The 144,179-nt window shown below is 39.9% G+C and overlaps 1 protein-coding gene and 1 long non-coding RNA gene across 8 annotated transcripts; both read left to right on the top strand.

Annotated features, from left to right (window-relative positions):
- Nucleotides 1-63,453: 63,453 nt before the first annotated feature.
- LOC105030763 lies at nt 63,454-68,179 on the top strand. 6 transcript variants are annotated; one of them, XR_002196516.2, is made up of 5 exons: nt 63,454-64,336; nt 64,411-64,566; nt 65,033-65,192; nt 66,381-67,116; nt 67,937-68,179. It is a non-coding gene; the product is annotated as an uncharacterized LOC105030763 (long non-coding RNA). The 6 variants fall into 6 exon arrangements; XR_002196518.2 differs by having other exon boundaries at nt 63,467-63,798; nt 63,914-64,336; nt 66,381-68,179; XR_829628.3 differs by having other exon boundaries at nt 63,486-63,985; nt 64,165-64,336; nt 66,381-68,179.
- An 894-nt stretch (nt 68,180-69,073) lies between these two features.
- si:ch73-173h19.3 (calcium-binding EGF-like domain-containing protein) lies at nt 69,074-142,101 on the top strand. 2 transcript variants are annotated; one of them, XM_010904836.3, is made up of 10 exons: nt 69,074-69,300; nt 70,454-70,492; nt 77,989-78,079; nt 87,407-87,452; nt 89,928-90,203; nt 125,875-125,994; nt 126,661-126,780; nt 127,132-127,255; nt 127,563-127,755; nt 140,115-142,101. In XM_010904836.3, exons 3-10 carry the CDS (start codon nt 77,999-78,001, stop codon nt 140,274-140,276), a joined length of 1,122 nt encoding a protein of 373 aa, XP_010903138.2. In that variant the 5' UTR covers nt 69,074-69,300; nt 70,454-70,492; nt 77,989-77,998; the 3' UTR covers nt 140,277-142,101. The 2 variants fall into 2 exon arrangements, with proteins under 2 accessions (XP_010903138.2, XP_010903137.2); XM_010904835.3 differs by lacking the exon at nt 70,454-70,492.
- Nucleotides 142,102-144,179: the final 2,078 nt, after the last annotated feature.

Raw genomic sequence — 144,179 nt, 5'->3', positions numbered from 1 at the left:
AGGAGAAATCAATTGCGCAATAAACGGTTTTAATGAAACTTGCAAGGAGAAAGTATACAGGTTACAAAGTAACGGTGGATAGTTTCTAAATAAAAACATCATTTCGACAGTATTTATTACATAGGAATAATATTTCATGTCAATCAAACACCTTTCCCTTTGTTCTATCACACACGTCAAATGCTATCTTCCCCAACCTTATCCTTCCTGCCATGTTTACTGTAGTGTTTACCCAAAGGGGCAAACTGGCCTTACTCCCCCTGTTGTATATCTTCTCCTAATCTAACCCATTGATCTGCATCTGGACAGACAATAGATGCCCCCTATGCAAATACCAGGTCCCACACATTCCTGTACCTATCTTAACAGTGGGACTCACTCCTTTATACAATCAGAATACATTGTATAAGAAATTTCCACAACAATCCATCCTCTTGATACCATGTCAAACCTTGGTATCAAACCTTAAACAGTTCACTCATTAGGATGTAGACTGCAACAAAACAGTACTCTTTAACAACATGACCCAGTCAATATTATTATCCTTAATGATTAGAGAACTGAACAAATCTGAAATGTCTGGATCCTCCTTTGCATTCTTCTAGATCATTACCTTTCGTATAAATTCCAAGATCACACATTGTCATCATACAGAATCATAACATAGTACAGCAAAACTTTTATGTTAAAATCATCATAAACACCTATCACTGAATGCATCCTTCAATTTATCACTGTTACAAAGTTCTCTCATGCCAATTGCTCAATTCGCTGAAAAGTCCTCTCCATGGTTCCATTTGGATGTTCTTCCAAAGTCATCACAACTGTTCTGCTCCTTCAAACGTCAGACAGTCAGTTATGAACCATTTCTTTGACAGGCCGATGTAACAGAACGACAAAGTCAGATGTATATTCCAAGGTGTTGTCCTTCACAGCTCAAATGCAGACACAGCTCTTGTTGTCTCCATTCTAGCTGCTTTATCAGCCAGGCCAGGAGAATCTGTGTGTTCTCCTTTGTGAACTCCAAGATGACCAGTTTTAGCTAAAGGTTCTAGAGCTAAAGGCCATGTAGAAAGTGACTGGTTACTAGCACCAGAAAATTCACTTTCCCTCAGTGACTTCAATTCACTGTGTCTAACCTTCAAACACTGCAATCCTCGTGTAGCGTGTCGTCAACCCCAGGTTCCTCTCTCAGCTACCTGCACGTCAAATGCTATCTTCCCCAACCTTATCCTTCCTGCCATGTTTACTGTAGTGTTTACCCAAAGGGGCAAACTGGCCTTACTCCCCCTGTTGTATATCTTCTCCTAATCTAACCCATTGATCTGCATCTGGACAGACAATAGATGCCCCCTATGCAAATACCAGGTCCCACACATTCCTGTACCTATCTTAACAGTGGGACTCACTCCTTTATACAATCAGAATACATTGTATAAGAAATTTCCACAACAATGGACATATGATACGGTAATTGACCTGACTCCTGGTGTTTTATTCTCCTTTCCAACAAACCAACTCGGGGAAGTGTTAGACTTCAACAATGGTCTTGGTTATTAAAAGGTCTACAAACATCAATACTGCCCTTAATTCGCCTTATTCACCTATGGCACTTCATTTAAACCAAAACGAGGCTGTGGGGTACGGAAGTAACGTTGGCCCGCCCATCTGTAGACTTCTGTCATAACGTTACCTACAATGTCGCCGCATTGTTGTGTTCCCAAATGTACGTCTTCAAAGAGAAATAAATCCTATACAGGTCAAACCTTCCATCATTTCTCCAAAGATCCTGTACTTTGCCGTGAATGGATTAATAAAATAAGAAGAGATCCCCGTCGCCATTTCAAGGTAAGATATTAACATTAGTTTACGATACTAACGTTAGCCATATTTACATTAACTGTCATGGAGATAGCTAGCTAAACCTTCCGGCTAAATAGACATGACTTGATTAGCCACGCACCGGTCCTTTTTAAGTTATAACATGCGAAGGGCTGATTGGGGGGTAACATTAAGCATGTTGTTGCTCTTTTAACTAGCCTGGTCAGCTAACATCCTGCCGTGGGTAGCCGTGTCTTACAGCAATATATAAACAAGACCTGATCTGTGCCTGTTTATGATAATAACCATTGCTAATCTAGACCATGTTAAGCACACAACTATGTATAAACAGTAACATCCATTTTACTGGGTTCGTGCATCCCAGTAGACGATACTGATTCGTTTTTAGCATCTGTGTTACCTGTGAGACCTGAATAGTACCTTCCCCAACCCTACGTAACATCGCTATGTGAACTGAGCAACCCATGCCTGTAAACAAATTAACTTATACTTAATATTTAATCATTTTAATAACCAACAGTAGCACCCTGCCTTGGTTTGTAGTGATACATTGGAAACAAGCTATTTTGACTGATGGTTCCAATACACTTTTAGCTAAAGATCACATCAACTGCACATAACATGTTATTTTTAGTCTAGCAGGGAAAGATGAACTGTTGATATGAACGATCAAGATGAACATTTGAACGTTTAGCAAGCGTATTTGTTCTAGCAGTGGCACCACTCCTCAAACTGAGCAGTTTATCCACAGTCATGACACCTGAATGTTGTAAGGTGCCTCGTTTTTTCGCATTGAGCGAAAAGACTTAGCTCTCACACTGACTGTCTCGCTCCTCTTGACTGTGGGTAAAATAATTTATTGTTAACACTCAAAATAACAGTCAGTCTGGTGTGGTTAATATATCTTAACAATGCTTAGCATCAGCTTGGAATGTTGTCACGTCCTGTTGTTTTATCTAGCTATCAAGCTAACTTTAAAAGTAACTTTAACGTTAACTAATGTTGATATGTCGTGCACATATCCCTCAATCCAGTTGCTGTATCCTTTCATAAAAACAGCCCGGGGAATCATGCAGTCCTTATTGGCCCATTTTTTCGACATAGTCCATTGTTATTTCGGGAAGACATGAAAGATTTGATGTCCACACAGATATCGCCATGATGAAAGACGCCCGCTGCTGCGCTCTGTCATTGAACTTCCGGTTTAGAGTGTACCCCCTAGCCTCGTTTTGGATTTCAAGATGGAGGCGCAGTGAATAAGGCCAATAGATTTGTGCATCAACTGTTTAATTGCTAAAGCCACATAGGATTTGTTTATATACATGTAAACACAACAATTGGAGTTACCCATCCTTTCTAGCTTTCGTCCCACCAAGATGGTACGGCAGCACATACAGCTTCCTCATTAAATGTATCCATGTATTCATCCCTGTTCTCACTCAGCCTCTGTGTGATGTTCGGCTCCAACTTCAGCTCATGCAGAAAGTTCTCAGCGGCCACTTGAACATCGGTCAGAGGTGCATGAAACCCTGATGCATTCGAAGCCTTGACCAAGACATGTTTCAGTTGTGGTGTTAAAACTGTCTCCGCGATGTCATCATAATGGGTCTAAAAATCAGGCGGATCGAGACAAGAATGTTGTCTCTGGCTCTGGTGGTCCACTTCACATCCGATGCATGCTTTGTGGTGAATAGCTGCAACAACGTTTTCCAGAATCATACCTAATGATGCTTTGATGATCTTTAAAACTTGTGGTGCAAGACAGTTGTCCATTTAGTGATAACTCTTGTCAGCATTTGAAAGGCATGACAGATTAAGAGGTCCTAGCTGATCACCAAACCGGTCAAGCCAATTGTAGTTTCTTGTTGTGTATGCCTGTGGAATCGAGCTGTCAGGGTCCGGGGTACCGTAGAAGTCTACAGCGTTGTCAGCCATGGCATCACACAGCCAGGCCTCAACCTTGTGGAGTTCAAGCTTCGGTTGGTTGTATTCTTGAGACATGTTTTGTACATTCTTCCGACTACTTGATAGTCACAGGCGGTCTGTCTGTTTTTATGCTGTGTTGAGGACTGTGTTAGCTTAAGGCGGGACTTCAGGGTCTTACATCAGTCGAACAGTCCGCAGTCACAGTCACACTCTAACCTGCTGACATTTTCCGGAAATAGTTTCAATCTAACAGAGTCGTACTGCTTCATTCCCTCAACAACTTTAAAAAGTACATCTACCGTATTATGTGTGCCCTGTTTTGGCCCCAAATAAATCACTTTTCGAAAGGTGTTCCATAAACCGGCAATAAAAAACACTTGATCAGTCACACCGGCCTTAAACTCTTGGCCTTCGGGTAATTCATAAAATGCAACTTCCGGTATCTTTGGGTTGAAAATGTATCCACCGGTCTGACCGTCATCCAACTTCCATATCACGGTGTAGATGATGGATCCGGGATAAACTCTGCATCGGTTTCTTCGGTGCTGCCAGGTTGATTGCATCTCTTGCTGTCCATTTGTAATCTCTTGCTTGAGAGCTGTTAGCTTTCAATGGTGTTTCACCCAAAATGCTGATCGCTGCACAATCCGCTATGGTTTGTAATGTGTAGGTACGTTTTCTCAGGCAATACTGAATGACCATCACTGGGGTCTGCGTGGTTTAAATAACACACACCACGGCCATCATCTCATAAAACATGAAAGGTTAACACCCCACCGGTTGTAGGACATCTGTTGTAACACTTATCATAAAATGCTGGGGGGTTATAACATAGCTGAACCCCTGGCAACTCATTTGTTAAACACCAAACCACTTATATAACACGTATTTATTGCCTGGGAATTTAACATTCCGGAACCCTAAGACCCCCATTGTTAAGCATCAAACATAACCCACCTGTTATAACACTCCTCCGGGGTGTTCATCAGTCGTTGTAAAACCTCAAACATGGACACATCAATGCAATCATACATTTTAACCTGTGGTGTCCCACAAGGGTCGGTGCTAAGAGCACAGATCTTCATACATCACAGTGTTCAATTCCACTGCTACACAGATGACAAGCAGTTGTAGATTAAAACTTAACCTGACACAACATCTGCCATGTCAACCCTATCTAACTGACTAGATTAAGTAAAACGTTGGATGCAGAACAACTTCCTCCAACTCATTTGCAGCAAGACATAAGCAATGCTTATAGGCACCCTACAGCAAATCACCAACTCTTACAGCATCTGCCCTGCCATTGACAACCACATCATTCCCCTCTGCTCAGTCATCACCAATCTGGATGTAGAATATGACCCTACCCAGATTAGATGTTGGGTAATCATAATTTTTCCTCATTCTCACCTACTCTGGGATGCCTCACTGGTATATCAATTTACTGAAACCCTGTCCATATTTAATTTAAAATAGGACATAGTTCAAAGACAACTTATCTGATGTTGAAATTGAGAAATGTTATTGTTTTTGGTCAATTACAAGCCCATTTTGAATTTGTTACCAGCAACGTGTTTCAAAAAACTTGGGACAGGGGCATGTTTACCAATGTGTTGCATGAGCTCTTCTTTTACAACAATCAGTAAGTATTTGAGAACTGAGGATATCAATTGCTGTATTTTGAATGTGAAATGTTTTCAAAAAAATGTATATTTCGTGGTGATAAATTTTTTAAAGAAAATACACTGGATACATTCTGTAACATTATAAGAAAAAACGTAGACATTATGATTATTTTTACATTGTAATGCATTTTTACGCACTACATTATTTCTGGAAGTCTGCTGTCTATTCCATTGTGGTGAGAACATTTCAGTAAGCATCTCCATCTTTTCCACTCCATGGTATCGGCTCAACTCTACACGCCTCGCCTCAATTCTACTCACTTTGGGAGCTTTTCCACCACTATTTACCAGCTCGACTCGGCTCTACTCACCCCGCCTTTTCTGCTTTTTCCATTGAGCAGAAGTTAAGATAGTACTGGTAAACTCGACTTTTTTAGTACCTGCTCAGTTGAGGCTCAAAGCAAGCTGAGGCGATACCAAAAGGTGACGTGAAAACACGGAAGACTTCTGATTGGACAAGAGTGACTCGTCACTCACTGCATCACATTGTGCTACACGGGACATCCTGCATAAACGAGCGTAAACCCAGCGTGCAGCAAAACAAAACAAGCCGATTTATTGCAGCCACAATTCAGTAGCGTCATGCTGGCAACATTAGAGATTCCGTAGCAACAATTAGACTTCCGGTTTTCGGATTTTGCCTTCAAAATAGCAGTCTGCGGTAAAACGCGATTTTAATAATATTAAATGTATCGATTTTGACACTTTGCTTAGTGTATATTGTAAAAATGTATTGTAGGAAATGTTCAGTAGAGTGGATAGAATAATTACAATCAAGGGGCACTGTGTATTTGCAATTGTTGCTGCCATTTTACTCCACCCCTCCTAGATCTTGTTGGCCACAATGTAACTCAAAGGATGAAATATATATTGCTCTGTATAGAAAAAACTACATTATAAGCCGCAGTGAATGTATTGTAGGAAAAGTTCAGGAGACTCTATAGAGTAAATATGTGCAAAGAAATCAAGGGGCCCTGTGTATTTGCAATTGTTGCTGGTATTTTACACCGCCCATCCCATTGGCCACAATGTAACTCAATGGATATTAAATATATACCTATTGTTTAAGTTAAAGTTTTTAGAATTGTTGCTGCTGTATTGTGTTGCAGTAGGACGTGTAATTATTTGTATAATCTCTCTGTTCAACATTCCTTCAGGGAGGTAACGATGACTCCCTGTTGGTACCAGCAGCAGCATCGACGCCAGAACCAGCACCGGTGGCAGCACCAACCGTCAACCTCCAGTGCACCACAGAGTAAATATTACAAAAATAATCTGTTTTAAGAACCTTTGGTAAGCATTGTATTGTCTCAAGCTCCAAACGTATCTATTTACCAAATAAGAATTAATAAAGGTGGGCTGGTTAACCAAGATGTTTTTTTCTTCTTTATTGCCCAGTCAGGAAGAAACAGCATCAGGAGAAGGAGCATCTGACTGCCCTAAGGGAGATGCAGGAGGCAGATGTGGAGCAGCAGGAGCTGAATATATAGTTTGCTGTATTGCACTGATTTGTTTTCTTCTGAACATTTATATTTATGTATATAGTTCGGTATTTTATTGGCACATTTGTTAGTTAAATAAACAGTTTTCTACCATGTTACAAATGTATTTGACCATGGTTTCCAATTTCAAGGGATTTAGCATTTAATTAAACAAAGAGTTAATCCAAAACCTTATAAAAAACAAAAACAGTTTGTCAACAATGTGGAAAGGTGGTACAAAATATTTATGTCAATACATTTCACAATGTGTTTAATTCTCGTAACTGGACATAAACAATTACTATTTAGCTATTCGAGTAGCGCACCAGCCCCTCTCGTACACACCTGCCTTCCTCTACACCGTGTCAGTGCCACCATATGCTCTGCTGCTGCAGCTGCATCCCACTCATTGTCATAGGCTTCTCCATGACTCTTGCACAGGTTATGCAGAGCAAAGCAAGTCAGCACCATAGATGTGACCAGTTCAACAGCACAGTAATTTCTCTTCATGAGGCAATGCCACCTTCCCTTCAGACTATCAAAGCATTTTCAACCACTGCCTGTGCTCTGGAGATTTTCCTGTTGTAGATCTGCTGTTCTGCTGTTAGCCATCCAGTGTCAAAGAATGATTTCATGAACCAGTTCTGTAAGGTAAAGGCAGAGTCTTCTAGGATGTAGTAGCCAAAATCCACCCCACCAATATCGTGGTGTATGCTGGAAAATGGTTACCACGGCTGGCCAACTCCCACAATGTGGACAGTCTTAAACCCTGAGCGTCATGCAAGCTCCCAGGCAGTCCAGCAAACATGTTCCAGAAAAGTCCCTTTCCATCTACAACATCTTGAAGGATGATGGAGTTCCAGCCTTTACGGTTAAAGTAGTCACAGTGGCACTCCTGTGGTACCACTGTTCTCAGTGTAGGCGGACATTTCTTTGAACTTCTCTGGGACTGGGAAACAAATTTGTTCTTGTACCAACAATGTCTCAGCAGCAGATTTTATTTACATTTGTGAAATATGTTTACATATTTACTGATTATGGTTTTATTTTAAAAAAATGTTTCACATTTACAAATCTGTTTTTTGAGTTGTGATTAATATATTTTCTATAGATATTTATGAATATTGAGATATCTAACTCAGTTACAAAAATGTTAATGTCAGTTTTTTAATTTACATTAGACATAAAAAAGGTTTTCTTGTTTAATGACTTGCTTTCCAGCAGAGTGCAGTGCTGTGCTGCTTTCCTAGTTCACTGTATTTCAAACAAAATCCTGGGTTTACAGTCTACAGTAGTAGGCACATTTAGATGCAAGTTATTATATATGGATTTGTTTTATTCAAATCCCCTTAATTGTTAAATAAATGTGTTTTCCCCATTGCCTATTCAATGCTGAAATGACATTGAGGTCAGTAAGAAAGAAACGTAATCTATTTTACTATATTTAAACGTCATTGTGGTTGTTTTATTTCCAACCTAAACTTTTAGAACGTAACCAAATAAGATGCGTTACAACAATTGCCACAACTGTTTGGCATAAAGACAATAATGATGAGGTGGTAGTTTGGACCATCCAATAATTACTTTTTTTCCTCTTTCTCCAATTTGTTTGTTTTTTATGGCCCTGTCTTATTTCAACAACTCCCAAGTAGAGTTGAAGATAGCGTCAAGCCCTCCTGCTTGGTATCTTCACCAAATCATTAGGCTTATATATGTACTGCTTTTGCAACCAAGCAGGAAGTCATGTGGATCAGTGCAGGTGTGTTTTAGGCAATGCACAATCAGATATATTTGCTAAGGAGAGGAGATAAGAGATAAGGAGGAAATGAAATAGAGGAACCTATAATACTCTGTTCTGGCTCCGCCCAACAGGCTCACTTCCTATCGTTGTGTTCACGCAATTGCAATGTATGGGTTTTCCAGAATCCTTACAACTTCATGGTTCAATCTAATGAGGTAAATATTGGAAATGGCACAAATAAAAACGCAAATAAAAAAATCAGATTGTAAGTAACATGCTAATCCAATATGCCAATTGTCAGAGCAAAGTTTTTTAAATAATGTTACTTAGCTAAACACAACAACTAGATGGCTGGCAAAAATATATCGACAAAATACACACACAAGTAATTTTTGAAAACACATTTCAATGCTTAATCTGAAAATTATGAAGACACTGTGGGAAAACAATGAGATTCTCCCATAAAAAGGACATTGCATCTTTTCCGATCGCTACAATCTTTTTCTGCAGCAAGATCAAACTCCTAGCCAAAGCAATGGTATGTGCTTAGATAACTCACATTATCTCCAGAACTACTTTGTGTCATAATGTCAAATGTATATGATATTAAAGACCAAGTTTATTACCAACATGTATAGGTAGTGATTTGTAAAATGGAACTTTTTTTAACTTTATTCACTCTTTGAAGGAATGCACTCCTCCTGAAAATTTACTCAGAGAGCACCGTACTTAACATGGAGGCCACATAACCAGTACGATTCCAATTATGTTTAGAATATTTGTAAATTGTATCTGGATCAATAACCTGACAACAAATAAATATAGAGTCAAAAAATATTTTGCTCAAAATCTGTATCACGATTATGTGCACCCCAAATGTATGTCAGATCCTGGCTGGGGTGCCTCTAGGCATCTCTGCATGCCTGGAGGTCACAGTCAGGGCCTGACTGCAGAGGTGCCTCTTGGCATCTCTGCTTTTATGTTTAATTATCCACAATCAGAGGCAGCTGCTCCTTATTGCCTCTGGTTGGGGATCCTATTTATGTTGAGTTAGATTGGGTTTTGTTTGTTGGTCATTGTTTGTGGTTGATACGTCAGTTCAAGGTTGTGTTCTGCTTTGTTATTTTGTCCTTAAAGAAGAGTGAATTTTATTAAAGTAATGGCTACCTCATCCCGCTCTGCGCTTCATGTGCTTTACCTCGGCCGTGACAGAATGAACGACCGCAACAAGACGGAGCAGAGAGAGATGTTGGAAAAGATCCTGTGGGGACTGTCAACTCGGCGGGGAACGATGGTGTCACTGCTTTGGGGACGGAGCATCCACCTGTCCAAGCGTCGCGTCCTGCTCCGGGGGTGGAGCCACTACCAGTCCCGGCGTTCTTTCCTGCCTTGAGGACAGAGCCTCCACCAGTCCCGGCATCTCTTCCTGGTCCAGAGGCGGAGTCTCTAACTGCTGTTCCAGCACCACGTCTTGCTCCGGGAGCAGAGCCTCCTCCTGTTACACATTTTGAGGTTACAAAGAGTGGCCAGTTTGTAAGGAACACCTATTCACGTTGAGTGTCATGGCCAGGGCTCATAGTAATTCAGTTACATCCATGTATTCAGTTACTGTTTAATTGAATGCAAAATTGGGTAAGATAAATGTGTAATAAAAGGCTGCCCAACCATCTTCCTTGAGGTCTACCATTGTGTAAGTTTTCAGCTCAACCCCAATTTAACACGTCTCATTCTATAAATAGCAGCTCATCAAGCCCTTAACTATTAATCAGGTATGTTATGTTAGGTTTGGAGTGAATACCTACAGGTTGGTATAGATACCCAGGAAAAAGGTTTGTCATCTCTGGGTTAACATGACAATGTGTGCATAGTGGTATCTCAGGACACAACTCTTTAGTCTTTGTCACGGATGGGCAATTGGAGCAGAGTCCTATTAGCTTCAAATAAGAAGAACCAGCACCAGTGGGAGTGTATTTACTAGTACTGGACAGCTGAAGATAAACATGGCCTTAACCGACAAATCCCCGTTCAGTTTACTAGAGTGGCCTGCACAGTCCCCAGATCTCAACCCAATAGAACATATTTTAGATGACATGAAAAGAGCTATTCACAGGTTTAATCTCCAGCAACTGCAAAATTGCATTGCTTTAGGATGGACGTCAACATTCCTGTGGAATATTTCCACCACACATAGAGTCCATGTCTGCAAGAATTCAAGCTGTTCTTGAGACAACGGCATCCGACCTGTACTCAATGGTCGCAACTAATAAACTGGCCACTGAGTGTATATCCCTATTTTGTACAGCAGTACAGCTCCAGAAAAACCACTGCACCTTTTTCTTTCCTTTCGAAAAAAGTTGAAAAGGAATGTTTTGAGTGAGGAACAGATGGGTTAAAATTAAGAGACAAATTGAACGCTTCTGTTCCTCACTCAAAACATTCCTTTTCAACTTTTTTTGAAAGGAAAGAAGGCGCAGTGGTGTCTTCATTTTTTCCAGAGCTGTATATTCTACTCTTAACTTCATTTCAGTTATATAAACTGATAATTTGATGAGATAATGTAGTTAGTTATAGTGGTTATGAACATAATTTTAAAGAAAGTTAACAGTTGAATGGAAAACATTTATTTAATCATTTATTATGTGTAACAGTATTGGCAAAGACAGCATACTTTTTATTGTCTGAACAATAATGGTGACTAAATGCAATGTTCTCATGGTAGTCAGTGAATAACTTCCATCACATATGAACAATGTGCCAAAGAACTAAGAAGTGCAGAACACCATCCTTGCGTGACAGAGCCTCTGGGGGCTGAAAACCATAGACTCCCAGGAGACTGGGGACTTCCCCATGGCAGAAGTATCATGCTGTGACTCTCAGAGCCCCTGACCCTAAGCTCATTGTGTGAGTGTGTGTTTGTGCGTGTGTGTCTATTTGAGCGTACAGTAAGGGGTAGGTCACCACTGCGGTGCAGGGACTCTGTTGCTTCACATTCAATTACCCACCACTGCTTGTCTTTAGAAACTTAACACAGTGGCAAAATATTTTCTCTTTCAATAAATCTTGATAGTGTTGTGCAATGCCACAAGCTAACTTGTTAGGTTTGATATCAGCTTGAAACAAGCACATTGATAATTTAACCAATAATTTGCCCTTTCAAAGGGGAATCTGCTATTCAGGTGATGCCCCTAACTAAACAATTTCATTATTGAATTGATGAAGTTACCTTGACAAAGTTGATAAAAACCCTTGACATGCCTCAGGGAAACAACAGAGAACCATAAAGTAAATCCAAAATGTCCTCCTATTGCCTACAGTTGTGCTCAAAAGTTTGCAAACCCTTGGAGAATTGATAATATATGTACCATTTGTAAAGAATACATGAGTGAGCAGGCAAAACACGTCTTTTATTTCTTGTGAGATTCACATTCAACTGTAGGTCATAACAGACTGGCACAATCATAAAACAAAACATGGCAACAAAGAAAAACATGAACTGACCCCGGTTCTAAAGTCTGCATACCTTTAATACTGTGTATTTCCCCCTTTAGCTTCAATGACAGCATGCAGTCTTTTGTAATAGTTGTCTATGAGGCCCCAAGTTCATGCAGGTAGTATAGCTGCCCATTCGTCTTGGCAAAATGCATCCAGGTCATGCAAATTCTTTGGTTGTCTTGCATGAACCGCACGTTTGAGATCTCCCCAGAGTGGCTCAATGATATTAAGGTCAGGAGACTTCGATGGCCACTCCAGAACCTTCACCTTTTTCTGCTGTAACCACTGAGGGGTCAACTTGGCCTTGTGCTTACGGTCATTGTTGTGCTAGAAAGTCCAAGAGCGTACCATGCGTAGCTTTCGTACAGAAGATTGCAAATTGTCAGCCAGTATTTTCTGATAACATGCTCCATTCATCTTGCCATCAATTTTCACAAGATTCTCCGTGCCTTTAGAGCTCCCCAAAACATCAGTGAGACACCACCATGCTTCACAGTGGGGATGGTATTCTGTTCACTATGGGTCTTGTTGACACCTTTCCAAACATAGCACTTATGGTGGAGACCATAAAGCTTTATTTTGGTCTCATCACTCCAAATTACAGTGTGCCAGAAGCTGTGAGACATGTCAAGATTTTGTCGGGCTTAATGTAACCGTGCATTTTTATGGCATTGGCGCAGTAAAGGCTTCTTTCTGGCAACTTGACCATGCAGCTCATTTTGTTCAAGTATCGTCATAATGTGCTCCTTGAAACAACCACACCATCTTTTTCAAGAGCAGCCTGTATTTCTCCTGAGGTTTCCTGTGGGTTTTTCTTTATATCCTGAACAATTCTTCTGGCAGTTTTGGCTGAAATCTTTCCTGGTCTACCTGACCTTGGCTTGGTATCAAGAGATCCCTGAATTTTTCACTCCATAATAAGTGATTAAACAATACTGACTGGCATTTGCAAGGCTTTGGATATCTTTTTATATCCTTTTCCATCTTTATAAAGTTCCATTACCTTGTTACGCAGGTCTTTTGACTGTTCTTTTCTGTTCCACATGGCTAGGTATCTATCCTTCTCAGTACATCCACATGAGAGACAATAAACTCATTGACTATTTATACACAGACACCAATTGCCATTTAAAAAGCCACAGGTGTGGGAAATTCCCCTTTAAATGTCATTTTCACCTGTGTGTGTCACCTGTGTTTGTCTGTAACAAGGCCAAAAATTCAAGGGTATGTAAACTTTTGATCAGGGCCATTTGGATGATTTCTGTTATCATTATGATTAAAAAAGAAGCCAAACAACTTTGATAATAAATGTCTTCATATGATCACTATCCTTAAATAAAAGACATTTTTATTTATGTGTGATCAGTCATATTTTCTAAATCAGTACCAAAATGTCACAATTTCTGCCAGGGTATGCAAACCTATGAGCACAACTGTATGTAGTGTACTACGTTTAACCAGAGCCCCATGAACACTGCATGGTCAAAAGGACTAAGGACTAAGAAGCGTGCTACATATGCCACCTAATCTGGCTCCGACAAAGTAATTTCACTAATTACCAAGAGGGCACTAAGCAAACAGAAGGAAATAGGAACGAATTGGCTGTCTCCCGCAGATTACCCTACAGGGGGTCCTGTCTAATTTGCAGGGGACTAGGATCTGTCGCTTGCCTGGGCTAGCACGTACAGGGTGTGGTCACCCTGATAAACACACAGAGACACACGCAAATCACCCGCCCTCCCTGCAAACCCCAACCAGCTTTGCAGCAGATGGTGGGGTCCGTGCAGCATGTAACCCCCCGCCTCCCTCTTTCGTCCCCTGCTCCTCTCTTTTGTGCTCCTCAGCCGTACCCCGCTCAGGGGTCCACTGAAAACAGCCAACACCCCTTTTCTCCCTTACCTCGATCTCGGAAGCCATTGTTGCAAGAGTTACTAAAGGGTGCCATCAGGTGTCCCAATATGCCTGTCAATGAGGGAACTGAGAAAGCCTTTTAAAAACATTTAGGAAAACTGTGATTTGGTTCGTCTGACAGCAGTCTGTTTCTCAAACTCCTTGGTACTGTTTCACTTTGTTAAAGTTGGTTGAATTCTGCAAAAACGAATGAATTCTCTCCATGAAAGCAATCCATAAACATGAACAAATTGCTAGAGCCTTGAGTTGGTTTACCAAAAACCTTCACCAACAATTGCTAACTTCAGCAGATTTGTCATTAAAAAAACAACTGTGTGTCAATGTAACTGATATTAGCATGTGTTCAGCCAAGATCATTGCAAAATCTCTGAACAGAATTATGTAGTAGCTGATGCATGTCAGCATCTCTGGTGGTACAGAAGGTATTGTTGTTGAGAGGCTATGGGTTTGTAAGCAAATATCGACATATCACCTCTGCATTATAGGAACCATAATATCGCCATGCTCACGTTATAAGAGCATGGCGCTTACAACGCCAGAGTTGTGGGTTTAATTTAAAGGTCTAGAATGAAATTATAAATTATAATGTGTGTCAAAATATGACACACATTGTAGCCCGAAACACAAAATGGCAGAAGGCAGTTTGTTTTGCACTGTCATGGCTGTTATGTAACAGCCAGGGGACATAGAGGTCCCTGCATTGATTTATATATGACCTAGGGTGATGTCCCTGGGGACTCACGGCACACGTGCCCTCTTGGAGGATGACCCCTGGGTCCTGGGGGCAGGGAAAAGAGCGCTGAAGGGTCACTGGACAACAGGGACCCTCAGATGGGGGAGGGAGACTTGGGATACGAGGGCCAAAATGTGTAGGGGTCAGTTCTGAAAGTGGATTACATTTACATCACATTACCAGGGAAGGGGACCGGTCATTTAATGCTATCAGAAAAATGGTCAGTGTAGTGACCATTTTGTAGTGGTGAAACAATTTGGATGAACTATGATCATCATTCAAGGTGAATAATAAACATTTTCTGCAATACATTTGGTGGGTAGAAATGATCAAGCAAAATAAAAAAGGTACATAAACAGCAGTTACCCTCCAGGACCTCACAGGTAATGGTGCCAGATTTGCCAGCCTGGCTACATCTGATAGAAAATGCATTCTGAAATGTATTTCACAAGTTTGAATGCTTACAATGGGGGCTGAACTTCACATTATTTTCGCATTATTTTTCACTTTGACAATCAGTGACAAAACTTCTAATTAAATAAATTTGAATTTCATAATCCAGGGGGTAGCTTTCATAATGAAACCACAAGAGTTTAGTGACATTAACCAGTGTTTCTATAAAATAACAGACTTATGGATGCAAAGACTGACCATCCATGATTTAAAACGTATAATTTGAACCAGGTTTTAAGGCTGTAGAGAGTTTGCATACATTTACTTTGTTTACAAATGTTGGAGTAAATAATTCTGCTATTTTGGGTTCTGCTTGGGTACAACAAAGCTCTTCAGACATTGTTATATTCTTCAAGAATCAATGGATAAATATCATGAATTTGTAGGTCTAAAAATGAATGGAGCAACAGAATTCCCTTTTAACGTCCAACACCCTGCCCACTTATATTATACATGAAAATGTTACATTTTCTTCTGCGTCTCAGTGTATGTTTCACCAAACAGACTCTTCTGAGAGCAGAGGGGAGATGGGAAGGGAAAAAAATCAATACTCTTCCTCCAGCATGTATCCAATAAAGGAGAGGAAAGATTAATGTAGGGATAGCTCAGTTGGACCCGGGTGCAGGGATGGATAGAAAGAAAAGGAGACAGACACACACCGAAATTAATCCATTCATACAATCTGGAGCAAATGGTTTCCCTACCCTCTCCTCATGTTTTTGTCTTTACCTGGAACTGACACATCTGATACAGCTTGTTAAAGCACTGACTAATTTAATCAGATTTTCCAGTTTACAGACAGCAAAATGTGAAAAGTCTTTGGATGCTAATGGCGATGAGAAAACTACATGAGTTGAATGCACATTTATAGAGGGTGAACAAGAAACAGATGTAGGGAAGGAAGAGTGACAAAAATGTAGTTCTATGGGATGGCCAAAAAGCTAAAAAAATTGTGGATATTTGCAGTCTTACTGACAAGACACTGGTCACTAGTCATTGGTCATTACCAACCATTCCTACTGCAATTTTACCCTCTCAAGACTTAGAGGGAGATGAGAGGGAGGAGAAGGCTGCTATCAACTGCTGCTGTTCTACAACACAGACTGCAAGAGGGACTCAGCAATTGGAGGAGACAGGAAGTGGGAGGGGATAGCTGGTCCGCCCAATGCTCTCTCTAAGAGATGATGCCAGAGAAGAAGCATCAACAGGACTGGGACTGGAAGTCTTTTTATTTTCTCCTTCATTTGATCTTCTTCTGTCTGTTTCTCTTACATTCCTCTCTCTCCCTAGAGACCTCACTCTCTCTGTCTCTCTCCCCCATGTTGCCATGGAGTACTGAAGCGATGCACCTGTCCGGGACTGTTGTCACACCGCCCTTCTGTGTTGCATGTAGAAGGTAACCCCTTTTTTATCTTTATCTCATTCTCCTTCCTCCATCTCTCCCTCTTCCTATTATTCCCTCTTTTTTTCATCTCATAAATGTTTGCTCATTAATAGGAAACTTTTATTGATATATGATACCAGTCATGAATGGTTTCACGGTCGTAACACATAGAAGTGTATTGCCCACTGCATGCCGAAACATTAAGGATTGTAGTTTAGGGCTCAAGTGGTTTTGTTTTTGATTGTCTTTGGAATAATTCCCCAACAATATTTCACCACTGTGTTCATTTGGCTTGTGTATTTACAAAATATTTTTGGTGGGTTATTTAGCAAATTAATATGAATATTTGCAGCTAGGTATAAATGTAAGATGATGCATACATTTAAATCTTCATGCAATATTCCGTTTTTTTATGTATTTGACCGTTAATGATCATTCCAGTTTTCTATGGTTATTTGTTGTTACTCTGGATAGATATATATAAAATGCATCCAAATTAGTTATTTGATGCTGTTTAAATATCGGACAAAATACAAGCTACTGTAGGTTGTTTTGACTAATCCAGTTTTGCTGCTAAAATAAGCAAATATGCTGGGATTACCCACATATGACCATCAGTTGAGTCTTATTTACTTTCATGCTGTGATGATCCACCTGCTTTTGTAATGTAAGGTTATTTTTAGGAGGTGTGGCCAAATGAGTGTGTGGCTTTCATAGCTGTGTTGGCCAAGACTCCAAACATATATCTTTCTTCATTTGTTTCTACACTACTCAGTTTCTACACTGCAAATATAATTGTTTATTGAATATTTCTATTATTATGTTATACCTTTTGTGCCAATGGTAACCATCCCAACATTGGGATATGCATTGCGGATACTCATTAGAGCTTTAAAATGTCACTGTTTAAACTTTACATTTGATAAAAATAATGATGTCACAATGGCTAAAAAGCAGGGAAAACACTGTAAGCCTGGCCCACACTAAAACCACACCTCTACTTTTCTGATTTGACCCATTGGGCAACAACCTAGCATCAATAAACAATCATCAACAACCCAAATTTGCTCTAATTAATAAACAACCCAAGTGATACAAAGCCTGCAACACGTTTAAGAGAACCAAAACAAAACAGTAAGTCCAATGAAAATTTATTAAATCTTACAAAAAGTAATTCTAGTAGGAAACAAAACTAAGCTTACAAATATCAGTCTCAAAATGCTTCATTGTAAAATGTTAAGATGAAAAAAAAGTATTACTAATAAATGACTCTTGGTACTTTCAATAAAATATCTGCATAGGCGTACAGAGGGCCCATTATCAGCTACCATCCGTCCTCCATTCCAATGGCATGTTGTGTTTGTTAATTCAAGTTTATCATTTTAAAAGGATAATTGATCATTAGAAAAACCCTTTTGCGTTTATGTTAGCACTGCTGAAAACTGTTGTCCTTCGTTAGAGTAGTTCAGTATCTCAGCATCAGCATTTGGTGGGTTTGATTACAGGCTCAAATAGCCAGAAACAAATAACTTTCTTCTGAAAGGCATCTGTCAAATTTCTTTCTGAGAAATGAAGGCGATTTCATGTGAGAAATTGTCAATTAACTGAGATCTCATACAACAGTGTGTAGTACTCCCTTCAGAGAACAGAGCAAACTGGCTCTAACCAGAATAGAAAAAGGAGTGGGAGGCATTGGTGCACAACTGAGCAAGAGGAAATATACAGTATATCTAATTTGAGAAACAGATGCCACATATGTCCTCAACATGCAGCTTCATTAAATTGTACCTGCAAAAACTCCAGTCTGATTGTCAACAGTGAACAGGCAACTCTGGGATGCTGGCGTTAGATAAATTGTCTAAACATAATTTGTGTGTTTGGCCACACCTTGTTTTGGCCAGGTTGGCCTAGGATGGTGGTAGCGCAGTTTTTATGACCCTTTCTCAACATACTAGTGGTTATGTGTTTCATCAAACACTTAACTGAGCAGTGGAAGTTATTTTTGTTTAGTATGTTTTAATTATGGTCATTATTTATTTTCTAATAAATCATCCATTTTACTTTCTATCAGACTTGTTTGGAGTATTATTGGAAAAGGAAGAGCATCAATCCAAGCTAGGCATTAGACTCCGAAGCCAGAGGTAAAAGGAACAAATGAACCTGACAAGTATATTCCTGTATTTTAGGTGGTACTGTAGCCACTATAGCATAAAAATAACCTAGTCAGGAGGTTCTACCTATGCCTTAAATTTGCTACAGTAGTTTTTGTAATATAATTTAATAGTTACAGAATAAAAAAGCGTTGTCATATACCGTAGTCCTATAACAATATAAAGAAAATAATAATACATGTAAAACCAGCATATAATGAAGACATTTGTTTTGTGGAGAAACACAACTTTTAATTGGGGCCAGTGGCATAATTTTGTTTAAAGCTGGCACAAAAGCCAGATGTGCCACCCCTATTTTAAAGCAACAGTGTTCTATTTCAGTGAACCACAATTTGCACCACACAACAATTCAGACCTGAACTAAATCTAATTTAACAAGGACAAATACAAATACCACTGCTGTGGTCATCACTATCCTCTTGCAATAGGACCAGCTGGATGGCAAAAACAGTGCAAGTAGTACCTCAAAGGTAATTTAAATAAAACAATTACTATTCAGCATTGCAAAAGAGTTGAAAGGAAAAGCTTTGAGTGAGGAAAAGAAGGGTTCAATTATAACTTTACTGGCAGAGCGTTACAGTGAGGGTCAGGTTGCGTCCATCCTGAAAATTTCAAAGACGGCGGTTCATAAGAACAAGGTCAAGCAACAGACATTGGGGACAACAAAGCTACAGACTAGCAGAGGGCAAAAACGACTGTCCATTGACCGAGATGACTGTCAACTAATTCGAATGTCACTCAACAACCGTAGGATGACATCAAGTGACCTACAAAATGAATGGCAAACAGAAGCTGGGGTAAATGTATGGCGAGGACGGTGCAAAACAGGCTCCTAGGGGCAGGGCTGAAGTCGTGAAAAGCTAGAAAAAAGCCCTTCTTCAATGAGAAGTAAGGAGCCAGGCTGAAGTTTGCAAAAGACCATAAGGATTGGACCGTAGAGGAATGGAGTAAGGTCATCTTCTCTGACGAGCCAATTTTCAGCTTTGCCCAACACCTGGTCGTCTAATGGTTAGACGGAGACCTGGAAAGGCCTACAAGCCCCAGTGTCTTGCACCCACTGTGAAATTTGGTGGAGGATTGGTGATGATCTGGGGATGCTTCAGCAATGCTGGAATCAGGCAGATTTGTCTTTGTGAAGGTTATCCTGGAACACCTGCTTCTTTCTGCTCTGACAGTGTTCCCCAGCTCTGAGAATTGGTTTTTCTAGCAGGGCAATGCTCCATGCCACACAGCCAGGTTGGAGGACCACCAGATCCAGACCCAGGACCAGCCAAATCTCCAGAGTTGAACCCCATTGAAAACCTGGAATTTGATCAAGAGGACGATGGATGGTCACAAGCCATCAAACAAAGCCAAGCTACTTGACTTTTTGTCCCAGGAGTGGCATAAAGTCACCCAAAAGCAATGTGACAGACTGGTGGATGCCATGCCAAGACACCTGAAAGCTGTGATTAACAATCAGGGTTATTCCACCAAATATTGATTTCCTAAGTTAAATCATTAGTATTTTGTTGTTGAAAAATGAATATGAATTTGTTTTCTTATTATTAGAGGTCTGAAAACAATGCATATTTTTTTGTTATTTTGACCAGTTGTTATTTTCTACGAATGAATACTCTAAATGACCATATTTTTATTTGGAATTTGGGTGTAATGTTGTCAGCAGTTTATAGAATAAAACAAAACAGTTCATTTTACTCAAATATACCTATGAATAGTAAAACCAGAAAAAAACTGATAATTTTGCAGTGTTCTCTTTATTTTTTCCACAGCTGTTTATATTATATACAGCTCTATATTGAATATATATATGTATAGCTCTTATTTCACCACATTCACGTTTACAGCAACAACCTGGGAGCAGTTATGGTTGCCTAAATGCCTTGCTCAGCCATTGAATGCCAGATTTTTCAATTTGTGGTAAAGGATTCATCTAACTACCTTTTATCTACCGGTCAGAATTGAAAACACTGTGAAGCATAGAGAAGCACAAACATGTGGGTGAGATATTGGAGTTAAACACTTGGCATTCAATAGTTTACTTTATGTGCAAGATGGTTAAAATCTTGTATGCTAATTTGCAGCCAGCTGTTGTATATGAGACCATTGACAATGCATATTACATTACATTACTTCTTCCTGTTTAAATTGTGTTGGTTAGCGGTTTATAATAGCAATAAGGCATCTTGGGTGTTCGTGGTTTATTACCAATATACCACGGTTAGGTACTGTTTCCACACATTTACAACGCATCATGCTTATGAACAGCTCTTAGCCATATAATACACATTCTCCTTCCTTAATGCATAATTTCCCTTAGGGGAATTTGATGATTTGTGCAGTTTGAGGTTTTGTTTTTGGGAAGAGACCATGCTCGCAACAGGCATTTTTACTCAAGGGGATTGTAGAGGTCCTTGGTAATGAAAAAAGGTGTAATGAAAAGGGTGCAAGTACTCCATTTAATTTCTTATTTCAGAGCATTATTATATGATGTGCAGGTGAATGTGTCTAGTCTGGTCCCCATACCAACATGGCTACCTTATCCGCCCTAGCTTTCAATTGGTTAATTTATCCCCTCTTTTCCTTCTGCAACTATTCCCCAATGTGTTCTCAGTCTGGTAAAATACAGGTGAATAAATGAACAAGCAGAATTTTTTTTTTGCAGTTGTCCAATTATTAGTAGAGTTGAACTGTGATTTGAATATATACCTGTGTGACTTCAGCATAACGGATGTGTGTTCCTTTTTATACCAATTTTTCAGTGTTTTCTATGCATTTTTGCAAAAAAGAAAAATGTGCGCAGAAAGATTCAAAACCTTGCGGTGGCAGAAAATGTGCACCAAAGACAGCTGCTTTCTGAACCACCCTAGAACACAGATCTTGTTATGAATTTGAACTAAGAAGTTAGAGTCCCTCCAAACTGAATGACCGGGCGAGGAGGAGACTGATCAGAGCTGCAACCACTGGTCCAATGTGTTCATGTCAGCACAATATCACAAGTGCTCCACAAATCTGGCCTCGATGGGAGGGTGGCAAGAAAAAAGTTGTGGGGCTGTGTCTCTTCAGCAGGGACAGGGGTCAGGAAGGAAGGGAAAATGGACAATGCAAAATACAATTGGAATCCAATTGTGGGTTATTGTGGGTAAATAAAGCTGTTTTATGTGTTTTTATTTCAGACTATAAGGCAACAAAAGGTGAACATTTTGTAAGTGGTGGGGACTTTTTATACCCACTGTAGCTTTGTGGCATAATGGAGCTTGCGGATATATTTAGGGCAAACAAAATGTATTAATGGTCTTTATTTGGCATACTTCGTAAACCAATTTAAGGGAGTGCAAACAGCATAAAATACCTACCATAAAACCTGGGTGTCTTCCATTTATTTTTTGTTCCTTGTATTGACGGGTTAATAGCATTATTTGTGTAGAGTGTTTGCGCATGCGGTCACGCCTGTGTTTGTTTGGTCAACAGAAGGCCCCTGATACCAGGCCTGTAGTCATCTTTCAATTCTCCCTTTCATTCCAAAGGTCACCAGGGGTGACAGAGAAGCAGAGGCTAATAAGGTTAACCCTGGAAGAGGGCAAGGTCACCCAAAATACGATTGGAGAGTGGGTCCTTTATCAATCACTCTATCCATCGCTCCTCATCACACAATCTGCATGTGCTGCTCCCCCTGATTTCAAACTGGTGTCAAGATTGCACGCTAGTGACTTAGGATGGTTCGATGGTCTAAGCTGATGGCTCCTGTGCACATGTACAACTGCTGCAAGGGATTGAATCTGTCCCTCTGGTCTTTCAAGCAGAAAGTATTATCTTTTCGGTGCCTCTATCAATACAGAAGAAACAATTTCCCAAAATATAAAGAGGTTTTAAAAGATTGGGTACTAAATTATAATTTTACATTGAGCTTTTCATTAAATGTTTTTTTTATTCTAATTTCTTTGACAGTAATATAACTGATACCTTCAAATGAGGTATATTTTGGGTGGTACCAAGAATGAATTGGAAGCCTAAGTAATATAATAATACAAATATATATACTGAACATGTTGTTTACCTCATAACCATGTAACAGTTGGTTTTCTTTGTTCTGAACACCACTAATAGGCCTGGTGATCATGGAATGTATGCTACTTTAAACATTATCTTAAATGGAAGCTTGATCTCCTTACATGGTTTATTTTCATACTCAAATATTAAGACAGATGATCCACCTTAAACTCCAATTGTGTGTTTTTCTATTATGTCTGATACCTTGATGTAATGGTTTAGTACTAACAGTTATTTTAGTGTTCAACCATATAAATCAGGACATGTGATATCCAAGTTGTAAACTTTCGATGGAAGATTTTGAAGCAACTAGCAATTGTATCATAATTTGTCAGTATTGCCCTAAACAATTGTTAATACACCATAGACTTTTTTACTTCAGTCCATTTTAACATCGATAGCCAGTGTTAACTGCCATTTTATTTGCCAGTATTCATTATTCTAAACAATGAATGGAAAGTTGTCTGTCAGCAGAGTTGTGAAATGTATGTGTGCCCAGGGAATAATGTCAGGTGTTTGAAGAGCGGGCAGAACTCAGCGACATTACTCAGACATTTTGGATACAGATGGGATAACATTTTGAGTTGAAAGGCAGAGATGTGGGAAGGCCACCAGCTGCACGACCATCACTGATAAGGGTTTGAACTTGCAAGACATTCTGCCCTTCTTTAACCAAACAAATGTTAATCATTGAATAAGGATATATAGGGATGTTGACAAAAATCATATTATATTTTAATTATTTAGCTACTGCTTATACTACTGCTACTGCTTAACCAACAGAACTGGCATTACAAACAAACATGCTCTACTACCTGAAATACAAAGGGGCTTTTCTTGTCCAATCTAGTCATTAATCTGGCTATGTACTCTTATAATCTACACTTGCTACAGCCAGAAAAAGACTCACCACCCCTCAGAGCATGGCTCTTCTTCAGATTTCTTCACCTTCTACAGTGAATTTTGCCTGTAGCCACTTTTCATCAGTGTATGTTTTGATTGCTATTCCGTGTTTTAGATGGTGTTATATAAAAACAGCTTTCTAAAATGAATGCGATTGGTTGATGGATGTTGTAGGCCTACATTAAGAAATGCCTTTGCATTTCTTGAATCAGTGGTATGGATGCTGCTTTCTGAGAATGGTTTGTTACAATTCACTCTTGTTTGCTAGCAGCATGGAAAATCATGGAATTTTAATACATATATACATGTTGCATCTGAGTATAAATTAGTATAAATCTATTCTCTCTAAACACAAAATGCATGTTATCAGTAGCCAGGATAATCCAACCATCACATTTCAGTTTTCTTTAGTTTTTTATTCCATTAAAATCTCAAACCTAATTGGAACACAAACATAATGATTTAATATGGCTTTGGACCAGCTGCCAGAACAGCTTCGATGAGCTTTGTTGTGGTACCTAAAAGTATTTCAAATTTACTTTGAGGGATGCAAAAAAAAACAAAAATCTAACACTCATTTTCAGATGTTATCCCAAAAACGTGTCATCCTTGATAAAATCCTGGAGGCGTTGGTAAATAAAGAGTTGCGTTCCTTTTTTGTACTATTTCAACAACTACACTGTTTGTAAATAATATTGTCAAAACCTTAGATGGGAAATTAACCTGCATTACTTTTTTGTCGTCTGTCAAAGGCATTCAATATAGTAGATAATTGATTCTTATTGAAAAAGCTGTGTTCATTCGACCTGGCCAAGGACACTTCCCTCTGATTTCAAAATTACCTTACTGACAGAACACAGGCTACTGTAGCAGATGGAATTAAATTTACATTTCTTGTAGTCCACAAATTAGTCCCACAGGGTTCAGTTTTTGGCCATATATTGTTCACTCCATATATCAATTAAATCTTTTGTAACTCTTTAAGAAGTTCAGCATTTCATTTTTGTTCTGACAAGAAAGTACTATTTGCTAGGGCTCTGAGCCTGGGAAACAGACTGTTACACACCTGCATTGTGAATTCCAACTGTAGCACAAAGTCACATATGGACCAGAATGTTGATACTAAAGGTAAATGAAAAAAAAGAAATGCTATTTTGTAGGTCACCAAACCTAACTTTGAATGACCCTAAAATTACTACCCTCAATGGGTCTTTTATAGATGTTTTATAGTGTTGCTTCTTACAAATTACATGGGGGGGGGGGGGGGGATCCATCTTTTAAAACACGTTATACAGTTAGTGAAAAAGCGTGAGATTAAAATGTGTTTCTTTTATAGGAATATGGTATATCATGTCTGTCACGTCAGCATAGAGAATATACAGTGGGACAAAAAAGTATTTAGTCAGCCACCAATTGTGCAAGTTCTCCCACTTAAAAAGATGAGACAGACAGGTAATTTTCATCATAGGTACACTTCAACTATGAGAGACAAAATGAGAAAAATAGATCCAGAAAATCTAATTGTAGGATTTCTAATGAATTTATTGGTAAATTATGGTGAAAAGTATTTGGTCAATAACAAAAGTTCATCTCAATACTTTGTTATATACCCTTTGTTGGTCTTCACAAGGTTTTCACACACTGTTGCTGGTATTTTGGCCCTTTCCTCCATGCGGATCTCCTCTAGAGCAGTGATGTTTTGGGGCTATTGTTGGGAAACACAGACTTTCAACTCCCTCCAAAGATTTTCTATGGGGTTGAGAACTGGTGACTGGCTAGGCCACTCAAGGACCTTGAAATGCTTCTTACGAAGCCACTCCTTCGTTGCCCGGGCAGTGTGTTTGTGATCATTGTCATGCTGAAAGACCCAGCTATGTTTAATCTTCAATGCCCTTGCTGATGGAAGGAGGTTTTCACTCAAAATCTCACGATACATGGCCCCATTCATTCTTTCCTTCACACGGATCAGTTGTCCAGGTCCCTTTGCAGAAAAACAGCCCCAAAGCATGATGTTTCCACCTCCATACTTCACAGTAGGTATGGTGTTCTTTGGATGCAACTCAGCATTCTTTCTCTTCCAAACACGACAAGTTGAGTTTTTACCAAAAAGCTCTATTTTGGTTTCATCTGACCATATGACATTCTCCCAGTCCTCTTCTGGACCATCCAAATGCTCTCTAGCAAACCTCAGATGGGCCTGCTTAAGCAGGGGGACACGTCTGGCACTGCAGGATTTGAGTCCCTGGCGGCGTAGTGCGTTACTGATGGTAGCCTTTGTTACTTTGGTCCCAGCTCTCTGCAGGTCATTCACTAGGCCCCCCCGAGTGGTTCTGGGATTTTTGCTCACCGTTCTTGTGATCATTTTGACCCCACAGGGTGAGATCTTGCGTGGAGCCCCGGATCGAGGGAGATTATCAGTGGTCTTGTATGTCTTCCATTTTCTTATAATTTCTCCCATAGTTGATTTCTTCACACCAAGCTGCTTACCAATTGCAGATTCAGTCTTCCCAGCCTGGTGCAGGTCTACAATTTTGTTTCTGGTGTCCATTGACAGACTATGGTCTTGGCCATAGTGGAGTTTGGAGTGTGACTGTTTGAGGTTGTGGACAGGTGTCTTTGGTCTTGGCCGTAGTGGAGTTTGGAGTGTGACTGTTTGAGGTTGTGGACAGGTGTCTTTTATACTGATAACAACTTCAAATAGGTGCCATTAATACAGGTAACGAGTGGAGGACAGAAGAGCCTCTTAAAGAAGAAGTTACAGGTCTGTGAGAGCCAGAAATCTTGCTTGTTTGTAGGTTACCAAATACTTATTTTACCGAGGAATTTACCAATAAATTCATAAAAAATCCTATAATGTGATTTTCTGGATTTCTTTTCCTCATTTTGTCTCCCATAGTTGAAGTGTACCTATGATAAAAATTACAGGCCTCTCTCATCTTTTTAAGTGGGAGAACTTGCACAATTGGTGGCTGACTAAATACTTTTTTGCCCCACTGTAATGTGCAAGCAACTTTTATGTTGCCACTAGATTGTGGTGATGCATTATATACCCATGCCTCAGCTTCTGCTTTTGAATATTTTGCCCCACACTCATGGAATGCCATTCAGAGTGATAATTAGTTAAATATTTTAGTGCCTTTAAGACATTTTACATTTCTTCTAAATTATATTTCATTGTCAATTGCAATTGTTTTACTTTACATTTATTTTCACATTTTATATGTGTTTTAATTGATGTAATACAGGGCTCATCTGTAAAAGATAACTAATTTCTCTGCATAAAGTTATTCAAATAAATGTTTCTGTGAGAAATTCCCTCCAGCACTTTGTATCCATCCCTCATAAAGTTTACCTTTATTTTGGCAACTGTATATGGCATAATTTAGATTAGTGGTTAAAACATCTGTCCAGTAACCGAAAGGTTGCAAGATTGAACTGAAAAAATCTGTTGATCTGTCCCTGAGCAAGATAGTTAACTATAATTGCACCCAGTTCATTGCAGAAAATGAAAATGTGTTCTCTGTCAACTGATAAATAAGGGTAGAAAAAAGACTCCCTCAGGTAAGTAGTGAACTGTAGCTGTTGTCTAAGTGAGATGTTCTGACTGGAGATCTGTAAACTATTGAGCAAGTATTTCATTGACATCAATGAATGATTTTTGACAACGCTGGAATTGTGAGCTCATCTCTGTGGGTCCAAAGCATTGTACTGGAGACCACAGGTATCACACATGGGCCTTGCCCAATGTTACATGACTGTTTGATCTTAGCTGTGCACCTGAACTGAGCTTAGGCGCTACAGACTTAACGCCCCTTAACACAAAAGACGCTAAATTACTCCATAACCACTCACAGTGCAAAAATAGATTTTTTTCCCCGATCTTTCTCTGCAGTTTTTTTTGTTCTTCATTCCTTTATCTGTAGTCTTTAATTTTGTGTCTTTAATCCGTAGTCTTTTAATCAGATTGGTTGCAGAGTGTGTATGTGTGGTGAATCAATACATGATGGTCATTTAGAAGAGGAATGCTTGACTGGAGGATTTAGTCGTGGATTGGATGGAATGGAGAGGGATCTTGGAGGCACATGCTCTAGTGAGAGGAACATAGGGTAGACAGTACATAGTATGTGTGTCAGAGAGGGGGCTAGACCAAGCCTGCTTCTGTGATGGCATCATAGGGTTGTGTTTCATAGCAAGGGGTAAGGTAAGACAAATCAATATTTTCTAGCACAGAATATATTGTATTCTTATTTGAGGGCTGGTCTTTAGATTTGGTATGAATGATGACCAATTTGATATTCATAGTGATTATGTGAAATTAAGTGCATATGCAGAACAGTTTCTACGATGTTAGAATGATTTGATTGTCGTACACACTTGCTCTCTTTCTACAGTGTTAGAAAGAGAGCCATATGATGTTTGTTCTTGTGATCAGTATTGATATAATAATGTATTTGGATATCAAGCTGGTTTAGCCCTTTCTCATTTCTCTTAAGAGCAAATCGACAAATTAAGGCTTCACATGAATAGATTACTTCAAATATTTATGCATAATATAGATTTAAATCCTTTATCATTTTAAAGTCTTGAGGAAATTGTGATAGAAAGTGGTAGAAAGTTGTATGACGGTAATGTAGGTGCCATTGACAAATATAATAGAGATATAACCCAAATATTAAGGAAACTTTCAATATATATCCTGGTTTTCCTTCAAATCCTGATAGAGATTGGAATAATCAGGAAATACAGAATCAGTCCAGAATATTGAAAACCAGATATTGTATTTGTAATATTTGACTTTGAACTTTAGGCCAATTCTTTACACTTTTGACTTATTCTGTTGTTAAGAGGCAAACCAAGCAAAATCTAGCACAATATTATTATTTCTTACATGTATTTATTTATTCATTACATGCATGTATTTGAGCTGTTCACAGAAAGCCCTTTGGATATTATAGTCTGTGAGGACATACATTTATCTTTAAGGCAAATCGAAGACAGAGGTTATCTTTCAGAGGCAAATATTAGTCAAGTTGTTTGTAAAACCAAACATCAACCTATATAAATACTTTCTCAAATTCACTGGACAGACCATGTGTTCATCATGAATAAGACAGTTTAAGATGTGTGAGTCATGAGAAGTAATAGGAAGACAAAAAGGGCACACTGTTGAACACAATGGCAAAAAAGAAAAAAGCACCGCCTTACTCTTGGGAGTCGTCACTGTCACGTCTCAGGCCCTTAGAGTGCACAGTACCAGAATCAAATCACATTGTCTTTATTTTCAGTTCTTCCACAAGACAATGCAGAACAATAGGGGTCCCAAGTTTGGTATCCATTGCCAATCCAACCGCTCCAATTTTGCTTTGTCTTCCCACCGTCTTTCCTCGTTACAGGCAAAAAATTACTTTGAACCTTGGGCCTGGAACAAATCACGAATGTCATCTCCGCTCATGTAGATTGCAATTGTTTATGGGCAAGCAGCAGCCCTGAGGTCTCAGGATTTGTCCCTAAGGAGTGTAAGGAGGGCATGGGGTTTGTTTCCAGGGGTTTGTATCTGTCCCCCTCCCACACCTCTCCAGTCTAGTTCAATTCTTTACTCCGTCGACAACTCCAAACTAACAATACAATAGGCACTCCGGGAGGCACGTCCATCGCCGAATCGTCTCATAATTCGCATAGAAGGGGCCATTGTACAGTTGCCTCTCTGGGAATGGCCACCAACTGACAGAACTCATCGTACTCTTATGGGAAAAAGTGGATGTGGTCGAGAAAAAAAATTAAGGGAAAAATAATGATGCTCAAAACAGTATGTGACTACAGTTCCTGTTTTTGTCATGACAAGCGTACTATCCTGATGAATTTTTGAATGTGCTAGTAAGGTTGGCCTTTAAAGCCCACTTAATACAATTGAAATGGATGACTTGAAGTGTTTATCGATGCCGGTCAAATGTGCCCATGTTTTTTTTCTGTGTTAGAAAAATACTTAACATACACCATGAAAGAGTTTAAAGTCATTTATTATTGTTTTTCTCACTACATGTTTTGGTTTGAATTTGGCTGTATGTTTCACATCATAAAATGTCTGACAGTCCATTGGCAAACCACTTATACTTCAAGACCAAACACAAAATGTTTTGTATAGATTATGATAAAGGGCATTGTTTGTAGTAAATGGTAATGGTAACATTGCCACTATTTTAAGCTGTATAATACGATGAACTACAATATATAACAATTCTGAGGCATTTTGCAAAACAGTATACATATTTTTAACTTTTTCATGTTATAAGATTTTAATTATCAATAAGAATTTGTCTTATCTGGCAAAATAAATTATAAATATAATGTTACACCTGTTATATATGCAGTGAGGGAAGAAATTATTTGATCCCCTGCTGTACGTTTTTGCCCACTGACAAAGAAATGATCTGTCTATATTTTTAATAGTAGGTTTATTTGAACAGTGAGAGACAGAATAACAACAACAAAAATCCATAAAAACACATGTCAAAAATGTTATAAATGTTAATGAGTGAAATAAGTATTCGATTCCTCTGCAAAACATGACTTAGATATTTTTGTAATTGGCCACCAGGTTTGCACACAGCTCAGGAGGGATTTTGTCCCACTCCACTTTTCAGATCCTCTCCAAGTCATCAAGGTTTCGAGGCTGACGTTTGGCAACTCAAATCTTCAGCTCCATCCACAGATTTTCTATGGGATTAAGGTCTAGAGACTTGCTGGGCCACTCCAGTACCTTAATGTGCTTCTTCTTGAGCCACTCCTTTGTAGCCTTGGCCATGTGTTTTGGGTCATTGACATGCTGGAATACGCAACCACGACCCATTGTCAATGCCCTGGCTGAGGGAAGGAGGTTCTCACCCAAGATTTGACGGTACATGGCCCCGTCCATTGTCCCTTTGATGCAGTGAAGTTGTCCTGTCCCCTTAGCAGAAAAACACCCCCAAAGCATAATATTGACAGTGGGGATGGTGTTCTTTGGATCATAGGCAGCATTCCTCCTCTTCCAAACACGGCGAGTTGAGTTGATGCCAAAGAGCTAAATTTTAGTCTCATCTGACCACAACACTTTCACCCAGTTCTCCTCTGAATCATTCAGATGTTCATTGGCCAACTTCAGACGAACTTATACGTGTGCTTTCTTAAGCAGGGGGACCTTGCGGGTGCTGCAGGATTTCACGGCATAATGTGTTGTTTTCTTGGTGACTATGGTCTCAGGTGCTTTGAGATCATTGACAAGATCCTCTCGTGTAGTTCTGGGCTGATACTGAGGTGAGATCTTGCATGGAGCCCCAGATTGAGGGAGATTGACAGTTCTTTTGTGTTTCTTCCATTTGCGAATAATCGCACCAACTGTTGTCACCTTCTCACCAAGCTGCTTGGCGATGGTCTTGTAGCCCATTCCAGCCTTGTGTAGGTCGACAATCTTGTCCCTGACATCCTTGGACAGCTCTTTGGTCTTGTCCATGGTGGAGAGTTTGGAATCTGATTGATTGATTGCTTCTGTGGGCAGGTGTCTTTTATACAGGTAACAAACTGAGATTAGGATCACTCACTTTAAGAGTGTGCTCCTAATCTCAGCTCATTACCTGTATAAAAGCCACCTGGCAGCCAGAAATCTTTCTGATTGAGAGGGGATTAAATACTCATTATATAATGCAAATCAATTTATAACGTTTTTGACATGCGTGTTTCTGGAAATGTTGTTATTCTGTTTCTCACTGTTCAAATAAACCTACCATTAAAATTATAACTGAGCATTTCTTTGTAATTGGGCAAATGTACAAAATCAGCAGGGGATCAAATACTTTCTTCCCTCATTGTATGTAAAATGTATACACAAAATGTATACACAAATCAAATATAATTCCTGATTGAAAGTATACATTTTCTGTCCTTGAGCAACATTTTGGTTGGAGTGATAATCCAATGAATTCAAAAGAATAAGTGACCAGGGTTTATTCAATTGAGAAAGTTAACCAATTTCCAATCATAATTCAAAATGATCCTTGTTAAAAGCTGTGAAAATTGCAATGTATATATGAAGAAGTACACACACCAAAATACATGAAAGTATGTTTAAAGCGGTAGTTTACCAAATTGACCCACAGTATTAACCAGTCTACGGACAAGGAATGACAGCAATCCATACTTTGTTTAGTTTTTCTGATCTATCCCTATGAAGGGAATTAGCTTGGAAGCAAATTTTACCTCTTGGATTTAATTTTTGACAAACGTAGTTATGTATGCACATCCTATTAGTATGTTTACAGCTATGCTCTTCAGTGACCAACAATTACTGGAATTTGCCATTCTAAAACGTTTCAGTGTTAATGTTTTAAAAAGTAAAATCTGCTCAAGGGAGACAATTGGACAAAGCATATGCTTTTGGTTTTAATGTTTGCTGTTACTGAGCTGAAGTGAGAACTGTTGGGGCAAACTCTTCTGGTCTGACAGATGGTGGTAAGCTTGTGAGTCCTGCTGTGCTCTGCGGGGAATGTAGCTTAGGAGGTTAGGACTGTCAGAAAGACTCAGTTGATTGAGTGGATAACAATGCACTTATTAACCGAAAAGATCCAGTTCTTTGTCATCAGTAAAATTACAATTAATAGCCTTGTGTTGGTGTGCATGTTATATTTTAAAGAATAGCATATGTGTCGTTTTCTAGATCAAAATATTAAGATAGTATTTTGTAATTCAACAAAAGTTTTACATAATTTCACATAAAACAAAATCATCTGTCTAAATATAATGAAACATAACATACTTCTATTTGTATTTGTAAGTTAATACAATTATCCCTCCCCATTTATCATTCCTAATTTTTGTGTAGCTTTTTGTTGCATCTGAAGGGCACAATATTAATTGACAAATGTTTAAATTAACAATAAACCAGATAAAAAAGGTTAGTGCTTTTAAAAATGTGATGTTTTAGCTTTACATTCTGTTATAAATCACCAAACATCGTCTCGAGAACAAAATATTCTGATCTTGTTTATGAATGCTGCCATGTATTTTGTTGTATCAATTCTCTAAATGTGTGCCCCTGTTCCTCCCTCTATTTCCTCATCCCTTCTATCCCCCTAATGCCTTCACCTCATTCCTGTCAATTTGTTGCAGTGGTTTGGATGTGTCAAAAGCCAGGGACCATGACTTCTAAGATGACGTGGCCCAGAGCTCACTGACAATAGGGGACCCTTGTTCACCATGGTAATGAGTGGTGGTGGTGGATGGACCTTCTGGATGGATTGGAGTGAGGTAGTTGTTGAGGGTGGGGTTGGAGGGTGGGGGAGGGGTGTGAGTGGTCTCATGGAGGGAGTCTTTATAAGGACAAGGGGGCACGCGCCAGCTGCCACCAGAGAGGAGACGCCTTTTTGCATACCAGCTGGAAGTGGGACTTAACCCCCCTCCCGTTATGGGTTGAGGGGTGAACGGATTAAGTTCACTGCTGTTTGTTTACGGCACACTTCCATTGTTATGGTTGTTAACATATGTACAAGTTACAAGCCCTCCTGAGGGTCAGAGCACTGCCTTAGTTGTGCTTCTATTCAGCTGCCAGCGCTTCCAGCACTGCCATTCGCTTTTGAAGGGAGACAAATTATGTATAGGTATATAGTATAGTCACAATAACTAACAGTGTTGTATTTCACAAGGTCACCTCTCTGTTTTGGTCCTATGGATATGACCCTCTACAGCAGGTGTGTCAAAACGGTTGCACGGAGGGCCGAGTGTGTCCAGGTTTTAGTTTTTCCTATAAATTGGTTCCCAGTTCAGACCTAAATAACCAGATGAGGGTGGAAACTAACCAATTAGTGACCTAATTAATCAATCAAGTACAAGGTGAGAACAAAAACCCGCAATCAGCCCTCCATGGAACCGCTTTGACACCTCTGCTCTACAGTGTTCGTACACATTTTGCCATATGTAATTCCATGACTTTTCCATGATCTTTGACCAAATTTCCATGATAAATAATTTGTGGCATTTACATACACATTAAAGGAATTAACAAAAAACATGATATTTTAAGTAAAACTTTTGCAAAACTAATTAATAACTGAGGAATTACACAAATAGGTTGATTCAAAAATATTTATGAATAGATTTCAGATAGAAAAATAGTACAATATCAGTATCAATATGTAAAATTATAAATATGTATACGGTACCTTCACAGATTTAACAGTAAGACATTGAGGGGCGGTCCCAGACAGGGATAAAGCCTAGTTCTAGAGTCAAAACAACTTTAATTTATTAATGCTCAGTCTTACTGCTTTTATGCTCAGTCCACTGTTCTTATTTCTTTTCCATTTATTTTGTATAAATTGTTGCACTAACAGGCCAGAACAAATTCCTTGTTTGTAGCAAAAATTACTTGGCAATAAAACTCTTTCTGATTCAGATTTTAGGCTAGCACTCGGCTTAATCCCTGTTTGGGAAACCGCCCCAAACTGTACATAACAGGTATTACTATGCATGTGATGAGGGTTTTTCCCTCTCATATGGCTTGATGACGCAGCCTCACCCATATTTGAAACACCCAACTCTTTAAAACATAACTTCCATTTTGCACACCCTGGGTTTTGACCTTTGCCTATCTACAATGAATTTTGTGGCATTGTTGAAAGAGCATTTTCACTACATTGCATCTTAGAGAGTAGTAGCTAGCGCGCTGGCTACGTTCTGTTAGCTGGCTACTATCGGAGTGCAGTACAGTGTAAGTGTGAGGTAAAAGATATGACAAGCTCAAGTGGTGAAAGGTGGCAAGCAGTTGATATGAAAAGCTTGAGAGTTGATCATTTGAGACAAACTGTCGTTCAGCAAGAACACAAACGTGAAGTATTCAGCCCAGGAAATTAACTTCAGCAGTTGTCAGAGGCAAGGTGCACAAAGGATTCAGCTTCAGTATAACATAACAAGCTTGAGCACAAGCAGTGAGACATGTTCAGGTCCTGACAGATAGGTTAATAATTTTTATTAGAATATTCACATTAAAGATACAAAATAAAAGATTGAATTAATGAACTACATGAAAATAACTACTTCCATGGCTTATTTTTGTTTTTTAAATTTCAAAAAACTTTCTAGGCCGGGAAAACGCACATTTCAAATTCCATGACTTTTCCAGGATTTCCCTGACCGTACGAACCATGTCTCTAACAGTGTAAAGTGAACCAGTGCAAATACCCAGATACGGTGTGACTCTATGGGAGCGATGTGTTGCATCTCCCTAATCTTACTATATATGGTGCTGATCTGTATTCTTTGAAGTCTACCTATAAGTCCAGTTTTTCTTCTAATTAGAGAGAGTTCACCACTGTGAATAGGATCTGATCAGTGATGTAGAACTGTTATTTAAGCGACCCATTAATACAATAGTTTCTTATTGGACAAGTAAATATAATACCTCCGTCAAAAAAGTCAAAATACCATGATTACAAAATGTAGTAAACCAAAGATTTGATCTATTTTTAGAGGGTGTTCAAATGTTAAACCCATTTAAGTGTTTTGATATACAGAAAGTGTTTATTTTAAAACGAAATATCTATATGAAACACCCAAAGTTATTATACAATCTGAATAAATGTTATTAGGAGTTGTAAATGCAACACTGAAAAGGGTAAGGCATATTTAGACATACTAGAAAAAGCAAATTATTCAAAAAGTTACAGGTGTATGCAAGATGGCAAATTATTTTGGAATTACACACTTAACCACCCGATATTTTACCAGAAATACCATTTCATGGAACAAATATACTATTTATGGAGGACAACCAAAGATAAACAACATTTTGTGATTCAACTAATTGGAAATCAGGTTCACACTTCCTACAAGCTTTGGGGGGATTTACAAAATGTTGCAATGTATGCTGCCAAACTAATACTACACCAAAAGAAAATGTTTCTATTTCTGAAATAAACAGAGATTGAAACAAAATTGTGATTTAACCTTTTCCGGTAGTGCCCTCAGTCCCTAGCGTGGTGTTGCATAAGACTTGATTAACTAATGTTACAACCCACAATGTTTAGTGTCAAAATTTCAGGAGCATGTGGTTCGATACTCTAACAAAGTTGTTTTGTCTCCTTTACGTTGGTTACACATAAGTTACTCCTAGTTTGATTGTATGTACTTTGAACCAGTGTCAATCTGGTAGGGACCTCACCAAAATATCTTTCCTGTGAACATGTTTCAAACCTTTTCAAAAATAAATATTTTGTGTGCTTTAATGAACATTACCCAGGTGCCAATGCTTTTGGATGAGGATTGGGATTGATTAGATTTGAGAAAGACAAGAGCAGCTCTGTGTGCATTTGTGTGTGGGTCTGTGCATTCTTTGCCTTTGTGTGTGTGTGTCAAGACATGCGTGTGCATACACTGCTGTTTTAAAGTTTGGTGTCACTTAAAGCTTTTCTTGTTTTCAAAATAAAAGCAAATTGTTCATTATGATAACAAAATAAATCAGAAATACAGTGTAGACATTGTTAATGTTGTAAGTGACAACTGTAGCTGGAAATGGCAGATTTTTTATGGAATATCTAAATAGACATGTAGATATTACATACAGAGGCCCATTATTAGCAACCATCAGTCCTGTGTTCCAATGGCATATTGTGTTTGTTATAATTTTAAAAGGCTAATTGATCGTTAGAAAACACTTTTGCAATTATGTTAGCATAGCTGAAACCTGTTGTGCTGATCAAAGAAGCAATAAAACTGGCCTTCTTTAGACTAGTGGAGTATCTGGAGCATCAGCAATTGTGAGTTCGATTACAAGCTCAAAATAAAAAGAAACAAATAACTTTCTTCTGAAAATCGAGGCTATTCCATGTGAGAAATTGCCAAGAAACTATGATCTCATAAAAAAGCTGTGTGCTACTCCGTTCACAAGACAAGGACAAAACTGTCTCCAACAAGAATAGAAAGCATAGTGGGAGGCCCTGGAGAACAACTGAGCAAGAAGAAAAATACATAAGAGTGTCTAGTTTAAGAAACAGATGCCTCCCCAAATGGTAGTTTCATTAAATAGTACATGAAAACACCAGTCTCAGTGTTGACATTTCAGAAGCGACTCCGGGATGCTGGCCTTGTAGGCAGAGTTGCAAAGAAAAAGAAACATCTCAGACTGGCCAAATCAAAAGAAAAGATAAGACGTGCAAAAGAACACAGACACTGGACAGAGAATGACTGAAAAAAAGTGTTATGGACAGACAAAATATTGTGGAGTTCGGATCACAAAGAGGAACATTCGTGAGACACGGATCAAATGAAAAAATGCTGGAGAAGTGCTTGACACCATCTGTCAAGCATGGTAGAGACAATGTGATGGTCTGATAAAAGTGGGAGATTTGTACATTTTACAGCGCCATGTCATACCCTGTCTCGCATGATTGGAGCCAATTTCCTCCTAGAAAAGGACAATGACCCGAAGCACATCTCCAAAATATTGCAAGAAATATTTAGGGAAGAAGCAGCTAGAATTCTGTCTATAATGGAGTGGCCAGCACAGTCACCGTATCTCAACCTTATTGTGTGCTTGTGGGAGAACTTGACCGTATGGTATGTAAGAAGTGCCCATCAAGCCAATCCAAGCATGGGGTGACATCTCTTCAGATTACCTCTACAAACTGACAACTAGAATGCCGAAGGTCTGCAAGGCTGTAATTGCTGCAAATGGAGGATTTTTTATGAAAGCAAAGTTTGAAAGACAATTATTATTTAAATTAAAAAATAATAATTTCTAACCTTGTCTATGATTATATTTCCTATTCAAACTCATTTCATGTATGTTTTCATGGAAAATTGTGACGGTCCCAGCTGAACAGGACCAGTTGCAGTTCTGTTTGTGGTTTTGTCTTGTCCTGTCATGCCCTCTCCTGGTCTTTAGTTGCTTCACATGTCCTTATTTAGTATTTTCTTCCTGTCGTCCCTCAGTTAATCAGTGTTATCATACACACCTGTATTTTCAGTCACCTGTGTTTTGTTTCCTGATTTGCGTATTTAGTTCAGTCTTTTCCTCCAAGTCCTGGTTTGGTCCTGTTGTGTGTATGCTGTGCACATACCTGTGAATTAAATGCACTTGTTTATTTGAACTCCTGCCTGCCTGAGCCTACTTTCTATACACCCCACAGAAGTCATGACACAAACAAGGCAATTTATAAGTGACCCCGAACTTTTGAACGGTATTATATGTGGGTGATCCGTATGTTTGTGAGTATATACGGGGCTCCATGGAAGGACTGGGTAATCTCTGCAGGCAATTGTGATGTCCTATTGTTTCTCACATTGACCTGAAGAGGTTCTGCAGTCTGACTTCTCATACTCCATCTTGTTCGGATTGAAAAAGAAAATCGGGTATGGATCTGATTTACATCACTTACATACAGTTTATAATGCCTCACATATCAGGGAAAAATGGCTGGTAAGTGCAATGGCAACTTTTGATTTATTTCTCTCTGTTGATAAAACATTGTTTGTCCTGGACTAGGCTTAATTTACTTCTGAAACCAGTCCTATAAGGTTTTAACACCAAGCTTTTTAACAAGAGGGTGGCCAGTATGAGATAATGTATGTATAGTATATTACCCCCAACACCATAAATTTCACTTGGTCAGATGTCCATCAAATGAGTTGCTGTGATTTGGCGTAATCTCAGCTGGCAACTGTGAGCAGTTCAGTGTTTCCTCTCACAGTAGCTACTGGGGTTCTGCTAAACACAGTTGTTCTATCCCACACCAAAGTACAGTCCAGGCTGGAACCGGCATTTGGAGAGAAGTCCAGTCTCCTGCTGGTGGGTGTCCTGTCATGTCACTGATGTTTTGGTGGCACTTTACATGGATAATCTGTTTACCTACCAATCTACAAGCTATAGTCGTATACCTAAGTTAAACCTTTACCTTAACAATGTCATAAACAATATTAGAGGAGCAGAGTTGTCTTGTGGTTAAAGCATCTGACCAGATCAGAAAAATTCTGTGTGCTGACAAGGTTAAAATCTGTTATTGTGTCCCTGGGGAAGGAACTTAAACTCACTTATTCACAGGTTGTTGCTAAAAAGGAGAATGTTTTCTCATGTTTAAAATAAGGTTAAAAATATCCCAAAATCAACCTAATACATGCCAATCAACAGAGCTACAGGTAATTGTTTGTTGATAGCATTCACAGGAGCCACTAAAGGAGCTATCCAGTAAAGTATGTTGTCTATTTTGTTCCTCTATAATCCATGTCTTAATTTTGTTTTGTCTTGTATTAAATACCTTATTTGCCCAGTTGCAGTTACTTCTTTCTGAACCAGAATGGATCTTCGGTTTCCATGACTGAATGCAGAGCTTTCTGATGTTGATGATACTGCATCAGGAACTGATTGGATGATGTTGAGGGGGCCATCAGTTCTTGATGCATTGCCTTCAGCATTGAAAGAAACAACACACAAGGTGTACAGCGCTGCTTTATGATACAATGTTCTAGTGGTTTCCATGTATGTTGTGCGTGTAGTACTATTTTTGAAGTGAAGAAATGCGATCAGTCAGTTAACATACTGTTACTAAACCTCTGTACATTAGATTTTTTGCAAACTGTCTTGAAAATGCCTCTATAAAGTTCATTTATAAATTAATTTATAAATACTACATTGATGGTTATTTGTAATTTATTGTCCCTGTCAATAAAAATAAGTGGAAGACTATTGATCAGGGTGTCCTATTATTCCTTAGCCATGAAGTCAGATTTCGTAACCAGTCAAAATTGCAAACACATCATAATTACATGTACTGTAAATTCTCTGGAATTACATTTTATCATGGCCATTCAGAAGCGCACATTGAGAGCAACATGTATTCAAACATGACTAATAACTTAGTTATGATTTGAAATACCATAACCAACAATAAGAATGCCACCTACTGGTCACAATGTAACTCTGTCTATACTTTCATATTGAGTTCTCACAACAAAGACAGGCATGGATACATCCAATTAATACCTTCCTCTTTGGTTAATAAAATGTTATGGGCAAATTCTGTCTGATTTATATTCTGGATTAGGAATATATTGTAAATCCTGCATTCCCTGTCACAAACTAGTTTATCCAACAGTCTTGTGTGGCTCAGTTGGAAAACCATAGCATATGCAATACCAGAGTTGCAGGATTGATCATCAATGGGGAACCAATATATATATATATATATATATATTTACGGTAGTATGTGTGTAATATTAGGGTTTGGTTAGGGTTAAGCTTAGGACATAAAACAAAACAGTTTGTGGTTATATTACAAACATTTCTGGTGGATATTCAAAGTACGCATCCATACATTGCTTTTTGGGTTTGGATAGACAAATACTTTGCTGTCTACAACCTTCAGTAATGACATTATAGTAAGCCTAAAACAAAACTATTTCTGGGGGATTTTCGAATTATGCATCCGTGCATGATTTTTGTAGTAATATAGGCTAGATCAATTGTTGGTGTTTCCACAATTCTCTCACTTGACAATTTTTTCACTTGACAAAAAAGTCAGTCATCGTCCCCTATATTGATAGTTATTGTATCAATATCATTCATGAATGAAAGAAAAACTAAACCTATTACTGGCTAATTAGTTGTTAAAATGGCCTGTGACAATAACCATACATTACATACAGTGGATATAAAAAGTCTACACTCTTAAAATGCCAAATTCTTGTGAGGTAAAAGAATGAGACAAAGATAAATCATGTCAGAACTTTTTTTTTTTAACCCTAACCCTAACCCTAAATCAGAAAAATGAAAAATAAAAACCTTACAATAAACGGGTTGCTTAAGTGTGCACACCCTCTTATAACTGGGGGTGTGGCTGTGTTCAGAATTAACCAATCACATTCAAACTCATGTTAAATAGAAGTCATTACACACCTGCCATCATTTAAAGTGACTCTGATTACTCACAAATAAAGTTCAGCCGTTCTAGTAGGATTTTACTGACATTGTCTTAGTTGCGTCTCAGAGCAAAAGCCATGGTCCGCAGAGAGCTTCCAAAGCATCAGAGGGATCTCATTGTTGAAAGATATCAGTCAGGATAAGGGTACAAAAGAATTTCCAAAACATTAGATATACTATGGAACAAAGTAATCATCAAGTGGAGGAAATATGGCACAACAGAGACATTACCAAGAACTTGACGTCCCTCCGAAATTTATGAAAAGACTAGAAGAAAACTGGTCAGGGAGGCTTCCAAGAGGCCTACAGCAACATTAAAGGAACTGCAGGAATTTACTGGTTGTGTGCTACATGTGACAACAATCTCCCGTATTCTTCATATGAATGGGCAATGGGATAGGGTGGCAAGACGGAGGCCTTTTCTAACAAAGAAAAACATCCAAGCCTGGCTGAAGTTTGCAAAAACAAACACCAAGTCTCCCAAAAGCATGTGTGAAAATGTTATGGTTTGATGAAACCAAGGTTGAACTTTTTGGCCATAATTCCAAAAGGTATTTTGGTGCAAAAACAACACTGCACATCACCTTCAGCTGGAACTGGGGCCTTAGTCAGGGTGGAGGGAATTATGAACAGTTCCAAATAACAGGCAATTTCGGCACAAAACCTTCAGGCGTCCATTAGAAAGCTGAAAATGAATAGAAAGTTCTAGCTTTCAGCATGACAACGACCCAAGGCACACTTCCAAATCCACAAAAGCATGGCTTCACCAGAAGAAGATTAACATTTTGGAATGGCCCAACCAGGGCCCAGACCTGAATCCAATTGAACATCTGTGGGGTGATCTGAAAAGGGCTGTGCAATCTGACAGATTAGGAGCACTTATGCAAAGAAGAGTGGGCAAATATTGCCATGTCAAGATGTGCCAAGCTAATAGACTCCTACCAAAAAAAACTGCTTCAAAAGGTCCTTCAACAAAGTATTAGTTTAAGGGTGTGCACACTTATACAACCAGGTTATTGTGAGTTTTTTATTTATCCCCCTCAAAGATTTCAGTTTGTTTTTCAATTGAATTGTTCACGTTATAGGTCACATTAAAAGTGGAAAACGTTCTGACATAATTTATCTTCGTCTCCTCTTTTACATCACAAGAACCTGGCATTTTAACAGGGGTGTGTAGACTTTTTATATCCACTGTAGATGTTATTTTTGGTGGAGGTAAACTTAATTAGAAACAAAATATTCAAACTTATTGTGATGTTAACGCTTGACAAAATGATCAAATGTTGAGTTGCTACTCTGACACTGTACAACCATTTGGCACCATGGAACTGTATCGAATCATGGTGTAGTGGTTAAAGACCCAGCTGCTCATGTGGGAGACCTGGGTTCAAATCCAGTGAAGGTGGTAACCACGGTTGAACTAGGCTTGCCCAGCCCACATGATGTCATAGAACCTAGTAGTCTTGCTTAAGGCCAGACACCACAGTAAAAATTTAGATTTTGCATCTGTACATTTTCTGATTTTGGGATATTTTGCATAAAACCATAAAATTTACAAGTAACTAAAATAATGAATATACATATTTTATTTTATCCCAACATTGTGTTAGAAATCGGCGGTTTTGTATAGTGGTCAAATAATGTAGAACCTGTATCAAATCGAGGGAGAAGTTCGCTCACGTTTATTGGAAAATTGCAGCACAGATGTCATACGGTGAATGTTCCATTATCTTCTCACTGTCTAGGCACATTCACTTCCAAGGAAATGTACATTCATATTGTAATTGTTAATGCTCAGATTCCACAAATGTCAACTACACCTATCAAAATTGTGTTCACTGCGCCAAACACCCTGATTCCTAGTCCTAGTTATCTTTACACTAGTCAACTACAGTCTTTAATTACTTAACACTCCAAAGCCTGTTATACTACTAGCGCCAACCGCCAATCCGACCTATAGGCCTACATTTATTGGATAAATGAATACCATGGCTGAATGAAAGAGTAGCATGGTGCGAAATAAAGACTATATTCAGACATTCAAGTAGTATATTCAGCCCCTTGAAATGAAGAAGCTCTCCCCTACATGAAAGTACATAAGCCACTTTTAATAATAAAAAGTATCGGTATTGGTATTTCTGGCCCTGTATTACTTGGTATTGGATTGAAACCAACTATTGTGGTATCGCATACCCCTAGTACCAGCACAATGTGCTACTGCTGAGGGCTGGGGGCAGTGGATCAAACCATTGGGGTCGCAATCTTTTGAAACTTAAAAACACGCTATTAAGTGTCTATAATTAGCATAATTGCTTTCACTTGAAATGACATAGTTATGTTTACAGTGATATATTGGGGGGGGACAAATCATAGTTTTCCCCAGGATAGGGGGGGGGGTTGTTGTCCCCCCGGTATTTCCGCCTATGGGTGAGGTCCTGGATAATGGGCCCATTTCAATCATTGCTTTGGGTAAATACCCTAGAGTTAGTCAATCCAAACCTTAAGACACTGAAAGCAAGTCTCAAAGTAGGGGATTGTCTAAAAATCTTACACAATGCTCTCTTTGACTCTTAAAGTCTAAAATTAAATCAGATGTTCACTGTAGGGCTGTGGTGGCGGTGGTGGACTAGTGGAAGGTTTTTTGTTCTGGTGACGCCTCTTCTCTCATTAAGAGTATTTGGCTATTCGCTGGTCTGCTAATTTGATCAGGTATTCTCAGGAGAGCATCAGCTTGGAGAGGTAAATAAAAATCCACTGTCGTCATTGGGGTCTGTCTCGACGTCAGACATCATGTCCTCAGCTGCCCCGATAAACTTCAGCTGAAAGTTATTTTATCTATATAACCGCACAAACATAAAAGCTAAACTTACAGATTGCACAGCTGCTATGGTTGTTGTTGTAGTTGTATCATCACCTGTGCTAAATTTTCGTTTACAGTTTTTCTCGATTGCTTATTTCCATCAAACACTACAACTTGTGGTCAAATTTATATACTCTTTCAATCAATCGTTACACAATGGACAACAAAATACAACTATCTGTCACGTCCTGGCACGGCAAGCTTGCTGTGCCAGTTAATCCAATGCCCTCACTTCATCATGGATACCTGTTTTTGTTGATTATTGCCTGCACCTGCACACTTTTTTGAGACGCCCTGTTAAAATACTATAAAAAAGACACAGTTGCTAAGAAAGGTTTTCATTCATTTTATTCTTGTGTGCAGGTCTTTCCGTGCCCATGAACTGTAGTTGACATGTAACGTTCTACAGTAAACACCTAGACAAATTTGGACATTCATTATGGTACAGCTTTACAGTAATACTGCATTCTTTCTTTACCAAAGAACCAATAACGAATGTAACCCAAAATCAGAAATACTCAGAAACAAAAACTCTTTATTGTACTGCATCAGATTTGTCCATGTCTCTCTTTTTTTCCCAAACTTTTCAAACTCAGAAATGTTGAATACTGTAAAAAAGCCACCAAAGGAAACTTATGAAAGGAAATAGCCAAATAAAAACATAAAGTGTTGAAATACTCAGAACTTTTAGTCAATTCGTTCCTGACAATTATGCCACAGGTTCTCATTAACATCGCATTGGATGTCTTCCCTTGCAATGTACAGAAGGAAAAACCTCTTTGCATGGCATTTCCATCACTGGCAGTACTCTGCATCTACAGCCAGGCAACCAGCATTCATTGCTTCCAGGAGATGTTCATCTGCTCATATGGCTGGTGATCATACACCTTCCACCTCAAAGCTGAGAAGAACTCCTCAGTCGGGTTCAGAAAAGGGGAGTACACAGGGAGGAATTGTACCATCATACAGGGCTGTGCTGCAAACCATTCATTCACAAAGCCAGAGAGGTGGAAAGCAACACTGTCCCAAATGATGACATACAGAGTCATGCCTGGCCTTAACAGCCCTCTCTCTTCGGGTGGAACCAGTCTTTCATTCAGTGCATCAAGAAATGTGATGAGGCATTCTGTATAGTATGGGCTGATAGTTAATATGTGGCAAAGGACATCATCATTGGAGATGGCAGCACACATGGTGATACTGACGCCCCTCTGACCTGGCATTATAACAGTGGCCCTCTGCCCAATGATATTCCTCCCGTGTCTCATCAATTTACAGAGGTTGAAGCCGGCTTCATCCACATAAATGAATTTGTGATTTGCCCCTTCAGCTTCAATCTATATTATTCTCTAAGAAAAAAAGCTGATTCATGAAGCAAATTATTCCTGTTGCATGTAACTGTATGGTATGACAAGGCATTAAAATAAATTCTTGCCTGATGTCAGAGTATCTTTGGAATGGAACTCTGTACAGCTGCTTCATTCTGACATGGTTTCGTTTAAGGACTCGATCAATAGTGGCCAAACTCACACTGTTGATGTTTCTAAATGCTCCCTGATCTGCAATTACTGCTGCCTGGATTTCACACAGTCTGATCTCATTGTTTGCCATGAACATATCTACAATGGCAGCCTCCTGTTCAACACTAAATATCTTTCCTCTGCCACCAGTGTGTGGTAGCCTGTGGATTCTATAAAGAAAATGCAAAAAGCATGCAAAAAAGGTTTCCACATTGTGGAATCATAGTAAGGACATCAAAACTATGAAATAACACATAAAATCATGCAGTAACCAAAATAGTGTTTAACAAATTATATTTTTCCTCAAAGTCGTCATCCTTTGCCTTGATGATAGCCTGACATACTCTTTGTATTCTCTCAACCAACTCCATGGAGTAGTCACCTGAATTGCATTTCAATCAACAGGTGTGCCAGTTTCTTTCCTTCTTAATGTGTTCGAGCCAATCATTTGTGTATGAAAAGGTGAGGTTGGTTTACGGAAAACCATCATTAGGTCTGAGCTGTTGCACAGCTCAAATAAGCAAAGAGACATGTCAGTCAATTACAAGTTTCTTCAAGTGCAGTCATAAAAAACAACAAGCCTAATGATGAAACTGTCTTTCATGTGCAATGATGATGAAACTGGCTTTGATGTGCATTCTCATCTATTGCAGATAATTACTATCTGATATCTGTGATCATCTTGTTCAAAAGTTCAAAAGGTTTATTTGTCATTTGCAGTAACAAGTTACAGCAATGAAATGCTTGGTTTTCCTACTCCTTACAGTTTAGTTAAAAGTTAAAAAGTAACAGTAATTAAAATTAAAAAAATAAAAGATAACACAATCAATCAGTAATAACAGTATACAAAAACACACATCAATAATCCTAACTATACAACTATACAACCATAGTCCAATATAAAAGTGACAGGTGTGTATGATATAAGTGACTGGTGTGCATGATATAAAGTGACAGGTGTGCATGATATAAGTGACTGGTGTGCATGATATAAAGTGACAGGTGTGCATGGGCTATGGATGTAAGGGAAGAAGGGTTCCCGAGTTGAGCAGCCTTACAGCCTGTGGAAAGAAGCTGTCCCATAGCCTGTTTGTTTTGGACTGAATACTCCTGTACCTTCAGCCTGACGGCAGCTTGGTAAACAGTCCATGGCATGGGTGGCTGGGATCGGTAATGATCCGTTTGCTCCTCCTCCTACACCTCTCTGTGTAGAGATCCTGCAGGGATGCCAGGTCAGACCTTGTGATGCGCTCTGCTGTTTTAATCACCCTCTGTGAATAAATTGCACCCTGAAGTGATTTGCGGTTGAGGGCGGTGCAGCTGCCATACCAGGTGGTGACACAGCTGGTCAGGATACTCTCGATAGTGCATCTGTAGGAGTTGGTGAGTATCCTGGAATCCATGCCAAATCTCCTTAATCAGTGTAGGAAGAAGACCTGTTTCCTGGCCTCCTTCACCAAGATGTTAGAGTGATGAGACCAGGTCAAGTCATAACTAATGTTGACCCAGAGGAACCTGATGTTGTGAACTCTCTCTAATGCAGACCCATTGATGTGGTCTCCCTGCCACTGCTTCCTGTGATCAACAATAATAATTTTGCTGACATTGAGCTAGAGGTTGTTATTCTGACACCACAAAGTCAGTGACCTTTCTTCATCTCTACAGGCTGACTTGTCGTTGTCAGAAATCAGGCCTATGATGGTGGTGTTGTCAGCAAACTTAAAGATGGTGTTGGAGACGTGAGTTGCCAGGCAGTCATGGGTGAAGAGAGAGTAAAGGAGCGGATTCAACACTGGGGGGAACCAGTTCTGAGAGTCAGTGAAGAGGTGGTGGAGGTTTTGTCTGTGAGTGAGTGACTACCCGTTGTTAAATAGCGTAGTGGTTAGAGATGTAGACTGCGATGTGGGCGACCACTGTTTGATCCTCGCCTCGGAGAGAACAAAGTACGCGTTAGGATTTTTGGGATGCTCTGGATCGGCGTATATGACAGCGTGTTCCAGGTCCTACCAATATCCAGCAACATCACACAGCCATTGAAGAGGAGTGGACCAACATTCCACAGCCCACAATCACCAACCTGATCAACTCTATGCGAAGGAGATTTGTTGAACTGAATGAGGCAAATGGTGGTCACACCAGATACTGACTGGTTTTCAGACCCTCCTGGACCCCTCTGGACCCCCCCAATACAGTGAAACCGCACATTTTAGAGTGGCCTTCTATTGTGGCACACCTGTGCAATAATCATGCTGTCTAATCAGCATCTTGATATGCCACACCTGTGAGGTGGATGGATTATCTCGGCAAAGGAGAAGTGCTCACTAACACAGATTTAGACAGATTTGTGAACAATATTTGAGAGAAATAGGCCTTTTGTGTACATAGAGAGAGTCTTTGATCTTTGAGTTCAGCTCATAAAAAATGGGGGCAAAAACAAAAGTGTTATGTTTATAATTTTGTTCAGTGTAGTAAGCCTAAAACTGTTTACAGTTATATTATGACTATTTCTGGTGGATTTTCGAAGAAGCCTACGCATTCATGCATGCTTTTTGGGGTGATATAGATCACATTTAGTGTATCAACTCTATTATACCTGTGGTTGGTTTGGATGTTCGCTAATGTAGAAAACTAGTTTGAGAACTGTGTGGTTTCGACTAATTTGATTAACAATGTAGAACACAAAGCATACATATAGCTTAGTGGTGTAGTGGTTAAACACACAGCCTGTCATGTAGGAAACCCTGGTTCGAATTCAGTGAGGGTAACAACATTCATTCCTTATAATCACTGGCCTGCCAAACTACGCTTACCTTGTTTCTGTTTGTTTTTAATCATTGTACCTAAACTGTATGCGTAAACATGTATAGGCAGGGCCCAGCTGTAAAGGAGACCTTGGTCTCAGTCTGTGTTCTTTGTTGAAATAAATATAACATAAATAATAATTACAGGTACCAGTCTCAGAAATCAGCAATTTACTGCACCTCAGATTGCAGGCCTAGAAAATGCTTCACAGACTTCAAAGACATAACAGACAAATCTCATCATCAACTGTTCAATTAATGCAAAGAACTACTGAAGGACAACAATAATAAGGAGTGGCTTAAGTCAAGAAACGTGTACATTAGATCGGTATAAATACAGTATCTCACAAAAGTGAGTACACCCCTAACATCTTTGTAAATATTTTATTATATATTTTCATGGGACAATGGGAAATGACACTTCACTACAATGTAAAGCAGTGAGTGTACAGCTTGTATAACAGTGTACATTTGCTGTCCTCTCAAAATAACACAACACACAGCCATTAATGTCTAAACTGCTGGCAACAAAAGTGAGTACACCCCTAAGCGAAAATATCCAAATTGGGCCCAATTAGCCTTTGATACAGTATGTGTTTATTAGAGACCAAGCAGACCAGCTTAGTACAAGGCCAGAGTGTTCCCATTTGAAAACTAAAATTGTTAGGCGGGGTTGAGGCCTACCCAGATAGCGCACATATGTCTTGCCGGTGTCGGCCTCAGATCGCATAAGATGGAAAGTGGTTTAGAGCGTTGAGTGGAGGTCGGCTGTAAGTGTGAACGATCAAAACAAATGTGTTGCCAGGAAATTGGCCTGCGATGGGCGGTTCTATGCTTTTACTCTGCACAATCCTGCACAGTCTTTTCCATGGTCATTTATATTCTGACCAGATCCGTTAGCGACAAGATATCTTTGTTGCACTTTTTTTTTCATAGATCATATGAGTACACAAGGTGAGTACACAAACTCTATCTCGAAATCTAGTTAGCTAGCTTCATTTGATACGTAGCTAAGCAAATTGTGTTTCTATCTTATAATGTGAACCACAGTGTGTGCAGTGTTGCTACAGTGGGGAGAACAAGTATTTGATACACTGCCGATTTTGCAGGTTTTCCCACTTACAAAGCATGTAGAAGTCTGTAATTTTTATCATAGGTACTCTTCAACTGTGAGTGACGGAATCTAAAACAAAAATCAAGAAAATCACATTGTATTGCAGAACTTAATATTTGGTACAAAAACCTTTGTTTGCAATTACAGAGATCATACGTTTCCTGTAGTTCTTGATCAGGTTTGCACACACTGCAGCAGGGATTTTGGCCCACTCCTCCATACAGACCTTCTCCAGATCCTTCAGGTTCCGGGGCTGTCGCTGGGCAATACAGACTTTCAGCTCCCTCCAAAGATTTTCTATTGGGTTCAGGTCTGGAGACTGGCTAGGCCACTCCAGGACCTTGAGATGCTTCTTACGGAGCCACTCCTTATTTGCCCTGGCTGTGAATTTTGGGTCGTTGTCATGCTGGAAGACCCAGCCACGACCCATCTTCAATGCACTTACTGAGGGAAGGAGGTTGTTGGCCAAGATCTCGCCATACATGGCCCCATCCATCCTCCCCTCAATACGGTGCAGTCGTCCTGTCCCCTTTGCAGAAAAGCATCCCCAAAGAATGAGGTTTCCACCTCCATGCTTCACGGTTGGGATGATGTTCTTGTGGATGTACTCATCTTTCTTCTTCCTCCAAACACGGCGAGTGGAGTTTAGACCACATTACCTTCTCCCATTCCTCCTCTGGATCATCCAGATGGTCATTGGCAAACTTCAGACGGGCCTGGACATGAGGTGGCATGAGCAGAGGGACCTTGGGTGCGCTGCAGGATTTTAATCCATGACGGCAAAGTGTGTTACTAATGGTTTTCTTTGAGACTGTGGTCCCAGCTCTCTTCAGGTCATTGACCAGGTCCTGCCATGTAGTTCTGGGCTGATCCCTCACCTTCCTCATGATCATTGATGCCCCACGAGGTGAGATCTTGGATGGAGCTCCAGACCGAGGGAGATTGACTGTGATCTTGAACCTCTTCCATTTTCTAATAATTGCGCCAACAGTTGTTGCCTTCTCACCAAGCTGCTTGCCTATTGTCCTGTAGACCATCCCAGCCTTGTGCAGGTTTACAATTTTATCCCTGATGTCCTTACACAGCTCTCTGGTCTTGGCCATTGTGGAGAGGTTGGAGTCTGTTTGATTCAGTGTGTGGACAGGTGTCTTTAATACAGGTAACGAGTTCAAACAGGTGCAGTTAATACAGGTAATAAGTGGAGAACAGGAGGGCTTCTTAAAGAAAAACTAACAGGTCTGTGAGAGCCGTAATTCCTACTGGTTAGTAGGTGATCAAATACTTATGTCATGCAAAAAAATGCAAATTAATTATTTTGAAAATTGTGATTTTCTGGAATTTTGTTTTAGATTCCATCTCTCACAGTTGAAGTGAACCTATGATTAAAAAAACATGCTTTGTAAGTAGGAAAACCTATTTATATCTCATTCTGTAAATTGTCACTGAAAATGTCTATAGTGAGAACACCTGTAACGCCTGTAATGGCCAATCAAACACTCTTTCAGAACGCCTGTAATGGCCACCCAAACGCGCGTTCAGAACGCCTTTAATTGTGGCAAAACAATGGCGACTTAAATGTATATTGTTTCAACTCCATATGTTTCATTAAATGAAGCTTATTGGTGTCAATAAGGATTGCATTTACGAATGTGCATTTCAGTTTTGAAATGTACATTGCATAATAAGGATCTAACTTTTTATACATTTCTATTGGTTAGACGAGCCCATACAATGCATTAATAGATGTTGCAGGAATGTTATTCCTACCTAGGATATTTTACCTGCGTGAAGTTGGCCCCCCACCCAACGCAAAACTTCGGCAAAATAGGCTCAATCGTTTGTTCTGTTTGTGCTGCTCTGTCCTGCTATAATTTTTGTTTGTGCTACTATTGTGTTTTAACATTCTGAGGTAACTTATTTCCCCCAAATCGACCCCAAATAGTCTCCCTTGTTTGTGATTTGTTTGTGCGGTTAAGTATTTTGCTGCTACATAACCTACTTTTCTTCTGGATAGCGCATTGGCTTTACTCTCTTTCCATTAAGTACTGCTTTTGACACTATTGATCACTCCCTTCTCTTAGAGAGACTGGAAACCCATATTGGGCTATGTGGACATTTTCTAGCCTGGTTCAAATCTTATTTATCTGAAAGATATCAGTTCGTATGTGTGGATGGCATATTCTCTGACAAATCAAATGTATGTTTTGGTGTTCCTCAAGGCTCGGTTCTGGACCCATTATTGTTCTCACTATATATGCTGCCTCTGGGTGATGACATCCGGAATCACAATGTCAATTTTCACTGTTATTCTGATGACACACAAATTTGCTACTTTGGAAGCATGCGTTTCAAATATTAGGAAGTGGATGACAGAGAACTTCTGGCTTTTAAACTCAAGAAAAACAGAAATGCTTGTTTTAGGACACAAGAACCAAAGAGCTTTGTTGGCAGATCTCACTTTGAACCTCAACAGCTGCATGGTTGTATCCCAAAAAAGTGTAAGAAACCTCAATCTCGAAACATTGCAAAAATCTGAAATTTTCTGTCAAAAACTAATCCATGCTTTTGTTACTTCTAGATTAGATTACTGCAATGCTCTTCTTTCCAGTTACCCTAATAAATCAATAAATAAACTTCAATTAGTGCTGCACACGGCTGCTAGAATCCTAACTAGAACACATGACTCCAGTACTAGCCTCTTTGCACTGGCTGCCTGTTAGGGATGATTTTAAGGTTTTGTTGTTAACCTATAAATCAATACATGGATTTGCTTCTACATACCTCGCTGAAATGATCCAGCCATACATAACGACACATAACCTTGAATCGCAAGATGCAGATCTTTTAATTGTACCTTTAATATCTAAACAAACAGCCAGAGGCAGGGCCTTCTCTCATAGAGCTCCACTACTGTGGAATGATTTGCCAAGTAAGGTAAGAAATGCAAACTCAGTGCAAACTCAAGTGTTTACTAAAGACTCATCTCTACAGCATGGTCTATGATTAAGTGTAGTCTGGCCCAGGGGCGTGAAGGTGACCAGAAAGGCCTACTGTCCACCCTTGCTGGCTTGCCAGGTGGGCTCTCATCGCCACTGGGATGCCCTCCCTCCAATGCCATTCGGGGGCGGAGTCACTGGCTTGTTGTTGTCTCTCTGTTGCGCACTTGTGCATTCAGGGTGGTTGCGGTTGATGGGTGTCCCTTTGGTTGATCCTTGGCAAAGTGGGTGGACTTTCCTGCCCAAGGTCTTACGCTGCTATATTATTGTGCTGGGGGAGTAGGGTGTAGGGTAGCTCCTCTCCACTATAAATTATTGTAGATCTAAGGAATGCATTTTCTAGATTTTCCAGGTTTAAACTTAGGAGGACACGAGGTCTTGGCCCATACTTGAGGAGTATCAGGCTTGAAAGACCCGTTGCTGCCCCTGCCCAAAGTCCTCCTGGTTGTGCTGCAGGTCAAGACAATACTTGACGATTTCAGCTGCCACTGTGCTTCAACACTACTGTTGTTTGCTCCTTGGGATTTAAGGCCGAGTGTTTTGTAAAAGCACTTTGTCACAACTGCTGATGTAAAAAGGGCTTTATAAATAAATTTGACTGATTGATTTGTAGCTTTTCGCGCGTACACTAAATCTGCAGTTGTCAAAACGTTGAAGAAACTCCAGGCATGCGAATGCACGTTTGCAATTGGGAACATTCGCACACAAATACGTTTTACCTACACGAACGAATCCTGTGATTATTAGGGCTACGAGCGATGGATTTTCAAAACGCAAATGAAAGAAATCAACAGTGATCATACCTGCACTCTTAACTTAAAGTAAATGTTGTCAGTAGCCAATGATAACTAATGGATGCAATATTCTGAGATGCAAAGCAAGCAGAATCACATGACCTACCTGTATAGACGGAGTTCAGTTGGCTGCATCAAATCCAAATCATCATCCTTTTGCAGAGTGCTTTCCAACACATTTTCTCCTCATATATTGTGATAAAATACATATAATGTTTTATCTTGAAGGTAGCGCCATGTTACAGCTATCTAACAAATAGTTGCCTAATCTTCTAAACAATTCCTGTCTGAGTTTTCTGGTGCAACTCGTCCTGGCTGTGTTGTTCGTTGCATTTGACAAATAAACCTTGAACCTTGAAAAAGATATAACACCAGGTAGGCCTATTACCTATCATTCTTTTGAGAAAGATGTGTCGATAGTACATTGACTCACATTTTATATGGGTCGGCTAATATTGTAGATAGGCCTATATTATCGTAGAAAATTAAACTAGCGCTTCATCCGTCACTAATCTGGTTATGTGCGCCCACCTTTGCATGCATGATGATCACACACACAACAAATGAGGCGTGCAATTGATGTTTTGGTTCAAATAACAATGTTTTTAAAACATTAAATAAAAATATCAAACAGGCAACATGTCATATTTATTATTAACGTGTCACCTATTATTTTTCAATTGAAGTAATCTAATAAATAATCCCCAAAGAAATCAAAAGCATCTGTAATCCGATTACAATATTTTAGTTGGTAACGTAAAGGATTACAGTTACAGTTTTTTTACTTGTAATACGTTACTCCCAAACTCTGCTGGTGAGTTATACCTCTGTGTATTTAATCATAGTATTTCTCCAATTCTTTGCCATTTTTGTTGAAAGGGAAATGGGAATTCTCATCTTAGTCATTTGTTTCAACGCTGTAGCCCAAAAGTTTTCAATGTGTGGTCCCATGCCTCTACAAGGAGTAGACCAAAATTTATTGGAAAGCAGTAATATGCCATATTATCATTTATAACAACAGTGTTAAGATCAAGTCTCACATTTGTATAATAATTAATTCATATCTTACAAATTACTGGAAATTGTCCTTAGATGATCACAGCAAGTTGCTTTCCAGACTTGTTCACCAAAAACGTGCGCTATATAGTTTTAAGACATTCTTTGAAAATGTGTGCTCAGAACTCCTATAATGACTAACCAAACACGCGTTTAGAAAACCTGTAATGACCAACCAAACTTCAAGCAGGTACAGCACCTTGTTGTGGCTTTCAATTAAGTTCAAGGATCAAACATTTCCTTGAAGCAAAATGTAAATATACAGTTTGGATATCAGTCCCAATTGAATTTGAATGTTTTTTTTGTACATTATAAGAAGAAATGATAGTTCAATCTATCTGGTCTGTTTTCCCGGGTCTGCGAAGGAGCTAGTGTGTCAGTGTCATTTCGGTAATTAGCTTTAGGCGAATCAAAAAATATTACAAGGTTTTAGTTATGTTAAAATACAGATAAATGCAGATATAATTGTTGAAAATTACATTCATATAAAAGCAACGTTCGGTTCTCCAGGGCAGTGTATTTTATGTTTGATATTTCGAGTTTGATCGTCATTGCTGTACCTCTTAAACAAAAAATATTTTAAAGACAGGTGTGTGTGTATACACACAAAATATGGTGAAGGTAGAGAGCAGGGTACATATTTTGGCATTCTCCATTTCGTTCAGTTAACAAAAATCTATCTGATGTAACTTTCAATGAACGCTACGCAGTTGAAGCTAAGGGACCGTCTACAATAACTGTATCATTGTATAACAATACAATGATACAGTTATTTTGCCAACTTGCATTTTTATACCACATATGAAATCTGAAATATTTATATAATTTCTTAGTACAAATAATAGGTTAGAAATTATTTTACAGATCCAAATGGTAATTATTATACAGATCAAAATTGTACATAATCCAAATGACATGTACCTCTACAGTTAGGCATTTGTGACTTCCTTGTCCAGAGATCATCAGTTAAATTGGCCATTTAGAATTTCCAGGATTTTACAATAATCTACCCTTCTATACAGCTATTTGTTAACATCTCACTATCCAATGGGCTATAAATCTACAGAAAAATGTGGTGGGTTCTTTAACCTTTCTTTTTTCAGGTTCATCAGAATTTTTTTTTTTTACTAACTCACTTAAATCACATGAAGATATCATTTTGTGTAATTTCTGAAATGTTATATGAATGTATGATTTGTCACATACAACCAAGCACAGAAAACGTCACTAGTCAAACTACAGGGACTGGACTGCAAGATGCAAAAATACACGTTAGCATCTACTACTGTAAAACCGTCCTTGACAGTTGAAATTAAATACGAATATGTTAAATAACAACACTATTTGTATTCAGCTTTTTGAGTATTCCCAAAAACAGGTATTTTTAGGTTAACTGCTTGGCATCTAGTGTTTCACAAACACTTATAGTGGAAGTTCTCATCATTGACTGTAAAGTTTTCTGATTGTTTTTAATGCCCGTTCATCATGATCCAACATGTTCATTATTGCACACCAAGACGTGTAATGTTACAACTCCATTTTCAAAACAGTTGGGACACTGTAGAATTTACATATAAATAGAATGCAATGATGTGCAAATTATTTATACCCTACATTCAATAGAAAGTAGTACAATGACAACATATCAAATGTTATTGTTCCTTGAAAATTACATGGCCACTTTGAAATTGAAGTCAGAAACACAGCTGGGACAGGGGAAACAAAAGACTGGAAAAGTTGTGTAATGCTAAAAAAAACTGTTGCTACCTTTCACAACTAATTAGGTTGGTTAATTGGCAACAGGTCAGTAACATGATTGGGTATAAAAACAGAATCCCAGAAAGAATTAATCTTTCAGAAGTAAAGATGGAGAGGGATTCACCATTCTGTGAAAGACTGCATGGGCAAATAATGCAACAATTTAAGAATAACATTTCTCAATGTAAAATTGCAAAGAGTTTGGGGTTCTCATCATCTTCAGTACATAGTATCATTAAGACTCAGGTAATCTGGAAACATTTCTGTACGCGAGGGACAAGGCCGAAAACCAACATTGGATAGCCGTGATTTTCAGGCCTTCAGACGGTACTGCATTAAAAACAAACGGTTCTGTAGTGGAAATCACTGCATGGGCTCAGGAACACTTCCAAAAACCATTGTCACTGTATTCATAAATGCAAGAAAATACTGTACCATGCAAAGAAACCATATATTAACAAGATCGATAAACGCTGCCGCCTTCTCTTGGCCCAAGCTCATTTAATAAATATGGGGCTATTTTTTTATCATTATTTTTGGTCTGTTTGAGATCCGTGGCTATTCATAAAAGATTCGGGACTATAGCCTCGGACGCCCAGGGCTAACGACTCCACTGGTAATGACCAACCAAACATGCGTTCAAAACGCATCTAATGACCAACCAAACACGCGTTTAGAACGCATGTAATGATACATCAAACGCCAGTTCAGAACACATAATTGTGGCAATGTATGAATAGATATGCTACTGGAATGTTAAGTATAAGTTATTTTTCTTTGGAATTTAATATTTGGTAGTTGCTCATCCCATTAGATATTCCTGTTAAGTTACCTTTTTTTATTTTATGAAACAAAATTATTTTACAAAATTGTATATATAAGTTTATATAAGTTTGTTCGAAAGAAAAGGACATACAGTGGATATAAAAAGTCTACGCACCCCTGTTAAAATGCCAGTTTTTTTAGATATAAAAGAATGAGACAAAGAAATAATTTACTCCCTACATTGAATAGACAATAGTACAAAGACAACATATCAAATGTTGAAACTGAGAAATTGTTTTTGGAAAATGATATGCTCATTTTGAATTTGATGCCTGTCGCACGTTTCTAAAAGGTTGGGACAGGGGTATGTTTATCACTGTGTTGCATCTCATCTTCCTTTAATAACACTCTGTAAGCGTTTGGGAACTGAGGAGGCCAATTTCTGTTTTGAAAGTAAAGTGTTTTCCCATTCTTGCTTGTTATAGGATTTCAGTTGTTCAACTGTCTTATTCTTCGTTTCATAATGCGCCAAATATTTTCAGTGGGTGACAGGTCTGGACTGCAGGCAGGCCAGTTTTTCACCTGGACTCTTTTACTATGGACCCATGCTTTTGTAATACATACAGAATGTGGTTTGCCATTGTCCTGCTGAAATAAGCAAGGTCTTCCCTGAAAAAGACATAATCTGGATGGCAGCATTTGTGGCTCCAAAACCTGTATATGTTCAGCAGTAATGGTGCCTTCACAGAAGTGAAAGTCACCCATGCCATGTGCACTAATGCACACCCATAACATCACGGTTGCTGGCTTTTGAACTGTGCGCTTGTAACAAAGCCAGATGGCCGCTCTCTTCTTTAGCCTGGAGGATGCGGCATCCATGATTCCCAAAAATAATTTCACATTTTGATTAATCTGATCACCGGACAGTTTTCCACTTCACCTCAGCCCACCTTAATCTATAATTCCGATTGTGCATTATGACAATGTAGACTTGTATGCCGCTAGCGTGTACACCATTTCTGCCAGGCACCGGCAAAATCTGTGTCACCCTGTCAATCAAAATACTGTACATAGTAACTACATTTTCCTAAACTTTCACAGCTATTGACTTTCTACCTTCCCAACAATGTGTTTAATTTAATCTGGAGTATATAATACATTTATTAATGAGGGGGGCACCATTTCGCCAGGCACTATGTATTTTGATTGACAGAGGGACACAGGTTTTGCCAGTGCCTGACGGAAATGGTGTCCCTCTCTTTAATGAATGGAAATATTATCCAGTATGAATTAAAGAGATTGAATGTGTTGGTAAGGTAAAGAATCAATATCTGCAAAAGATTTGGAAATGTAGGTGCTTTGTATTTTGATTGACAGGGGGACAAAGATTTCGCCGGTGCCTGGCAGAAATGGTGTCCCCCTCTTTAATTAATGATAATAATATCCAGAGTGAATTAAACAAATTTAATGTGTGGGTAAGGTAGAGACTCGGAAAATGTAGGTGCTGTGTGTTTTGATTGACAGGGGGACACATTTCGCCGGTACCCCCTTTTTAAATGGTATCTCTTTAATGATTCAATGTGTTGGTGAGGGAGAGTATCAATATGTCTATACATTTGGTCAATTTAGGTACTTTCTATTGTTATTGAATTAAATATGCTAAAATAAATGTTGATGAGATATATTTTGGACAATCCTGGTGGATTGATGATGGGTGGAGTCCTCCAGTGAATATTTACTGTTCATTCAACAATATTCAGCTACCCATAAGCAAGATAAATATATAAGCCTGTTTCCAAAATGCTGGAAGGCTGTGTAAAATGCAAATATAAAAGGAATGCAATGATGTGTAAATCCTTTATCCCAATATTTAATTGAAAATAGTACAAATACAAGATATAAAATGTTAAAACTGAGAAATGTTACTGTCTTTGGAAATATACATGCCCAATTTTTATTTGATTCCAGCAAAAGTTTTCAGAAAAGTTGGAACAGGGGCATATTAACCACTGTGTTACATCACCTCTTATTTTAGAAATACTCTGTAAGCGTTTGGGAACTGAGGACACCAATGCTGTTGCTTTGAAGGTGATATGTTTTACCATTCTTGCTTGATATAGGATTTCAGCTGCTCAACAGTTCGGGGTCTTCTTTGTTGTATTTTTCATTTCATAATGCGCCATATGTTTTTAATAGGTGACAGGTCAGGACTGCAGTCAGGACAGTTTTGCACAAAGACTCTTTTACTACAGTGCCATGCTGTTGTAACACGTGCAGAGTTTGGTTTGGCATTGTCTTGCTGAAATAAGCAAGGCCTTCCCTGAAAAAGACCTGGATGGCTGCATGTGTTTTTCCAAAACCTGTATATATTGGTCAGAATTAATGGTGCCTTCACAGATGTGCAAGTCACCCATGCCATGTGCACTAATGTATTCCCGTACCATCATCGATGCTGGCTTTTAAACTGTGCACTGATCCAAACCTGGATGCTCCCTCTCCTCTTTAGCATGGAGTATGGGGCGTCCTTGATTCAGAAAAATAATTTCAATTTAGTGTATTTACAGACCACAGGACAGTTTTCCACTTTGCCTCAGCCCATCATAAATAAGCTTGGGCCCAGAGAAGACGGCTGTGTTTTTGGACCTTGTTTATATATGGTTTCTTCTTTTCATGGTAAAATTTTAACTTGCATTTGTCAATGCTGAAATGTACTGAGTTCCCAGACATTTGTTTTTAAAAGTGTTCCTGAGCCCACGCAGTGATGTCCACTACAGAATTGTGTCTGCTTTTAATGCTGTGCTGCCTGAGGGCCCAAAGATTACAACCATCCAATACTGGTTTTCGGGCCTTTCCCTTGCATACAGAGATTTCTATGAATCTTTTAATACTATTCTGTACCATGGATGATTAGATCCCCGAACTCTCTGGAATTTTATATTGAGAAATATTATTCTTTATTTGTTGCATTATTACACAGTGTTCCAACTTTCAACTTGATTCAAAATGCATTTCAGGTATCAAAATGTATTTAAAAATGTAAAAATAATTTTTTGTCCAAATGTATTTCACTGACAAACATGGTCTCATTACAATATGTATTTTGTGTGGAAAATACATTACTGAATGCATTTTTCACAATGATATGTATTTACTGGATAAGACTGGTCACCCCTCTGACCCTGGTTCCTCTCTAGGTTTATTCCAAAATTTTGGCCTTTAGTGGTTTAGTGGCTTGTTTGGAGCAATGTGTAGGGCGCCCGACAGGATAGCGGAAAGCTGCGGGTTCGTAATAGCCATGCATTTATAGTAATAGTATTGTTTTTTCGAAATATATTTAAAGAATCCAATTGGAACACTTTGACATACATTTATCAAATGTATAGAAATAATATATTTAAAATACATATATTTTCCGTATGGCTAGCTTGTTAATATTGAGATAAGTCCTACACATTGAATTGGCAAACTATAAGCTCACAGTTACTTTGACTGGCTGTGCTAGCTAACTCAAACATGGCATTTGTCAATGCAACAATACGGTACTACACCCATCACACAATACTTGCTTTCTGCTACTGTTTTTAAAAAACATATCAATGGATGCAGAATCGCAAAGATCACAAGCTTAATATTGCAGCCCCAACAAGCTTAGGTTACCAGACACTTTATAGAAGGAAGACAATAGCTGTTTCTCAATGTCAAGGATCCTTCCTTGGTAGGACTAGTCCTTCCAACGAAGGATCCTTCAGAGGCTAGGCCAGGCTCCTCCTTAGCATTCGAAGAACACGTACAATGGACAGGCTACCAAGTGCACGTCATTGCGTCATTTTGTCAGTGACAGGTCCGGTTTGGTTCAGTTAGCTAGCTAGCCTACCGTTAGCTCGTGAGGTATCTAGCTAATTATCAATAGCAATTTGTACTGGCATTTAAACGTTAAACTTTATTTTTATGTACTACCGTTTTAACAAAGGTACGGTAACGTTAAACACTAAACTAAAGATACTTACATTTAAAAGCATATTGCCCCGTCACTCCACTTAGGTCCACCTTTTTTTTTTTTACGAGCTGGCAAAGCCGTGCGCATAGGATTGTGGGTAATATAGGAGCGCGAAGGATACCCATATGCATCCTTTGCCGTCTATGGGAAATTCTCAGAACGAAGGACTCAGTCCTTGGTGGGATTCGGAGGATCCTCGACATTGGAACGGTCCTTCGACGGACATCGATGACGAAGCATCCTCCAAATTCTGGCTTCGAAGGATCCTTCCTTAAAATTGAGAAACAGCTACTGTCGGGAGCACACTGAATTCGCACAGTCACTGAATTTTTCTTAATACCGTGCAGGGCTGGGGGGTGGGCTAAGCCCCGAATGTATTGTGATCCTAGCGACGCCTCCGGTCATTACAAGCGTTCTGAACGCGTGTTTGGTTTGGTTGGTCATTACAGGCGTTCTGAACGCGTGTTTTGGTTGGTCATTACAACCATTCTGAACACGCGTTTGGATGGTCGATACAGACGTTTTCATAAAATGTTGTTCTTTCACATTAACCTGATGAAGAGTAGACACAACGTCTCATGTTCTGTTGCATTTCAATTGGGTGTTCATTAACATTTACCTAGGGCTCATATAATTTTCCCAAACAGTCCAATTGTCTTAGATTTTTCTACATTTAATTGTTAAGAGAGACTGATGAAGAATAAGTTACACAGTTTGGATTTCTATATGTGTCAAGGTCAACAGCTGTGCTCAGTTTTTCCTTCGACTTCAGAGAATATGCTGAGTAATGATGGGTAGTGGCTGGGGGAGCGAATCCCAGAGGGTTGTGAAAAACATTGATGGAAGATTCCAGAAGGATCCATCCAGAAATTAGCATAATGGGAGGACCTAATATCATTGTATAACCATACTGTATAAAAAAAAATGTGTTTTAAGGTTTGGAAGTCAGTTGTTCTGCAGACCAATTCTGCTTTTTTGAATATTCATTAAATTCTATTTTGGATTCACAAGTTCCTGAGGACTCCGGCAGGGCTGCCCTTTGTCGCCGGTTCTGTTCGTAATTTTTATGGACAGAATTTCTAGGCACAGTCAGGGGCTGGAGGGTGTCAGGTTTGGGGACCACACAATTTCGTCTCTGCTCTTTGTGGATGATGTTGTCGTGTTGGCCCCTTCAAACCAGGAGCTTCAGCATGCACTGGGACGGTTTGCAGCCGAGTGTGAAGCGGTCGGGATGAAAATCAGTACCTCCAAATCCGAGGCCATGGTCCTCAGTCAGAAAAGGGTGGCTTGCCCACTTCAGGTTGGTGGAGAGTTCTTGCCTCAAGTGGAGGAGTTTAAGTATCTAGGGGTCTTGTTCACGAGTGAGGGAAGGATGGAACGGGAGATTGACAGACGGATCGGTGCAGCTTCTGCAGTAATGTGGTCGATGTATCGGTCTGTCGTGGTTTACCGGTCAATCTACGTTCCTACTCACACCTGTGGTCATGAGCTTTGGGTCATCACCGAAAGGACAAGATCCCGGATACATGCGGCCGCAATGAGCTTTCTCCGCAGGGTGGCTGGGCGATCCCTTAGAGATATGGTGAGAAAGCTCGGTCACCCGGGAGGAGCTCAGAGTAGAGCCGCTGCTCCTCCACATTGAGAGGGGTCAGCTGAGGTGGCTTGGGCATCTGTTCCGGATGCCTCCTAAACGCTTTCCCGGGAAGGTGTTCTGGGCCCGTCCCACCAGGAGGAGACCCCGGGGAAGACCTAGGACACACTGGAGGGACTATGTCTCCCGGCTGGCCTGGGAACGCCTCGGTGTCTCCCCGGAAGAGCTGGAGGAAGTGTCTAGGGAGAGGGAAGTCTGGGCATCTCTGCTTAGACTGCTGCCCCCGCGACCCGGCCCCGGATAAGCGGATGAAGATGGATGGAGGTTCCTGAGTTTTTGCTTTTTTTCCCCGGAAATCTGAAGTGTTTTCCACGTCAGGGGATGAGTGACCTCAGAATTACCTATAAAATATTATTTAATATCTATAAAATGATAGCACCACAAACGAAAATTTTAAACCAGCACAAACGGAGCACAAACAAATTAGCTGATTTTCCCGAAGTTTTGTGTTGAGTGGGGAGCAAACTTCACGCAGGTAAAATAACCTAGGTATGAATAACATTCCAGCAACATCTATTAATGCATTGCATGGATTGGTCTAACCAATAGAAATGTATAAAAAGCTTTTTTATTATTAAATAATATTTTATAGATCATTCCAAGGACACTCAGCCCCCAATGCTCCAATTCACTCAAAATAGACTCAGTGCATTGCACTGAGCCGCTCTAACCAATAGAAATGTACAAAGGCTAGATCCATATTATGCAATGTACACTTCAAAATCCTTGACACCAATAAGCGTAATTTAATTAAATATATGGAGTCGAAACAATAGCAGTTGAAGTCCCCGTTTCTTTGCTACAATTAAAGGCGTTCTGAACGCGTGTTTGATGTGTTATTACAGGCGTTCTGAACGCTTGCTGGGTGGTATACTTTATGGATGTAAAAAGCACGTGAAAAACGGCCATAATATGCGTATTCATCGCCAGTAAATGCACTATATATACGTTTTCAGTTACAATTTACACATTTTCTATGCTTGTTTAGAGGAAAAACTGGCAAAAAATACCCCTTATTAATGACACCCAAACACTCGTTTTCAAACATAGACTGTAAAAAAAATGGACGACGCCCCTTCGCTCTTTTCCATTGGTGAAAACTGAAGCCGCCAGTGTCCCGATATGGCGCTGACATCTTGGACTTGCGTCTGCGCAGATAGCGATCTTGGGACCAGTTCTGCGCTGTAGTTATGCGCAGTAGCGAGCAGGAAGTAAAGCCGTAAATCCGCGATCAACGGCCCCACCCCTGTGCCCCGCCCTCACTCTCCCTCGCAGAATGCGCATACCGTAAACAATCGCAAGCACACGCTGCACTGTTTTGGAAGTGGAGTCCTGCTTATGACCTATACTAGGACCACTCACCAGGGGGCGATCGAGACGTTTTGGCTTCACTTTTCAGGGCTTGTGCGGCACGCTTGTTTTCAACGGCATAAAAGCAAAACGCCAGTTCAGAATAAGACGATTTGAACACTTTGGCTTTCCATAGTTATCTCCTGCTGACGTCAGAGTGAGCGCCGTTATCCCCTTTGTTTACATGATGCGATTTTTTGCAATGGCGGACGTAGCCAAAATAGAGCTGCTTTTAATCTTGCTAACAGGACTTTCTACATGTTTACACAAATGTTCAGTTACTCTCCCACTGTAGCAAATTACTGGTATTTCGATGGACTTGCACGGTGCCACCCTTATGCTGACAAAGCCCGGATCTTAAACACAGTGTTCAGATCTCCCCATAACCAGCCAAAGGATAGAAGCAAAACTCTTTGAAACAGGTAATAATCTGTGTACAGCCCTATTTATTTTTCAGGTGTACGTATTTGTAATACTACACATGCCTAATATTTTGCTACCTTCATTTACTGTGCATTGTCCTTGTCATCACTTGAGTCTGGAGCGGTAGGAAAAGTAATGTGTGACACTGACCAGGTAAGAATGCCAAAGAGGTCGACAACGTATCAAGTGAGAACATTTTATTACTTTACCCCGACTTAGGAAAATATCGATTGTCATATCTGAGTAAAATATCCAAACAGACAATTACTCAGGTAAAATATATACTGACTAAAAGTATCTGGTAAAAATAAAGCCTTTTCAACTAATTTGTTGCTGAAATTAACTCTTCCATATATGATCAAAAGGACTCAGGTCATTCTCCTCATCAACCTTTTGAGGAGGAGGATCATCTTCCTTCCAACATGCCTCAACCATACCTCTCCCCTAAAAAACGTAACATCAACAAGGCTGCTCTGAAAGCCACTCTTCCATTGATTGTGAGTTCGAAGACAAACCACCAGAATGGAATCAGTAGTGGTAAGTGATACAGAAGGGGCAAAAGGGTCAGATATGAAGTAACATTAAACAAATGTTGATGTTTGTTCTTTAAGTCACTAGCCATTCCAAGTTCCAGTCAACTGAGTGGAGCCGGTTCACAGGCCAGACCAGCATCAGCCTTTCCAGGACGTAGGTGTCTCTTACAGATGGTTTATAACCAGATCAGATCACCGGAAGTTGGGCAAAGGCCAGAGGCTCATTTATCAAGAGTGAGTAGAAACAATCCTAAATGTGTAAATACGAACAAATGTAGGGTTAGGGTTAACCACAGATTAGTGTGTATGCACGCTTGATAAAAGAGCCCCCAGGAGTCAGAGCTTCTTTACCAGGTCCTAATTACTATGGCTTGTACATTTGTAGATTAAGTAGTTTGTCTGAAATAGTATACCGCTTTTATGTTATGGTTTTATTATTTCTATGGTTTTAGCCATTTAACTTATAACCCTTATGTTAGGGTCATATTAACCTGTTTTAAGACTTTGATTTGTCTAAAATAACATTTAGTTATTTTGTGATCTGCACGAAATTTAGAAGTTGTCACTATGATCATAATAAATAGACATTATTAAGAAAAACATTGTCTAGAACATTAAAAAGTATTGTTTTAGAGTTAGAGTAGTATGGCTACCCCTAACAATACGAGTGTGCAGTATTAATGCTTTGTTTGCATTTTAGACTTCAAAACCTTCCTCAACCGGGGGACAGAATGTGAAGCAAATAGAATGGCATGTGTGCGGGAAGGTCTTCTCACCGGACTTGGCAACCCAATTGAACTGGTGCGGGAGGGGGCAGAAGACTATCATCCGGTCAATACCAGTAAAGGACGCTATTATGTGTAAGTTCAACACTTGCTTATTTTTTATAGAAATTAAACATTGATGAACAAAACCAATGTTTCCTTTCCCCTCTATCCTCTTTTCCTATTCCCTTCTCCATCTATTCTCTCCATCTCTGTCCTTCCTCATTTCCTCTACCTCTCCTCTCTTCTTCCATGTACCCTGCTGGCACTCTGCTTTATGTACCATTCTGTCCCTCACTTTCAAGACTCTTGTCTCTTCCCTGTCTACTAAAGTAATGCATACACATCTTAAAAAACGCAGTGCATAAACCTTTAAGAGATGGTAATAATTTTTTCCTAATTAATAAGGTTTTTCAGATTCAAGTAAATACATAATTTATTCCAACTTTAAACTAAAATTGCCTGACACTTGTCCCTGCTCCCTCTTCTCTTTTGTTGCAATGGCTTAAACTATTTACTCCTCTGAAGCAAAATCACTTTGAAAACTGATACATTTACGTTGCATTTATTGTTGGACGAACAAGCTATGGAAATAGTACTGTTATTGTTAGCTAGACAAACTTGCTTTACCTAACCTCTGTGTTTTCTCAATACATGTCAATATAACTGGGGATACAATTGTGGCAGGAATATTGATAGCTAAATCTAGACGATTTGAGAATAATTTGTGTTTTAACTGAGTAGTTAGCTAAAAAGCAGCCAGGCAAACAAATGACCTGTAATGTTGGTTCCTCTGGTGACTGGCCTGGTCTTTCCGTCTTCTTCCTGCTGACAAACACTGAAATAATTTGTTTCGTTTAGGGAGAACGAGAGTTGTTTTGAAAGAGGTCAGGATATCTGTTTTGTCAGCTTGTCTGCATAAAGCGTATTGGTGACTCTGATTATGACAGTGCAATTTGAGTTTCTCAGATTGCATGCAGAAAATCGCTCAATGTGCTAAATACTGACACATTAGCCGCGTTTCCACCGCAGGAACTATACCCAGGAACTAGGAACATCATCAAGTGACTGTGATCATGCATTTGTAAAACAGAGGAAATTAAACCTTATTGGACAAAATAGTAAGGTAATTTTGTCCAATAGTTAATATTTGTATGTGTCTAATAATCACTAAACTTAATCAAATGATTAGTCGGTACAAGATCTTTTTAAAAACTGCAGTTGGCTACGCCGATTGTGCTTGTGTATTATTCATTTTTGTGGTGTGTTTATTTTTCTTCTAAGGAAAGAGGAAAAGAGACAGACTTCCTTGACCCGCTGAGGGACATGGACGACGCTAACCGGACCATCCTGCAGCGAGGACAGGAGCAGCAGGACCATTATATGCAGCCGCTATACTGAGGAGAGAGCCGCATTAAGAGTGATAAGGAGGTGAGAGTAGGTATTCCTCGAGTCTCCGGCGGAAGAAACTGAGCTATGTGTAGTAACCGTGTACAGTGTTATGTATATTATTTCTTTATCTTCTTGCTATATTTTTATAATTCTCACTGTAGTTGAAGTGGGCTATGCCACCATTCATACGCATATTACACTCATGTATGTATAATATTCAATAATACTACAAATTGCTGCTGGTTTACTTATGTTACTGCCATATCTAAATGTTCAATAATACTACCCAGATTGCTTCTGGTTTACAGTACTCTTTGTATTTTACACCTACATTTTTGCAGATTAAATATTTGTTGAACCAAATACGTGTATAGTGGCTGTTTGTGTAAATCTGAAAACAGAGGAACTTCCACACACTGTCTTGCTCACTGCTGAAATATTTCTTAAATCTAAACGTTTGCAGAAATTGTGTACAGTGACACACTGTATTAATGCCGACTCTAAATGAGAAATGCTCCTGTACTGAGTTGGTTGCAGGTTTCCACAGTGTAATGGCGATCCTTTTTTTGAGTAGGTACACGACGGCGGTGTCATGTCATCCCAGTTATGGTTGCAATCGACGGTACAGGTACAGAAACGTGTCCTAGAATTCTTTATCCACTAGGCCTCGTTAAAGTTGAAACCACGGTTTCCCACCGTTGGTGTACCCAAACGGATGTAGAAACACAACGCATTCTGTAGTACTCGCATATCTGAAACACACAAAAAGGTGCCAATAATAAGTTGATGTAGTTTACTGTAACATTATTCCCAATTGTGATTTACTTAAACGTATATAGGCCTACTAGAAAAAATCTTACCATTCCCTTTTTTTGTAAACGAGTATCCATCTTATCAGTCATCTCATGTTCAATCTCCACGATAACTCGTAAAATCCATTCATTATATTTGTATTGCAACTCGACTAGCATTTCAGGGATTTTGAATCCGCTTTGCTACTACTGCTCATGTCTTCCAGTGACCACATTTGCAAACCAATAAATCTTGATCAACACAACACGAATCTCCACCATGGTTGCTGTGGTGTTGCAGTGTGGCATAAATAATAAAGATGCCTGTCTGTAGCTTTGTATGGCGTATGGTGCATACGACAGCGGACTAATTAGCCTAATCTTTGTGGGTCTTCAGACCGCGGTGGAAACACAACAATGGGCTGAAGGAACCCTATAGTTCCTTGAATAGCAGTTCCTGGGACTCAAAGTCCTGGTTACTTTTTGGTGGAAAAGCAGTTATTGTGAATGTTGTCTAACAAAATGTCTTGATTATTAGGCCTATTCTTTTTTTCTTGACGTTGGGGAAAGATTTTGCTGTGGCCCCGCCACCACGGTAAAATGACCACAACGTACACTGCTATACTTAAAGCAATCGCTTCATATTTTGTCTTCCAGGTTATGTTCTTAAAAACCCACGTTTGCCAGGAATTACAAAGGCCGAGGTTGAAAGGGCAGTTAAAAACTCAGGCTGAGCCAAGAAGACCAACTTGGGACGTCAGCAGGAGGGAGAGACCTGAGGAAGATTAATTTGTAGCCTATATAATGCACAGTTGTTGGGTGTTTTTATTTAGGCTGCATGTTTTTTGATTTTTGGTAAAGTTGTACTTTCTGTAAATAAAGTTCATACTTTATTCTTTATCTTGTCTCTTCACTTTATGTTGGCAGTAGATCAAATAAATGTTGGCAGTAGATCAGTTAAATGTCAGTTAAACGGCGGCGGAGAAGCAGAAAGCATCATTCAAACATCAGCAGAAGAGAAAAATCGATGTCTCCTTTACATCTTGTCGATGACCAGCCAACATCTATACAGCATTCTGCCAACATCTCGTGTGTATATTGGGCCAACGTCGGTAAGACGTTATCTGGGTAACTACTGAAGCTTGTAGCCAGCAGAGTTTATGTCTATCCTGAACAAATCCTAATACCTAATTTGATTTGTCCATGGCGAGGATCGAACGCTGGTCTCCTACGTGGCAGTCCGCATCTACTACGCTATTTAACAGTGGGTAGTGAGTCGCTTAGTGACTTACTCAATAAGAAACATTCGCTCTTGGCCGGCTCCACTAAGGCCGTGTGGCAAAATCCTCACAGTAGATATCTTCTCTAGTCTACAGTGATTGTTGAAAGTCATCCCCAAAGACATGACATGGCGTGCAGCTATCAGTCATAATGTAATTTCCTTGATATTATGTAGAAACATTTGTGTGTCACACTGCGCTGGTGCAGCATCTAAAAAGGCATGCATTTGAATGTAATGAAAAATTTGTTTGAACACAAAAATTACAATTTGTACAAATTTGACAATTCTTCGTTTAACATGATCTATCATAAGCCATTATATGAACGTTTAAAGAAATGTATCTAGGCTAATATAATAGAAATCAGTAAAAAAAGAACATCTTAACTTCCACGTGCCAGAACTCCGTAATTTCCAAAATACATAGGCCTATGAAGTCGGGTGCCAAAAACGAGCTACTGACTAAATATTGCCGGATCTCCAGTAGAGGGGGCACAACGCTTTTAATGGGATTCCGCAGAAATTACTTCTCAAAAGCTTCAACTGTAAACATAGCACCACCTCCCGATCTTTTTTTACTCTGTGATATCCTGGTAATTTGTATATTGTAGCGATTTCGGAGATAAAAAGCTACTGCAGTTTTTGCTTCTATAATCAGATTCACAATCACTTCGGAGGAAATCCACCCGAAGAGCATAATCCATTGAGTACCCTACCGATTTACACCCAACTAATTTTACAGGTAAGTTGCCTATCCAATTGGTCTTGATATGTCTGCTTTAATGAAAACTATTTTCAAGAGCCGTACAATTCGTGTATATACACAGACTTGTTATTATCAGCATTTTTTAAAATGCATTATAATCGGAATTGTTTGGTTTTTAATTGCCGCATCAGGCACTCCCACTTCACGTTTTTCTCAATCGCGTACAATAGTTTTTGGAACATCGTTAAACGTAGGTTACCTGTAGCAGAACAATAATGATAAAATCCGTAAATACAGTTTTTAAATGTCTGGGCATGTGATTTGCCTTTGTGCTTGGATAAAATTGTTATAAATGAATATACTCTTTACTTTCAAGTGTTTTGTTCATAGCAAATAACGTTTTATTTAGAAGATATGTTGCTCAGTTCATTGTTCATGGATGTCAAAAAACAAATGACCGCACATTATTGTTGAATGGCTTTATCAATTGTCCATCAGGTACATCATTGGGCAGGCTCCAGGTAACTGCCTATTATTAATATTTTTTGTACAACATTGTGGACATGAGATGCAGAGAATGAGGGTTGTCCATAAAAGTCAATGTAAAAATCTGAGAGCTCCATGATTTGAAAGAATAACAGATTTTTTGCAAATCGGAAACAATATAACTCTATTATCCTTGTTACTGACAAAAACGAATGTATCGTTTTTTGACAAACAAATACCAAGAGGAAATCTCAATTTAAGAAGTTTAATCCCCCTGATTTTTTACAGAAACCTGTTATTGAAATGTTATAGATTTTCCTGGATACAAATGTTGTAGAAGGGATAAAATCACTGAATCACATATTTTAATGACACTTCATACCCCCAACATTTGATTTAAAATGTTTCACACATTATAATTTTTAATCCAAGCCCGAATGGTTGTAATACATGATCAGTGACACTAATATCAATTGAATAAACAAACAAGCCAGAAAGAGTCATAAAGCAGTCATTGTAGTCTCTATCACTATCTATCACTGACAACGGTCAAATTGATCAACAATTTCTTGATCAAATCTGTAACTGGGAATTCTAATTTCATATATATCAGTATAGATACTGAAGAAAATTATCGATAATAATAAATATAAGTATATCTGTACCACAAGTTCTCATTTACATCTCATTCTAAATTTTCTAGAGGGATGGAAAAGGGTTGCTGGTAACACCCAAAATATATGTATGTATACCTTTCACCCCCCTTTACCCTTCCCCAATTTCGTCATATCCTGTTGTATCTACTACACTCTCTTTGCAACATCCCCCAAACAAATTAGGAGAGATTAAGATTATGGCAAGTTGTCCTCATAGGCAAGCCATTTTGTTTTTTTCCACTCTGCTCTTTCAACCAGGAAGTCATGTGGTTCAACGCTTGTGAGGGCATGCTCACACACAGGACAACCTCCGTTAGCTTGGCATGTACCCTAGCTGTCTGAGGGAGTCACTAGTCCTGGATGAGACCTGGAAATCCCTGCTGATGATGCTTCACCAGAGCTTCCCATAGAGTTGTCAGTCAGTAGCACAGTCAAGGCTAAAAACTAGTTGGGAACTGGAAGGTGGTTAACTTGTTGCTACAAAATAGCACCTTAAAAAGCTGAGCAAACTGGTAATGCCCACATTTAAATATTTTTTCCGCTGATCAGGGATTCTATCTACTCACCTTTCAATTACTGGTTAGATTGTCTCATAGGCAACCTGCCTCCCCCTAATGGTTTGATGGTTTGCATCAGTTCTTAGAATTGGGAACAAAGTGTAGTGATCAGTGGCATTTTGTCTGTATCTTAGAAAAGCAGAATTGGTTTCCTACAAAGGTTGATTCTATATTCTCTATTAACATATAAATGATCTTCCAGGGTCTAGTATTCATTTATATAATGACTTTGGAATTACTTTGGAATTACCAGTCCCTTTCTCTAAATGTACCTCTACCAGCACACCTCACCTGGATTTGGGCAGTTTTAACCTATCGTTTCTTGCAGATCCTCTCAAGCTCTCAGATTGGAATGGTAGCAGAGCTTACCTGCTATCTTCAGGTCTCCCCACTGAGATGGAATATAGCTATCAAGTCTGGGAACTTGTCTCTGAAGTCATGCTGAAAATTGTCAGGCTGAATGATGAATCCGTTCCCCAGTCTGAGGTCCTGTACACTCTGGATCATGTTTTCTTCAGGGACCTCTCTGTTTTTTGTTCCATTTATCCTTTCTTCAATCCTGAACAGTCTCCCAATCCCTTCCATTCAGAAGCATCCCCATAGCATGATCATCCCACCACCATGCTTCAGCTTAGGGATGGTATAAACTACAGTGGATATAAAAAGTATACACACCCCTGTTAAAATGCCAGGTTCTTGTGATGTAAGAATGAGACAAAGATAAATCATGTCAGAACTTGTTCCACCTTTAATGTGACCTATAATGTGAACAATTCAATTGAAAAACAAACTGAAATCTTTGAGGGGGAAAAATGTAAAACTCACAATAACCTGGTTGTATAAGTGTGCACACCCTTAAACTAATACTTTGTTGAAGTACCTTTTGATGTGCACAGCCCTCTTTAGATCACATCACCCCACAGATGTTCAATTAGGTTCAGGTCTGGGTCCCGGTTCCATCTGAAGAAAAACAGCCACAAAGCATGATGCTGCCACCACCATGCTTCACTGTGGGTATGGTGTTCTTTGGGTGATTTGCAGTGTTGTTTTTGCTCCAAACATACCTTTTGGAATTATGGCCAAAAAGTTCAACCTTGGTTTCATCAGACCATAACATTTTCCCACATGCTTTTGGGGACTTTGATGTTTGTTTTTGCAAACTTCAGCCAGGCTTGGATGTTTTTCTTTGTAAGAAAAGGTTTCCGTCTTCCCACCCTACCCCATAGGCCATTCATATGAAGAACATGGGAGATTGTTGTCACATGTAGCACACAGCCAGTACTTGCCAGAAATTCCTGCAGTTCCTTTAATGTTGCTGTAGGCCTCTTGGAAGCCTCCCTGACCAGTTTGCTTCTTGTTTTTTCATAAATTTTGGAGGGACGTCCAGTTCTTGGTAATGTCTCTGTTGTGCCATATTTTCTCCACTTGATGATGACTGTCTTCATTGTGTTCCATGGTATATCTAATGCTTTGGAAATTCTTTTGAACCCTTCTCCTGACTGATATCTTTCAACAATGAGATCTTTCTGATGCTTTGGAAGCTCTTTGCGGACCATGGCTTTTGCTCTGATTTGCAACTAAGAAAATGTCAGGAAAATCCGAACAGCTGAACTTTATTTGTGATTAATCAGAGTCACTTGAATTGATGGCAGGTGTGTAATGACTTCTGTTTAACATGAGTTTGAATGTGATTGGTTAATTCTGAACACAGCCACATCTCAAGTTATAAGAGGGTTTGCACACTTATGCAACCAGGTTATTGTAAGGTTTTATTTTTCATTTTTCCCCCTCAAAGATTTAAGTTTGATTTTCAATTGAATTGTTCACATTATGGGTCACATTAAAAGTGGAAAAAGTCTTCGCCACAGTGCTTGGCATTCAGGCCTAGAAGATCGATTTTTGGTCTCATCAGACCAGAGAATATTTTGTCTCATACAGGGTACTTTAAGTGCTGTTTGACAAACTCCAGGAGGCATTTCATATGTCTTTTACTCAGGAGTTGCTTCCGTTTAGCCACTTTACTATAAAGGCTTGACTGATAGTGCTGCAGAGATGGTTGTCCTTCTGGCAGGTTGTCCCACCTCTGCAGAGAAGCTCTTAAGATCTGTTATATAAGCTATCGGGTTCTTGGTCACCTGCCTGACCGAGGACATTGTTTTTATTGGCCTCGGTTCAGTCAATAAAAATATTTTGCCTGGACAGCCACTTGGTGGTTCCAAACTTTTTTCATTTCATAGTGATGGGGCCCGCTGTGCTCTTGGGAAATTCGAATGCATTAGCATTTTTTAAATAGTCTTCCCAGATCTATATCTCAACACAATCCTATCCTGTATGTCTACGGAGAGTTCCTTGGACTTCATGGCTTGCTTTTTGCTCAGTAATGCACGGTGAAGTGTGGGTCTTTATGTAGATGTGCATGCCTTCCAAAATAATTTTCAATCAATAGAATTTGCCAGTGACTTCTACAGAAATGTCAAGTTTGGTCACAGGACACAGTATGTATCTAAGCTCAATTTTGAGTGTCATAGCAAAGGATTCTGAATACATGTGATTTCTTTACATTTTCAATATATTGGCATGAATTTCTAAAACATAATTTTACTTGTTTTTCAACAACCCCTTTCAAAATGTTCACCTCTTGTTGCCTTACAGCCTGAAATGAAAACATGTAAAACCAGACTATTTTATTTACTTAAACACAGTAACCAACAATATTGAAGTGATAAAAATAAATAATAATCAGATTTTTTCTTTCTATTTTTAAATACCCTATTTGGATAAGTGAACACACCCCTGAGGTAATACTTGGTGGAACCACCCTTTGCTTGAATTAAATCCATGAGTCTCTTTGAATATGTCTCTATTAACTTTGCACACCTAGACTGTGTGATATTTGCCCATTCTTCCTTGCAGAATTGTTCAAGCTCATTCAAATTGCAATGTGACCATTCATGGACAGCATTTTTCAAATACTTCCACATTTTCTCGATGGGATTTAGGTGAGGGCTCTGACTAGGTCACCCATGAACACTCATCTTCTTGTCCTTCAGCCACTACGGTTGCACCGGCGGTGTGCTTTGGGTCTTTATCATGTTCAAATGCAAACCATCTTCCCATTGTCAACTTCCTGGCAGAGGGCTGCAGGTGCTCCTCAATAATCTGTATGTATTTTGTATTATCCATTTCCCTTATATCCTGACAAGTGCTCCAATCCCTGCTGAAGAGTAACACCCCCACACAGGATGCTTCCACTGCTGTGCTATACTGTAGGCATGGTGTTCTTTGGGTAGAAATATCCATTGGGTTTTTGCCAGATATATTGTTTTGGGCTCAGGCCAAAATTTTCAGTTTTGGTCTCATCTAACCACAGCACCTTTTGCCACTTGGCTCCAACTGGTTTTATTCTGAACTAATCAAAGTCACTACAGTTGATAACAGATGGCTTTGATTAGCTTGATTTGTGATCTGGAAGGTGGTTGGTTCAAAAGTTTGGAGTCACTTAGAGTTTGGGTCAGGTTAATTGAAATGATAAGTGTCCTTCAAACTTTGCTTTCATCAAATAATCCTTTATTTGCAGCAATTACATCCTTGCAGGCCATTGGCACTCTTGTTGTCAATTTGTTGAGATAATCTGAAGCCCCTCCCACAAGTTGGATTGGCTTGATGGGCACTTATGTACTATACGATCTCAATACTACACAGCTGTTCCCACAACAGCTCAATAGGGTTGAGATCCGGTGACTGTGCTGGCAACTCCATTATAGCCCCCAGACCATCTAACTACTCTGAATTTACAGTTTATGTTGTAGGACAGGCTTATAGATACTGCACTTTGAATCTTAATATACGTTTCGGGCACTTGCTTGCTGTTTTAACTGGTCTACCAACATCAGTGTTATCATTTAGCAGCTTTGCCAGCCTCAAATATTTCCCAATTTGGACCAGCAACAGACCTGCCTTGCCCATTGAAAATCAGTTTAGACTATACTGAAATTCAAGCTAGGGTAAGCTTGGAGGTTCTCAGCGGGGCAACTTTACACTTAGTGTTAAATATGTATATTAGTGGTAAATATGTTGATGACACCAATAACATCATGATTTATAGAACTGTAGCCCTGTTCTAGTCATTACATTTGAACAGGAGCTAAACGCAGTTTGAGCATGTACTTTCAGACAAAACACATAAAGTTGATGGGGTGATTCATAAGATAGCCAGAAGGGGATCAGATCCTTTGCCAATAAAATGTGTCTTTTTTCTAAGGAGATGTCTGTACTTGTCTAACAAATCCATGCCTGATGTAATTATGTACATAATAACGACATAAGCCAACTGATGGTGCATAAAGAAGCTTTACAGGGTTTTCGTTCTACAACCCCATTTCCAAAAAACTTGGGACACTATGTAAAATGTAAATAAAAACAGAATGCAAAGAAATGCAAATCATTTAAACCCTATATTTAATAGAAAATAGTTCAAAAGACAACATATTGAAACATCCAGATTACATCTTTTTCAGGGAAGGCCTTGCTTATTTCAGCAAGACAATGCCAAACAACATTCTGCATGTATCACAACAGCAGGGCTCTGTGGTAAAAGAGTCTGGGTGCTAAACTGGCCTGACTGTAGTCCAGACCTGTCATGTACTGAAAACATATGGCGCATTATGAAACCAAAAATACTACACAGGAGACCCCGAAATGTTGAGCAGCTGAAATCCTATATCAAGCAAGAATGGGAAAGCACATATCTTTCAAAACTACAGCAATTGGTTTTGTCAGTTCCCAAACGCTTACTGAGTGTTGTTAAAAGAAGAGTTGATGCAACACAGTGGTAAACATGCCCCTGTCCCAACTTTTTTGAAACGTGTTGCTGGCATCAAACAAAAAAAAGAGGCATATCATTTTCCAAAAATAATAACATTTCCCAGTTTCAACAATTGATATGTTGTCTTTGTACTATTGTCTATTCAATATAGGGAGTAAATGATTGGCACATCATTGCATTCTTTTTTTATTTACATTTGACGCAGCGTCCCAACACACACACACACACAAACAGACACACACACTGATGGCCAATTAAGCTGTAGTATTTCAAGTCTTTTCACATATTTTACATCAACCCCTGCTCCAATTATAATTACGGCCTTGCCACATCGCAGAAACTCCACAGAAGTTGCTGGAGAATCAAAGACCAGAATGTTTTCAGTACAAACATAAGGGAGGTGTATGCATTCTTTGGCGAACAACTGTGGTGCCCGACCTATCATAAAGAGTTGCTAGTGTGCATCAAGATAAGGCAGCTGTCTGACATCCACCCGGGCAGGGCGAGCAATATGCACCGCTCAACACTATATTCACGGTCATTACTGGTATGCCTCGACAAGGATTTGATCGCCAGTAGATGTCAGACAGGGCTGCCTGCAAGATAAGCCACCCAGGGACCCATTTCATAGATACAGTGGGGAGAACAAGTATTTGATACACTGCCAATTTTGCAGGTTTCCTACTTACAAAGCATGTAGAAGTCTGTAATTTTTATCATAGGTACACTTGAACTGTGAGAGACGGAATCTAAAACAAAAATCCAGAAAATAACATTGTATGATTTTTAAATAATTAATTTGCATTTTATTGCATTACATACGTTTTTGATCACCTACTAACCAGTAAGAATTCCGGCACTCACAGACCTGTTAGTTTTTCTTTAAGAAGCCCTCCTATTCTCCACTCATTACCTGTATTAACTGCACCTGTTTGAACTCTTTACCTGTATAAAAGACACCTGTCCACACACTGAATCAAACAGACTCCAACCTCTCCGCAATGGCCAAGACCAGAGAGCTGTGTAAGGACATCAGGGATAGAATTGTAAACCTGCACAAGGCTGGGATGGTCTACAGGACAATAGGCAAACAGCTTGGTGAGAAGGCAACAACTGTTGGCGCAATTAATAGAAAATGGAAGAGGTTCAAGATCACAGTCAATCTCCCTCGGTCTGGAGCTCCATGCAAGATCTCACCTCGTGGGGCATCAATGATCATGAGGAAGGTGAGGGATCAGCCCAGAACTACATGGCAGGACCTGGTCAATGACCTGAAGAGAGCTGGGACCACAGTCTCAAAGAAAACCATTAGTAACACACTTTGCCGTCATGGATTAAAATCCTGCAGCGCACCCAAGGTCCCTCTGCTCATGCCACCTTATGTCCAGGCCCGTCTGAAGTTTGCCAATGACCATCTGGATGATCCAGAGGAGGAATGGGAGAAGGTAATGTGGTCTAAACTCCACTCGCCGTGTTTGGAGGAAGAAGAAAGATGAGTACATCCACAAGAACATCATCCCAACCGTGATGCATGGAGGTGGAAACCTCATTCTTTGGGGATGCTTTTCTGCAAAGGGGACAGGACGACTGCACCGTATTGAGGGGAGGATGGATGGGGCCATGTATGGCGAGATCTTGGCCAACAACCTCCTTCCCTCAGTAAGAGCATTGAAGATGGGTCGTGGCTGGGTCTTCCAGCATGACAACGACCCAAAACTCACAGCCAGGGCAAATAAGGAGTGGCTCCGTAAGAAGCATCTCAAGGTCCTGGAGTGGCCTAGCCAGTCTCCAGACCTGAACCCAATAGAAAATCTTTGGAGGGAGCTGAAAGTCTGTATTGCCCAGCGACAGCCCCGGAACCTGAAGGATCTGAAGAAGGTCTGTATGGAGGAGTGGGCCAAAATCCCTGCTGCAGTGTGTGCAAACCTTATCAAGAACTACAGGAAACGTATGATCTCTGTAATTGCAAACAAAGGTTTTTGTACCAAATATTAAGTTCTGCTTTTCTGATGTATCAAATACTTATATCATGCAATAAAATGCAAATTAATTACTTAAAAATCATGCAATGTGATTTTCTGGATTTTTGTTTTAGATTCCGTCACTCACAGTTGAAGAGTACCTATGATTAAAATTACTTCTACATGCTTTTATGTACATACTAACTAAATGTTTATTTTGTTTTCTGTTCATGTTTCAGATTCAGCAAAATGCTACAGATTTACCTATGCCTGAGTGTTGTTGTCAACATGGTCGTCTTGCAGGAGGTTGAGGAACCTGTTTCATACACGGCAAGTTTTCCTCACATCATGCAGTGCCTGCTGCAAAACCACAGTACTACCAGATGTCTTGAGGGCAGAAGCATTAGGCTTGATCTGTGTCACTGTCCATATAAGCAAAATAAAATTGTGAAGGAGGATGTTCGGTTAGGGGTTTGAAACCCTATTGTATTTGTTCTGATTCATTATTGTTATTTCTCTGAAAGCTCTTTTTTGCAAATTCATGTGTGATTAAATGGTGGAAAACTGCCCAAATTTGCAAGGTAGTACAGGCATAATAAGGACCAAAACTTCTGATGCAATGCCATGTAAGTGGTCCAACGCTGTTTTTCTCACTGTCCCTATTGGGCCAGTTGGTCTGAAATCCACTGGCCCATACTGATTTTTACTGGCCCGAACTGTATAAAAAAATCCAATACAATTGTATTGTACAGGAGTATTGTAAGTAAATATCAAATAATCAGAATATGGATTTATACCACAGTTTGCATGCAGAGTTGGGGAGTAGAGGATTGCAACGGTTTTTACAGATAAAAACATTATCTGTAATCCGTTACGTTATCAATAAAATAATGATTACTTTTGAAAAAAATAATGATTACTTTTGGATTACTTCAATTGAAAAAAAGTTGGTGCGCGAAATAATTATGACACGTTGCATGCTTGATTTTTTAATTTCATGTTCAAATTATTGTAATTTCTTAACCAAAATAACAATTGAGTGCCTCAGTTGTGTGTGTGATAATCATGCGTGAAAAGGAGTGGCTGGTGAAGTGCTATTTTAATTGTTAAAAACAGAGTGTATCTACTATAATATTAGCCGATCCATGTAAATGTCATCATCATCATCTTCCGCTTATCCGGGGCCGGGTCGCGGGGGCAGCAGTCTAAGCAGAGATGCCCAGACATCCCTCTCCCTAGACACTTCCTCCAGCTCTTCCGGGGGGACACCGAGGTGTTCCCAGGCCAGCCGGGAGACATAGTCCCTCCAGCGTGTCCTAGGACTTCCCCGGGGTCTCCTCACGGTGGGTCGGGCCCGGAACACCTTCCCAGGAAGGCATTCCGGAGGCATCTGAAACAGATGCCCAAGCCACCTCAGCTGACCCCTCTCGATGTGGAAAAGCAGCGGCTTTACTCTGAGCTCCTCCCGGGTGACCGAGCTTCTCACCCTATCTCTTAAGGATCGCCCAGCCACCCTGCATAGAAAGCTCATTTCGGCCGCCTGTATCCGGGATCTTGTCCTTTCGGTCATGACCCAAAGCTCATGACCATAGGTGAGAGTAGGAACGTAGATTGAACGGTAAATCGAGAGCTTCGCCTTGCGGCTCAGCTCTTTCTTCACCACGACAGACCGATACATCGACCGCATTACTGCAGAAGCTGCACCGATCCGTCTGTCAATCTCCCATTCCATCCTTCCCTCACTCCACCAAAGTGGGCAAGCCACCCTTTTCCGACTGAGGACCATGGCCTCGGATTTGGAGGTACTGATTCTCATCCGCACTGCTTCACACTCGGCTGCAAACCATCCCAGTGCATGCTGAAGGTCCTGGTTTGAAGGGGCCAACACGACAACATCATCCGCAAAGAGCAGAAAAAATCGTGTGGTCACCAAACCTGACACCTTCTGGCCCCTGGCTGCGCCTAGACATTCTGTCCATAAAAATTACGAACAGAACAAGGGCAGCCCTGCCGGAGTCCAACATGCACTGGGAACAAGTCTGACTTACTGCCGGCAATGCGGACCAAGCTCCTGCTTCGGTCGTACAGGGACCTGACAGCCCTTAGCAAAGGACCCAGGACCCCATATTCCCAAAGCACTCTCCACAGGATGCCGCGAGGGACACAGTCGAATGCCTTCTCCAAATCCACAAAACACGTGGATTGGTTGGACAAACTCCCATGAACCCTCCAACACCCCGTAGAGGGTATAGAGCTGGTCCAGTGTTCCACGGCCCGGACGAAAACCACACTGTTCCTCCTGAATCCAAGGTTCTACTATCGGCCGTATTCTCCTCTCCAGAACCCTGGCATAGACTTTCCCGGGGAGGCTGAGAAGTGTGATCCCCCTATAGTTGGAACACACCCTCCGGTCTTAAAAAGAGGGACCACCACCCCGGTCTGCCATTCCAGAGGCACTGTCCCCGACCGCCACGCGATGTTGCACAGGCGTGTCAACCAAGACAGTCCCACAACATCCAGAGACTTGAGGTACTCAGGGCGGATCTCATCCACCCCCGGTGCCTTGCCACCGAGGAGTTTCTTGACTACCTCTGTGACTTCAGCCCGGGTGATGGACGAGTCCACCTCTGAGCCCCCATCCTCTGCTTCCTCAATGGAAGACGTGACGGCGGGATTGAGGAGATCCTCGAAGTATTCCTTCCACTGCCCGACGACATCCCCAGTTGAGGTCAACAGCTGCCCACCTCTACTGTAAACAGTGTTGGTAGGGCACTGTTTCCCTCTCCTGAGGCGCCGGACGATTTGCCAGAATCTCTTCGAGGCCAGCCGATAGTCCTTCTCCATGGCCTCACCAAACTCCTCCCAGGCCCGAGTTTTTGCCTCCACAACCACCCGGGCTGCAGTCCGCTTGGCCTGCCGGTTCCCGTCAGCTGCCTCAGGAGTCCCACAAGCCAACCAGGCCTGATAGGACTCCTTCTTCAGCTTGACGGCATCCCTTACTTCCGGTGTCCACCACCGGGTTCGGGGATTGCTGCCTCGACAGGCACCGGAGACCTTATGGCCTCAGCTCCGAGCGGCCGCTTCGACAATGGCGGTGGAGAACATGGTCCACTTGGACTCAATATCTCGAGCCTTCCTTGGGATCCAGTCGAAGCTCTGCCGGAGGTGGGAGTTAAAGATCTCTCTGACAGGAGACTCGGCCAGACGTTCCCAGCAGACCCTTACAGTACGCTTGGGCCTGCTGAGACTGTCCAGCTTCTTCCCCCGCCATCGGATCCAACTCACCACCAGGTGGTGATCAGTTGACAGCTCCGCCCCTCTCTTCACCTGAGTGTTCAAGACATACGGCCGCAGGTTAGAGGAAATGACAACAAAGTCGATCATCGACCTGCGGCCTAGGGTGTCCTGGTGCCACGTGCACTGATGGACACCCTTATGCTCGAACATGGTGTTCGTTATGGACAAACTGTGACTAGCACAGAAGTCCAATAACTGAACACCGCTCGGGTTCAGATCAGAGGGGCCGTTCCTCCCAATCACGCCCCTCCAGGTGTCACTGTCGTTGCCCACGTGGGCGTTAAAGTCCCCCAGTAGAACAATAGAGTCCCCAGTCGGAGCAGTTTCCAGCACCCCTCCCAGAGACTCCAAGAAGGTCGGGTACTCTGCACTGCCGTGAGAGACAAATCCCCGTGAGAGAAAAAACAGTGAGAGACAAATCCCCAACCCGTAGGCGCAGGGAAACGACCCTCTCGTTCACCGGGGTAAACTCCAACACATGGCGGCAGAGCTGGGCAGCTACAAGCAAACCCACACCAGCTCGCCATCTCTAACCATGGGCAACTCCAGAGTGGTGAAGAGTCCATCCTCTCTCAAGGAGTGTGGTTCCAGAGCCCAAGCCATGCGTAGAGGTGATCCCGACTACCTCTAGTCGGAACCTCTCAACCTCTCGCACAATCTCAGGCTCCTTCCCCACCAGCGAGGTGACATTCCACGTCCCTAGAGCTAGTTTCCATGTCCAGGGATCGGGCTGTCTAGGCCCCCGCCTTCGACTGCCGCCCGATCCTCTCCGCACCCCTTACGGGAAGGCGGCCCCATGTCGCTCCTTTGGGCTGAGCCCGGCCGGGCCCCATGGGGAAAGGCCCGGTCACCAGGCGCTCGCGTACGAGCCCCAACCCCGGGCCTGGCTCCAGTGTGGGGCCCCGGCTGCGCCATACCGGGCGATGTCTCGGACCTCAAGATTGTTATCATCATTAAGGGGTTTTGAACCGCTCTTAGCCTGACCCGTCGCCTAGGACCTGTTTGCCTTGAGAGACCCTACAACGGGCATACAGCCCCAGACAACATAGCTCCTAGGGTCACACGGGTACTCAAACCCCTCCACCACCATTTAAATGTGATTTAGTTATCTACTCAACGCATCTTTCTCAGAACAATGATAGGCGATAGGCCTTTTAATACAAGTTTCAAGGTTTATTTGTCAAATGCACCGAACAACACAGCCAAGAAGAGTTGCACTGAACAACTCAGGCAGGAAATGTTTTTGAAGATTAGGCAACTGTTTGTTAGATAGCTTTAACATGGGTCTGCCTTCAAGATAAAGCGCTATATGGAATTATTCACGATATTTAAGGAGAAAACGTGTTTGGGAAGCACTCTGCCGAAGAATGATGATTTGCCTTTGACTCAACCACCTCAACTCCGGCCATACAAGTAGGCCATGTGATTCGGTTTGCTTTGCATCTCAGAATATTGCAACCATGGGTTATCATTGGCTACTGACGACTTTGACTTTAAGCTAAGAGTGCAGGTGTGTGATCCGTTGATTTCTTTCTTTTGCATTTTGAAAATCCATCGCTGGTGGCCCTAATAATCACAGGTTATGTTTGCGCGGGTAAAACGTATTTGTGTGTGTATGTTCACGATTGCAAACGTGCATTTGCATGCCTGGAGTTTCTTCAACGTTTTGATCACGTTGGTGATTGTGGAGCAAAACATCAGACTACTGCAGATTTAGTGTACGCGCAAAAAGCTACGGATAAGTAGATTTTTATATACAGCAATTTCAATAGCCTTTTTGAGAAATTGCCATTTATTTTTCAACAATGTTTTGATGCAATTAAAAACATGAATAAAACAACAGAAAAGACTAACACATCCTTTGATTTTGAGTTACGTTCAGATAACAACCAGATTCTGGAAGATCAAGGGTTATTGGATTAATTGGAGCGACTGAATATCTGACATTTTATATCCGACTTTTAGCTTGTAATGTAGAGATGTAGCCTAATCATATTGAAGTAGAAAGCAATGGTTTAGAAATCCTTTCCAACGTGCTGTACAAAAGCAATAAGGTAAATGCAAATTCTGTTTTTGGTTATACTCTGACATTGATTCATCCCGCAAAAGGTGTTCAACTGTTTATAGGCTATTCCTGTTTGTTTTTTAATGCCTCTTAATATGAAAGTAATCAAAAAAAAATCCTTTCTAATCAAATGATGTTACTGAAAAGCAAAAAGTGACATTACTGATTACAAATGTGGACAGGTAACTACCCAACTCTGTTTGCATGTGATGTGAGACATGAGCTGATACAAGCAATTTCTATTTATATACATTTGATATAAATAGTTATCAAAATATTACAATAAATATCAGTATCATCTCTTCATTAATATACTTTGCATTTGATGTGACATATAAAAGCTTGATTATGAAATAATTGAGTTAATATATTTATGGTTACAGAAATTGATTTTGAAATTATGACTGACCATATTTTTATTCAAGGATAGTGATCATATGAAGTCATTTATTATCAAATAGTTGTTTGGTTCCTTTTGAAATCATAATGATAATAGAAATCACCCAAATGGCCCTGATCAAAAGTTTACATACCCTTGAATGTTTGGCCTTATTACAGACACACAAGGTGACACACACAGGTGAAAATGTCAATTAAAGGTGAATTTCCCACACCTGTGGCTTTTTAAATTGCAATTAGTGTCTGTGTATAAATAGTGAAAGAGTTTGTTAGCTCTCCCGTGGATACACTGAGCAGTCTAGATACTGAGCCATGGGGAGCAGAAAATGACAGTCAAAAGACCTGAAGGTAATGGAACTTTATAAAGATGGAAATGGATATAAAAATATATCCAAAGCCTTGCAAATGCCAGTCAGTACTGTTCAATCACTTGTTAAGAAGTGGAAAATTTAGGGATATCTTGATACCAAGCCAAGGTCAGGTAGACCAAGAAAGATTTCAGCCATAACTGCCAGACGAATTGTTTGGGATACAAAGAGAAACCCACAGGTAACCTCAGGAGAAATACATGCTGCTCTGGAAAAAGATGTGTGGTTGTGTCAAGGAGCAAAATACGACGATACTTGAACAAAAATGAGCTGCATGGTCGAGTTGCCAGAAAGAAGCCTTTACTGTGCCAATGCCACAAAAAGCCCAGTTACAATATGCCTATCATCACCTTGACACACCTCACAGCATTTGGCACACTGTAATTTGGAGTGACAAGACCAAAATAGAGCTTTATGGTCACATAAAGGCATTTTGCCAAGACAAATGGGCAGCTATAACATCTGCAAGAATTCGGGGCCTCATAGACAACTATTATAAAAGACTGCACACTGTCATTGATGCTAAAGGGGAAAATACACAATATTAAGAACTAATGGTATGCATTATTATCAATAGGGGTCAGTTCATTTTTTCTTTGTTTGCCATGTTTTGTTTCATGATCGTGCCATTCTGTTATGACCTACAGTTGAATGTGAATCTCATAAGAAATAAAAGACGTGTTTTGCCTGCTCCCTCATGTTTTCTTTACACATGGTACATATATTACCAATTCTCCAAGGGTATACAAACATTTGAGCACAAATGTATGGCGCAATACACATACAATCTAAACAGGTGGGTTAGTTCCACTAGTTGGTTCACAGACTTCTTGTGTGTCACTGCTAGTAAACGCATAGGCATGCATAGTTAACATGACACAGTCGACAAACCAAGTCTGTATGGTTTCTCTATCCATATTCACAGACTGGGCATAAAATGGACATAAATAAAAACCAAAACAAAAATGAATAAAATTAGCTTTGCCTTGTACAATGCCATGTTTGGGTCCCAGTCTAGAATATGCTATGTGCACTATACGATTATCATGGCCAAAATAATTCACGATAACAATATTATTGCGATCTATATATCTATATTTGCGAAAATATTAAATAATAATAGTGATATCATGTAATTTTCGCCTAGTGAATAGGCTATGAAAACGGCACATCTATGCGGATCTCTCTCAGGGTTCTGGTGGGGATAACGAGTTTTTTTAAATGCCAGTGTATAGGTACAGACTTGTAGTTTAAGCACATGCATTGTTTGTCTATAGGTGACATGAATAAGCTATTGAACCACCGAGAGGAGATTTAGGAAAAATGCAACTTCATATTTGCCTAGTGAATTCGATATGTGTATTATTAACATGATATCAATATTTCATTTTTTAAATATGACGGTTGTTGTGCTTAAAACACTACCACTACTACTAAGTACCAATGCCAAAGATCTTTCAAAATGGTAAAATACCAGCCTGTATGTTAAGAAAACATGGCTGCTATTAACCAACACAAAGGGTTAGTTGTGTTGTGGGTGTTGTCTTGCACATACATCCATATAAATCATACATGAATAACCATATCATAATATCAATTGATGTAGATGTTCAAAACACTAAAAGTATGAAAGACTTGAAAGTACATTCAGTTTGTCCACTTGGTGGCACGATAATGGCTACATAATGGGATCTCTTGATCAGTGTCACTCAGCGTGATTACATTTGGCAAACATGCTCAGGGTTATGAATCAAGAAAATTTATTAAATATGGATCAATTTGGCCATTCATGTGCATCATCGAACAGAGATAATCATCCATGCATAATTATGTGCAACTATGGATATTTGGTACTTATGTTTCTCTCAGAAGTAAAGTTTTTCAATAAGGCCAATAGTAGCTTAATACTGAACCCCACCCAACACTGCTTGCAGCATTCATTTCAAATTGGATATTCAAGTAAATTAGATAAAATCCGGGGAAGCAAATAGCCTATAGCTTAGAGTGTTGGACCAGTAACCTAAAGGTTTCTGATTTAAATCCCAGGTGATGATGAAAAATCTGTGATTGTCTTTTTGAGTGAGGCACTTCATCCTAATTGTTGGCCGGTGTGGAGAACAACATATGCCAGATGCCAAACATATCAGTTTGTCTTATTTTCAGATGGAACAATTCTCAATCCTTTATTCATTTCTGGAATGTAAGTTTATCCATACCCTGATTCAAGTACCAAGCAAAGGTTCATAAACATGAAAAGAGGGCTTGGAATGGATTTAGCCTAGATTGTGTTGCACTGGCATGTTTTTTTGTGGAAATCCATTGCCATTATTTGAGGCATATTTTATGGTTGTCTTTCAACTAATGACGGTAGTCAGTGTTGTTTTTTGACTTGATGAATTATGGAGGTAATAACATGAGTCTGGAATCAGGAAAACTTTAGGCAACACATGCCCGTGCACACACAGGCCAGCGGCAAGTCTCATGAGTCAGATGAGAGCGAGTGAGGAGAGCAGACATTCCTCCCTGGATGGCGACAGACTAAACATATTGTTTTGGGGGAATCAGGGAGACACAGGTGTTCTCCAAGCTCACTCCTTATTGCTGTCTGTCTTATTTCCTCATATACATACTCAAGGTGGCATAACAAAGGGTAAGACTACCAAGCCAGCAATTGTGTAGTAGCATATAATTAAGTAAGATTTTTCACCCAAATTAGTGGGTTGTGACAGTGACTAGTGAAACAATCCAGATTGTAATCTCTTTTGGTCTATACATGGGTTGCATGGGTTTTGTCACAATAATGTCCTTCACATTTGTTTGAGGGCTGCTTACCACTGCACATTCTACTCAATGTGTCCTCAGGGAATGCTGATGCTGATTTGGTTTAAAGTGCATTGAAAGGGTTGAAAACACTACTCTCTGTAAATAAGACAGTGAAATAAAAGCTATACCATCTGTTATAATTTTCACAACATTGAGTTTGGGTGGAGTATAATGTTAAGTAGCTAGCTAAATCTGTAAATATTAGCTTATGTTAACATATCTGGCAATTTTTAACAACTGTGCTAGCTAATGAAAACACTGCTATCTGTCTAAAAGAAATGCTACATTTCTTTTACAATTTCCCTATTTTTGCAATGTCATCGTATGTCAAAGTCACCATAATTTAGATGCAATAGTATACAACCCATGTTTATATAGCCCCATTCAACTTTTGGACCATTAAAATGGCTACAACTTTTGGACCACTAAAACAATAGCAACAACAAGACATAGTGGTAGTGGTGCAATCCATTAAAGCATTTGTTGTGTCTTTATTTAGATATTTATCTACTTTCATCTGTGGTCTCCAACCATTTTCCTGGAAGTGCTACCCTCCTGTAGCTCCCTCCCCAGTTAACTAACCTGCTTTAGTTTATTGATCATCTACTTCTTATAAGCAGATGGGGTACATAAGATTGGAAAGCTACATGGTGAGGAACAGGTTTGAAGACCACTAAGATCAGTCAACTTTGTTTCTATTTACAGTGTACAGATGGCTATGAATTTGACATTGATCGACAAGAATGCAAAGGTAAGAAGTGATGAACTCTAGTCAAATCTTTGAAAAGATTGGTTAATATTTGATTAGATGGGAATAATTTATGCCACATAATGGAGTATACTCTTATCATCTTTCAATACCAATGAGGGCTCATTCTGAACTGGGTGCAAAGTGATTATGTACATAATCTTGGTTCCCTGAGGGACTGAATATGTTGTGATATATGGGGAATGTGCCTTTCCGTCACAGGTGTTAAAGTACAAAGTGAAGTTTATATTTAAGACCTAAATTAACAGGTAAATGGAGTTCACAACTAACCAGTGATCAAATAAATAAAAAGTAAACTATTATTTATTAAGTTCACTGGTTAATCCTGAGCTCCCTTTACCTTGTCTTTTAACTTTTCAATAGGAACTTCCCAAAACCACTAAACACAGCCAAAAACGTTTACTTTGTACTTTTTACACATCTACGTTCCATGTGTACAACCTGATTACAAAATTAAATCACGCCTTTCTGTGACAATACAGACTTTAATCAACGTGGCAGCTGCCCCTTACAGGTGAAATTGTTTTACTTGAAACTTAATTATGAACTCCCTTAACTTTTTCAACTTACTTTTCATTAGGAACTTCCCAAAACCACTGAACACAGCCAAATACTATTACTTTTTACACATCTGCTTTCCACATGTACAACCTGATTACAAAATTAAATCATGCCTTTCAGTGCCAATAAAGGCTTTAATCCATGTAGAAGCTGCACCTTACAGGTGAAAAAATTTACAGCTTGACCCAAGCCACTTTGATTTAGGTCTGTTTGCTTTTCAACACAACTTGTCGGTGTGAGGCCCTTGTGATGAAACTGGGATTATGGATATTTACCTTTTCATTTTGTCGATTACATGGTAGGAAACATATGGGGAAGTATAATCAAGTCTCTAAGTTGGAGAGAAGGAACACAGCATCTGGACACACTAATGGTCTACTGGGGCAACGCAGAATATGCAGGCTACATATTGACCCACTCCTGCCCCAGGTGATCACACTATGTGCTCAGATGGGAACACATTGTGTAAAACCTTACAACTGTGTGAGGTGAAGTCCAGCTCACAAGGGCTAGGATTTATGCCACAGTCAACCTTGTACAGAGTGCCCAATACGAAAAGTGGGAGAGCATCCTAAGGTCCACAGAATAGAATAGTTTAAAAGGAGCCATGCAGAGTACACCCAGAACCAAAGCCAAATTCCAGGCATTTCCTCACAAAAAAGCATGACCAAGGGGTGCTTACCTAAGGGTGCTATGTATTTTTACACAGGAAGATTTCTTTGGCCAACATGGGGTCACAAGAATCAATTACATAAACACCAGGGACCCCTTTTTCACCAGATTCACTGAAATGGGTACAAAAAGGATAAATCGCATGTAGGGGGCAAAGGTGTACATTGTTCCAAGTTAGACAGAAGGGTGCCATAATTAACCAGGAGAGGGAACGGGTCTGTTGATATGGGCCAGCATCTTCCTGCTGTTTGTTGCTCACCAGTACAGCCTGGTTCAGATGTGTAAGTCAGTTATTGTTCTGTCCATTTGATGAGTACTTTGACCAGTACTTTGAGGCATGACCATGACCATGAAAGAAAATAATTCTGAGATGGTGCCAGACAGCTTCTTGAAGTTCACTCTGAACCTCAAAGAGTGAATGTGGAAGAAAAGGACTGAGGTGTGTGGTGATACCTGTTTGTTTACTCAGCTACTGCACACCCAATCTTCCAAATAGGCTAATTACCTTATGGTGCTAGGGCTGCATTGAAAAAGGGAACTGAAATCAGGTAGTAAAAGAAAGTGTTCCATGGAAAGAAATATCTATATTTCTTTATCATAATAAGACCTTTGTTTCAGCAAAATGAACAAAGGAGAATCAATGTGTCCAGGGTTGTGCAGTAATTATATCATCTGGAAGGCGTGATTGAATAACTGGTTCAGGTTATGCACTCTTTGTCATACCGAAATTATAGGCTGAAAGTGAACGTTGACGTTGACGTTACAGACAAATATTTTAATTACCCTGTTGAAGACAAATTTAGATTGAGTCCTACTCAGTATATTGATGGTGGATGTTGTGGTCCATTGTATTAGTATTCTTTTCTTTTACAAAAGATATTTTTCGAAGGCCAGTCGTTGTACACAACAAATCTTTTATTAGATTTCTTTATTATTTTTTATCAAAAAATACATCTCCATATAATATTTATTTATTAATTATTATCTATTCTATTGGCATTGTATCCACTGCTTGTAGATAAAATATTAAGAATACAATTATAAACGTTGAAATTTAGTTCATTTTGTGGATCAGGTTTACAATTTTGTAACTTTTTTTTATTGGCTACATTGCACCAAGGCAAGCTCAGTTAAATCCTTCCAAAAGTTGTGAGGGAACAGACCTTGGCCTACTGTTCAAATCCCAGTTTGACCGTTACTGAACACAATTCACTCTTTTTTCAGACATTAACGAGTGTGCCACGGTGCCTGATGCCTGCAAAGGTGGCATGAGGTGCATCAACCATTTCGGAGGCTACTTCTGCCTGCCCCAGAATGCCAAGATTATAGTCAGTAATGGTGACGAAGAGCCAACCTTGGCCCCTGTGGTACAAGAACATCCCCCTCCTGCACCAGTTCCTGCTGGGTCTGCCGGACAGAGGACCCAGAGCTTCATCCACAGTCAAAGCACCATGCAGTGTTCTACAGGGTTTGTGGTGGATGAGCTCAACTATTGCCGAGGTAAGCATATATGCTCTCATATACCACAGCTATCCGCCAAACAGCATTCAGGATTCAAACCACCCAGTTTATAGAAGAATGTATACCATGGGTGGAACATCATATCACTTTTTATTGGTGTAATTGTATTGGTAAGTGGTTTATTATAGCAATAAGACATCTCAAGTGTGTGTTGCCAGTATACCACAGCTATGCACTGTATCCAGGTGCTCTGCAAAACATTGTGTCTGAGAACAGGTCTTAGTCGTGGTATATTTTCCATATACCACACCCCCTTGTGTCTGTTCCTTAAATATAAATAAACATGTGTATAAGTCAGAGTTGGTGACTCAAGTCGCAGACTTGAGTCTTGAGTCCGACTTGAGTCGCACTTAAGTCACCAATAAATTGACTTGTGACTTGACCTGCAATCTGTTCAAAAGACTTGAGACTTGACTTGGACTTGTAGGACTTGGAAGGTAAATATAGAATAGCTAAAACTAATGAAAAAACCTGCCTTCTTGCCTTGTTCTGGTCTAGTAGCTCAAGCCATTAAAGTTGAAAGTCATCTAGGTGACATTAGACACATTGCATCTGTTCCATTCGTAAGAGCAATACAAAGATTATTTACATTTAGTGAGAAGACTAATGTTAGTTTGCTGTCAAGAATTGGGCCTGTTTCTAATCAACTTGCTAGTTAGTTACAGTAGCTAATAACTAGCTAACACATATAACCACACAGAACACAAAGAGCTGTTAGATCATGGGTAACTTATGTAAAATAGTCAGACAATTTGGCCAATGGCAGATAGAATAGGCCTGCCCCTCAGCATGATCATATTTCAATTAAACAGACAATGCATGTTTGCTATAATAAATTAAATGTTGCATTTCAGTATTAGTGGACTAGATTATCAACTGCTGATTTAAAATTGATGAAACAATGGATGTACAGAAGGGAGAATGTGTGTGTGTTGTTTGTAGAGGTAAAGGTCAGTTTGTGTGTGGGGGGAGGAGTGGGGATGGAAAGAGGAATGACTGTATGTTGACTGACAGGAGAATGTGTGTGTGATTATAATTTTTTTAGATATTAAACATTGTGTAAAGACAGACGAGAGAAAGTCTATTTGGAGGGAGGGAGAAGAGTGTAAGCCAGGAATATGTGCAGAGAGTAGAGTAAGCCTTGGGGAGGAGCTGGGGAAGGGAAGTGTGGATTGTGTGGCAAGAGAGAAAATATTGTGTTGTAGCGTGGAGCAAATTTCCTATCTCTAAACTATATGGCTTCAATAGCACCGTTATAATGTGTATCGGTGTAGTGTGTCAAAGAAACCTCAGCTAGTGATTAACATCTCCAAAAAGGTTCATGTCTCTTAAGTTATATTGTTGATTTTGGGGTAATTTCCCAACATCTGTGACGTTTGTAGCGCCACCCTGAGGGCTAGCTGTGCGTCATTCCTGGCCTAGGTGTTTACCAGTATAGCATTCGGTGTAGCTCTGGGAAATTCTGTTTGGGATTTATAGACATATAAAGATTGAGACACACATGTCAAATTCAATCGCTGATTGTGGCCATTTTGTTTTACATATCAACTTACCTTATAGAACTTTTGAAGATAATGGTCTGAAAGCCCTTCACATCAAACGGCATGCAAATCCATTCAACGGTCACTGAGGAGATTTCAGATGTTAGGTCGCTTAGGTGTTATTCACAAAATTCAAAATGTTGGGAAATCTAAGATGGCAGTTTTTATGCACCCGACATTCTTTTTTATATGGCATGAGAAGGGGCATATCTGGAACCTGGGTGCACAACTCTATGACATTCGGTTCAGAAAATGAGTTTTTAAATGTTCAAATGCCACCGTGTGGTGTATAGGTGCAATAACGCCTGAGGCCCTTTGAGCCTCCTCCTTCTACAAATGTACAAAGATTTACGAACAGCGAGCCACAGGGGACAGAGCTATCAACCTCTTTCTATATAAATGTAGAAGAATAATTGAAATAATATAGTTGCTACTGTAGCAACCATGAGATTGGGTTCTCCTATGACTTGGTGAGCATGGGGAAACAGTCATAACAACATTGTAAGCATATGGCAGCAGAAATAATCCCATGGCACTTTAATATATTTTTTACTGTGGTCAGCTGTATTGTCCGCCATCTTGTATTATATCTCTTAGCTTTAAACACCCTATAGGGTGACACTTATAAGACACGTATGCCACTGGCCAGGTCAATCAGAGTTATTGTTGATTTTAAGATATACTTTATAGGTTTCATTACATTTTCACTGTACAAAATATCCATGATGGCAGACTTGAGGAAGTTTTGCACCTCCTGGGTAATGAGGCATGTACACAAAAAAATAGCATTCTAGGTCAATCAGGGTGGAAATAGTGTAATTGTGATTTTTTTTTTATTAGGGTGTGGCCTGTGGTGCCCCATGGGGAGGAAACTGGTCTGGTATAATGTAATGCACACATGAAGTTGATGAATGCATTTGTTTCATGCTGATCAGCCATTTTGTCCGCCATCATGTATTTTTCCTCTTAGCTGTGAACACCCTATAGGGAGTTATGTATAAGACGTTTTCTGCCGGACAGGTCAATCAGAGTTACTGTTGAAGTTACAGAGATGAATTTAAGTTTTATAGGTTTCACAGAATTTTTGATGTACAAAAAAATCCAAGATGGCGGACATTAGGTTCTTGAGGCAATTATGTACCTCCTGGAGATTGAGGCATGTACACAACGAATCAGCATTTTAGGTCAGTTGGGTTGGAAATGTCGTCATTGTGGAAGACATGCATTAAGATATGAGATATGAGGTATACAAATTAGATATGCACTCCACCAGTTAAAACAAGTAGTCAGGAACATTTTGGTGACTGGCAAGAGATTTTTCAAGCCACTTGAAAATAGATTTTATTTCTTACCGGTACTAACTTGTGTGCATTTTATATGCCTGATTAGCTAAGGATATTGTATATGTTTCGATTCTTTATAATAACTTTATAGTTCATTATAACAGCTCCCCGTTATGTTGTGCGCATCATGTATTGTGCAGATCATGCAGATGGATATGATATTCTATTTGTCTTCTCTTGTTATTTTCAGTAGTATAGCGTTAACAATTAGCCTACAATATAACAAAAATTATAATTAGAATATATGTTATAGAGTTATATGTATCAATGTATATATCCTATTCATATTTTCTACAATTTGCGGTTTGGTAAGTTTTTTTCTCTCGTTGCTGTCTTCTAGGATACATATCATTGGTTTGTGTGAGCTCAGCATTGTTTCAACAGCTTTTTTTCCACAGTAACGGAATGGACAGGTATTTGCATGTAGCGGGAAGTGGAGACGTGATCAGAATCTTTTTTTTGTAAGCTACTAAGTGTAGTGGTTAGACTAGCCTACTGTTTATTCTTTGTATCATTCTCCATCGCAATGAATAGCCCAAAACACTGGTGACTATGTGTGTGAGGTGATGATAATATAGAAGAACCTTAACTCTTGAGAGACATTCATTTAAATTAGCCTACTGTCAGATACCCGCACACACGTTTATAGCCTACACATGTACACAGGCCAGGTAGGCCTAATTTGTGCTCAAGCTCCTATTCAACAAATAAATGAAATTTTTCATGATTAATTGTTGAGATATTAGTGTGTAAAGCGAGAAGGGTGTACGTGGAGGGAGGGAGAGGATAGTGGTGGAGGAATATGCATGTGGAGAGAAGAGAGAACTTGTGTTTGTGGAGCGCGAGAAGCGTGTCTTGGGGAGGACAGTGTGGATTGTGAGTGAATAGAGTAAATCATTTGTGTGTAATAGTGTAGAGAGGAGAGTGTGTCTTGGGTTTGGGAGGGTCAGGAGAAAGAGGAGATGGTAGAAATCAAGTGTCGAAGACAGACCCGGAGGCAAGGGGGGCAATGTCCCCCGAGTGAGAATGCTTTTCCCAGAAATGAAGTTTGGGTAAGATGCTTCCCAATACTGTACTGAACTAATTGTTGGGATTGTAGCTTTCTTGCCTTCATCTGCAAATGCGATAAAAGATGTGCTTTCTTAAGAGAGGTGATCACTAAGCTACAAAGAATGCGTAACTAATGCAGTTACTAAAAGCTTTTAATTTCAATTGACAGCTGTGTATATTTGTTATTATATAGCCTCAGTGTGCAAAATATTTGTTTTCCATCCTTCATGCTGTAGTACTATTTTACTTTAAGTAGGAAAAACTGTCTGCCTATGAAAATGAAATGCCCTTCCAACATGTTTGTTCTAGAGCTGGGCCTGGTCTAAGACACACCATGAACTGGTTAACATCCCTAGCAAATCTCAAATTTGTTTGTATGTGGAGAGTATGCGAGTTTGTGTATGAGGCGGTGTATTGGTGTTTCAATAGACAAGAGAATGTGTGTGATCTAGATGGCCGGAGTTACTTTGTCACCATTTGAAATCATGGATCTGATAAGGTGGCTATGACATGCATAGTTCCCCAGGGCTCAGTTCTCAGACCACTTCTGTTCAATCTCTATATGATACCTCTGGGACAAATTCTACAGAACAATGACATTAACTACCATAGCTATGCTCATGATACTCAAATATATATGGCTCTCGAACTGTATGATAACATCTCAATAGACTCTCTGTGTCACTGTATAGAGCACATAAATACCTGGATGAACCAAAATTGGCTACAATCAAACCAAGATAAAACAGATTGTTGTGTTTGGCAACAAAAATAAAATAACTAGTATTAGTAAAGAGCTGGATTCTTGGGCCCTTAAAACCAGGGACCAAGTGTGTAATCTAGGTGTTCAGATAGACTCAGACCTCACAGTCATATCAAAGCAGTCACCAAAACAGCATTCTATCATCTTAAAAATATAGCCAGAATCAAGGGCTTGGTGTCCCAAAAAGACCAAGAGAAGCTCATCCATGCTTTTATCTCTAGTAGGGTTGACTACTGTAATGGCTTCTTACCTGGGCTCCCCAAAAAGACTGTAAAACAACTGTTCAGAATGCTGCTGCTAGAATTTTAACCAGGACCAAGAGAACAGAGCACATCATTCTTTGAGAAGATGTTGTTTAAGTGTTTTTCTTTTTAAACATGTAATATATTTATTTTTTAGGATATCCTCAAACCTTTAAAGTTGTTATCAAAGGCTGACTGGCCATAAAGCATGAACATTTTGAATTGAAACATGTTAATTTATGCAAGTTTTACTGTTTATAATTACAAAAGTAAACATAGTATCAAATCTAAATACAACCAACTCAAGTTGGGCCAGTCAGAACTGCTTAGCGGTGGTTTGGACTTGATGGCTTAAAAGACATAGATGTTTTTTAACTTTTTTGCCATTGACATACATTGGTGGCTCATTTCAATATTGATATAGTTTAAGTATAAAATCTATCAAAAAGATCTGCTCAAGCAACTCGAGTTCGAGCATTTGGGACTTTTGAGAGTTGGCTTCATGTTTATAGCTTTTACCGTTCAGGCTCTAGAGCTGGAGGAATAATAATAATAAGAAGTACTATAGCAGAAATCTATATATGTACTATTCCTTTGGCAAGCACACCTAATAATAATAATAAGAAGAAATATGGGAGAAATCTATAGAAGTGCTTTGCCTTTGTCAATTACACCTAATCAAAGCTGCAAGCAGCATTTAACAGGTTTCAGCATTGAAGCTTCTACTAGCCAGATTGCTAATTCTTTTCTACTTATATCCATTGTTGCAAGCAATATGACATCTATGGGTTTTCCTATCCTATAGTAGCCAATTTGAAATATTATTAATATATAAAGTAAAAGCACAACCCTGTTCATGTGTACCAAATGTATTATCCCTGAGTGACAAAGAACAACTGAGTGACTCACTGATTGACTAAGAACAAATAGTGGCTATTATGCTGCCACTATTTGGCCAAACTGAATTTACTTATTTATGTTACATTGCAATAGTTTTCAGGACATGTTCCTCAATTGGTATTAAAATACTATTTTCTGCATCAGATAAATATGGATACTTCAAAATTCCTATTACTATCAGAACAGTACAACACCTTTAGCACCAAACAGTGTAACTGGGTAGTTGTTTGAATATTTCAGAATGTAATAAATCTAGCGTAATTGTATGGTAAATATAACTGAATGGAAGTGTATCAGTCTTCCCCAGCACAGAGCATATTCATTAATTCTCCTTTTGCTTGTTGTAAGATAAAGATGGCCTCAGAAGAGATAATCATTATCATTTTCAAAAGTGTGTTTACTTAAGTATGTGTATTATCATCAATGATTGAGCAAACCATTTATCTTAGAATTGTTTAATTTTGATTATCAAAATACTATTACAAGTGGCAACAATAAAACCAATATCTTTCCAGATGTTCATTTATTTTGAAAATACCCTCCCTATTCGTACTGTAGAAGTATGTTAACTTTGGTAGGGCACGGGCATATAGCCTAACCATTTGTTGTTGTTAAATTAAAACTCAGATTTCATTTTAATTTAACTGCCATGGCTATAATTAAAGGTGCACTTGACTACAGATGTTACATATTTTTTGTAGCTTAGTGGTCACATCTCTAAATAAAGCACATTTCCAATCACATTTGCAGATCAAGGCAAGAAAACTAATTACCGTCGGGAATCTAAGTACACTATTGGGATGCATCGAAAATATAAATGGCTTTATAAAACCAGAACAGTTTTTCATAGGTTATATGCCTGCTATACTGTGTAAGGTTTCCACAGTCAGTGATGGTTTGGGGCGCCATGTCATCTGCTGGTGTTGGTCCATTGTGTTTTCTGAGGTCCAAGGTCAATGCAGCCATCTACCAGGACGTTTTAGAGCACTTCATGCTTCCTGCTGCTGGCCAACTTTATCGAGATGCAGATTTCATTTTCCAACAGGACTTGACACCTGCACCCAGTGCCAAAGCTACCAGTACCTGGTTTAAGGACCATGGTATTCATGGTAATATTTGATGATATTCTAATTTCATGACCAGCACCTGTACAGTGGTTGGCATACCAACATGCCCATAATCCCCCAAAAACATTCTAAATTGTACCACTGTACAATAATTACCCGATGTCACAAAAACAAAGCTCTGTCACTTTCTGGAAACAAATTAACAAAATGAACAAACCGCAACGCATGCTGGGTTATTGCTAATAAAAACGAAATACTCCTTTATACAGTTTATTTTCGTAAACAGGGAAGAAAATATAATTTACTTGAAACAGAATTTTACTGTCATACTTAAATACAGACAACTACATGCGATAGCTTAATTGGATTTACAAATCAGCTGTTTGTATTGTGACAAATCACACAGTACCAACACCCACCAAGCACAAGATTAGTAAGCACACCAAACTGAATGGTCTTCGTGTCTTTGGTTGGCACACAAACACAACCATAATCCCGAGAAACATTCAAGTGTTACAGTATGCATACAGTTTAAAAGTTTCCATAATCTTAGAGAATTGGTATTGTATTTACCATTTGTAAAGAAAACGAGGGAACAGGCAAAACACATCTTTTATTTCTTATGAGATTCACATTCAACTGTAGGTCATAACAGAATGGCACAATCATAAAACAAAACATGGCAACAAAGAAACAAGAAACCAGGCAAGCCGGCCCGTAATAAAATTTGTTAATCGTGGCTGCCCTCTCGAAAATGGAACCCAGGTTGCCCACATGAAGGCATTTTCGTTAACCACTACGCCACCAAACTGCACACATGCCGGGCATTAGTATAGCCTCTTCACATTATATTATTTTCACACATTAACATCATGCCAAGTTAAAAATGTTTGTTAGACACCATTAACTAGTGTTAAACTGAGTGACGTTTCTTATTAAGTTTACCTCCACCACAAATAGCATCTATGAACTTTATGGCTTTTGCCACTGGCCATTTTAAAAGCTTATTAGCCATTTGTGAATGACATTGATACAATAACTACTGTATCAATATAGGTGACGATAACAGACTTTTTCGTCTAGTGTTAAGATGAGAGAATCGTGTAGCCAGTGAAGTGTTTGTCTATCCTGAACAAATTCGAACAAATCATTCGAAAATCCACCAGAAATAGTCACAATATAGTAGACAGTTTCATTATAGGCTTCCCATATTGTATCTACTCAAGGTTGTAGCCAGCAAGGTTTTTGTCTATCCTGAACAAATCCTCTTTTTCCACTGGCTGTTTTAACAGCTAATTAGCCATTTGTGAATTACACAGATACAGTATCTATCAATATAGGTGACAATAACTAGTGATGGCCATTCAAGGCTTCATTAACGTTATTTTAGCAGCAGGATATTATGCTGGCAGTACTCAGATTTTCTTTAGCACAATAAAAGCAATAATTGAGGCAATATAGTTAACAATCTAGTCTGTGAAAAACAACAGACAAGAATAACATTGGAACGAACAATAAACATAAAATGTAATGTACAGTTCAATGATGGCTTTTATTTTGAAAAATGAAATCTGAGTTAGCACTGTTAGCATAATATCCTGCTGCTAGAAGAACGGTAATGAAGCCTCGAATGGCCATCACTAACGGTAACTGAATTGTTTTATTTTAGGCTTCCTGTTACGTAGCTGCGTAAAGTGGTAGCAAGGGACGTTTTTCTGTCCTGAACCTCAGGCATAATGCGTTTAGACTGTTATGGGAAACGAACGCGGGACCTGTTGTTTTCCGGAGCCTGCATCTCTAACCACTATGCTATTTAACAAGGAGCAGTCAGTCAGTCAGTCAGTCATGGACTCAGTAAGAGACACTCACTCTTCTAGGCTGGCTCCGCAAACGCGGTCCCGCAAAAAAATTAACTGACCCCTGTTCAAAAGTTTGCATATCCTTAGTTCTTAATACTGTGTATTGCCACCTTTAGCATCAATGACAGCTGGCCATTCGTCTTGGCAAAATGCCTCCAGGTCATGCAAAGTCTTTGGTAGTCTTTGACTCTGACTCTAACTGTTCTTTTCTGCTCCCCATGGCTCAGTATCTAGCCTGCTTAGTGCATCCATGTGAGAGCTAACAAACTCATTGACTATTAATGCACAGACACTAATTGCAATTTAAAAAGCCACAGATGTTGGAAATTCACCTTTAATTGCCATTTTCACCTGTGTGTGTTACCTTGTGTGTCTGTAACAAGGCCAAACATTCAAGGGTATGTAAACTTTTGATCATGGCCATTTGGGTGATTTCTGTTATCATTATGATTTCAAAAGGAGCCAAACAACTATATGATAATAAATTGCTTCATATGATCACTATCCTTAAAAAAAAATTTGCATGATCAGTCATATTTTCAAAATCAATGCCAAAATGTCACAATTTCTGCCACTTCCATAGTCATCACAAATGTTCTGATCATTCTTGGCAGACCAATGTAACATACCGTAAATGTCAGATTCAAAGGACATTTTTGAGTGAGGAACAGAAGGGTTAAAATTAAGAGACCACTTCAAAATGAACACTTCTGTTCCTCACTCAAAACTTTCCTTTTCAACTTTTTTGTAAAGGAAAAATTAGGGTGGAGTGGCCTCTTAATTTTTCTGGAGCTGTATTTCCTAATGTCCATTCAAATGTATGGATATAAATATGTTGTCCCATTGCATAAACCTTGCAATACACAATGGTTTGAACATATTATTTAATCTTTTAAGTCATCTATATGCATTTGAAGGCTATTCTTCACTTCACGGTTTTCAGTGGTGGTTTGGTCCCTAACCTGACTATACAAACGTGTGCAAACACACCTTTTTTTTAAGTCACTCTTGGTCAAATGTCCTTCTTTCCGGCGCTAATAGTCATTGGCATTGGATATACGTGCAAGATGGGCCATCTAACGATCACCCTCCCATTCAAAACACGCATGAGTTAAAATGACCCCTGAAGTCGCTTCTAGTAGTAGTAATGGCTCTGCACTTCTGGTGTTAACAAACTTGTATATCTGAATATTCAAAGTCTTTCTGCTTCCGTTGCCTAAATAGATTGGAACAGTTTTACATTTTAACATAATAGTTAAACTACTAAAATAGAACAGAAGAACACAATTTCTTGTTACTGTTCCGATTACTCATCTATTAACAGTTTGCTTATGTTGCAAAAACATTTCATAATAATTCTCAATTCATCATCTAACTAGATCTCATTTGAAATATAATTACATTTGATCTGATGTCTCAGAAGTACAATCTAATGTACCCTTGTTTCACACATGATAAAGTATGTTATTACAAATCATAACATTTCCCATCATCTTGAAGCTCAACTAACATAACCGTCATTTAACCTTTAATGTTGTTCTACCAAATGTTGCATGGTGTCAGTTTCTCTAAACCCTGACACATTAAACACACTCTGTAACCCTATCATAAATCATGACACCCCCCCCCCCCCCCCATTACGCCCTGAAGTGGTGTGGGAGGGTCCTGATTGTGAATAATTAACCTATTCAAAATTTTAAAAGTCCCTGTGTAAAAGTTACTTTTACACAGGGAAATAAAGAATCCAGATTTAATTCCTATCTTTTTGTACTTTTCAACTCTTGTCTGAAGTAGATAAACTTTCAAAGCAATAGTTAAAATTTTCTCTTAAAATATCTACTTTAAACAAATAGTCTCCTAACGTGTCAACCTGGCTTCCAACCTATTTGGTGTTTGAGAGCTATTCATTATAGCCGAATTAGAATTACCATTTTGATAATGTCACCAGTAAATTCGTTTATTTTCTAAGGAGTTCAGAGGTGTCTACAACCCAATTGTTTGTGAGTGAGTAGTGCACCCCAGGGGGCTGTGTCTCTCTTAACAATTTAGACCAAGTAAACTTCTCAAACTTGGTTTTCTAGAACAGAACCTTTTTCTCAGTTATAGTGAAAATATAGCAAAACTTAGTGTAACTTAATGTAAGGAATAACAAAAAGGTGCTCCCTGCACCTGTTTACCCACTCATTCCCTAGTGCATGGGGTTAACCTGTTTACTTCTATTCAAATATCAAACAAACAAATTCTCATAGTCACCATTCATCCCTACAAATTAGTTATTTCTTTACTTAACCAAATCAAAATGGTAAGATGTATTTTACTCAGCCATAACCATGTTCGACTTGATATCAAACTAACAACCATAAAAAAAAAACTAATTAGACAAATACTGTGAACGGGCCATAACAGACGCCAATTTTCTGTTATAACTATGGAAACAGGAATAAACAAAATGTTCATGTAACTCTTTAAGCACCGATTTTCTTTGAACTCTCAATTCAGATCAATTCAACCATTAGACCTTACATCACACAAACAATTTACAAATAAACTAATTCTGGGAATGGAAGATGTGAAACATAACCAATACCAATGCTCTGTTATAACTATGCAAACAGGTTGAACCTGATTTTTCATGTAACTCCTTATATGTACCAATTTGATTCACTTTGAACTCTTAGTTCACCTCTTTCCAATTGTAATCAATTATCATATCATACATCCCCCCCTGCTTTCACTTTATTAAGTCAATGGAAAAGTGACACCAGGAGGGAAAGCAGAATCACAAAGAAATCGGCCACAGGAGGCACCATCTTGAACCCGCACTGGCCATCAGTTCAGGACAGATGAAAAATAGAGAATTGGTAGTAGTGATGGATCCAATATTCATTCAATAAGGAGCTGCATACTGGATATACATTAAAAAAAAGAAAGTGAACACAAACAGTTACAAACAAAATGAAAAACAACAAATGTGCAACACAGTCACTCGTGCAAAGGAATTGCAAACCATATAACCTATTGACAAATTTGTTGTACACAGCTAAACAGCTCTCAGATTTGATTGCACTTCCGTTCCTCCCCATAGGTCTGCAAAATCTTATATTCCTGTAGTTTCATAGCAGATGCTTAATGAAATTGGTTTGCCCTCTAGGGAGTTGCTGCTCAACTAAATTGTAGTTCAGACAGAAAACACCACATATGAGTTTACCATTTATTAGAGAACTTGTACAGCCCTGCACATGCAAGTCTTGGCATTAGGTTCTGCTCCTTTAGAGTAACTCATTGCCATCACATGATCGTGTATATGATACTACCACAATAACAGACCTTTGTTATTATTTATGCAATTCCCATGGCAATGAGCAAGGTACGCAGCTCCTATCCGTCAGGTGTGACTAAAACCATTTCAGGACAGTACTTTTGATGCCTACACACAACTATGCACTGAATAGGTTGTGCTACTCACACTCAATTGTCTGTGTCCAGTCGGTAACGTGATGCATCATCAGAGAAGGGGTTGTGATGTCCCGATCTGTTGAACGTATAACTACAAAACAATGATTAGTGTGGTTCAACAGTCCATCAGACTTTCATCCACTGGGTATTGTTCCGTCAACTCCCAAAAATGAAAACAATAGATCAGTCCTGAAAACTTGTGGATCTCAGAAGTTCCATCATTAGAGTGATGCTTACACCCCATTAAGACAAGTTTCCTTAATAGTCTATGTCAAATTTTCTTTTCTATCCAGAACTGGCTTGGTTGATGTTTGATTCCTTGTGCTAACTTTATGCCCGATAACAACTAGCAGGAGAATAAGATCGTCAGATATGATTTTGGTTAGCCAAATCAGAAATGGTTAGATCTGTTCTATTCAACCATTAGACCTTACATCACACAAACAATTTCCAAATAAACTAATTCTGGGAATGGAAGATGTGAAACATAACCAATAACAATGCTCTGTTATAACTATGCAAACAGGTTGAACCTGATTTTTCATGTAACTCCTTATATGTACCAATTTGATTCACTTTGAACTCTTAATTCACCTCTTTCCAATTGTAATCAATTATCATATCATACATTCCCCCCTGCTTCCACTACATTAAGTCAATGGAAAGTGACCCCATGAGTGAAAGCAGAACAATGAAAAATACGGCCACAGGAGGCGCCATCCTGAACCTGCACTGGCCAGCATTTCAGGACGGACATGATTAATAGAGAATTGGTAATAGGGATGGATGTAGAATCCATTTGAGGAGTTGTGTACTGTATATTTATCAAAAACTAAATGGAAATGTTAAAAACACAAACATTATCAAACACAATCAAAGACATCAATGTGCAACACGGTCGATGGTGCGAAGGATTTGTAAAACATAAATTATAACCTACTGACAAATAGATATTGACATAGCTAAACAGCTCTCAATTAGACTTTACCTCAGTACCTTCCCACAGGTCTGCAAAATTGGCTATCATGCATTTATAATATCCTGTAGTTTCTTGACACATGCCTGACAAAATAATCGGTTTGCTCACTAAATTGTAGGAGAGAAAACGCCAACTCATGTTGCAATGGTTTACCAGGGTGATTGTATTAGCATATCTACAGCACCCAGATTTAGCATGTTCACAGGCAACTGCCAAACTACCTTGTGACAAACAATGTCTTGATTAAACTTAACCTTTAAGGAAATTCATTTCTACTTCATTTTTATTTTAAATAGTGGCAGTCAGCCAAACCCTAAATCACAACTTATATGCATATTTTGACCACGTCTGTAGTTCTATTGATATTAAGGTTGCTCTATCATCAACAATGGGGGATAGCTATAGGTCTCTACCTCACCTCAGTTGGTTTCAAAATTATACATTTGATATACGTTTGATAATCCCAAAACTGAATATGCTTGTGTTGGGGACATTACCACAGGTGAGACAAGTCTGATTCAAATTTAACCCTTAGTAATATGCTACCCTGTTTTCAATCAATCAATCAATCAAAATTTATTTATAAAGCGCTTTTTACAACAGCAGTTGTCACAAAGTGCTTTACAGAGACACCCGGCCTTAAACCCCAAGGAGCAAACAACAGTAGTGTTGAATTTCAGTGGCTAGGAAAAACTCCCTAAGAAGGTTGAATTTTAGGAAGAAACCTAGAGAGGACCCAGGCTCAGAGGGGTGACCAGTCCTCTTCTGGCTGTGCCGGGTGAGATATTAAGAGTCCAATTGGAATAATAAATAAATTTCTCTTGGCTAAATCCAGAGTATATTTGATTTTAGACTAGGTCAGAAGTATGACCAGGTGGACAAGGACAGGAACAGCAACGGTCCCCCCAAACCAGGTAATCCGCAGGTGTGGACCAGGACCTCATCTCTTTCTAAAATTTAAAATTGGAGGAAACTGAGAAAAGTTAGTAGTACATCCCTCATGTCCCCCAGCACAATAATATAGCAGCGTAACACCTTGGAAACTGAGACGGGGGGGTCCGGTGACACTGGGGCCCTACCCGGGGGAGGCCCCGGACAGGGCCCAACAGGCAGGAAATCAATCCAACCACATTGCCAGGCATCAACCAAAGGGACACCCACCAACCGCAACCCCCCTGAATGAGGGCCGAGTATTGCTAGTAGCGTACAGCCCAACTGCACAAGTGCGCAATAGAGAATCAACAACAAGCCAGTGACTCTTCCCCCGAAGGGCATTGGAGGGAGGGCATCCCAGTGGCGACGAGAGCCCACCTGGCAAGACAGCAAGGGTGGACAGTATCAAGCCTACTGGTCACCTTCACGCCCCCGGGCCAGGCTACACCTAATTATAAACCGTGCTGTAGAGATGAGTTTTTAGTAGACACTTGAAAGTTTGCACTGAGTTTGCATTTCTAACCTTAATTGGCAGATCATTCCACAGGAGTGGAGCTCTATGAGAAAAGGCCTTGCCGCCAATTGTTTGTTTAGAAATTCTAGGTACAATTAAAAGGCCTGCGTCTTGCGATCTAAGGTTACGTGTAGGTATATATGGCTGGATCATTTCAGCAAGGTAAGTAGGAGCAAGTCCATGTATTGATTTATAGGTTAAGAGTAAAACCTTAAAATCAGCCCTAACCCTAACAGGCAGCCAATGTAAGGATGCCAGGACAGGAGTAATGTGTTCAAATTTTTTTGTTCTAGTTAGGATTCTAGCAGCTGTGTGCAGCACTAATTGAAGTTTATTTATTAATTTGTCTGGATAACCAGAGATAAGAGCATTGCAGTAATCTAATCTAGAAGTAACGAAAGCATGGATTAATTTTTCTGCATCAGTTTTTGATAGGAAGTTTCTAATTTTTGCGATGTTTCGAAGATGAAAATAAGCTACTCTTGAGACATATTTTATATGTTCTTCAAAGGAGAGGTCAGGGTCAAGGGTAACGCCAAGGTTTTTTACAGTTTTTTGGGATACGACCATGCAGCCGTCGAGGTTCACAGTGAGATCTGCTAACAACGCTCTTTGTTTTTTGGGTCCTAAAAGGAGCATTTCTGTTTTATTTGAGTTTAAGAGCAAGAAATTCTCTGTCATCCACTTCCTAATATCTGAAACGCATGCTTCCAAAATAGCTAATTTAGGGGCTTCTCCATGCTTCATTGAAATATATAACTGTGTGTCATCAGCATAACAGTGAAAGTTAATATTGTGATTTCGGATTACATCGCCCAGAGGGAGCATGTATAGTGAGAAAAGTAATGGGCCCAGAACCGAGCCTTGAGGAACTCCAAAGCATACCTTTGACTTGTCAGAGGATATGCCATCCACACTAACGAACTGATATCTTTCAGATAAATAAGATTTAAACCAGGCTAGAACATGTCCACGTAGCCCAATATTGGTTTCCAGTCTCTCTAAGAGAAGGGAGTGATCAATAGTGTCAAAAGCAGCACTAAGATCAAGAAGCAACAGGACGGATGCGGAACCTTTGTCTGAGGCCATTAGAAGGTCATTTGTTACCTTCACGAGTGCAGTCTCAGTACTATGATGGGATCTAAAACCAGACTGGAATATTTCATAAATGTTTTTTGTCTTTAGGAAGGCATTCAGTTGTTGGGAAACACATTTTTCTAAGATTTTTGAGAGGAACGGGAGGTTCGATATTGGCCTATAATTGTTTAATATGTCGGGATCTAGATTAGATTTTTTTAGAAGAGGCTTAATTTCCGCAATTTTTAGTGAGTTTGGTACGCATCCGGAGGAAAGGGAGCAATTTATTATGTTCAGCATTGGCTGACCTAGCACAGGAAATAACTCCTTAAGTAATTTTGTAGGAATCGGGTCTAGCTGAGAGTTTGTGGGTTTAGAACTCATTACAAATTTTGTAAATGTGTCGAGCGATACGGTATCAAAAAACTCAAGTGTCCCCATTGACACCTGATCAGGGAGGCTCCGGAAATTTTCCGGACAACCGAGATTTTTAGGACCATAACTATTTAGGGATTCAGTTATTTGTTTTCTAATGGTGACGATCTTTTCATCAAAGTAGTTCATGTATTCATTACAACTAAAGTGAAGACCCACTTCACATGCTAAGCTTTGCTTTTTTGTTAACTTTGCAACTGTATCAAAGAGAAATTTTGGATTGTTTTTGTTCGCCTCAATCAGGTTGGAGAAATAAGCTGATCGAGCAGACGTGAGTGATTTTCGGTATTGTACTGTACTGTCTATCCAGGCTAGTCTAAATACTTCCAACTTGGTGGAGCGCCACTTTCGCTCCAATTTTCTGGAGGCTTGCTTAAGTGCTCTAGTATTGTCGGTGTACCAAGGAGCAAGTTTCTTGTTGCGTATTTCTTTAGTTTTTAGTGGTGCAACTATGTCTAATGTATTTCGCAGTATTGAGTTTAGATCCTCGATTTGATCGTTTACAGATTTATTTACTCTGTCATTTAAGAGCGAACTAGTAAGAATATCAAGGAATTTATTTGTAATCCGAGAATTTATAGTACGGCTTTTGAAACTCATTGTTTGGGGGGCAAGTGAATTTCTTGTTTTAACGGTAAATGTAATAAGACAGTGATCCGATAATCCAGGATTTTGGGGGTAAATTATTAGATCTACAATATCTATTTCTCGTGACAGGACTAAATCTAAGGTATGATTGTGGCAATGTGTTGGACCTGAGACATGTTGGATGAAACCCATTGAGTCGATTATGGCTTGAAAGGCTTTTTGAAGAGGATCATGGGGGTTTTCCATATGGATATTGAAATCGCCAAAAATTAGAATACTATCTGCCATGACTACAAGGTTAGACAAGAATTCTGGAAACTCATTGAGGAACAATGTGTATGGCCCGGGGGGCCTATAAATAGTAGCTATGTAAAATGATTTATCGGCCTGGTTAACTTTCATGAGTAAAACTTCGAAAGAATGAAACTCTGTGATATGTTTGAGAGTAAGATTATATTTACTGTCATAAATATTAGCGACACCCCCTCCTTTTCGGGATGCACGAGGGATATGATCACTAGTATAGCCAGGAGGAGAGGCCTCATTTAAGGCAGTGAATTCTTTAGGCTTTAGCCACGTTTCACATAAACCAATAGCATCTAGTTTATGATCAGAGATTAATTCATTTACCGCAACTGCCTTTGGAGCAAGAGATCTAATATTTAGGAGTCCCATTTTGAGATGCGAAGTGATACAATTATTTTTATTTTTGACCGAGGTGGAGGAAGGCTTTATCTTAATAAGGTTGTTTTTGTTAGCACTACCTTGTTTAACTTTTCTCAGCCTGGAACGAGTCACAGTGGCAATAGGTAAAGCTGTACTAACTACTCTGGCTATGCTATTGACAGACTCCACTATGCTAGCAGGCTGGCTAACAGCCTGCAGCCTGACCTGCACCCTATCTCATGTTAAAGCTATAGGAGTGAGACTCCTGTCAATGTTCCTAGACAAAAGAAGAGCACCACTCCAGCTAGGATGGAGTCCGTCGCTCCTCAGCAGATCAGGCCTGGCCCTATTTCTGGGAGAGTCCCAAAAAGAAGGCCAGTTATCTACAAACTCTACCTCCTGCGACGGGCAGAACTCCGTTTTCAGCCAGCGATTGAGTTGCGCAAGTCTGCTGTAGAGCTCGTCACCACCCCTAGCTGGGAGGGGGCCAGAGACAATTACTCGATGCCGACACATCTTTCTAGCTAATTTACACGCTGATGCTATGTTCTGCTTCGTAACCTCTGACTGTTTCATCCTAACATCGTTGGTGCCAACGTGGATAACAATATCTCTGTACTCTCTATACTTGCCAGTTTTAGACTTCGCTAGCACCAACCCCAGATTTGCGGCTACGTCGGTGGCTCTGCCCCCCGGTAAACAATGTACGATCGCCGGCTGATTCTTTAGTCTAATACTGCGTGTGATGGAATCGCCAATGACTAAAGTTTTCAGTTTTTCAAGTCCACCGGTAGAACATGCCTGCCGACCATTCCCCTCCGAAGACGGCTCGGGTCTTGACTCCGACTCCAGTGGGGAAAACCTGTTCAAAGTCTCAGTTGGTTTTAGCAACGATTCAGGTTTAACTGGTCGACGGCATTTCTTCCCAGTGACCAAGAGAAAGTTATTGCCCGGCTGCAGGAGCTGTGCCGGGGGGCTAACAAAACTATCGTTTCTACCTGGTGGCACTGACGCAGATTTTTCTATTTCTACACTAGCATAATCCTTGCCTGGCATTTGCGTCAGAAGCCGAGCCTCTAACTCTGCTATCTTTAACTTAAGACGAACATTCTCCTCCGTGTTGTTGCTACAACAATTACAGTGAAAAGGCATTGTAATGATACTTAGCCTCGGGTGTTCAGGGGTGAGTAGTTCTGTTAATTATGTCCAAAAAGAGTCCCGGTGTAGAAAAGTTGGGTAAGAGGTCAACAGATAAATATTGCGTTGGTAAAACTCTAAAATAGAATTTTGACCAATTAGTTTATATCGAGTAAATTCGAAAAAAGTTTGGCAGGTAGCCAGGTAGGTAACAGCAGGCAGGGTACAGCACGTCAACAATCCCACAATGCAGTTCGTCTCAAAAAATGATCGTTAACAGTCCGCTTTTAATGGAATACAATGGTAGGGGCCATCCCAGGGGGTCTTCCCCCCTTCCTGGAGCCCATGGCTTTAACCACTGATGGTGAGCTATTAAAAAGGCCAAATGCATTGTTTAATGTATATGAAATATATGTTTCCACACATTAACATCTGACATGGTCCTCAGACCGTCTGTAGCAAGATATGTTATTCTTTCAACTGAGCCGATATCCTTCGTCAACTGAAGGTTTTTTGATTTATAGACCTACCCATCTAATATTGTAGCACTTTGTAAAAATATGCTTGTCATATCTACACAGCAATACAACTTTAGAGTGGAAATCAAGAAAACTCTCAAGAATGGTGACGTTGACAGAAAACAGATGAATTAAATCACTATGAAATCAAGTTACAATAAAATTTGACCTATAACATTTCAATCAACTCTATTTGTTCATTTGTCAAATTAGCATTTTAGAACTCAAACCCCATTAAGGAGTTTCAGGCGTTGGTTTTAAAACACAAGTATTATCTCAGTTATCACTGGTAAACACAAATAAAAGCGAAACTATATTTTTTAACCAAACTCAATTCGGCATTTAAGATACTCGCTTTGGCTGTATTACCCTCTTCATAGGCTATAACTGCATTGGATTCAAATTCAGACTTATCCTGTGGATTCTTCATTCTACTACTTTATATAAGGAGAGAGAAAACACAATATTTTAACCTTTTGTAAAAGAAAAGCATGAGACTGTTGTACCAGATTAGAAAATCATCATTGTAATTTATCACTTGATTTAGATCTCCTTACATATACAAGCTAAAAGCTCAACATGCAGGAGCAACTTACATGCAATGGGCCTGGAAAAGGCCAAACCACATTGTTGTGAGACTCTGAAAATTACATAGTGAACATGACCAAGCACAACAAAACAGGGTTTTTCTTGAATACCTATTAAAACATGTTCAAGCATGACTGGACAAAACAGGCTCTCTTGAATGCCTATTAAAACATGCTATTTACCAACAAAGTGCTTTTCAAACTACAGGTAATATTAAATTTAAATAAACCTGGCTATTTACGAGGAAAATGATCAGGTTTCCTTGATAAGTTCCAGCCTTACTTTAGGTTTAGGTATAATACATTTTTGGAAATAAACATTTAGGAACTCTTAATCAATGATTATGAAAGCTCAAGTCATTTCCTTGTATCGTCCATGATTCCCGGGGTTCCATGAATGAGTCTCCATCTTGTGACTGTTGTCGTTCGGATAGGTGGACAAACAAAATGCATCTTCATCCATTTTGATTGTCTCCTTTCCCGCCTTACGACTGTTGTCCTCTCTCTACCATCTTAACTTTACCACACTTTCCATCTGTCCATATATACCTTCCTCAGAAGCCATCTCGTTTAGCCAGAAAACTTTCCTTTTTTTTCTGTCCATTTTGATTCCAGGCAATCGTTGTTAATTATCTGATTTGGTTTTTGATGGTGTCTCAATCATATTTACATCTAAATGCATTATTTTGCATGCAACGCTTCTCTCAAATGTATCCACCCCTAGAGAGTTGCACAATATTATTTGTGGCCTAGTCAGGGAGTAACTAGGTCTTCTCTCAAATGTATCCACCCCTAGAGAGTTGTACAATATTATTTGTGGCCTAGTCAGGGAGTAACTAGGTCTTCTCTTGTACGAATAACAACAAAGCTTCTACACACCGCTACGCCCTACTCAACTAGAACAGAGTTTCCGCACCCACATAAAGGTTCCACGCGTAATTACTTTATGCAGCCTATACAGGGGAATTACTAGGGCTTGTTTGACTACCAAATGCTCACGCAATCTTAACGACGGTCCCTTATATGGTATAGTTTTATGAGTCACTGTTCAGTTGTTCTTAGCAACCAGTATCCAGGATATACAACTTCTTCCTTGTGATTGCAAAATTAGCCCATAAGCTCTCCAATTGATTTTCAGGTACGCGATCAATAATGATCGCATATCCGGTCATCAATGGAGAGAGTAGGAGCATTTGATATTCTAATTGTTCATGATGTTACAGACTCGATACTCTGTCTTACAAACTCAATTTCATCTCAATCTCAAAGAAACCTCCTGTCGTACCTCTACTTAAAAGACAGTGCAACCCAGGATACACATCACAGTACTGTATGCCCATTCGCTAATTACCGTCGCGCTTTGACTGAACGTGATTTCCTGTGTAAGGATAAACAAATGGTCTGTTATTATCTAAACATAACAAGCATACATTTATATACTTCAACACCGGTTATCCAAAACGGTACACCCAAATATTTCTCTATAGGCTTGGGCTGCAATGGAAAATTCCACTCCCTCCATGTGAGACGGGACCCAGTCTGCTGCTTCATTGCACCTCCACCCAAGGAACCAAGCTTTTCCCACTTACTAAACCCAAATTTAGCGTGGGAGACATGGGGGTCCGACCCCTCCGCTTCGAAATAAGCAAGACACCTTCTCTAAAAGACCGCACAGACCATGCACAAAAACCCTCAGAACAACAGCATACAAATTTACCTGTAAAAAAAAATCACTTTTACCATCTTCAAACCACACTTTCTCAAAACCATCAATATACTTCCACAAGTCCATCAATCTTAATGTTCACCAATCTTACTAAAGACTATAAAAAGTCCTGTATCCTTTAAATATGTCAGAGAATACAAGGGTGTGTTAAGGAATTATGTCACCGATTGAAGCTCCCTGGTTTATCTCCTCTGACCGTCAGCACCCTTCCCTCAGGCGGTTAGCGTTCCTGCTTGTTCCTATTGGGTTGTTCGCGATGATACCAGCATGTTAGCTGGAACTGTCTCTGTTCTTGTGGGAGAACCACATCTAAAACAGCCGATTTCTCAATTTCCTCTGGCATCTTTCCAAAACCCAATGTCCAGTCGAACCAAAGCAGTGGCAGCCATTATCATCGACGTAGCGGTTTAGCATAGTCTCTTCCTCATCCCCGGGTCTGTAGTCTCTTTCCTCCCAACCACTATAAACACAGACTGGACCAACAGAAGTTACGTATCTGCTGTATCCTTCTTCCCCCTTTTGTTCCTTTTCGTGACCCGCAAAGATTCTCCCAACACGTTCAAAGTGGAGCAAAACGGCCTCTAGACGGCCTTAAAGTCCGGGCCATAGGGCGAACCGTGTTGAGGGTTAACTCCATCACCTTGGTTGGCTACATCGATTGTAGGGAAATGTTCTCCATTGATGCAGTGATGCCGGGCGGGGTTGGACGATTCAAAACTCCAAGGTCTCCCAGCAATTGGTGAAGAGTCACCTAGGCTGAGAGCTGGCAGGACGGCTGGTATGGAGTGGGTGTCGGTCAGAGGGACAGTCCAGGTTCAACCTGAGTGGACAAAGCTACAACACAGAGATCAATAAACCCCACACAAATTTCCCTAAAGTCAGTCACCACTTTCCACATATGGTAGCCTATCCCTTCCAAACAACTTTCCATAGCACCTTCACCAGCCCCTGTATGTTACCTGGTCCGTATCCCTCCAATCTGCCCGGTAGGCCAAGCATCCGTCACCGAACGAAAGCGCCATTAACCAGAAATCCTATAGCCACAATTGTTCACATGTCCACACACCATAGGTGTCTTGTATAATTTTTGCCGGCCCATCATAGGTATGAGGCACTGTCAAAGATTTACCACCACACTTACCCATTTCCCTGATTTACCCCGTAAACCTGTGTGGTTGAAAAAGACCTATTTTTTATTTCAATTAACGTGAGCATGCCCCACACTTCAGATCTATTTTATTTCAAAGAATGTGCCCTAACACATGTGCCCTATTGCAAAAAAGTGCCCTAACACTCTCATCCCAATTAACATGCGCTAACATCATTAATAGACCTGTCAGCCCGTAAGTGAGATGTAGGCCCTAACCTTGTCTGCAGATTTACATTTGCGGTTTAACCGCCACCCAGTCTGTGAACCAAATTATGTTCTAACCTCCAGAGTTCAATATTGTCCTTCGGGAACCTATACTGACCACTTTCGCAATCCACGCCAGACAAGCGCTCACCAACTCAATCCGTTTAAGGCTAGCCCTCACTGGGAGAGGCTTGAGCTCCACGGATCTAGTCCTGGCCATGAACGGTTGACTCAGCCGGCAGTGAACGCAAAACGATCACCAAAGGTAAACCATGCAAGCACCCCAAATGTTATTGAAATTCCACTGAGTAGAAATCTTTTAGGAAGTAAGTATAGACACAAAATTATCTTGACACAATTAACGATTTTTTACTTAGTCTAGGATTACAGAATAAACTGTGAGGCATCTCTGAAGTAACACAGAACAATCATCAGTACTTATACCGTGAAAAGGGGTGTGGTAAGATGCTGCACAGTTTATGTCATAAAACAGCTTATGTCTTATGTCAATAATACATAGGTTTTACCCAAAGGGCAGGCTGTCCCCCTACCTTATCCCATGGATCTAGGGACACTGTAGTTAACCTATTCAACTCATAAGGGACACACACCATCTGGACAAAGAACAGATACACTGATGGTTTAAACGGATAGGCAGATTGACAGACTGACGGAGGACCCAATGATCTACAGATACCATTCATTGATGACCATAGACAAATAGACAGGGACCAGATCACCTTCTCCCACATTCCTTTTCTTATCTAAACAAGGGGACTCAGTACTTTAACCTGTAACTCCTTTATACATTTATAGAACTAAGAATACATCAGTTCAAGAAATTCCATAACACTGGCTCTACCCTGTATTTCCCCACATGAATTGACACTTTATATGTATTATTTATAACCTACTGAGTCATTCTCCAAAGCCATGTTCCACCTCAAAATTTCTAGTTTTATAAGGCATTTTGCATAGCTGTACATTGAACTAGAGCCACTGGAGTGGGTGACTAAGAAAGTGTTGCTGGCCGCTGGCCATAACCTGTATTTTCCCATGCTAATTTACACTTTATATGCATTCTTTATACCGTAGTGAATTATTCTCAAATACCATGTTCCACTTAACAATGTCTAGTTTTTTTTTGTTATAAGGTTATTTCTATAGGCCAAATCCAGGTATAAAGTCTTGCACTGGAGCCAATGGAGTTGGTGGCTAAGAAAGTTCTGCTGGTGTAATATACATTGAGACAGACAGCATAGAAGTTGGTCAATAGGGTCAGTACACGAAAATAGTCTGGCAGGGGACATTCCTGTCTGATGGTCATACAGACTTCTGACTCAAAGGTAACTCTCTAAGGCCATAGACAAACACACTGTCAATGGAAAATGCAGTGGTAGGACACTGCAAGTATATACTTACATTTTTTTTTTTTTAAATAAGAGAGAGAGAGTGTGGGTGTTTATGTGTATGTACATTAACCAACTTTTTACTGAGGTAATTATTCTGCCATCTTGCGATGTATCTCTTATTCCTTACAAACCTATAAGGAGGCACATTTGAGGCACCTGTACAACAACAGTCAAGGTCAATCGGACTACCGGTGGATTTTGAGCTAATTTGTATAGTGGTCATGAGACTTAGCATAAAGGATTATCTTTGGGGTGGAATTGGCTTAATTCTGGAGAGAAAAAAAAAATAAGGCACCTGTGGCCCTTGTGGAGGAATTGGGTCGGGTGTCTGTGTGAATAGTATACCTGGTCTGTATTTTCATTGTGCCATAATGTAATGCCCCTCCTTGAACTGCCACCTTAACGTGGTGGAGGGGTTTGAGTACCCGAGTGACCCTAGGAGCTATGTTGTCTGGGGTTATATGCCCCTGGTAGGGTCTCCCAGGGCAAACAGGTCCTAGGCGACGGGTCAGACTAAGAGCGGTTCAAAACACCCCTTAATGATGAAAATGTTCTTGAGTTCCGTGACGTCGCCCGTTATGGCGCAGCCGGGGCCCCACCCTGGAGCCAGGCCCGGGGTTGGGGCTCGTACGCGAGCGCCTGGTGGCCGGGCCTTTCCCCGAATGAGCGACGTGGGGCCGCCTTCCCGTGGGCTCACCACCCACAGGAGGGACCATAAGGGGTCGGTGCAGAGAGGATCGGGCGGCAGTCGAAAGCGAGGGCCTAGACGACCCGATCCCTGGACACGGAAACTAGCTCTAGGGACGTGGAACGTCACCTCGCTGGCGGGGAAGGAGCCTGAGATTGTGCGTGAGGTTGAGAGGTTCCGACTAGAGGTAGTCGGGATCACCTCTACGCACGACTTGGGCTCTGGAACCACACTCCTTGAGAGAGGATGGACTCTTCACCACTCTGGAGTTGCCCATGGTGAGAGGCGGCGGGCTGGTGTGGGTTTGCTTATAGCTCCCCAGCTCTGCCGCCATGTGTTGGAGTTTACCCCGGTGAACGAGAGGGTCGTTTCCCTGCGCCTACGGGTCGGGGATAGGTCTCTCACTGTTGTTTGTGCCTACGGGCCGAACCGCAGTGCAGAGTACCCGACCTTCTTGGAGTCTCTGGGAGGGGTGCTGGAAACTGCTCCGACTGGGGACTCTATCGTTCTACTGGGGGACTTCAACGCCCACGTGGGCAACGACAGTGACACCTGGAGGGGTGTGATTGGGAGGAACGGCCCCCCTGATCTGAACCCGAGCGGTGTTCAGTTATTGGACTTCTGTGCTAGTCACAGTTTGTCCATAACGAACACCATGTTCAAGCATAAGGGTGTCCATCAGTGCACATGGCACCAGGACACCCTAGGCCGCAGGTCGATGATCGATTTTGTTGTCGTTTCATCTGACCTGCGGCCGTATGTCTTGGACACTCGGGTGAAGAGAGGGGCGGAGCTGTCAACTGATCACCACCTGGTGGTGAGTTGGATCCGATGGCGGGACAGACTCGGCAGGCCCAAGCGTACTGTAAGGGTCTGCTGGGAACGTCTGGCCGAGTCTCCTGTCAGAGAGATCTTTAACTCCCACCTCCGGCAGATCTTCAACTGGATCCCGAGGGAGGCTGGAGATATTGAGTCCGAGTGGACCATGTTCTCCACCGCCATTGTCGAAGCGGCCGCTTGGAGCTGTGGCCGCAAGGTCTCCGGTGCCTGTCGAGGCGGCAATCCCCGAACCCGGTGGTGGACACCGGAAGTAAGGGATGCCGTCAAGCTGAAGAAGGAGTCCTATCAGGCCTGGTTGGCTTGTGGGACTCCTGAGGTGGCTGACGGGTACCGACAGGCCAAGCGGACTGCAGCCCGGGTGGTTGTGGAGGCAAAAACTCGGGCCTGGGAGGAGTTCAGTGAGGCCATGGAGAAGGACTATCGGCTGGCCTCAAAGAGATTCTGGCAAACCGTCCGGCGCCTCAGGAGAGGGAAACAGTGCCCTACCAACGCTGTTTACAGTAGAGGTGGGCAGCTGTTGACCTCAACTGGGGATGTCGTTGGGCGGTGGAAGGAGTACTTCGAGGATCTCCTCAATCCCGCCGTCACGTCTTCCATTGAGGAAGCAGAGGATGATGGCTCAAAGGTGGACTCGTCCATCACCCGGGCTGAAGTCACTGAGGTGGTCAAGAAACTCCTCGGTGGCAAGGCACCGGGTGTGGATGAGATCCGCCCTGAGTACCTCAAGTCTCTGGATGTTGTGGGGCTGTCTTGGTTGACACGCCTGTGCAACATCGCGTGGCGGTCGGGGACAGTGCCTTTGGGATGGCAGACCGGGGTGGTGGTCCCTCTTTTTAAGAAGGGGGACCGGAGGGTGTGTTCCAACTATAGGGGGATCACACTTCTCAGCCTCCCCGGGAAAGACTATGCCAGGGTTCTGGAGAGGAGAATACGGCCGATAGTAGAACCTCGGATTCAGGAGGAACAGTGTGGTTTTCGTCCGGGCCGTGGAACACTGGACCAGCTCTATACCCTCTACGGGGTGTTGGAGGGTTCATGGGAGTTTGCCCAACCAGTCCACATGTGTTTTGTGGATTTGGAGAAGGTATTCGACTGTGTCCCTCGCGGTGTCCTGTGGAGGGTGCTTCGGGAATATGGGGTCCTGGGTCCTTTGCTAAGGGCTGTCAGGTCCCTATACGACCGAAGCAGGAGCTTGGTCCGCATTGCCGGCAGTAAGTCAGACTTGTTCCCAGTGCATGTTGGACTCCGGCAGGGCTGCCCTTTGTCACCGGTTCTGTTCATAATTTTTATGGACAGAATTTCTAGGCGCAGCCAGGGGCTGGAGGGTGTCAGGTTTGGGGACCACACAATTTCGTCTTTGCTCTTTGCGGATGATGTTGTCGTGTTGGCCCCTTCAAACCGAACCTTCAGCATGTGCTGGGACGGTTTGCAGCCGAGTGTGAAGCGGTGGGGATGAGAATCAGTACCTCCAAATCCGAGGCCATGGTCCTCAGTCAGAAAAGGGTGGCTTGCCCACTTCAGGTTGGTGGAGAGTTCTTGCCTCAAGTGGAGGAGTTTAAGTATCTATGGGTCTTGTTCACGAGTGAGGGAAGGATGGAACAGGAGATTGACAGATGGATCGGTGCAGCTTCTGCAGTAATGCGGTCGATGTATCGGTCTGTCGTGGTGAAGAAAGAGCTGAGCCTCAAGGCGAAGCTCTCGATTTACCGGTCAATCTACGTTCCTACTCTCACCTATGGTCATGAGCTTTGGGTCATGACCGAAAGGACAAGATCCCGGATACAGGCGGCCGAAGGGTGGCTGGGCGATCCCTTAGAGATAGGGTGAGAAGCTCGGTCACCCGGGAGGAGCTTGGAGTAGAGCCGCTGCTCCTCCACATCAAGAGGGGTCAGCTGAGGTGGCTTGGGCATCTGTTTCGGATGCCTCCGGAAGGCCTTCCTGGGAAGGTGTTCCGGTCCCGTCCCACCGGGAGGAGACCCCGGGGAAGACCTAGGACACGCTGGAGGGACTATGTCTCCCGGCTGGCCTGGGAACGCCTCGGTGTCCGCCCGGAAGAGCTGGAGGAAGTGTCTGGGGAGAGGGAAGTCTGGGCATCTCTGCTTAGACTGCTGCCCCCGCGACCCGGCCCCGGATGAAGCGGAAGAAGATTAATGAATGAATGAATAATGTAATGCACACATGATGTGTATGCATCCATAGGTTCAACACTGGTCCGCCATTTTGTCCGCCATCTTGTAATATATTTCTCATTCCTTACAACCCTGTAGGGAGCCACATATGAGACACCTGTACACCAACAGTCAGGTCAATCAGATAACCGGTTGATTTTAAGTTTATATTTATTGTGGTCATGAGAGTTAGCATAAAGGGCTAACTTTGTGAAGTCATAGTTCAGTCAACCTTTGACATTTCATTATCAGCCCTTTTCAGAAGTATGTTCTCGAGTCTGGAAATATACTGGTGAGTAAATCTGATGTATGGTTCAGGAGAAGAGATTAAAAACTATTTTATTAGCATTAGCTTGTGTTTAAAATTGTCCGATTTTTGGCAGCCGCCGTTTCACTGTCCTTTGAGATATCAGCAGACAAATGCACATGGTGTAATATGGGGGTGATGTTAGAAGGCACAATGAATTTGCTCCATAAAGCAATACAGACATTAATATTTTGCATACATATATTGTACAGTAATCAACCATTTTATCCGTCATCTTGCAAGATATCTCTTATTCCCGAAATCAATCTGAGGAGGCATGTATGAGACACCTGTATGCCAAAGGGCATGTGATTCCGACTAACTTTGTTAAATTTAAATATTTTGTAGGTTTTGGCAAAAAAATCCAAGATGGCAAATTTGATGGGTTCTTGAGGCTTTTTTGTTCCTCATGAGAAATGAGGCATGTACACAAAGATGCAGCACTAACTGGGTAGATATGCCATCATTTTGAAATAAGCTAATTGAATCGTGTACTGTAGTTCCCCTGGTGGAGGAATCGGGGCGGGTGTCTGTGTGGTAGGTACGCGTGGTCTATATTTTCAGTTTGCAAAGTTACAGCATTTTCTACCAAGGACTTTTTGAGTTATTCAGCAAGAAAAAAAATATAATAATTACAATAATAATACTGACATTAACAATAAGGTTCCTCCTACCAGACTACACCATGGTCGTTGGCCTGATCAGTCACAATGACGAGTTAGCCTAAAGGGAAGAGGTCATGCGCCTGGCAGCATGGTGCGCTGACAACAACCTGGTCCTCAATGCAAAGAAAACCATGGAGCTCATTGTTGATTGCAGGAAATCTAAAGGCTGCACACCCCAGTCATCATCGCTGAAACTGAGGTGGCATGTGTGTCCTGCTTCAAATTCCTGGGTGTCCACATCTCCAAGGAACTCTCCTGGTCCCTTAACACCTCAGCCCTGGTCAAAAAGGCACGGCAGCACCTGTACTTCTTGAGGAGGCTGAAGAAGGCATGCCTGTCTTCCAAGATCCTTGTGAACTTCTACCGTTTGCACAATTAATAGCATTCTGATTAATAGCACCACAGTGTGGTTTGTTGCTTGCTCTGTAGCTGACTGGAAGGCCCTGCAACAGGTGGTGAAAACTGCCCATCACATCACGGGTGCCCACCTCTAGCACAAGCGGTGTCTGCATAGGACGCGTGGCATTACCAGGGATCCTTCACATTCATGCCACAAACTGTTTGCCCTCCTCCCATCAGGCAGGCGGAACAGGTCTCTCCATTCTCGCACCAACAGGCTCAGGAACAGTTTCTTTCCATCTACTATAACCCTGCTGAACTCTGTGACTTCCCATCACTAACTATACCCACCCTTTGTACTTCTGGACTCTGTGACTGCCTTACTAGTCTGATAATGTTTTCATTGCTGCAATTCCTGTATTTCATTTGCACATGCCGACTTGCACCTTAAACTTGCCCTCATTTCACATTTAGAACTGCCACTGTACTTGCATTTTCAATTGTTACATACACATGTCCACCTCGGGAACCTCATTGCTGCTATCCCTGCATTTCAGTTGCACATACTACCCTACTCCTTCAATTTGCCTTATTAACACGATAACTTTGACAGCCCTTATGTACAGTACATACATATATACAGGGGTTAAATAGGGCTGGAGCCATGTGGTCAGAATACCTATTTCCAAAGGTATAATATAGTAGCTAACTTACCTCCAACAATATTTCATTTTCTAAAATAATTATCTGGTTGTAACACATGCTACATAAACAACTTACTGGATTACTGAATTACATATTTTAAAACTGACAGAATATCTGGTTATTTTACTTTTTGTTTGTAATTGCATAGTTATCCTATTACCCCCCCCCATCTCACCCTGCACATTTGAGTTCCCTCAACTCCCAAAATATAGGGCTCCCCCACCACCAAAATTCCAATTTATCCACTGCATGTACAGTACGTATATACATTCCAAATTGTGTTATGTTACTTATCTATTCTAAAATTGTTTACATTAATTTAATCAATTAATTAATCAATCTACATAGGCAATATAGGCAAAAACAGTTTTGCTCTGTCATTATGTGTTTATTTATAAAAACACTTACTGCCCAAATAAATGGCTTTAGTTTGACTTTCAGGTGCCTACGACTTTCATTGATCATTCTTGTTTGGACAGCTTGACTGGAGTCCACCTGTAAATTAATTTGTTTGGACATGATTTGAAAAGGTACACATCTGTCTGTACAAGGTCCCACAGCTGATCATGCATGTCAGAGCAAAAACCAAACCATGAGGGCGAAGGAATTGTTTGTAGAGCCCCCAAATCTGTTGAGGCACAGATTTGGGCAAGGGAACCAAAACATTTATGAAGCATTGAAGCTCCCCAAGAACAGTGGCCTTCCATTGTTCTTAAATTGAAGAATTTTGGAACCACCAACACTCTTCCTAGAGCTGACTGCTTGCTCAAACTGAGTAATCGAGGGAGTAGGGCCAAAGTCAGGGAAGTGACCAAGAACCCGATGGTCACTCTGACAGAGCTCAGTTCCCGTGTAGAGACAGTAGAGCCTTCCAGAAGGTCAACAATCCTCTGCAGCATTTCACCAATCAGGCCTTTACGATAGAGTGGCCAGACGGAAGCCAGTCCTGAAATACAGGTGTGCCGAGCTTGTAGCATCATACCAAAGAAAATTTAAGACTGTAATTACTGCCAAAGGTACAACAAATTACTAAGTAATCCAGCCTGAATACCTATGAACATTTTCTTTTATTGGGTATTGTATGTGGACTGATGATAAAAATAAACAATTTAATCAATTTTGAAAAGGCTGCAACATAACAAAATGTGGAAAAAGTGTAGGGGTCTGAATACTTTCAGAATGCACTATAAGATTCTCCACTGGAATGTTAGCAGTTTTAGTTTATGAAGAGATATTGAGGGAGAAGATTGACATGTCCTTCTTATTCACACTTTTTTTGGCTTCATTCCAATGGAAGTATATGGAGATTCATTGTTTTCTTGTAAAGTGGGGCACCACTAAAATTCTTACTGTCTTGCCTTTTTCTTTGGATAATTAATTTGAAGCCATCATTTATCTCTCTGCATGTGCATGCATGTGTTTTGTATGTATAAGTGCACGTGCTCCAATCCCCTGTTGGCAAACTATGCAAGGTCTTAGTCAAGTTGCAACATGACAAATCCTGGCGGTGAAGCAAACAATTGCTGTTACATAATTCAATCAATATGGGCAAGGGCCAAGTTGAGCTCAGGGAAGGAAAGATATGGTTGTCAATAACACATTCCTAAAACATGTTTTTTCTCCTTTAATCATATTGTTTCGTTCATCAGTCTGTCCTTAAGATGGAGTAATGCAGAAAGTAATGGCAGACAGATTTGGGTTATTATGCAGTGCCCCGTACCATATACTTCAGTGTAAGTAATAAGATTGAAATAGTTCTACACTTTCAGAAGGAATTACATTAGTGATCAGCAGAAATACTTTTCAAGTAAAAAAAATATATAATAACAGTCAAAATGTAAAACGTTTTTGTAAGTGCTGTAATTTGAGCCATTCAGCATGTTCTTAAATGTTCTCTCTAGCAGCTTATTGTTCTACCTGGTAAACATTTCTCATATGCTGAGTGCAGGTCTGGTAACTAATGCAAGAACGTGGCACTTGACTAATTCAAATGGAAACTAACTTCTACACAGCCTTAATTCTTCAAAAACTCAGTCAGCCTAAACATTCTGTAAGGAAGCTATACTATGATGTTGCAGTGCTAACTGGGCTGTGTCCATAAGGGCACAAAATAGCAAAACAGTGAAGCCTACCAGTATTCTTTATTAATGGATAAGTTCAGATGGTATTTCCCCACTGCGATCTGGTTTTTAAATATTTTCTCACAGTATGCCTACTGGACACAACAACCCAAGAATTTCTTATCTGAAATCTATCTGAGCATTCAGTCTGTAGTGGCAATGAACACATCTTGATTCAATTATAAATGAGTTTCTAAATGATTGCTTAAGTAAGTCTTCTTTTTCTACCCTATTTCTTTTACTGATCTAACCTGTTGTTCAATATATTCATTAAGGTTAAAAACTGGTTATACAATTATCACATTTAAGATAAATCAGCAGACACTGACACCTGCCAGAGAAGACTTTAGTAGTGGTGTATCCTTTCATCTCTCATCTAATCTGCCTCAGAAGTGGTCAGATAGATAGGTCAGCCAAAACAGTAGTCACAACATCACTGCATGTCTTTACTCATGGGCTTTTGTCTTCATAAGCCTTTGATATGGTCTGCATCCTATTCATTCAGAAGCTTAGTTTCCCAGTTTACCCTCTTTCATAATTCCCTCCCTTTTTCATCCTTCTCACTGAACACAAAGGAAGAGCTCTTGCCTGTCTCAAAACAGTTGTTTTTCCCATTCCTTGATGTTTCCATTTATGAGGTGTGTGTGTAATCCAGATCTATTTTTGGGCATGTCCACACCAGGAAAACTGAATTTTCCAGCTGAAATGTAAGGTTTGTTAGGTTTAGGGTAAACTGTACAATTTGGAATAGTTTTAGAATAGGAGTTTATTTTTGGTTTAGCCATTACCATTTAGGTTTATGCATTAGGGTCAAGTTATGTTTGAGAATAAATGTTATGTTATAGGGCCAGTTTCGCAGACACAGATTAAGCCAAGTCTAGAACTAAAAAAACAAGCTCAATTAAGTTTTTTATTGAACTAGATTTTTTTTGTCCTAGACTAGGCTTAATCCGTGTCTGCGAAATAAACCCATTCAGATTAAGGTTAGGGTATACTTATTCTTTTTTTTTCTCTTTCAGGTTTGATGTGATTTATTTGGCAGAAGTGTTAAATAAAGCAAAAAACATGTATTTTTATTATTCTAGCCACTCTTTGCTTTGATGAGAGTTTTGCCCACACTTAGCATTCTCAAAACCAGCCTCACAAGGAATGATTTTCTGATAGTCTTGAAGGAGTTCCCACATATGCTGAGCACTAGTTGGCTGCTTTTCCATCACTCAGTGGTCCAACTCATCCCAAACTATGTCAATGGGGTTGTGGTTGGGTGATTATGGAGGTCACGTCATCTGATCTAGCACTCCATCACTCTTCTTCTTTTAGTTGATTTCCGAATAATTTACCTTAGCTTCAGTCTGAGAAACAGTTAATTGACAATTTCTGAGGCTGGTAAATCTAATGAATTTTTAATCTGCAGCAGAGGAAACTCTGGGTCTTCCTTTGATGTGGCAGTCCTCATGAGAGCCAGTGTCATCAAAGCACTTGATGGGTTTTTCGAACTGCACTTGAAAGAAATGTCAAAGTTCTTGAAATGTTCTGGATTGAGTGACCTTTATGTCTTAAAGTAATTATGAACAGTCATTTCTCTTTGTTTATTTTAGCTGCTATAATATGGACTTCTACCGTACAAACATTCTGATGGTGTTCTGTTTACCCACCCTAACACTTTAAGAAGGAAAGACATTCTACAAATTAACTTTTAACGAGGCACACCTGTTTTTAAATGCATTACAGGTGACTACCTCATGAAGCTGGCCGAGAATGAAACAAGTGTGCAAAGCTGTCGTCAAAGCAAAGGGTGGCTACTTTGAAGAATCTCCCATATGAAATGTATTTTGATCTGTTAAACACTTTTTTGGTTGCTACATTATTCCATGTTATTTCATAGTTTTGATGTCTTAGAAATTCCCTTGAATGACTAGATGTGTCCAAATGTTTGACTGGTACTGTATTTACAGCCGCTTAGACCACTGGACCATCCTACAGTAGGCCACAGTTTAAGGTTAGGCATAGGGTGAAGGTCAAGTTAAAAATGTATTGCAGCAAGGATGAAATGTGCTAGTTTTGGGGTCTGTACATGTGTATACAACATTCTGACAGAAGTCAGATGTAGGCAAAATGAATATGTTTGAAGTTGTCATGTTCTTTGCACTCTTATTTCTGTTCATTACACTACTCAAAACCTACATTTGATTGCAAGATTGGTTCCCCTCAATCAACCTGTCAAACTCTATCACACTGGTCCTAAGTAAACTCTTGGAAAAAAAGGTTATAAGGCCATGCATCGTCACTTTTTCCCCTCATATGTGTTGATTTGTGGCCAGCTTTGATCATTAGGGCTATTCACCTCCAAATCCCACTGCCACAAGCCAAAACTCGGTCAGCCGGGCTTTGTTAACTGGAAGTGAATGTGCGTATGTGCCTTGTGTGTGTTTGTGTATATATATGTGTGTGTGTGCATTTTCATGTGTTTGAAATGAGAACTTGTTTACACAGACTTTCAGCCTCCAGGATGACATAATTCTCACATTGTGTCCATCACTGTGGTTACCAAATGAGTTACATCAGCAGGGGTATGAGTGGCCTGGTTCTAGATCAGCTTGTACTGTCAGTGACCATAGCAAACATTTGTATATCTAACCCAAGATACACCACAAGCTGTCTTTTCCAATGGGAGGCCAATGAAGCCAACTAAGCAAAATCTTGAAAGGAGGTGAGCAGAGCCAATCACCAGCTAGCGAGATCCTGTTGGCGCGTGCTAGTATGTTTTTGAAATTTTTAGATAGGGAATACAGTCATTCTGTGGAGCACAATTGTACAGTAACTCAATTTGCCCTGCACTCTATCAAAATACATCAATATTTCTTGAACGTTGGCTAAGTCTAAATTCTACATAACACAGTCCACACTGTTCTTAATATATTTTACTTCTGGGAACAGAAAACAAACTGTATTGAGATCAGATGTTTCACTGAATGTAGACCCAGTTCCATCTCACTGCTGGGCCATTGCTCCCAGTGAAGTGTGGAAATTATAACTGCATGTTTTTGTACATCCGGTTGGCAATCTCTCCTAGTTTTTTCTGTGACCTCTCTCCTAGTTTTATCTGTGACCAAACAACAATAACTGATCTGGGCCTATGATCAGTTACGAAGGGACAACCACTTTGATCTTATCTGGACTGACTTTGTGTTCTCACTCACGCTAATGACAACTCCGACTCAATGTATATGAATCTTCTATTTTTAACTCTTTGTATATAGTAGACTCGCCGACATTTGTCTGTTAACTGCAGAGAGACCACCCAAGAATAGGTTTGCAAAAGAACACTGTTTGTGTTCCATTTAGAAGATTGCTTTTGTTGAGCCAGGAAATGGAATATCACAGAGAGTGGATAAGCATATTAGGTTTCCGACCTACAGTTTGTGTTTTGGAGTAACTTAAAATGAGTCTTGTGTTACTTATACATAAAAACAATACATATACTCTTCTACTCTACTCATAAATCAGAATTTGTTGTGTACATGGATGAAGATGTCAAAAAATTATTCATTCATTTTAATCCCTGTGTATGCCCCTGAATCATACGATCATCTGACAAATGTTTGTGTTACACTTTCTGTATATCTAGTATATCTAACCACTGTTCATTTTTTTATGTCCCTGTCTTGCAGATGTGAATGAGTGTGAGGGGAGACACCCCTGTCAGCACCAGTGCTACAACATAATGGGCTCTTTCATCTGCCAGTGTGAGCAAGGCTACGAGCTAGCCTCTGACCAAGCCTCCTGCCAAGGTATTACACCAGCTGTTAGAATGTATGCGTGTCTTTGTGTGTTAGCATGTTTAATGGTGCATGTATGTACGTATGCATGGTGACACTGACATGCATCTTGCTTTCTTAATGGTGACATGCACTATCCAATAAATTCATGTTTTCATATTTATCAGTACCTTAAATTATACAGCTTTGGAAAGAATTAAGAGACCACTGCACCTTTTTCTTTTCCTTCCAAAAAAGTTGAAAAGGAAAGTTTTGAGTGAGGAACAGAAGCGTTAAATTTGCAGTGGTCTCTTCATTTTAGCCTATCTGTTCCTCACTCAAAACCTTCCTTTTCTACTTTTTTGGAAAGGAAAGAAAAAGGTGCAGTGGTCTCTTAATTTTTTCCGGAGCTGTATTAATACATGATTTCCCAATTCCTCCTCATATGTATTATTTTCTTTTCTGGGAAATTTCTGTCAGGCTCTCCCCCTTTTGGTATTTTATTTGGATACACATCAACTCCAGCCCCATCGTATTTCTGCGGTCAAAGCATAAATCATGTAAAATACACAATAAAAGCAGTGTATATAGTGAAATAATTCAACAAATATCACAACAAAAAGGCAAAACATTATACCAAGTAGTGTGTGTATCTCTTTAAGAGTGGACTGTATAATGTTTTAATGTGTTCATGCATAGATATCGACGAGTGCGCTTTCTCAAGTTACATGTGCCAGTGGCAGTGCCTCAATCAGCCCGGAGGGTATGTCTGTGCCTGTCCTGAGGGATACCAGATCCAAGGCAACCGCATGTGCCAAGGTAAATAGGCTTGTTTCAACTAGTAGAATATCTACCCTCTTTTACACCAGAAGTCATACTTCATAAGGTGGAATTACAATACCTTTACCTAAATCCCAAATGACAGGTCAAGGTTTAGAGTTTTACTGTATCTTGATATAAACTCAGTATTGACATTCAAGTTAATTTACAGCCCATTAGAAATACCTAAGATAGTAGTACATTTATTAAAGCTAAGCATCTTTTGTTTACAAAGACTAAAAGTTATTATCGAGTAAGACAATTGTATTAAAACAAATGAAGAACAAATATGAGGCACTCGGTTTGAAGGAAATTATTGAAATTGGATTACATTTAACTCTCCATTAATAGACATAGATGAGTGTGAAACAGGACACAACTGCCGCGAGGATGAGATGTGTTGGAACTACTATGGCGGTTTCCGCTGCTACCCCAGAAACCTTTGCCATGAGCCCTACGTGAAGACCGGAGAGGGGTGAGTAGACGGTCCAGTGTAATGCATTATGTTTAAATGGTGAACTTCTAACCCAAGTCCAAATGTTTTATTGTCAATAACATAACAACATTGTTATTAACATAATAACATATTAAACACACCAATTTAATTTGATATCCAACTAACAAGAAAAAGTTTCAGGTCTGCATGTAAGTGGTGACAGAGAACAAATTTGTATGACTTGGTATACAATAACTGGCACTAGTGTTCTTCACTGGCCAGTTGTAACCCACATATATTAAAATATATCTGCCAGTATTACCACATTCAACATTTCTCTCATTAGACGTTGCAGCTGCCAGTCACTCACCGGTTGCCAAGGGGTGCCACAGTCTATCGTCTACAAGTACATGAGTATCTCATCGGAGCGCTCAGTCCCATCCGACATCTTCCAGATCCAGGCCACCAGTGTCTTCCCGAACATGCACAATACATTCAGGATCAAGTCGGGGAACGAGGGAGGGGAGTTCTTCCTCAGGGTGAGCTGTTTGTTGTAAGGTTTTCAATAGGGATGGCCAGGTCAATACCATAGTACCAATACTTCCGATCCTGACAATTTGTATTTGAGCAGGGCTCCTTTCACATATAAATATCAATCAAGCACAATTATTATTTTTTTATATATATATTCAGGCATACCCAAAAACACATGCAGTCAGTCACACAATGAGATGGAGTGAACAAGGTTACCAATGGTCCTCTGCTTTACTGGCAAAAGGAAACCTTTTGAGGTATTTCAGTCCACTAACAGTAACAAAGAACATTGTGATATGAGTCAAACGTTAGTACGATATTGTGACAATACCACACACCTACTGAAAAACATGAAAATCATCCACATAAAAGGGCATGATGAGTTACAGTAGAGGCAATTATAGGAGAGAAGTATTGGTATGGGGCTATTATTTAATATTGGACAGAAAAACAATCTGTGATATAGCCTATACCTGATATTGACTACGAGCACAAATATTCACACATAAAATTCACGTTTTAACTGCTGAAGTGTGCTCCCTGTCTTCTTGCCATTAACAAACGATGTGAGTTGATTTAGTGGATATAAAAATGCACATTCTTGTGTAACTTGAAGCATAAAACAGCAAATATTTTCTTGTACATCATGGTAAAATTGTAGCACATTCTTGTGAAACTTGAAGAATAAAACAGCAAATATTTTCTTTTACATCATGATAAAATTGTAGCATAGCATAAAATTATTTTAAGAAGTACAAACAAACACGACAATCTGGCCTGGCAATCTGGCTTGAAAATATTGTACACGGTGCAGAGCGATCATTACATAATAACAAAATGGACAGAAAAATTAATTATTTGCAGTTGCCAATCAAACATCAATAATCATGTCACCTCCATAAAAATGAAAACCTTCAATATTTATTGTAATGTGAACATTCATCTCTTTGTGAAGTAGAAGGGAATTTCTGGCCTAAAGTAATGTTTAGGTGGGATTGTGTTTCAAGCTTGGAGTTAGCATCATTAGCTTCATCACAATTATATGAAATAAAATTGTGATAACCGAGATAGTTTCTGATTGCAATGCAGCTTTTGCTAACTCAAAAGCACTAGTGGCACTGTTTACAAAAGCATCACACAAATTGCAGTTAGCTAGCTAGTTACTGAATTTACAATCTACTGATGCGATTGCATATACCATATATCATTTGTTTATTGTACCATTATAATACCATAACAACACAGCTAATACTGTACTTACAAACTCTTGCCTACACTGGTTGACCTTGGTAAGGTGAATTTTTTTTTATATGGTGTTAAATATTTATAACATATGTCATTATTTGTCTTCCAAATTTAATACATCAGCATCATGGTACTTTATGGCATTAATCCACAATTTTCTAAACAAACTCCAGTTTGCTGATTTTTCTTTTGCATGTTCATGCAATAACTTGCATTGGTTCAACTTAAAGTATGGGTTCATTGCTCCAATCCCAAGATACTAGGTACTTGTCAGGCTACTACAGGTCCGGAAACAATTAAGAGACCACTGCAGCTTTTTCTTTCCTTTCCAAAAAAGTTGAAAAGGAAAGTTTTGAGTGAGGAACAGAAGCGTTCAATTTGAAATGAATTGAAACCTCCCTTTTTGACTTTTTTGGAAAGGAAAGAAAAAGGTGCAGTGGTCTAAATTTTTTCCGGAGCTGTATCTGTTTAGGTCTAATATGGACTTACTTTTGTTTCAATAAAAACAAACAAAAGTATTAGTACTGCAAACAAAATAATATTGAAAGCTATAGAAACCAAAAATATATATATCGCAAATAAAATATTTTAAAATGCAAAAACAAATCGACTGAAAACATTTCTTTGAGTTTTTTTCTGTCTTTAGTTATGTTACCCTGGAGTTTTGCTCTCGGTTGCAAGTTTTCTACACAAATTTCTCCGTGGGTGGGTTTAAGAGAGAAAATGCATCTCCACTGATCAACCAGACAAGGCAAAATCAACATATCCAGTTTGTTTACACTGTAGGCTTGCTACATTAATCGGTAGACAGGCTATCATGTATGGAACTTAATTTAGGTTTCTGCAAGTATAGAAGATAATCGCGCTTTCTGTTAAAAAATTGCTAGTTGATTATTTGTTACTATATGAAGTTGCTTTATCAAATTCCATAAGACGTGTTGATTGTATTCACTGAACAATCATCTTGTGCACCCATGTTAGATATCTAGAGGAAGCTGGCTAGAAAGCTGATACATACAAATGACATTGTGTTATAATTTAGGTAATTAGCTGTGGAACAGAACCAAACCAGAAACAAAATTGTAAACATAGCTATGCAGTATGGCAAGTATGTGCTGTATTAAATTATAACATTATAAGAAGCACAGCAGATATACATAACAAAGGGCTAGTAAATTTCTGGAAAAACAGCTTACAAAAAATGGGCATATATTGAGTCTTGAAATAACAGTTCTTTATCAGTTGATTGATTTGTCATGTCATGGCAACCAATCTGCAAAACTAACCATTACACTATCTTCAAATGTTACATTCAAATGCATTATTAATGTTACATTTACACACAGAAGGTTATTCCTACAGAATAACTGGAGATCTGTGATCGACAACGTTTCCTATAGGTATCACAGTTCTCTACAAAGTGTTCATATAGGATTCCTCAACAATAGTTTCCATGTTCTTAACCAGGAAAGGCTCATTGAGACTAAAACTCTGTTTTTAAAGAGCATCCTTGCAAAGATTGTCAGCAGCAAGTATAAGCATTATTTAAGAATTACAAATAGACAACAGAAAAAAAATATAAGTAGTCATATAATAAAACAAGAAAAGGAATCAGGCAAGCCTAGTTCCCACATAAATACACTGTAGTTACAAGGAAAGAGGGCTTTAGTTTGAAGCAGTATCTGTTCCCACATTGAAACACAATGGTTACCACTACTAAGCAAGTACATTTTGGTGTAGTCAAATGAAGTACTCCTCCTGTACATCCTCACACAAAGGAGCAGATACCAGTCCTGATGCTAGATTGTTGCCCTTCTATGGCCCAGTCCAGCTCTCCTCGTGTAACGGCCTGGTATCTCTTCCATGCTCTTGAGACTGTACTGGGAGCTGCAGCAAACCTTGTGACGGCATGTATGGATGTGTCATCCTGTGCCAGCTGGACTACCTGTGCAACCTGAATGGGCTGTAGGTACCACCACATGCTACCAGTAGTGACAAGGACCCTACCAAAACGCAACACTAGAGAAGAATCAGTCAGTAAGAATAAGGAGAGAGTAATTGTCTGTGGCCACCACTTGCAAAACCATTTCCTTTTTTGGGGTTGTCTTGCTGTTGCCTCTCCAATGCACCTGTTGTCGCTTTCATTTGCACCAAAACAGGGGACAGTGTTTCACAGTCGCTTATGCTTCCTAACTGGAGAGATATGATATCCTTGAAGTTTAATTGACATGGTGTTATACTGTGATTATTACATATTCCCTTATTTTTGAGCAGTGTAGCTGCAAACTTGGGGAGACAAAAACAAATACATAATTAGATTATTTGCATGGTTTTCCACTTAACTGTACATACTTCTGCTTAAATGGAAGTTAGGGCAATAGTAGTTTTGTCCAACTTGTGCCTCCTGTAGCGTTTATGCTCCTCGTATTCTTAAAGTCTTTCAGAAGTTTCTTGTAACTGTGTAATACATCCTCTGGATTTCTTACTACAACACAACAAAATATATGCGTGAGGACATATTATTCATTGGCTGAACATCTACAGTGCATAATGTACATAATCTATAACAGACCTGGGCAAGATAGGCCCCCGGGCCGGATCCGGCCCGTTGAGTCATTCTATCCGGCCCGCGATACATCCAAAACTTTTTAAATAATAAATAAATAACTGGTCCACAGATTACGTTACTTCATTTACTGTTCCATATTTATTTATTTTCGAATTAAAAGTCCCGTGGCACTCCCAATAATAAGAACAGCAGTATCATACTGTTTGTTTAAAATACCTTTAAGTTGAAACAAGGTATTTGCATTGCTATGGTACCAGCACCACAATCCACGCGCGGAAGTTATCATTTGTACGTACTATACGCAATTGATGACTAGCGATCTCTGGAAATGAGCCTAAGAAAAGTTGATAATGAATGCAGGGTATTTAAAAAACTATTGACTGGAAAATATTTATTTGCAGATGTCGCAGGGAATGCAAATTGCTTCATATGTTAAGCTAACGTCACAGTTTTTAAAGAGTACAATTTGCAGAGGCACGATCCAGAGCAAGCATGCAGCGAAATACAAAATTTTTCACCCAATGCTAAAATTCAACAAGTCCAAGCGCAGATGCAGTCTCACTGATGAACATTTTGCAGCAGTACCGCACACTGCTTCAACAGAAATGACTCCTGACATCACCTCACTTGTCAACGCCCATATGAGTCTCTCCTGTTCATATTGAGTGAGTAGCCCTAAAAGTTGATTTCTTGGGTCTGGGCTGCTGGAATCGCTGTCGTTAAAAGCACGTAGTACAAAAAATATACTGTATGAAGTTAGATGACAATTATACCAACATTTGCTTAAACATTTTTAAGTAAATTAAGTTCAATTATGAAAACGGTGTTGCATGGAAAATAAATATGCATAAATATAATATGCAAGTTAACAGAGTTAGCTATGTTGGGTGTTTTTTGGCCTGTTGGTTAAAAAAGTTATCTGGCCCACAATGCTATCTGGCATTTTCAATGTGGCCCCCCACATTGAAAATATTGCCCACCCCTGATCTATAGCATGTATTTCATCTCCAGTCCTTCAGTGTCCCTGTAAATACATATCAGCTGTGTAGCCCAGGAAAAATACAACTTACTCAACTATTAAATGGCTTAATTAGCAGTTCACAAGAATAAATTGTTCTACAATGGTAAGGTCAACAAAATATTTCAAGTCTGAATCTTCCTCAGTATTCAAATAGAAATGGTGTGTGTCTTTATAAAATACTAGTTAGCTTCACGTTAAATGCCTTGAATGGGTATTTAGAGGAATCTTTCTCTGCAATATCTGATATTTTATTTTGGTGTGTTTGGCAGAACTTTTATTCACTAATTTTCTTTTAGATTAAATGTTTGGCGAACATGCAAACTATTATAAATTGCATTTGAAAACCTTCTGAAATATACTAAACAACCCTATTACAACACCAAGTGATCTTGCAAAGCCTTTGGGCAATAAGCTTTTGAAGAAATATTTTCATGGACTTATCTTGGAATATTGTTTTTGCAACATTTGGACAACCATAGTCACTAGCCAGTGTCCTTGTTAGCTTTAGTAGCGTGCTTGCTAGAGTACTTGCTAGAGTGCTTGCTAGAATGCTTTCTAGCGCGCTTTGACTTCGGTTTAACATGAACTGCTTGTTTTAACTACAATTTTGGTTGATAATTAAGTTTCAAAAAAGTATTGGCTGTTTACCTTGAACTGTCAGGGCTGTAGTCCACAGTGCAGTCCTTCTCTTTCTAGGGTGGCTGACAAGAAAAGTTAGAGGTGCATACCGCCACCTACTGTATACGTGTAGCACGATGTCCCAGATTTATTTTCATAGAAATGCCCCAAATCCTAACTCCATCACCTGTTATTATAATAACAATAATTATATTTGTTATATTAATAAACATTGTTGAAAATGAGGATGTATGATATTTCTATAAAAACGTTGTGCCCAACGCATACAGTAGGTGGCGGTATGAAACTCTAATGTTGGTTGTGAGATGCAATAGAAAGAGGACAACAGACTTCTATACGGTACGCCTGACGGCGTTCTTTGTTTGCAAAGTAGCAAATTTATTGTACCATTATTATAAACCCAAATTGTTATTAAAATAACCAATTCACGTTAAACCGAGCATTTCCATTTTTACTCTGTAAACATTTTACAAATAAAAGCGCGCTAGCAAGCACTGTAGCAAGCATTCTCAAAATGTACCGGAACATTTTCTAACATTTGTCCATGAAAATATTTTTGAATAGTACATGATTCCAGTATTCTTTCAATTGTACTTGCGAAAAAGGTCTTTCATTTTGCACCTTGTTAGTTTTAACACTGCTTCTGCTATTGAACAAATGTAATCATATGTGTTTAGAATGTAACATGAATGGTGGCATTCTGACGTTTTATGGATTAGTAGGCAGTTAAAAAATACAGAACGGCTACAGTATACATAAAAGAAAAGTTTAGTTGAAATGTTCACTACAAGTGGAGTTGCTTTGCTCTGCATCAATACGTTAGTCAGCCTGAAACAGGGTACGATAATTATGACTACAAAACTGAAAGAATGTGTGTTAATATGTTTTTTTACTGTCTTACACAGTTCAGTTAACACATCAATTAATAATAATGGCATCTCAAAAATGACCCCAAAAAGCATGCATGGATGCATACTTCTAAAATCCACCAGAAATAAACAATTTTATTTTAGGCTTACTATAAAGTAGCTTCTAAAGGATGGGGCCAGCAAAGTTTATGTCTATCCTGAAAAAATCATAATGCATTATTTGCTTTGACTGCAGCAAGGCTCAAACACCAGTCCCCTGCGTGGGAGTTTGCGTCTCTAAACTACGCTACTTAACAAGGGGTAGTCAGTCAGACAGTCACTCACTCACTCAGTAAGAGACATTTGCTCTCCTTGGCCGGCTCCGCTTACTGTTGAGTAGCTGAATGACTTGTCATAACACAGGAACAGATGTCCATATTCTGTCCATCCAAACTAGTCCACACTTTGTGAGGGTGATGAATCAAAACACACTAACTCATTAATCCTAAACCAAAGTATGTAAAGTAAGGGGGAAAAGTATTTGATCTCCTGGAGATCAGACAGAATAACAACAAAAAAGAAAAACAGAATAACAACAAAAAAGAAAAATGCACTGTTTCTCACTGTATATCCACCAATTAAATTAGAATATTTACAAATGCCCCCATGGACTAGCAAGTGGCCTATCTCCACAGTCACACTAATCCATATCTTATGCTACTGAAATGTTGTACACCATCTGTAAAATCAGCCTCATAAATTCTAAACCCTGGACATACCTATCTTTCTAAATCTGCCAATCTTTCTAACTCTGTTTCACCATACCCACCCTTTTGCAATATGGGCCATCCTATTGCACAAAATTGCAAACAAAAGAAACAGAGAATGAGCGTAGCCTGTGGATTCGGATGATAACATGCATGAGACCCCTGATCAAGCTCGGACTTCACAATGCTTTAGAGATTATCTGAAATCAGTGTAAATATTTACCCTTGTATTCACTACAAAGAAACTTGAAAAGAAAGCTTGTTGAGCTGAACTGTGTGGGGACAATTAAGCAGATTCCACAATCTCAAAATCATTGCAAATGGCATAGCCTTAATCCAACGAACCATCAAGATTACGTTCACTACTGCCATCTACAGTGGGGAGAACAAGTATTTGATACACTGCTGATTTTTAAGGTTTTCCTACTTACAAAGCATGAGGTCTGTATGTTTATCATAGGTACACTTCAACTGAGAGAGACAGAATCTAAAACAAAAATCCACAAACTCCCATTTTATGATTTTTAAGTAATTAATTAGCATTTTATTGCATGACATAAATATATGATACATCAGAAAAGTAGAACTTAATATTTGGTACAAAAACCTTTGTTTGCAATTACAGAAATCATACGTTTCCTGTAGTTCTTGACCAGGTTTGCACACACTGCAGCAGGGATTTTGGCAAACTCCTCCATACAGACCTTCTCCAGATCCTTCAGGTTCCGGGGCTGTCGCTGGGCAATACAGACTTTCAGCTCCCTCCAAAGATGTTCTATTGGGTTCAGGTCTGGAGACTGGCTAGGCCACTCCAGGACCTTGAGATGCTTCTTACGGAGCCACTCCTTAGTTGCCCTGGCTGTGTGTTTCGGGTCGTTGTCATGCTGGAAGACCCAGCCACGACCCACCTTCAATGCTCTTACTGAGGGACGGAGGTTGTTGGCCAAGATCTCAAAAATTTTAGACTTTGTGCAAGTCTAACTAGTGTAGCCTGGAGGAGAGGCCTCATTTAGGGCAGTAAAGTAATCAGGATTTAGCCATGTTTCACACAAGCCAATAACATCTAGTTTATGATCAGTGATTCATTAATTTACTGCAATTGCCTTTGGAGCAAGGGATCTAACATTAAAGAGTCCCACTTTGAGAAGCGAGGTAATACAGTCATTTTATTTGTAACCGCGGTAGAGGAAGGCTTTATCTTAATAAGGTTGTTATTGTTAGCACTACCTTCTTTAACTTTTCTCAGCCTGGAACGAGTCACAGTCGCAACAGGCAAAACTATACTAACTACTCTGGCTATGCTATCGATGCTACCTGTCCTGCACCCTATCTCATGGTGAGGCTAATAGAGACTCCTGTTTATGTTCCTAGGTAAAAGAAGGGCACCACTCCAGCTAGGATGGAGTCCATCGCTCTTCAGCAGATCAGGCTTGGCCCTTTTTCTGGGAGAGTCCCAAAAAGAGGGCCAGTTATCTACAAACTCTACCTCCTGGACAGGCAGAACTCTGTTTTCAGCCAGCGATTGAGTTGCACAAGTCTGCTGTATAGCTCGTCACTACCCTTAGCTGGGATGGGGCCAGAAAAAATTTCTCTATGCCAACATATCTTTCTAACTAATTAACAAGCTGATGCTATGTTCTGCTTTGTAACCTCTGACTGGTTACAAAGCGGCTACGTCGGTGGCTCTGCCCCCAATAAATTGTGTACAATCGCCGGCTGATTCTTTAGTCTAATACTGCAAGTAATGGAATCGCCAATAACTAAAGATTCCAGTTTTTCTGGGCCACTGGTAGAAAATGCCTGCTGATCATTCCCCTCCGAAGACGTCTCGGGCCTTGACTCTGTCTTCAGTAGGGAAAACCTGTTTAAAATCTTTGTCGGCTCTAGCAGCGACCCAGGTTTAACTGGTCGGCTGCAATTTTTTCCCAGTGACCAAGAGAAAGTTATTGCCCACCTGCAGGAGCGATGGTAACTTTCGTAACCCCAGTTCTATGAGTGGGGCTTTGCTCCTATTGGTTTACCCCTCTGCCAATAGGCAGGCACTGAAAATGTACCTTCTCCGGCTCCATCACCCGACCAGCCGAGAGGGAATTGGCCTGGGTCAGCTTCAAAATGGCCGCCGAGGCATGCGCCACCTCGCTCACCTCAGCTGGGGTCAACGAGTTGTGACCCTCCGTCATCCCGGCCACAGCTGCAGCCAGGAGGCCCACATTGTTGCAGGCCGCGAGAGACTGCACCGAAAGGGCGTTTTTCCACCAGGCTGGCAGAGACACGTTCCCTCACCGAAGGCAGAGCGGGGCGCTTGTCGGACCAGGTACTCAGGCCCGGAACCAGGGAGGACGCCAGTGCCAGCATCTCCAACCTCCCCTCCACAGTGGTGAAGGCGAGATGTGACTTCACGGTCCCCCGGGTCATGAATGGAGCGCCCCATGCCTCCTCTGCGTATCTACACAGAGAGGGGACCTCTGGCGCCGCTGTCGGCACCAGGTAGTGGGCCCGCGTCCAGCAGGCAGCCTCAAACAAATCATCCCGTCCTCTGGCGCAGGGGGGGACCAGTTCCTGAGGCGGGCGGAGCCAACACCGGGCCGGTCTCCTCAGCCTCCGCCCCCAACTCCTGAAAGGAGTCCTCCTCGGAGAGGAGAGAGAGGACATCGGCGAGGGGGACCTCCTCAGCGAAAAATGCAAGCCGCTCCATCCTCACCTGTAAAGGGAGGACGCCGCAGGCACCGTCGCGAGCATGAAGCGGCCCTAGACACGTACAGTATAATGTGTGCACGTCCACTGCCGGGTCCAGCTCGCTACACCGGTAGGCTGACAAGGAAGTCAGAGGACTACAGAAGAAGCTCCAGTGGCTGAAGTAGGTAAAGCCATCCATAGCTGTAGTAAAAACTCACCGAAATGCATAAACTAAACTTCCTTGTGAAGAAAGAAGGGAGGCAGATTGGGGTGTGATGACCTCTTTTATAGCCATGGGGGCAGATGGCCATGAGAGGTGCGATTTGCATATTTAAATATTCAGTGCCTGCCTATTGGCAGAGGGGTAAACCAATAGGAGCCCCTATGGGCAAAGCTTCACGATATAGAACTGTGCCGTGGGGCTAATTACACTATTGTTTCTTCCTGTTGGTACAGACACAGTTTTTTTCAGTTTCTACAATAACATGACATTTGCGTCTAATGCCGAGCCTCAAACTCTGCTGTCTTTACCTGAAGACGATAGTTCTCATCTGTGTTGAAAATACAGCAACTACAATGATAAGGCATAAAGGTACTTAGCTTCGGGTGTTCAGGGGCGAATAGCTCCCTTTATTATGTCCAAATAGATTCCCAGTGTAGAAAGGTTGGGTAAAAAGTCAATAGATAAAAATAATATGTTGGTAAACTCGTAAAATAAAATATAACCAGTTTAGTTTAGTTTATATAAAGTAAATTCGAAAGAGTTTGACAGGTGGCCAGGTAGGTAACAGCAAGTGTACTCAGTGCCTGCACTAATATGCACAATGCTTCATGCCCATATGTATTTATTGCATTATTGTAAGCCTGTTATTTGAATCATAATAATAACTACTGTATTAATAATAACAATAATAATCATTTTTATATATACAGTATTCCTCCAGCTATCCGCGGTTCCATATTCGCGAACTCAAGTATCTGTTTATAGTGATATGTTGAAAGACATAAAGAAACAGCGATCTCAGTTGCCAATCACAATGTTTTTACAATATTATCGTGCAATAAGACCATGGAAAGGGTAATGGGGAATTTTGTGTAGGGTAACTGGGGTATTGGGGCATTCTGTGTAGGGTAACTGGGGTAATGGGGCATTCTGTATAGGGTAACTGGGAGTTAGGGAGGGATTTTTAAGGATGCGTCACTTATCCGCAATTTTCCACATCCGCAGAACCGATCCCTCACAGATACGGGGGATGTACTGACCCAATTCTCAGAATGTGTATTATAAAAACGCTGATCAGATGAAAAAGCTTGTAAGTGCACACTACAGTATGTTTAATAAGCGGTGCATCCATGAGTGGCAAAGTGGATAGCCTTGTATCTTTGAGTATTTGTTAAATAAACATAGAATAATTTTACCATTTCACTTATTATGTGAGATTTATGAGCATGTTGGGGTTAGTCTGTACTGACTTTGTGTACCTATTTTCTTTGCCACCACACTGCTGAATGGCATGCTCACTGACATGATTGTCTCAATAAAATAAAGCACGGGTTTAGTAAATGTTAAACGAAATGTTCCCATATCTTTTTTTAAATAAATTTGTATCTTTCTCCAACCAATTTGCATTGGAGAGAAACTACTAGTAGAAAATTGCTCAAGGATTAACACCTAATGCAATTTCCAAGCATGAAGAAAATGTATTGATGTGTATATGTAATATGGTGAGGATTATTAGCCTGATATTAGCCTGATAAGCCTAGTGCTTACTCACACAGACTGTGTAACACTCAAAGCTATCTTATCTTTATTATTGTTGTAATTATTGTAAATATTATTGTTATTACTGAATAATAGCACTTTCAACACCACAGTGATATTGCTTGGAGCTGTGTTGCAAGTCCAGCCCAGCCTGACCCAATTCTCAGAATTTAAGGCCCTGGCCAATCTCAGGTATGAGCTAAAAATGACAACTCTACAACGCGTGAGGTCAGACCAACTTCTCTCTCAGCCCCTACCTGTCACCTAGGGTGTTCCCCAAAGTTTCAATCCTCAGTCCCTCAAAACCTTTGATGTTGTTTTATATCCATCCACTGACTTGTGCCTTAGCTTTTTTTTATCTATCCACTGACTTTATGTCGTCAATCTATCAAAACAATCGTTCTGCCCATAGTGGATTCTTTGCTTTGAATTGCTGTACTTAGCAGTGGAGTCCTCTATCATTAACTATTTCCTCTGAAATAGTTAGTCACTGCAGTTGATCATAGATGAAAGCCAATTAGCTTGATTTCTGATCAGGAATACCTGCTTATACCTCAGCAAGCTTGTAATTTTCACCTGGATATCATGGGTCACTTTATGTAAATAAAGCTGGAAAAAGTCTGGTTTTCATTTAGGCTGTAGGGCAACAAAATGTGAAAATTTTGAGAGGGGGTGGTGACTTTCTAACCCATGTAATTGCACAAAAATAGCTGTTTATGGAGCTAGAGGGTCAGCCCAGATATGGACTTAAGCATTAGCATCAATTAATAATAGTGGTGTAATCCCTTGTTAGCATCCTCAGATTATGCTAAACTCAATCATCCTGTTCATTTCCAGCGCTCCAACAACCTCAGTGCCATGCTGGTGATGACAAAGCCGCTGACCGGACCACGGGAGCATGTGATCGACCTGGAAATGATCACCCACAGCAGTGTCCAAAACCATCGCTCCAGCTCTCTGCTCCGACTCACCATCATTGTGGGACCCTATGCATTCTAAGTTCCACTTCTAAGTTGCTCTAAAGCACAGATCTAATATCAGTTTACCTGCACTGTATCTCATATTAACCATCAAGGGAGAAAATGACAAATTAATGTTAGATCTGTATCTAGGGGCAGTCTCATCTTACTCTAACTATTTGCCAGACTCTTACAAGGCCTACTCTCTGTACTGCTTGTATCTTATAGAGATATCCACATACATCCCTGCAAGGGTTTCCCAATCATGGTCCTAACATAGTAGTTTGTTGGCTTTTTTTTTTGCCTTCATACATTGCAATCAAAGTTTGTGATCCACCGGTTAAGCACTAGACTGGGTGACATGTTTTTGTCTTAGCTCAAAGTGTGTAGTCTTTTGTTGGAGAACAAATGTGATCATTTGCAGTGCACACACACACAGAAACTGAGCACATACTGAAGGAGCAGGAGGATGAATTAGCCAGGCCACAATATAGTCATTTGATGCATCACTAGCTAACGATAACATTGAAACATAACATGACTTAAACTGAGCAACACTCAAAAAAAGAGCTTCTTATTCATCCCTTACTTGACACGCATTGTAATGTAGTAGGAACATTGGATTGTGTCAAATCTCTAAACTTTGTTTGCTTAAGATGTGTTCTCTGGGAAAGAAATTAACACTTCTTGAAATCATACTTGCCCATTGTATAATGGAACATAGTTGCCAAGTGAGGTTGTTAACTGATTTTGTTTCCATTTGGAATGCTTTTCATTTATGTAGTTGAAAAGAAACCTACTGTAATGCGATGTTAATATGAATACCAAATGGCTTTGAAAAAGGGACATATCCGTTTCAGTTTTCTTGGAGAGAAATAATATCTTGTGAATAGCATTCAAGCATGTGACCAAATTACGCAATATTTTATTTCTGGGTTAAACAATATTTATAAGGGCAACAAAGGTACTTGAAACAGGCAAGCTTGTTGGCTAAGTGTGATTTATTGGGTTACAAGGGAAATTATTTGGTTAGGACTGCAGCAGAACAGTTTCAAAAGTGTTGGAATTTAATGGCATTGTTCAATGAATGGAAATGTACGGTCATGTCAACCTCCATCAGAGAGTTGCTTAGCAATCTTTGTCCAATGGGAATAAAGCAATGATACTTTTTGGATGCAAAATTGATATTTTCAGGAAATCATTGGCAATGCAGTTTGGTCATATAGGCAGGGGAATTGCTCAATGTGTCTGTATGTTTGCCAGGGTGCCTTTTGATTCTGCACAGCATATTCAGTCAATGATTGGCAACTAAACTGGTTCAGTCATTTTGAGTATTTAATAAGGAGTCATTGAATTGCAGTTTCAAAGTAGATTGTTTGCTTCAAAGTAGATAACTTTTTGAAATAAATGGTATGCTTGACAATCAACAGGGAAGCTCAATTGAATCAAAAGGTTCCCACTTACGATAAGGTGCCATTTTCACTGTGTGGATACTATATATGGATACTGCAGGTATAGTATAATAACAATATAACATATCTCCGTTGTACTTATATAATTACCATGTAGCCAATCATATTATGTGGAACCAAATGGCTACATTCTAATATGAAAATGATTTATTGGGGTTAAAACAAAGTAATTGAAAATTGCCAACATAAATATATGTCTTATTGGATAATAAGGAAAGTCATGTTAGTCTAAAAAATAAACAATGTAAACATTTGTATATATATTTACCAATCACAATTTTGTTACAGCTTTTGAGAATATATACTTCTTTTTTAAATAAAAGATAAATTTCACTCAGTCATTTATTGTTTTTATTCAAGGTTTAGTAGATTTTAGTAAGCATATATTTTAGGTCAGATGTTATATAATTATATATACATGTCTGGGAAAAATGTAGAGATCACTGCACCTTTTTCTTTTTGAGTGAGAAAATTTTGAGTGAGTTACAGAAACGTTCAATTTGCAGTGGTCTCTTAATTTTAACCGTTCTGTTATTCACTCAAAACCTTCCTTTTCAACTTTTTTGGAAAGGAATGAAAAAGGTGCAGTCTCTTAATTTTTTCTTGAGCTGTGTATAGAGGTTCCAGCAACAATATTAGATCAAACAATCGTGGCTCAATTACCTATGAAAAGGAAATGTTTCAGTTCTTTTCATGACATGCGTTTACAAAGTTTACATTGTCAGTGTCAAATTTGAGGTACTGAATTAGAAATTAAATCCTGTGCAGTCTTTATAATTTTTAAATCCTCACTGTGTGTCTAATGATTCAAGTTGTTTATTCAACAAAAATAAATCCAAACTACACTACCATTCAAAAGTTTGGGATCACTTCAAAATGTCTTGTTTTATTCCATTAAAATAACATCAAATTGATCAGAAATGTAGTGTAGACATTGTTAATGTTGTAAATGACTACTTTAACTGGAAACTGATGCTTTTTAATGGAATATCTACATAGGTGTATGGAGGCCAATTATTTGCTAATTAGATTAGATTCCACTTTAGTGTCATTGAACAGTATGAGGACAGTACAACAAAATGCAGTTAGCATCTAACCAGAAGTGCAAATAGAAGAGGGCAGGAAATGTACAAGTATGAAGTAAAGTGTTCTAAATGAGCAATGAAGGCAAAAAGGCAAAATGTAGTATTAAGTATATGTACATATGTGCAAGTGGGAATGAATAGTTGTGCAATGAGGCAAATGCAAGTTCAATGGCAATTCTAAATGTGCAGTGCAGTCTTAGGGAGTTTTTCCTAGCCACTGAAATTCAACACTACTGTTGTTTGCTCCTTGGGGTTTAAGGCCGGGTGTCTCTGTAAAGCACTTTGTGACAACTGCTGTTGTAAAAAGCGCTTTATAAATAAAAAAAAAAAAAAAAAAAAAAATTGAAGGTGTAAGGTGGTAGGTGCAACTGAAATGTAGGGACAGCAGCAATGAGGTGGAAGAAAAGTAATATAAGGGAGTAGTGCAACAAGGTCCCTGAGAGGCACACCTAAGCGGTGGGCAGGTGGGTTTGGCTAGTGATGGGATGGGTCACAGAGTTCAACAGGGTTACAGTAGATAGGATTTTGAGCCTCCTGATGTGTGAATGAAGAAAGCTGTATCCGCCTGCCGGATGGGAGGAGGACAAAAAGTTTGTGGCATGGGTGTGAAGGGTCTTTGATGATGCCGCGCATCTTCCGCAGACACCGCTTGCACTGAAGGTCCACGACAGCTGGGCACCAGTGATATGCTGGGCGGTTTTCACCACTCGATGTAGGGCCTTCCGGTCAGCCATTAATGTTTTATGACTTTATTCAGAGGTGAATTATTAATAAATCTGTTTTTAAAACGATTCAGAAGAATAGCGTTAAGAAACAGAACATGTATTTAGATGTTAATTTACTATAAACTATAACTGCCAAAAGAAAAAGTTTCTCTGGGGGGCGCCTGCTGCCAGCTCACTCCCTCCCATCACCGGAATTCTGAACACCTGTTGTTGATTGCACTTGTAATTTCACCTATATATATAGCACTTCGTTTTTGTTGTTTCTTTGTGAGGTATTGTTAGTTGTTGCTCTTGTGCCTTTGCCTGTTTGTGGTTTACCTGGTTTTGGACTTGGACTTGACTGTATTTTTGACTACGACACTTGGCTTCTGTGTTTGTACCATTGCCTTCATTAAATCGTTGCTCTGCAGTTGAATGCAATCCAGTCTCCCTGAGGTTCATTACAGAATACCTAACCTACCACAATGGATTCAGCGGAGCTTCTACAAAGCCTGAACCAACAAGAGGAGCACCTGCTGCGCCATCAGACCTCTCCCAAATATCCGGGGGTCTAATACATCGCCTGCCTCCACTTCTGCCCTCAGAGCTTTTATTGAGGCACTGAATAGATATGATGTTGCTCCTGGCCACTGACAGGGGATTCTCCTTTATTTCACATCAC

This window comes from Esox lucius, chromosome 9 (genome assembly GCF_011004845.1).
Source record: "Esox lucius isolate fEsoLuc1 chromosome 9, fEsoLuc1.pri, whole genome shotgun sequence".
NCBI lineage: Eukaryota > Metazoa > Chordata > Actinopteri > Esociformes > Esocidae > Esox > Esox lucius.
The sequence above is the reverse complement of the archived record's forward strand: the minus strand, read 5'-3'. Positions and strand labels throughout refer to the sequence as shown.

Excerpts from the sequence above, each read along its gene's own strand:
- si:ch73-173h19.3 (XM_010904835.3), top strand. The coding sequence starts at position 77,999 with ATGCTACAGATTTACCTATGCCTGAGTGTTGTTGTCAACATGGTCGTC. Across the intron at positions 87,453-89,927 it reads TGATCGACAAGAATGCAAAG|ACATTAACGAGTGTGCCACG; the intron begins GTAAGAAGTGAT and ends CTCTTTTTTCAG. Across the intron at positions 125,995-126,660 it reads TGACCAAGCCTCCTGCCAAG|ATATCGACGAGTGCGCTTTC; the intron begins GTATTACACCAG and ends GTTCATGCATAG.